This window comes from Coturnix japonica, chromosome 4 (assembly GCF_054131305.1).
Source record: "Coturnix japonica strain WE chromosome 4, WE-NBRP24, whole genome shotgun sequence".
NCBI lineage: Eukaryota > Metazoa > Chordata > Aves > Galliformes > Phasianidae > Coturnix > Coturnix japonica.
In genome coordinates this window covers 60,482,497-60,598,941 of record NC_140666.1, presented here as the reverse complement: position 1 = coordinate 60,598,941, position 116,445 = coordinate 60,482,497, and the positions used below count along the sequence as shown (strand labels likewise).

Here is a 116,445-nt window from a genome sequence, read left to right as displayed (position 1 = left end):
CTGTGCCCATGGGCAGTTGGGAGAGAACCACAGCTCTGATAAAGCTGTCTAACACTGTTTAGTTTGCCAGGGCATTCGATGTCTCTAAAGATTTCACTGTGCTTATCTTGTTGAGAAACCAGGTCACTGGATTCAAAACTCTGTAGGAGGAATGTTAGGTGGATTTTATTTGTAGGAGAATTGGGTGCTATTGTTTGGTTTGGGACATTAATCTTCTAACATCTCCTTTCCAATTACTGATTAAGCTCTTTAAAAGTGAGACTTCAGACAGTTATGTATCAGCTGCTGTTCAGTCTTCAGTTCAAAAGCAAGTAGTATTTAAGCGTAGGAGAGCAATGAGCATATGTCATGGGGGAGCATCGCCTCAGCAAAGTGTGAATGCAAGTCCTGCAGTGTGCTAGCACAGGTAGCTGCTTTCATCACGTGTTAGTTTTGCCTTGTATTAGGTATAACCAGAAGTCCAGAAGCTGTTCAGCCAGAGCCTATACATCAAAAGATATAGTGAATTATAATGCTAATAGGTGCCTGGAACTGACTTTTTACATGGTCTGATAGTGATATGACAAGGGAGAATGACTTTAAACTAAAAGAAGGGAGATTTAGGTTAGATGTCAGGAGGAAATTTTCTACTCCAAGAGCAGTGAGGTCCTGGCACTGACTTTCCAAAGAGGTCATGGATGCCCCATTATTGGAGGTGTCCAAGGCCAGGTTGGGCAGCCTGACCTGGTGGGGAGCACCCAGCCCACAGCAGGGGGCTGGTACTGATCTTTTGAGGTCCCTTCCAACCTAAGCCATTATACGCTTCTACGATATGATATATGCCCTAATATACAGGGAAACAGTGGCTCCAATCAGCATGTTACAGCAAACCCAGATCTGTTCATTTGCCATGCTCTAAAAATATATATATTCAGTAGTAACATATGACTGGACAGCTGGGTTAATCTTTTTGCCTGGATTTATGAACTTGTTAACAAGCCTTCCTATCGTCTCTGAAGCAGGCTGGTAAAGATGCTGTTATCAAATCATATGGATTTTGACCTTAGCACTGTCAATGAGAGGCTTTGTTGCTGGCTGAGAGCACAAAGCTTTGCACATGAGAGCGGGTATTGTAAAAATGTGTATGCCCTGGATTAACAGTTGAATGAATTTTGGCAGCTAGTTCTGTGTTTGATTTTGCCTGTTCTCTGGTAAGGAACTTTATAGGGACAAATATTTGAGAAGAATTAAATTCAGACTCTGATGCAGAAGTATTCAGTGAAACAGAGACATACATTCAATGCACAATGATTTTTGCTCTCCCAGCCAGGGGCTGGAACTGGTCCCAACCACAACCCGCCACAGCCAGGCAACAATCAGTTTAGGAACAACGTATTTGTTTACAAGCCTACTCAATAGATAATTATACACCTACTTATTAGAACAATTGGTAGATTAAACAGTTGTTGTAGCTGCTTGTAGAATGGCGTTTGCGACTACAATTTAGAGAACAAAATAATTATTTCTGGAATCAAAAAATACTTTTGAGGAAATTGCAATTGGTCTCCAATGTCCTGCAAATGAAAGAGACCGGGTGCATCCATCTCTGGTTGAAGTTTGTTGTTCCAGCTCCAGCTGTGGATGAAAGACTGAATCTAAAGTGGCCAAAAATTACACACAACTGTATCTGCAAGTTTTAAAATTCAAGTAGGAGAAAGCTCAGAAAAATAAGAAAAGCCATTTCCAAATGGCTGGATTGAGATAATGACCCAGGACAAGATCCCTTTGACACAGCCTCCATCTGAGCAAGTAATTGCTGGGAGGGAGTGAAAGAGCTGAATTTGCAGGGCGCATAGGAAGAAGGAGAAAACAAAAGGAAAAAGCTGGCAGTAGTTTTGAGCAAATGCTTTGGAGGTCAAGGAGCTGAGATGTGGTGGAAACTTCAGGCAAGCCCTCTGCTGCCTGATTTTTCATTACATTCTGATTTCCAAGGATGTGAAGAAGGAAGACAGAAAAGGGTGTGATAGATGACATTGCTAACCAAGGCCTCTGAAGATTGATTTTGTCAAACTTAGTGAGTTTTAAAAGCACAGTTTAAGGAAGGTTCTCCTGTCCTGTTTGTTTTCCACCTGGATCCTGAGGTCAGACTGGTAGGGTGAGGTGCCTTCTGCGATGGAAAAGCAGGAAGGAATACCTGTTCTTGCCCATGTGGAACACGCACTCTAGAAAATGGCTGCATTACTGCCTCTCACATACATGCATGTGTAGAACATCACTTTAAGTACAGTAAAAAACACAGCATGGTGGAGATAACCCATGTGGTTACTGCTGAAACAAGAGACCTTGTATTTTTGGACCACGGCTAAACGCCTGACAGCAAAACACACCAAAAATGCAGCAGGTGGTTTGCTTACAAATCAGGCGCTCTGACAACACGAGGGAAGGCCTTCTGCTCACCTGTCTCTTGATGCAGCCCTGCCGGGTTCGGCTCAGCTGAGGCAGCGGGTGGAGGATCGTTCGCCGCTCGGAGGCTGAGGATGGATGCCGCGCTGCCGACCAGCAGAGGGGGCTTTGGCACAAGGGAGGCGAACAGCGGCGGCTCCCGACGTCAAGGAGTGAGTCTGCCCGGGATCCACTTCAAGCACTCGGTAAGTAAACGCGGTGACGGGTTCCTTGCATTCAGTGTATGATGAGGGAGGCATCTGGCGTTTCTCGAGGCAACTGATGCAGAGTTGTTATGTCTGAAAACAAAGCCTTCCCTCTTTGCCTCTCCACTTTCCTAATATGAGGATGTTTCTGTAAGTGCTATTAAGGCACTGTCTTGGTGGAAGTAATAATTTAAAGCCTCAAAAGGTGTTTGGATTGAATTTGCATGACACCTGGATCTGACCCTCTGTAACACAGAATAAGCTTCAGTTATCACTCTGAAATACCTTGTTTGATTCTCTGAGTTAGTTGTCTATGTATGGAGAACTAAAGCTCTCAAATGGAATTTGGTCATTTGCGCAAGCTGATTCATTTGTGCAGTGATGAAGAGCAGCTTACAGCTGTGCTTTGCCTGCTCACACCCTGCTCCTTGCAGCTGGTCCCACTTGTGCAGGCACGTTGTCCCCTCAGGTTTCACTTTTATGTCCCCAGAACATGTGCCAGATTTGCAAATGCTAAAACCTGAGCTCTAGAGCAGTTCTGCCTGCCCCTCTGCTCACGCAGCCTCCATGCAGAGCCAAGGGCAGGCTCCCCCCTACTGAGTCTGGGCTGTAGTCCATGGGTAGGTACATTAAAAACCGAGGTGTTCTGTTGCATGCAGAGTTACAACAAAAAATATCTATCTTCAGATATTCCCAGCATGATCCAAGCCTAGGTACAGTATGAGAAACGACAGCTCAGTTAAGATTCAAGTGGCTTCAAGTTGTTCCAAGGGAAGTTCAGGCTGGATATTAAGAACTTCTCTGAAATAGCGGGCAGGCAGTGGCACAGGCTGCCCAGGGAAGTGGTGGGGTCATCAGTCCTAGAAGTGTTCCAGAAATGTGGAGATGTGACAATAAGGGACATAGCTGAGAAATTCTGATGGTAGGTGGATGGTTGGACTAGATGATCTGAGAAGTCTTTTCCAACCTTAACGATTCTGTGGCTCTAAAAATTTATACTTAGGACTGAATACAGTAACACTTGCTATTGAAACTTCAAAGAAATTCTGTTGCCATCAGTGGCTCAAAGTGACTCTTGGAAAGACATTAGTTGCTCCTCAGATATACTGCTTTTCTATCATAACTTCTCATTAATTTCATACATAGACTGATTATGCTTTTAAAACTGTTCTGCAAGTAGCTGCTTGAGGGCTTCTTTCAGTCATTTTCCACAAGTTAAGTATACTTACCAGGCCATATCTGATCCACTGCAATAAAACCTGCTCAGACATTTTTAGCAAATGAAACATACTGTTATTGCCAAGCATACAGCTCGGTAATCATGAACTTTATATTTCTTAGAAAATGCTTTATCTGGCTCTAGTCTGCTAAGAAAACCCATTAAGGATTGTAATAATAATCATAGGAAGGAGCACAGGGCTGAGAAGCAATCCAATAACCTCGTTTTTTTAGCTCTGGGATAAAGGCCAACTATCTTCAAAACAATACCATGTTCTCCTATAATACTGTATCTTCCTGATATGTCCTTTGGTACTTCCAGTGATGGAAATGCCGCACCGCAGCCATACAGTCCACTGCAGCACTCTTCTCCTCCTACCACTACCATTTGCTTACTCATGTGCTATAAATCCTCCATGGATGCTTTGAAGTACAGCAGATGAGCCTGAGAAGGTCAAACCAGCTGTCTGCTTCAGAACAAATCTTTCTGAATGGCCTTCTTTGGAATGGCAGTTTTACAAAAAGCTTTCTTGCTGATGTCTTTCAGGCTTCCTATTTTCAGTATGATAAAGATCAAGAAACATGATTTTGTTTTAGCAGATGAGAAAGCGGCTGTGGGTAGTAAAGAATTCTTCTCCCCAAAAAGGCTTCGTGCATTCCATGGAGTGAAAAATAATGCTGCAGCTTGCACACTTACAGGCATGTGTGTGATTCAAAACAGAATTAGTCTTCTATTTGTCTCCAGAGGTGGAGCTGCTCTGTGGTTGGCATGATTCAGGAGGAGCTCTGTGTGAGATATTTCATCAAGTTTTGAGGTGACTCAGCAACAGAGGATGAGATGTCCCATGGCATTAAAGCATTCTGACTGAAAGCCACTGTAAAATATTTGTATAAAAAACTGTGCCTCTGCAAAATTTCCACCTATCTGTAAGACGTGTTTGTAATGAATTAAATTAAACCCCTACTTAGGAGACAGGATTAGGAAAAAACTTCCAGTCTCAGCTGATACATAAATAGGCAGTGACTGAACTGCTGTCTTTAACATAGGAACAGCAGCAGATCATTGACTTTTGTTTGTCCTTTATCACACTGAATGGTTCCTACTTGCTTGGATGAATGGAAGCAATTTTTGCCTTGACTTTCTGTTAACAGCTCTTGTGGTTTGGAAGTCTAAGTGTAAAAGTGAAGTGCAGTGAATCAACAGAACTTGGCCTGTGTTGTGGCTTGCTGCAATGCTGGGGTAAAACAAATGCTTTCTAAGCATACCTGCTGTAGAACTATGGCCTAACTCTTCTTCTCTGGATTGAAAATAGAAGGACAAGCAATGCTGGTTTATTAAAAGGGTTCTGGGGTGCAACGAAATAAAGCTCATCCAATTTGTTGTGCTTGATACACAGGTATTGTGGTCAATGCAATGATTTTAATTCTAGTGATGCTCTCTGATCTTCCTCTATTTACAAGTTACTTCACAGTAACTGAGTGATGTCTTCCTCCTTCATTTTATATCTCTGTCATTTTAAACTACTATTTGAATGAACTATACAGCTTTTTTGAAGTATTTTCTGCCGAAATTCCATGTGGCTGTCAAGCTAATAGCAGAGACAGATTTGCCTCAGTCTATTTTATGTCAGATCCTAGGAAAATAAATAACTGCATCATATGAAAGAAGAATAGTGTTTTCTATTCCCAAGGAAGACTGTCTTGTTTCAAGCTTCCACTTCTCTTTCAGTGTATATGTTCATTATTTCTTTGATGACTTCATTAAAGATGGAGAAATGATTTATCAGCAGTCCCTTGTCCCAGCCTTACCAACTCCACAGGCTGTGCCATAAGACACAGACTTCTTAGAAAGGAGGAAAAGCAGAAAGAGAAGGAAAGAATGCTGAGAAGTCTCCTGCTTCATTAGGAGGTGAAGCAAGGAAATTTGATTTTGGCAGCTTTTCTGGTGGGACAACAGACTTGTAGGAACATCACAGGAGCTTGATTTCTTGGCACCAAGGATCCTAATAGCACAGCATGCCACCTGTGATTCTCATTCCTAGAGGTGTGGGAAATGCTGCTGCCTTTGATTGATATCAGGCTCAGTAAAACAGGAGTTACTCATTGATCTAATGATCTTCTCTGCAAGCAGCTGAAGAGAGAGAGCAGAAGAGGCTTCCTTTGCCATTTCTGTATCTACAGTCTTTCCTTTTAGATGCCCGATATGCCTGAGGCAGCAAGAGTTTGAACTATGGCCATCAACACCATAGAACAGATCCAGCTGGCCGCTGAGTGGTTTGCTCTGTTGCAAACTCTCTGTGTTTTCACATTATGATTTTAACCATCCAACAGAAATCAGTGAATTAAAAAAAATAAAATCAAAATCAGAACAGAAAAGTGCTGGGGGAAGCAACAGGGCAGGCAGCCAGAGAAGCCACAGAGACCTTCATTTTCTTATGGTGACACTTGTGTTGGGATGCATACCCCTTATTTGCCATTTGCTGTCTGTGGATCACAGAGTGCCATGCCGCATGGTGGAAGCATGCTCTAAATTGCACTGCAAGCTGCTCCAGCTGCAACAAAGAGAGGCAGAGAGCCGCATGGGCACCGTGCATCCATGATCATTTTGTGCTGCAGAGCAGAGACTGGTGGCACCGTCACCAGCTGTCACCACCCAGCAGCAGGTCCTCAATGGGTGACCTCTGCACAGGTGTGGACAGCTGGCAGTGAACAGCAGGAGCTGTGGGAGGAATCGTGCTTAGAGGATGAGATCATGCAAACCCTGTAATTATGTACTGCCCTCTAATTATGACATTGAGATTTTCAGCTTGAGTCTTTAAAAACAAGTTTAAGAAGTGTCAATGCTGTAGTTACTCTAAAGCTTAGGATGTGTTAAGAAGTCCTGCTGGTGAAATAGTTTTTTTGTTTTGTTTTGTTTTCTTATGGAAGAAATTTGTTCCCTTCTTAACCATTTGTGTGACCAATGGAGAAATCAGCTTTAGCTAAAATCCCGAAGTATTTTCTTTTGAGTCTTTCTAAATATTGACTTTTGAAATGCTCCTTGTTGGTGATAATTATAGCAACGCTTGGCTCCAGCTGCAACAGAGGAAGGAAGATGCTTAAAGATGAGTTGCTCTCTAATGAATGCTACTTCTTCAAGTTTTATGGTTCATCTTGACCTCATTATTTTAATTATTCTTCTCTTTGCAGAGTTATAATCACTGTGAGGTATACATTACTTGACAGTATAAACAGCCTGTATGAACTGAGGGTAGTATGCCTGTACTACTGGCTTGATTACATTTGCCAAGAAAGGTCTTCAGAACCATACTACAGCTCCTCAAATTGCAGAGTGCCATCCTGTGGCATTGAGCTTATCAGTAGGGCTGAGGAACAGTTTGATTATAGCAATAGTCTGCACTTTTAAATTGCCATTATTGCAATTCTCTCCTCCAAAAGACAGAAAGCCTCTCTAACTAACATTCCCACCTCCAAAAACCAGCACTAAGACACTTCTCATAGCTTTCCCCTCAGATTTCCACTATTTACCTTGCCAAGGAGATATTGCAATGGGAGGTTTGGAGTTTGCTACCACATTCCAGAAGTACCTCCCTGGATCAGAACCCTGCCAAAAGCCAAAGCTTTCATGAGGTCCTGCAATGCGTGTTGTTTCTCCAAGTTGTGATAGAGACTTTTGGTCAGATTTGCTGTATCCACAGTTATAAAATGGCAGGCTTAGGAGAAGCTATCTGGGTAACAGAGATCACCTGTTTTTTATCTTCAGTGTTATGCTACCAGCAACTCTTATTTTTGTCTTTTTGCATTTGTAGTCATTTAATTTTTTCACCAATTTGATTTTTTTATTTCTAGAATAAGACCCTCAGGGTCCCTAGCCCTACTGTGCTATGGAAAGGAGGGGAGCCTTCTTCCCTGTCAGGACTTGGCACCAGTCTGTAAGGGATTTCTCTCTGACCTGCACCCTCTGAGCAAGGTAGGTGTTCCCAGCCTCTGTGTGCAAATCCTTAGAGCCTACCAAAACTATCTGCTGTATTATGCAGTGACTCTGGCAAACCACTTCTCATTTTAAGTCTTTTTCTTATGCTAGAAAGAACAGGTTTTGCCTCATTTAATTCAAACAAGCCCAAGGTCTTCTCACAGGTAACAGTGATTGGATGAGAGGTAATGGTTTTAGGTTGAGCCAGGGGAGGTTCAGGTTAGATGTTAGAATAAATTTCTTCTCTGAAAGGGTGTTGATGCATTGGCATAGGCTGCCCAAGGAGGTGGTGGAGTCATCATCCCTGGAGGTGTTCAAGAAATGTGGAGATGTGGTACTTATGAACACGGTTAGTGGGCAATATTGCTGGTAGGTGGATGGTTGGACTAGATGATCTTAGTGGTCTTTTACAACTTTGGTGATTTTATCATTCCAATATCATGTAGAGAACATATCAACTCAGAGGTTCCATATAGAGAGACATATATTACTATAGGAGCATATATCCTAAAGTTTGTTTTGTCAGTACTGTCATATTTAAAACTGTGTACCTTGCACATATTTTTCTACTTCCCCACATGGTCTGTTGTGCCCTGACAAGGCTTGCTGCTTTAGTGGAGGTCATGGTGGGAGTGCTGTAAGGCCCTTAGTTGAAAGCAAGAACTTAACTTGGTGTCTTCATGGTGTCTTCATAGTTGTTCGGTTTTCTTTTGACCACTCAGTCAGCCAGACTCAGTAGATGTTTCTGATAAGGCAGCTGCCTTCATTTTAAACAAGCCCTGTTAACAGTCTGACTATCTGTACTACCCTCAGTGCACTGCTGGTATAAACTGTGTGGGGTGAGCCCAAGAACAGAAATCCCATCAAGAGCATCCCTCAGATAGTACCTTGTGGTCGCCCCCTTTCCCAAAGCCATCTCCAGGCCCCCCTAGGTATCCCCTGCCACCCTCTGGGATGCAGTCACAGGACCAGGGACCATTAGGATGAGGATTCCTCACACCCATGCTGTGCTAGACCAGAACATCTCCTCCTCTTCAACTCTTGCCTACGTTCCCAGTCCCGTGCTTGTATTGTGCCAATTACCAGATGTGAGAGGATGTTTACCTGGGGTTTGATATATTACATCCTTTCAGCTTGAATCTCAGTGGGCAGGAGCAGCTGCAGGTTATAGTCAGAAATGACATGGTGTTACGCTCATTTCTGTAAGAGATAGCAGGCCTGTAATGCTTTTATCTCCCTAAATGTGGCCTTGCTTGCACAAGTGTTCCTGACTAAACAGTGCTCCCCTCAAAAGCTGAGGCCTCAGGTATCTTGCAGACATTCCCTGAATTTCCATCAGCCAACATGTGTGCTGCTTATCTTATGTAGATAAAGCCATGTTGAAAGCTAAAAGAGGTGAACAGCAAAGCCCTTGTTAGCTGGGTTCTGCTGTCTGCCTGATGAATGCAAGGGGAAAAGGGTTTCAGTGCCCAAGGCAGTTTCTGTGCCACCATTGGGCTGTAAATGTCACTCTGTGTCTCCCCAGCCAGCCCAAATATGGGCCTGACCAGTCCTAGCACCAATCCTGGTACTTTTAGTAAAATTCTGAAGGGAAAAGAATCTCCCCTCCAAAATCCTTTACCTGTGACATGTAAAGCTTTTATACAGAATAATTTATTTCCGTTTATAGCTCATTTCAAAACCACAATGCTCAGGGAATAAATGGGACACATGAGGGTTCAGGTTTTGTTTCACCCCAGAGTTGCAGAGATCAGGACCGCTAAAGGGCAAATGTGAATAATGAGGACATGCGAGCATCAACTGCACTGCACTCAAGTCATACTGATGCACGTGTGCACACACAAAGTAAATGCATATAGTGCTTCTGTGTGGCACACAGAAATAGGAGCATAGCAGAGATTTGCTGGGAAGCAAAAGGCAGAGCTGTAGCCTAAAGGCCAGTGAAATGTCGTTCATTCTCAACAGCTGGGCTTGATGGCACTAAGGAGACCTGACTGGGCGCTACAGGTTAATAAAACACAGAGCCACATTTTTATTTTGAACCAAAAGTTAAAATTTTATTTGGAATATCAATATACCAAAAAAAATAAAATAAAATAAAAACTTCCTTTTATGTAGTGAAATAGCCATTTGAAAATGGTAAAATAAAGACATTTCTCATACTATTCTCTCGTAGCTATTGTACATGTATTATTTTCAATTGTTTTTTTTTTTTTCGTTTTTTTTTTTTTTTTCTTTTTTATTATTTCTTTTTTTCTGAATAGAAATCTAACTCGAGCTTTAAGGCTCCTCAAAGCCCAAAGCATGTAGTGGCTCATTAGAGAAAGCAGATAAGTCAATCAGAGCTGTGTTTTTCCAGCAGACAGCCCTGTCTGAAGCTGTCCAGGGCCGGACAGACATGAGACTTCTCAGGAAGGTCATTGTTTCAGGGGAGTATCATTTCATATCCATTGGGAAATACCCTCCAGCCCCACTTCATGCAGCATTTTATTGAGCTTTATGATGCACTGGGAGGTCCCTGGTCTCCCTTCAGTGTAGGGCTCTTGTGCAGATCTCACCTCATTTGTGTTGAAGAAATCAAATTAATTCTACCCTGTGTGTGCTTGTTGCTCTACTAGAAAATAAGTCTGTAAAAAGGCACTGATCCTGCCCTTGGCCCTGTAAGCAAAGGGGTTCTATGGCCGTGTACACTGATCACAATGGAGCATTTGTAATAGCAGGATCAGGGACTAATTTTTAGCTTGTTTTTAATAAAATAAATGGGATGGGCAACCATCTTCTGCTGTATTTCACCTACTGTATCAGGGGGGTTGGACTCAATAGTCTCTACAGATCCCTTCTACCCCCTGCTATCCTGTGGGATTCCATGAAAATGTGTTGAAATAAAAGAGTAGAAACACACTGACAGTGCTGAGCTGTATTTCATCTCTTTAAGAAGGCTCATTGAAGCAGGTCTGGGAACCAGGACTGAGGACTAATGGCAGGACCTGGGCGGATTGTGTCACTACTCTCTGAACCAACCAGACTGCAATAGACTGAAGCAAAGCTGGTGGACATCTTCGGACACCTGACTAGCAATCTCATTTTCTGCAGGTATTCTGCTAAGTGTTGAGCTTATATGGCACAGTCTGCACTCTGCTGAGCTTTCTGCTGAGCTTTCTTCTTCAACCAAAGCCAGTTTTGTTACTTAAAGGTGGTTCTGCATTTATAACTTGTGTATCAATAGCTCTGTTTCTGGTTCTGAAGTACAGAGACAGTATGCAAATACTGGAGAAATTATGGCACATGCTTACAAAGGCTGCTGTGTCATGGCCACGGTAATTGGCGCCTTACACTGGCTGTTACCTGAAAACCTGATATTGATCCCCTAGGTGTCATTGCTCTCAGTTAATCCATTCTCCTGCATTTTTCTTTTTAGAAGAGAAAAACGACAGGCCCAGCAGTTGGCCAGCTGTTAAAGCACAGACCAGCAGACTGCAGGAGGCCTTTGGCTGCAGCCCCCTTCCATCACAGCCCACCCTGGGCTTGGCCCAGCCTCACGGCAAGCAGGCCACTGGGCACTAGTCAGTCCAGCAAGTAGCTCAGCCCTGTCCTCAAAGCTTCCTCCCAATCCAGGCACCGAATGGTCTCCACTGCCACCTCGCCTGTAGTTTGCGCTCCCCTACAAAACAAGCTTTATTTATCCCTACTGTTCAGCTGGACCTCTTCGAGTGATCCCCTTTGCATGCTTAAACCCTTAAGGTAAGACAGTGCTTTTATTAGTTTCCTCTGAAATTGTGGTGAAAGATGTCTTTGGGAAGCAGCCACTTATGTGTTATCAGTGAGCTGAGATGCACATCAATTGTGACTGACTTACAGGAGGCTTGTTAGCTTGAGGGCTTGCTTTCTCACAGGCACAGCTTGAAGGAACTTTAGAATTACTCAGCTTCTTAGTGTTTCCCTACTAAATCCTGCTCACAGTTGCCTATAGGTAAACCTGCAAACCCTACTGTTTTTATTGTGTCAGACACAAAGTACAGACCTCAGCCCTGGCAGACTGACCTTATCATCAGTGTAACTTGCCAGGCTTCAGCAGCGAATCCCCTGACACCACTGTGGTCACTGTTACAGTCCCATAATGTTTAGTGCACTATGCAAGCTGGAGTCCCCCAGAGTATGTGTGAATATGGCAGAACTGCAGCTTTAAGTAAAGTTACTGACAAAAAGGGTCCTGGTAGTGACAGAACAGTGAGCAAGTGTGGCCCCAAGGCTTAAACCAGGGGAAATAAGTAGGACCCAATTAGCTGTGTTTGGGTTGAAACGGCTGGGATATTAAAGGTGTCATTAACTTAGGGATGACTGTTTAAGTATATGGGTTAAAAGTGATGTCTAAATATCAAGTATGCACTTTTTAGAGGGGAAAAAAAAGAACGAAACAAAACAACTAAAAATGAAAACCAGTATATGTTGACTTTGGACTTACCCTCAACTTCTTTAATGTTAGTTGCCCCACTTGCCTCCAGTGTAAAATCTCAGAGGAGAAGCCCTACAGCCATATGACCTGAAGAAATGTCTCTGTGACATACCAGTTCCAACTTCTGATGACAGATGTATCATTTGTTCCTTACATATTTGATCTTGCTGTCCCTTCCTTACACACATACTCGCTGCCAAACCTATCCTCCCACTGGACTCCCCTTCCCCACTGGTTTCCCTGCACATCTAGGGCACACCTGTACTGCATCTGGATGAGGCCTGTAGACCAGTCCCCTGCTCTGGAGTTGCTAATGAGGCAGCAGAGGAAAGACTTAGCCCTTGGGATGGCTGGGGACACCTCCAGGTTTAACCTGTGGGCAAGCTGGGAGCCAACAACACCTGTGAGGTCTTTCAGGGAATGGGGGTAAAATGCCTGCTCTGCTCAACTCAGTGTCGGCATTGCCAGCATTTCCATCTGGCATACACAGAATGCTTTTTTTTTCCTCCTTCTTTTTTTTCCCCTCATGCAATTAAAGAACACAGTGTATAAAACACAGTGGGTTGTTTGCACACTTGTTAGCAACCCATTGTGTTTTCTGTCTGTGTAAAACTTGGGCCATGGGACTTCACCTAGCTGCGGCATCACTTCCTACTCGTAAAACTTCTTGGGCTTTTAAGCCTCTACCTGCAATCCTCCAGCTATCAGGGGTTGCATGCAGCTCCTTGCATGGCACGATGGGGCTTCTACCAACACTTCCCATTTAGGGGGTAGGTAACTTGAAATTTGGGTTTTCCCCGTTACTTGGTCTTCATAACCTGGTTCTTAGCCAGGGCAAAATTAAGCATGAGGATAAAGGCTTACTCAGCATTACAGTTATCTATTCCCAAGCTGTAGAACAAAATGATTTACACATTTAATTGGTTTTGCCTATTGTTTCAATGTATACAGTAGTCCTATTAATGAATATTGTAGCTTCATTACTGGTTATCACATTTTGCTGCTTGTTGTGTACCGTAAAATAACGTCAGCACATCAATAACTTAAATAACACAAATGTAAACATCTTTTCTGCTTGTTATAATTATGATTTTGGCCTACAGAGGCTTTTTGATTTGTAAGACCATTCACATAACATGGAATGTAACTTTATTTGTTTTTCTTTTGTATATAATGAGACACCGAAAGCCCTTGTCATCTCTTAACAAGATACTAAAGCAGCTCTGTTTCATGAATGACAGCACAATTAAAGCTAAAAATCATAATTGAGAAAACAAAACCAAACCCTTTGCACTGTACAATCTCAAATTAAAACAAGAAAGATAATGACAATCTTTTGCAATAGCCAGGAAATGTGATTCTCTGCCGCGGGGCTTTTTTCTTGCTGACAATTCACAGAACGTGTATATGGGTGTAGTTATAGGTGTGTGTATTCTACGCAGAACAGCAGTCCCTATTTTGTTGATCTAGTTCTTCTAATTGTTTAGTTAAGCTACCTAACTGATACAATTTAGAGTACTACATTAACACATTTAACATCAAGTTTACATACTTGCGTCTTTGAAATACTAGGAACTTTTACACATTTTATTTGGCTTTGTAAGGACTGGAATATCACAGATAATGCAATCTATTCGTCTTTGAGAGAATATGGCTGTTATCAACTAGCTCTCTAAGGTTCAGAGTGAAATATGTTTCTCCTTATTTCTGTAGCTGACTGCGGAGAAGAAGAGTTTCTTCGTTAGTGGTCAGTCTGATGTTACAGTACAGACTCTGCAGAGAGAGAGATACATGTTTAATGAAGAACAATTCTCTCTGGACATTAGAGCTAAGCTGTTGCAGCAAAATCGCTCCGCTCAGACTAATTTCCTATACCAATCCCAAGAAAATCTTATTCCGGGCACGTTTTGCAGTAGTATCTCCATGTGACCAGAGGAGGGCTCTTGGCACATCTTTGCCCAGCCTGGCAGGTGCGTTCAGAGGCACAGAGCCACCCAGGGTTGCCTGGTCCCGTGCTTCTTCCCCTTGCCTTGCCTCCCGGGTCCACCCGACGCACGGCTTGGGAATCAATGGGAAGAGGCGTCGCTCGCTGGCTAGAGTGGCTTCTCATTTCCCCTCATTCCATTCCGTGTTGCTGTGGGTTAATTTGAGATTGATGGATAATTCTTAAAAATCATGTTTCAGGAGTTGCCTCCCTCTCCTTCCTGAACATTCATCTGCTATTAGCCCCTGGTAATTTAGCAAATATCACTTGATTTAACCCTCTATGTCTTATCCTGCTGCAGAAACTCCTTGCCTTTAGCTGAAAAATGCACTTGGAAAATGCACTTGCTGAGATATGTATTGCAACAGCACATCTTTTCATGTTAGGCTCTTGTACAAGTCCTACTCCCTCCTGCACCCCAGAGAGGTGCCTGCCTCCCAGCTCTACTCCCTTGGCACGGGACAGAGCAGAGCACTCAATATCTTCTCGCTGCCATTCATGACCACAATGGAGTTCAACCGCTTTCCACATAGGTGTACGTGACATCCTCTTGGGTTTCCTTTTGGCTAAAGGTATAAACCTGTTACAGAAAAGATTTTTATTTCACAATCCTACCACTAATGTAAATGTTTTGTTCAAGTTAAATGCTGAAAAACTATCAGAATTTAGAAACTTTTTTTTCCACAATAAAATTCTTTTCCATCCCAGGGAAACACAGTTTATTTAATGTACTTTCTTTCCCCTCAATATTTTTCCTTTCTGCTTTTCTTCACTTCTCACTTATCTCATTTCTTTTCTGGAGCAGGCAGGTACAAGAAGGAAGGAGTCTTTCGTCAGCAGTCCTTTGAGTTAGAGTAGATTTCAGTGAGTCCTCACCATGATAGGATCATAAACTTACTGGGTTAAACCAAGCTAACTTTCCCTAAGCTGCCAAGTTTTAGCTGCACCGTACATATATGTGTTTCCTTGTGCCATTTTCTTTTCTTGTGAATTTGTTTTTCTTGATGACCCTGAGCTATGGCTTCTGTCTCATTCTCACCACTAGTCAACCTTCTTTGCTTTTGTTGTTTTGCCAATATAGGCCTCAAAGAAAAAATGGCAGAAGAGCACAAAGTAGCTGAGGTACATGAGAGAGGACCAGATGATGTTCTGCACGTGGGAATGGCACTGGCCATGCTGCATCCAGGAGAAGACCAGGTAGTTGATTACACAGCCGACCAACATCTGGGTGATCTGGGACAAGGTGATGAACATGGCAAACTTGCGTGAGACTCTGAAGCCAGCAGCCCGCAAGGCATAGTAAGAGTACATAACAGCGTGCACTCCATAGTTCATGGTCATAAACCAGCCACCGCCAGCCACCATGTCCTTGTAGGAATACCAAGAATAAAGTAACACAGTAATGTGATGGTACCAGTGTAAGAAGATGAGCTTCTGTTTCCTAAGAATAATGAATATTGTATCTCCTGCAACAAAAAGAAAAAACGGAAAAGAAAAAGAAGGGAGGAAATGAGAAACACATCAAACACAGTTACTGAATTCTGTAATGCTCTCTTCCCATTGCTCTTGCTAGAGCATACACTTTTGGAGCACGAAAGAGCACCTCAGCAACCGAACTCACAGCTTGTCAGATCTGAGCACCAGGTTGGGTCTGATATCTTGGTGCTTTTCGGAAAACCTAAGAATCCCCTTTTTGCTGACTGGACAGCCCCTGTTCAAAAACTCCATAGGTCTTTGCTGTGAACATAAAGTGTGAAAGCCCCAAGTGAGGCAGGTGGATATACATGCATCACCTCCAACTGTCAGACTCTTCATCATGCACTGCAACTACAAGAGAAAACCAGAGAACAGAAAATCTACAGAGGAAGCAGCACTGTGGTTTGAATGTCTACCTGCAACTGGCTCTAATTAAATATCATGCAAAAAGCTATTGCATATGTAAACTACATTACTGAAGGTATGTAACTGCCAGAAAGAAAAAAAAAAATGCTTTTAGAAAGAAACTTGGTTTATGTTGGAATGAACAGTCTCTCTGCAAGTTCATGTTACTGATGTAGAAAAGCACATTTCAAGTTTTATTCCTTGTTCTTGTCTTTTTCTTTCTTCTGCTTCTTGTGATTGCTCTGAGCATCCCAATTAGATCTACCTATACATAATTAGATATAATGAATATATATGTATGCTACTTATGTGCTATTGTTATGGACAGTGTTCCCAAACAGGTACCTTGAGATTTGAATCAGGGCCCTTATTTCAACATATATATCCCTGAAAATCCAAATAAGAGTATCAGTGAGGGCTGGAATTGAAACTGCACCATCTGCACTAGGTCTCCAAAAAGCCATAATACTTCTGTTTATCTCATTAGCTACAAGATGTTGACTCGCATTTCAATAAGCAATCATATGACCAATTTATTGTTGATACGTAGTTCAAGCTGATATCCTCCAATTTTAACCAAATGAGATTTCAGTGGTTTTGCAGTAATTTAAGCAGCAGGAAACCAAAGGATTCTGACACAGCAAAACAATTGGTGTCTGTCCCTTCCAGTGTTTATGCTGATGAATTGCAATCCTGTAATTTGCTGAATCAAATTCTCTGCTGAAAGGTAGACTTATTTTGCTGCACACCTGAACACAGTGAATTCTGCATCCCTTTGAGGTTTGGCAAAGGCATCCTCCAAAAGGAAAGCTGGAGGGCTGCTGAATCACTGTCTCCTTCCCATTAAAACAATCCTCTCTTATACTAATAAGCTGTGGGATCAGAACACGCACAGATGGGATGTTAAGTTGGCTTTGGCATGCATATCATAAGTATCATTACAAATAAATCACTGGAGTGACAGCCGTTTATAAAAAGCCGCATCACACTGGATTTGGGATTTAAAAAGCCACGGATGTTGTGGGAAACTGGCTTCTATCTAAAGATAGCTTTCAACATTCAGGGAGGAAGCACATTACTGTTCATAATTGTATGCCTGCACATATATTTAAGGATGAATGCTACAGAATGGAAGTAGCTTCTTGCCAACACAATGGCTCTAGCTCAGCCTCACACCAATATCCACAGGGTGGGTGGCTGCCAATGATGCTGCTCAGATTTGTCTGCAACCACTGACTACTTCAGAAGTGATTGGCCAGGCCTAGTAACACTGACGGGAATACCAGGGGAATCACCCTTTGTCCTCACAAAAGTTTCACGGGGAGCAGAAAGGATGTGATGTTTTCTCAACATCTGCATTGTGATCATGAAGTAATACTGGTCTCTCGGGGCTGAACCTGGACCTACAGATCTACTGCATGAACTTACAAAGCACGAGACCCCAGCTAAGAGCAATAGTGGACTTGTATCTCCCACTGCTGGAAGACATGGGGTAACAAGCACAAAAATGCAAAGCACATGAAGCATCCCTGACTGGCAAGTTTGGCTATTAGAAGGATGGCAGTGTGTTCCTGGCAAACTGCTGCAGACTTGAAAAAAAACCATCTCTGGAACTCCAACTCTAACTGATGTTTCCTGACAGAGATTTCTTACTAGCTTTTCCTGGTTGTCATTCTACCTACAGCTCTTACTGTGTCAGGATGCCAAATATCCTTGAGTAGTGGCCACTTGCAGATGAAGACAATATGTGTAACAGCAGGAGCTCTAAAGAGGAACAGGAAAACCTTTTGCCACTTACTTACAGAATGCATCACAACTGTGTGAATCTGTGGCTGATGTCCAGCTGTTGTTAGATAGCTAAAATCCACAGCTGGCAGATAGGCTACATGAATTAATGGACAGGTTGGTGATGTGGCAGACTCCAGTCCTTTAAATACACTGGAGCTTAGTTGAGGACTTGGACCTACCTGTTCTGTTACCTGAAACCAATGTTATTGTAGGTGTGCTGACAAAGGCTAGGAGAAAGCTCAGAAAGCTGAGCTGCAATTTCAGCTTTGAAGATGTGTCTAAATGAGGCACACTTTGGAGACCTCCGTCTGGACAGCCTGAGGTGTATATACATACGTAAGACTGTCCTGTATGACTAGAGCAACCAATCTAAGGGCTTTACGCTCTGCCAAATTACTTGCAAAATGAAGTTTTGAAACAATGACAAAGGCCCAGCTGTTTTTCAGAAAGACTGACAGGCAGAGGATAAAGCACTGAACTTGATGGCATTTAGAGAGAATGCTCTCTTCAGTCTGCTCAAATAGGCATAGCAAGAAAAAGGGAGACAGGGTACTCACCTAGTTCAGGTGCTTTGCTTAGCACAAATGCATATGCCCAGAATTTGCTGACAGGTCCAATGTAAAAACTCTGGTCACACACTGACTGCTTCAGGCCTTTGGTCATCAAAATGTACAGCATGTAAGGAGCAGTTCGAACAGCACCGAATATACTTTAAAACAAAAAGAGAAAATGAAGAAAGTTGAGTAGATACTTGGCATCTACATGTGGTCACTTCAATTCATTATGAGAAAAAAAAGCCATAGATGTGCTGAAAAAAATGAGCTTGAGACAGCCTTAAAGTTGAAGTAATTCTTCTGGCTTCTAGGAAGGTATTCTGAACTCATATTTGCAAAGTGGACTGCAGTAGTATGCCCTGGTGAAAGTCTGGAAAGGTAACATCAATGGTTTTTATTTCGTTACTACAGGAAGGAGCCTTCTGTTTTCTGGAACTGTTGGAGACCCCTAATTCCACTGAAAACAACATGCAGAGTTTTGAGGCAGGTGGCTAGAATATTACAAGACACGAGTTAATACAGAGCTGTCATCAATACAACCAGGAGCAACTCCCTCTTCTGATTTCCTGGGTTTTCTCTTGTCTCTCCCTGTACGTGTTACATCCACAGGAGTTCTGAGCAGTGAAGAAAACAGGCAGGGTGCACAGATTGTAGCGGGATGTTGTGGTCAGGGCTGGTGGTTTGGTGCACGTGCTGACTTCGTCTCTTAACAGGTCACTGCTAACAGAAGAACTGACTGGTTGAACTGTTGTAAACAGCATAGATTCACCCTCATGTCACCAGTGAGGTGCAAGGTAACAGTGTTCTGTAAATGAGAAACATCATGAGTTTTGAAATTATACTAATTAGTGCAATTACAGAGGAGATAGGTTCAGATAACAGAAGACACCCAGCTGATGGAAAGAGATTCTGTCTCAGCAGTGAGGCACTTGGCAGAAGTAATTGCCTCGCAAGAACACACTTGCTCATTGTTTAACACCATCACTTGGTGGGCCTTCAAAAGCCATGATGAATATAGAGTGAAACAAGCACCTTTCAGAAAACTGGAGCAAAGGCCAAAATCCCTCTGGGGTTGAGTACATCTTACTTCATATCACACATCCCTGTGCTTCTACTCAGGTACACCTTATCTCCCTTCTAGCTTCTCTGTGGCCCTGTTCTACCTGTCTTACTTGGTCAGACTGGATGGTTCAAGTAAGCCTGTACAGCTCTTGATTTTTAAATTATTTGCATAAAGTACTCAGATTTCCAAATCTACGGCATTTATGTAACCAGTCCGACTTGCCTGCTGTTAGCAGCAATACTGCCCTTTGCCCACCCTTGCCCACTGCACGTTATGCTCCTGCGCTTTTCCATTTTGCTGCACGAGTTTTGGCTGTGCTGTCAGAAAATTCAGACAATGGTCAACACTGCTCTGTTCTCCTTAGAAGCTACTATTATTAGCTGCTATTTGAATGGTGGTATTTGCTCATGGCTTCTACTGCCAGACAAGTCCTCCTGTTCTGCACGCAAACAAAAAACCCATCCTGCTGTGGTACAGGTTTACAGAAGGTATTTAGGTAAGCCTAGGTTTCCCAACAGAGCCACCCAAAGTTTTGCATACATTCCCACGACTAGGCAGGACAGCAGTGGTAGTCCCTCACATACAGATTTTGGACTCATCCATCCCTTCACAATGAATGGAAAGTGCAGCACTCCAGGCGTCTCTGCAGCCTGCAGTGTGGTTCCTCCTCAGAGAGATTTTCCCTCCCAGAAGTGCTGCCTGTGCACGTTTTTCTCACGTCTTTCTGGCATCGGTCCCTTCCACCTGGCAGAGAGTGCCCAAGCCTGCTGAAGGAGTTGTGAAACTGGGCGCAACTTGCTCCATGCCTTCTCTCCAACGTTTCACTCTGTTTTCCTAGGAGCTGCATTTCTTGTTCTCAAGAAGACAGGAGATCTTCACAGCAACATGATCAAATCACTTCCTGAGGCACTGAACTCCTCAACTTGGCCAGGGCAGGCTACTGCTTGCCTCCTGCGTTTCAGGTGGTGGTAAAACCAGGTGGAGGAAGATGGAGAAGAAGAGCTAACAATACACAGCCATTTACCTAGTTCTCTAATTAGCAAAGACTTCAAAGCTGACATTAAAATGGAAAAAAAAAAAAAAAAAAAAAAAAAAAGGACAAAATCTAGAGTTAGGAAATCAAACAGCTGCAACTATGAGCCTTTGTTTGCAAAGAAACTGTACTGCTCTTCTAAAATATCATATATTACTGAAGTTTTAAAGCCAAGAACTCACGAGCACATACTCAGATGAGAGGAGCACTGACTCAAGCAAGAGGTAGATATTGATTTAACTGCAGGTGACTCAGAACGGATGCCCATTGACTTCATCTGGACTGATAAGAAAGCAGAAGAGTATTTGCCTTGTGAGGACGGCACAGTCACGCTTTGCTGTCCTGCATGGATGTGACTCTTCCTGTCTTCCTGTTAAGCAACAATCGCAGAGCTCTCCTTGGAGCAGGCACACTTGGGCACACACTCATTCTTAATTGCAGCAGGAGTAATTTCGTGGTACGGCAGCTTCCCTAAAAAGAGGTTCATGACTCCAGAAGCGGCAACAGCTTAGTGTGGTGTGTCAGACTGACCTAAAATCATTATCAGTGAAGAACAAACTAGATTTTAGTATAATTCACAAAGAAAGGCTTTATAAATAAGAGGGAAACTGGAAGTAACTGATCTGGCTGATCCTAATACTTGCCATGGACAGGTAGCTATTTGTGCCAAAACACTTGCCAACAAGCACAGACCACTGGAGACAGATGCCTGCAAACACGCCTTGGATCCAGAGAGCTTGTTGTGCTTCTTCCACTTAATCTTGTTTGCACTGTGAGGTAAGATCAACCAACACATTTCTATCTTGCAAAGACACGATGTGCAGCAAAGTGATAAGACTGCTTGCTCAGTAAATCACTTCTGTTTCATTTTGCCCTCGCCCTGCTCTGTGCTGTAGCTTTTGTGAGGTATTGAAGAGAACTGCTTACCAAAGCAGTCTGTCTAGCGCGAATCATCCGCAGGGATTTCAGAAATAAGGTAGCAGTGAATTATTGTACAATTACAGCCTTTTGCAACAAGAGAGACTGATCAGAAACAAACTACACCAGCTAATGCAGCTTTCTCATCTATTCAGACTCAAAATGTCCTACATTCTCCTCCCTGCAGGCAGTGGCTGCTCTGCTAGGCTAACAAATGCCCAGCTGATATTTTGCTGGCTATAACATGAGCAAAACACATCCATGAGTAAAATAAAATCTAAAACTTTTCCCTCATAAACTTAATTTCAAACGTAGGCCTTAAAAGCCATCACACGCATGGGTCAGGGCAGCATTTTTGAAGGAAAACTGAGGGCCAGGAGCTCCCTGATGTGGCAGAAGACAGAAACAGGCATCAGTGGCCAAAGGCTGCTCACTGCTCCATGTTTCCTCCACCCTGCTGTCAGAAGCATGGCTCCCAAAAGTCAGAAAGGGCAGCAGGCAGCTGTGGCCTCAGCTGTCACTGTGGCAGGCCCAGCTCCTCCTGCTGCAGCTACTTCCCTGCAACTGGCACTGCTCAGACCACATCCCAGCCCAGGAGCAATACTGCAGGACTGAGCAGGAAGCATGGCTTCTGCTTTAAAAAATAAATTGAAAAAGCTAAAGAAATCCAGGCTTACATTTATCCCACAACAATGGCATTATTGCATTTTGTAATGTCCTACTCAGACATTACTCATTCTGATAATATTTTCCTATCTAGAAACAAGCCCACACCCCAACTTTTCAGCACACAGTTCAGCTCACAATGCAGCAGCACTGTGAGATTCACAGAGAGGAAATCCTTTACTCTGGGTTTGTGCCCTAAAAAATACCAAACAAGCTGATCCAACACCCTGTGCCTATCGGCTGGGTCTCTGAAGAGACAGTGACCAGAATGAGTGTAAAATACATTAGCCAGAGGTGTCAGAAGTGAAACGCTTCTATTTTCTAAAGCATGCCCCCATGCACTGTAATCTGCAGATGTGGCACCAGCAAGGAGCAGCAACAGGGAGCACATGCACAGCAAGACTGTGCTGTGCTGCTCAGTACTAGAGAATTACCACAGGGACTTTGTGGGGACATGGCTGGTCTAGCACCCAGAGCCCCATAGGCTGGCTGGGGGAAAACAAAACCCAGATCTGCCCAGGAAGCAAGTCACAGAATCTCTGCAAATGCAGTGCCCCCCAAAGTGTGGTCCTGGAGCACCCAAACTGAGGATAATCGGGGCCCAGGAGAGCAGGCTTTCCTCACCAACTCCGGCACCCGCATGGCCTCGCAGTCCTTCCTTGTCACACCATAACGGTGAGAACAAAGGAGGCAGCTTTTTTTCATTTTAGCATGCAAAATATTTACAGAGGAAGGACACCGAGTTAGAAAGAGATGTTCAAAGGTCAGCCCCACCGACGAATGTGGAGCTTTCTAAACCTCCTTTGTGATAAACCAGGCTGCATTCAGCTTTCAGGCCTATTCAGCAAGTGTTTTGCTTGTCAGATCAAGTTTCCTTTCTCCTTTTTGCTTGGTCTCTTAACAAAATCAAACAGCCTTTCTGTGCCCTACTGCCTGAGACCTGCCATTCTAATATGGGAGCAAGAGGCTGTGGAGTACGTTGTGTGTGGGGTGATCACAGGGTGCATAGACACCCCTTGGGCTGGCAGCACAAGGTAGCCTGGAAGCACATAAAATATAAGCAGATACTGGGAAAACATACTGAGAAAGCACCTGTATGAGAAGTAACTGCCTGGATTAAGTTTCTTGAACAGAAATGCAGCTGAAACCACCTCCAGTAGAGAAGCTCTTAGCCCCCCACTTAGCTACCCCTGAATTTGACATGGCCAAGAAACTCAGAAACTCCTGAAATAAAAAGCAGTAAACTAAGACCAGTGTGGACAGGCAAAGCAGTCAAAACACAATGTACTTGCTGCATTGCTACGGTAGCGGTGGTGATCAATGGGAAAGGAGTAATTTTATGGAGCTATTTGCCTCCTCCAAACCTAAAATCAATCACAGAATCATAGAACAGCTTCAGTTGGAAAGAACCTTACAGATAACGCAGTTCTGACCCCCCCTCTGCCATAGGCTGGTTTCTCCCATGCTGTCAGACTGCCCAGAGCCCCAACCAAGCTGGCCTTGAATGCCTCCAGGGATGGGGCATCTTCAGGTTCTCTGGGCAGCACTGCCAGGGCTTCACCATCTTCTGAGTAAAGAATTTCTTTCTAACAAACATCTAATCTAAATCTCCCTTCTTTTAGTTTAAAGCCATTCCCCCTTGTCCTGTCTGTGTTTACACTCTCTGGTGGCCTCAGGCCCTGCAGGAGTAGTGTTCTAGGAGACAACAAGCTTTTGTGTTAGCAAGGAAAAGACCGTCATAGGAAATTTTAGTAGTTACCACAGGAGATAGGGCAGGCCACCTTCATCCTCCACACTAAAATATGAAGTCACATTTCTTTCAGTTCCACCAAGATCCAGTTGCAGTGAGGGTAATGACCAAGTTGAAATCAAAGGGAATGTCCAGGTTAAAGCAGTTCCTTGGGTGGTGCAAAATGAGGAAAGAATATTATGGCTGGGGCTGAGCCTACTGGTTTTTATAGGTGCCTGGCACCCATTTGAAGCCTATTGTTCCCAAACCCTTTGGAGCAGACATGCACTACAGTTTCAAGGCTGGAGAAGAATTAAAGACATAACAATAACCTTTCAAGAGTCTGCAGAGATGACATTTGTTCCCCTGCAGGGAGGGGACTAGCAAGACGTGCCTCGTGAAATACCAGCTTCCTGACATAAGGAAGCATAGGCTGAGCAAGAAATACATTTCCTGACTAATTGCTCTTAAATTTAATTAATGAATGCAGGAATGTATATGGCATAGAAACTATAAGGTTGCTTTAGGCTTATCTATCTGTGATTGCAAAATCACGGTATCCTTGCAGCAGAGTGAGCAACCATAAACTAAGAAACCAATCATTAACTACAGATGAAACATGGGAAATAACTGGCTGTCATTCAGTGGCCTACATGGAATTGATGGATTCTATCTGGATCTAAAGTGGCCCAGTCAGTGCAATAGGACACGTTCTCTAATCTCACAGAAAAGCAGCCTAGAAAAGGATCTGGAATCCAGCATTCTAAATGGTCAATGTGGTGCAAAGACAGCACACATGAATTTTTTTCTAATTTATTTAATATTTTAGTAACTGACTAGAAGAGCCATTTCATATGTCTGCAGCTGGAGATTAAAAATATTTTGCTCAGTTTGTTGAACTGAGGGTTACATTTTTCAACTAGATGTATCAGCCTCTTGGGTAGTGAAGGATATATGGTGATATTTGTATTCACTAAATAATAAAAAACTTTGGAAAAAAATAATACTATCTAGATATTTGGCCACTCTTGACTCTAAACGTAACATTTATGAAGCATTTTACAAGCATTTAAAGGAGGAGACTTAATAGTGAGTTACTTTGAAATCCTACAGACACACTTGTTCAAATTATGGCAGATAAACTGAGCCCAACTGTTATTTTTATGTTAACCTTCTCTGCCATTATAAATAGGCTGTTGTTCCACCATCTTTCAACATTTCTGAGGTGCTTTTGAGCAACATCAGGGTTAGATACGGAAAGAGAGAGACCTGGCCCTGCAGAGACTGTTCTCAGCAAGCACACACAAACCACCTTCTTGTTTTCCCTCCCAGAACTGGCCTCAGTACCTCACAGAAAAACTCCATCCCCTTATCAAATCTGCTTGTGATGAAAAGGACATCTCCACTCCTTCCACAGAGCAGACCTTCCTTGTTGCTGTACCAAAATTTTGGTCTTATCTGCTTTCCAACAGCCAAGTGATCTACCACTGCCAGCTTGGGTTGTCCCACAGATATCAGTGCCTCAGCAATATCCACGCCAGCAATTGCTTTAGCTCAGATGTCTATGTATCAAGATCTGCCAAGGACAAAGCTGTTCTTCAGCTGGATTACATTCAGGTTTAGACCTAACTTCCTTCAGGCATCTCTTTGTGTTGGCATCACCAAGGCTTTTAGCATTGTATTTGTGAATATTTCAGTTCTTAATGGCATTTACTCTTGTGACAGCCTTGTAAAGTGGCAAAGCATTGATCCATTTCAAAGACTGGGAGGTAGGGCAAACTGAAATTTAAGTGTCCTGTGAAAAAAAATCTGTGCCTGAGCCAGGACAAGCAATGTTGTGCAACATCATGAATTGCATGTGGCTCACTGTCTTGTCCATGAGATCTGTTTGACTTAAGCAGGACCTCACTCTATCAGTGAAAACAGTATTAAAGAATCCAAATTAAATGCTCTGGCTTGGGGCATTTTCAGAGAGAAGACCCTCATATAAAGAATTTTCTGACCTACCACAATTTTTGTTCCTCACTTTTTAATATTACTCCCTAAACTTCCAAGTCACAAATTCTCTGTCTTAATCATACCTGCATCTTTAAATAGTTGTAGACATATGCTTCTTGACATCACCTTTTCATCGTGGGCACCTCTGATATGTTGGCAGCATACTCTCAAGACATAAAATACAGAGTAATGTGCAGAGAGACACAATGAAAGTTCATAAAGCCCTGATATCCAAGAAACACAAACAGCTGAAAACTTACTTAGCTAGAAGACCAGATAAGAGCAATGCACGCCTGCCCCACACTTTGTTGCACTCCTATTTTCCCTTGACATGTCAGGGTAATACAAGCATGGATTTGATCTGTCACAGCTGGACACATGCCACAAATAAGAGCCTATATAATGAGTTTTAAGAGAACCCTTGCTTCTATTTCACTTTGTCTTGCCCTCCAGATTTGTGTAGCACCAGATCCCAGCATTCCATGGTAGGAGAAAATATTGGAACTCTTTTTCCACATAGATTTTTAGCTGCTGTTCTGATTATCATGGATGCTTTGTATGAATGTTCCTTGCTGATCTCTTTACTCGCACCAGTGAACTCCAGATGAAAACCCATCATTTAAAACCACCCTCCTGCATTGGATCCCAATCCACACCCAACTCCTTGTGACAGGTGCAGATACAAAAACAACACAGTGGTTCCACAGTGAGGTGGAAAATTCTGTGTCAGTGTTCTTAAAAACTCACTATTTCCTTTGCTAATGACCTCATTTGATAAAATGGCAGAAAATGTGACTATTTAATGCCATTCAACAGCAAGTGATTCCATTGGAAGTTCATTTTCAACAGGCTTCTATCCAAGTCTAGGAAGAAGAAGAGTGAAGACATAACCAAGCCAGCCAAGCCACAGGTGCAGCAACCTGCATGGGCAAGAACAGGACCCTGAGCTCTCACAGTAAAAAGATTATATCAGTATTTTAAAGTCTCTGTTTCTGTTGCACTGAAGAAACTGAAGTTTAGTGTACAACTGTACTATTCAAGAAGGAGGTTTGTGCTACAATACTTTGCCCTTTTGCAAGAGTTTAGAAATCCTTGTGCTCAGTTTCCAACAGACAATTTAAAACCCACTAAACGGTGCACCTGTGTTCTCCAAGGTTTAGCTGGTTGCTAAAATTATTTGGGACCATTAATCATTCTCTTGCAATTGGCAGGAACAAGAAAAAAGTATGGAGAGAACGACCTGGTTCCATGATGTCCCTTTTGCCTATGAAATCTGAACACCTTTAGAAAGCACATTTTCAAAGGTTATGAAACCAGTTTTGGAGAGCACTTACACTAATCTCATACTTTAGAAAGAACACAGAACTCATTTTCTTCAGTTCATGCATCTGAAAGGCAATAAGGAACCTATAGTCTTCATTGTAATTATAACCACTGTAATTAAGAGCACAATTTTCATGCATGATTTGGGGTAATAAGTGTCTTTAGCTTCCTGAACTCCCTGAAAGCTTGAAATGATGCTTTTGTTCCACATTGTAATTTCACTTCTGCAGCTGAGGGGGACACATCATTCGGAAACATTTGTTTTCTTACAGGTGTTTCTGCTAACTAGAGATAGACTGTCTATGTTATGGTGCCTCCAAAACACATGGACACAGATAGTTACCTGCTCTGCAAGGGTGCAAGAACACAAAGAACTGGGCAGCCCCCTGCAGAGAAACCTTCCTTCTAAAGCCCTACTGCTCCATTGCTGCTCAGCCTGTCCCCTCTCCCATGCCCTGACAAGGCAACAGAACAGATGGAGTTCATGGCTTGCCTGCTTTGAAGGTGATGGAATCCTATTCAGGGTGGAATCAAACCCACAGCATTGTTCAAAAAGAAAAGAAAAGAAAAGGAGGAGTTAAGGAATAACATATGCTTGTCTCAGTGCAATACTCACCCTAAAACCTAGCTGTCAGCAGTACTGAACATGCATTATGATGGGGTGCTCTAGCTCTGAGTACCATGTGTGCAAGCAAAAATTCTGCTGATCTTTGCAGTTTTTATCCCTGGTTTAGCCCAGAGAATTTTCTTTGCATAAGTTCCCACATACTTTGAGGTCTGGGCTCAGTCCTATCAAAACCCCAAAGTAAAATTTAGAGAATTCTGCTTCCATTTCTACCCCTCCAACATATAAACCTTGCATTTCAGACCTGTTTGCTGTACCTGACCCAGACGTTTCTCCAGCAAGCTTTTCAATGCAAATCATTTGAGTTTTCAGTGGGGACCAAACCTGAAGTCAGGCCAGCTCAGAGTGATTTAAAAATTGTGCAAATATTTTACATGGCTCTAAGAAATAATATATCATTTGTGCAGGTTTATATACCCATAAGCATATGCATTCATGCCTGGGTGGTAATGACTTTCCCATGTGATGAATTATTGGGAAGGAATGGATGAATTGGAGGTATGTTAAAGTGACAGCTCACTCTGTGGCTTCAACAGAGAGCAGATACTGTGCTCCTTGCATCAATTTATTTCTCTCCTCTGCAATAAATACTTCTATGTGGGGCTACTCCCTTCTGCCCTTCTTTCATCATATGATTTCCTAGTCACAATTCACCTGGTTCCTAAAACCATTTCTTCGTCCTTTTTATTGACAATATCAGAGGAAAACTAAACAAAGCAACAACAACAAAACAAGCTTATTTCCTTTCCTATCCAGGGACCTCACTGGGCATTGCAAACAGCGACATCTCTGCAGGGCTCCAGATCAATGGATGCTGTCATTGAGCAATTTTAATCATGTTAACACCACAGCAGAGTAAAATCCATCTGATTCTCTCTTGCTAAAGAGCAAGCTCAACACCTCTACCAATTGCTGCAACTGCTACTTGGAAAAGCTTATTTATCTGTGGATAAAAATCAATCTGCAACAGCTACTGTCTTCTGCTCCCTTCTAACCAAACCTGAATTCACCCTCCAGGAAATGCAGTTTGATCCCACACCTGCCTTCTTTACAACTGAGATTAGCTATACTCAGGCAATCCTGAGGAGCAGAGGTCAAAAATAATGCAGCCCCACATTGTGGGCTGGTGGAGGAGCCTGCGCTGCTTACAAAGAGCCACAGAAAAAACAGATGCCAGCATCAGATTCTTGTGAGTAGTTTTTATAGCAGTTGTGCTTGGTCATCACACAGAAACATAAAAGAACAGCAGAATTTGCTTACAAAGACACCATACGATGCTGAAAAACATTTAACTGCATTCTTGCAAAGAAGGAAAAACAGTTTTCCAGCTCTACCCACACATCCCTCTATTTCATCTGACTTCCAAAGACTCAGTTACAACCCAATCAATAGTAATTACCCATCATCTATTCTTTGCCCCTCAGTGTGCTGTCACCTGAAGGTGGTCCCCAACCACCTGGCACACTGGACTTGCAGGAACACTATTTCTTGAAAAAGCTGTCATTTCTCTACTAATAACTCACTCTTCCATCACTAAATAAAAATGGATTCTGGTTGCACCTTGAGAAGGCTGTAAATAGAATGAGGCAGTTTTCCGATGAGAACTGTTTCTTAGTTCTTAGGTATTTATTTCAGCAAGCTTAGACTGTGTCTAAAGTGCTAAAACAATAATAATCAATTTTCTGCTTATTTGGTGCAAAATCTCCTAAGAATTAAGGAATTCATCTAAGGATTTCTAAAGCAGCCCATGAGGATTCATAAGCATAGCGTACCTTTTAAGCGATCCTTAATGAATGCTCTAGGAGCATTTGCACTTGTTCCTGTGTCATCGCTGAAATTATTCTCAGCATCCAATGTTCTCTCAAGAAAATGTTAGAATATTCCAGTGATTTAAATGATAATCCAAAAAAAAGCGACACATCTATTTCTGCAAGATAATTTAAAGATACTTACAGGATCAAATGTATCAAGTTGGCAAAGTAACTGCCATGTATAGCATTGAAATGTATGTATTCAGGGGTTTGAAATTATCCTGGACAAATAAAGCCAAAATATAATATAGTAAAAGATTTAGCAGAGAATCAAGCCATCCAATGGAACCAGCAATCACTAAAGCTCTAAAACAGGCGAGTAACAACTCAAGTAAAATCTAAGTTACAGATAAAGACTAGCATTTGACTGAATAAAGAAGGCTTAAAGAAGCTAAAAGTTATAATACAGCTGTAATGAGATGCTCAGAGCCATAAATTAAATGACAACTATAGGAGTCACTGAGAGTCTCCCCTTTCAGCTTAGTGTTCCCACAGGTGGCTCAGCCCAGGGGGCTGCCTACAGCTGGTGAATAGCAAATCTGCCAGGGATAGAGCAGCAATCTTGGGAAGGTGAGAAGTGACACAGGCATGAGGAAGTTCATCTGCCTAGGAGAACACCTTAGAAAGAATGTTTTACACTTGTTACATGGTGGTGGCTTTGCTCCACTGTGGCTCACCACCCATGTTCCGCTTACACAGGCTCAGTTCTTTACTCCCCTGATACACTGCTCAGTCTGCTCACCTCTCAGTGTTGAGAGAAATCAGCTCCCATGGGCTGGGGCAGAGCAACTGCATGAGAAAGGTGTAATTTGGAGTTACATAGGGTCAACTCTCTCACCAATCTTGAGTGGGGACAGCAGGGCCAAATGGGTGCCACAAGTGGTTTCCAAATAACATACTGCATTAACTCTACATTTGGTTTTCCTGTCACTAACAAATAGGGAAAAAAAAAACCACACCACTTTTTAAAGTTAGGAAGCCCCCTTATGTGCTAAATTTAGTGGCTGCCAATGGAGGTGTTTAAGAAGCATTTAGATGTTGTACTGAGGGACATGGTTTAGTGGGAAATATTGGCAATAGGCGGATGGTTGAACGGGATGATCTTAGAGGTTTTCTCAAACCTTGGTGATTCTGTGATGCTGAAGAAAAAACAGGAATTGTTTAGTCAATGCTATCTGCATCTGCATTAGCCAGATCTAACGTGGAATCAAATACAGTTCTAGGAATAAAGATACTTGTCATGAGATGCTCTTCTTTTTTAGAATAAATAACATATATATTGGGTATGTCTTCCTGATACGACTTTATTGCTCCTAGTCCATATATTTCTACCACCTCCACACTGTTATTTTAATTCCAGATAGCATTTGTTTTGCAATTTATAAATGCACCCTGCGTAGCACTGTTTGCATTTCCCTCTTGGGATTACAACTATTATGTCCCATCCAAGGGATTGTCTTCTTTCCAACCACCCTGAACTCCTGTTTTTCACCCTGCTTTCAGCTTTGGTCCCAAAACTGTAACTAAAAGACTTTCTTATTTAACAGATATTGGGAACATCAGTTAAGTTTATATAGATGAGCATGGCTCAATTGAAATAAATCATTAAGTAGATATTTGGGTTTTGAACAATCTCATGTTGAGAATATCAATGCTTCTCAAATATAATTCCCTTGCTTTCAAGTTTAAATGAGAAAAGATAATTAGTTCACCTTTAAATGCTACTTATTAACTTTAATACTGTTTGGCAAATACTGCTCTTTTCATTAATTTATGTTCTCCTTGAATGCATTTTCAGAATCTATATAAAGTTTCAGAGTATTTTAAGATTTTAATGGGCTGTTGAGCAACATATGAAAAATAAAGTAGTGTTTTAATCTCTGTGGTTAATGGCAGAACTGGAGACTGGATGGAAATTACAGTTAGTTTTCATCAACTGTCCTACACATAGTCATGATAACTAGAAGGTACTTCAGAGTCCCAAGTCCAAGCAATTGGAATCCTGATTTTAAAGTTACGTTCAGTCCTTTCTGTTCAGCTCATCTCAGAACTGAGCTGCTGATATGATTTATTTTGGGTTATCTCATTGGGAGCAATCTGCAGAACAAGTGCATACCTTCCTACAAAATGCTGCTGTGCTTGTGGAAATAAATCCATTACAGCAGTCTCATAAAAGAAAAGTGAGTAACCTTCTTCCAGTGAGACACTTTGGCTGTGTATTTCAAATACAAAATATTTCATTTCTAAAGTTTTGTGGAAGGCAGCTAGTGGCCATTCACACCATTTCAACAACCTCAAGAGAAAGTGTTTCCCAGGAAGAATGACAAATGGATACCCTATACTGACATCAGCCTCCGCTAGAAAGTACAGCTGAAGCTGTATTAGGAGATGTATCATCATCTGCATGACCTCAGATGATGATGATAGCAATTTCAGGAATGTGTGGTTTTGCCACATGAAGGCAAATCATGCCTCTCATAGCATCAGCCACAGATTTATCTTCTTTCTTCCTCCCTGCATACAACTGCACCACAATGGATGCATTAAGTTCCTCCTCTCTTCTATTGATGTGATTGTTTTCCTTTGGGAAAACAACATTTTGCTATTATTAGTTAGCATCCTGACACTGATTCTTCTGCTGGCAGCCCTTTAAAGATGGAGAGTGACTTAAAACAGTGCCACAACACTGTATAATGTGAAGGCAGGGTAATCAAACCACCGTGTGAGCTCCTTGATGGCAGTACTACCCACACACAGACTCTTAGGCCCATAAAAGGAACAACAAAAAACCAGCTGAGATGTAATGGAAACATGAATTAATGACTACGGGTCCTCCTGTGAGACTCTTGGTCTCAGCTTTGCTGATTTCTAGGATGCCAACATAGCATTTTTGATATACACTAACTAAAAAATACTTTGGTCTCAATGAATGACCCTAACTTCATGTTCAAAGGAGCACAAACACAGGACTGGCAATTCAAACTTGTGCTTTTGCAGGTTTTTCACTCTTGGAAATCTTCTTAAATATATGGCAGACAGTCATTTGGACAAGCAGGTGGATCAGCAACAGTTTTTTGGGGGGTCTTACAAGTCAGAAAAACAAACTGTGGGCTCCTGTTGACAAGGAACAGCAGCACAGAGCTGCTCCCACAAGACCTCAGTGCACAACCAACTGGCTGCAAATGAAGTGCATAAAATGGAAGGGAAAAAAAAAAGGACTGAAACCATGTCATGTCACACAACAATATCTTCAGTGCTTGAAATGGATCAACAAATCTGCTAGCAGGAAAAAGGAAAACAACCCAAGAAAAACATCCCAAACTAATTTATCAGCAAAAGACTTCAGAAGATCATGTTTTCACAGTGGTTTCAAAGTGAAAAGCAAGATTTATCGTCACTGCCTTTACAGAGGTATTCACAGAAAAGCAGTAACTTTATCCCAGAGACAAAATGTACAAAACTAGTCGATGCTTCCAAAGGGAAATAAAGCTGCTTTTCTGTCTCACAGATCCTGCTGGCTGCCAGTGTTGACACAAAACTCACTCTTGACCGAACTCCCTGAATGCTCAGCAAGCTCAGTAGGGTGTTGTAGTTGTTTTGTTTATTTATAAGCGTGGCAAGTTTCCTACAGTAGCTGCTACCACATTTAAATGATCTTGGCAAGAGCAAGGCGTGCAGGATACATTGTGAAGGAGGGCCGTGTCATTGCCTGGCAAGCAATTTCCTTTTCTTTTTTCTTTTTAAAACAATTTTTCCAGCCTCTAAGTGTTACTATTTCTGAGGATATTTGAAGTCAGTAAAACGGTAGGAGTGCCTGCAAAGAGATAAACAAGGACTCTGAAAAAAACCTTGCTCTGACCTTGAGGCTGAGGACAATACTGAAGGCTCTCTAGGCAGGCTTTTTTTTGCTCACTACAACTGCTCACAACAGATGTACATTACCCTGCTTTTCCAAAAGGTATCATAAAAGTCATCGCATTTCAACAGCCCATAAAACTAATGAGAAAGACTTATTAAAACTGAAGAGTATTTTCCTGGATCTATAGTAAGTCTACAAGTAAAACAGCATTTAAATCTATCCAAGTTCACCCTCAGAGGAAGCAGAAATACCTTTCAGACCAAGTATGTGCAAATGAAACACCTCCTCATGCACAAAGCCAGGAAAAAAAAGTCCCTTGGAAAGTAAAACTCAAGTTCCTTGCAAAGTTTATGGCAGTTGATGTCTAGTGTAGCTGGCAACAGAGTCAATAAAGTTGGGAGTGACTCCGAAGTGTTCATTCCAGCAACATGATGCTTCACAAAGTTGAAAGCCTCATTTTAGATTTCACACAGACTTCTCCAGCAGCTACTGTAGGCTGTGAGTTAGCTATTTCATATGGTTATGATAGGAAACTCCAGCTATCAAGTAATGAATACGTTGATTTTGAAATCTGAATGTTCCACCTACACAGCCCTTTCACACCACAGTGCACACTGCTGCTATTTGTTGATTACCATATTGCTTTGTCTTTGAGAAGTAACTGATCAGTGAAATTGCTTGCAAGCCCCACACTGCACATGTCAGCCTCAGAACCATCTCAAAGCAATGTGATTTTAGAAATCATGCTAGTGACCCCCTTTGAAGCACAGTTATGAAGTTGTGTGTCCTGCTTGCAGGTCACGTACCGCTCTGCATACATCAGCTTCTTTCTACTAGCTATGCTCAATAGCAAAGTATAATCAGAACATATACTTAGGGATCCAGCTGGCTAAAAAACTGATTCACAAATGACGCGTCACCTCAGAAGCAATTCAGCACTTGCTGAACTTTAGCAAGAGATGACAACTGTGTACAGGACAGCAACAACAAAATGATGTTGCACACATAGCTAGAGGCACAGCACCATAAAACAAAAACAGTACATTTTCAGTGTTAGAAATTGCTTTCAAAGATATCCCAGAATGCTCAAAGTTTTTATCTTGTTATTTTAGGAATCTCTGAATGATTAAAATCAAGCAAACATAGTTTAAAGTTCTACAGGTAGCATGTTCGAGCAAAATGAGATAAGTGAAAAATGTAACTTATTTTTCCTTGCCAGAGTTTTAGGAAATGCCAGTGTGAAAACAATTCTGAGAAGAAAGAAAATAAACATAAGAAAGCCAAATAATCAGATTTCCTCATTTCTGCTTTGATTTACTCTTTAGAAACTCTCAGCCTAAAATACTCCCATCCTGTGAAAAAAAATTCAGTGTTCACGGCTGCTCAGTACACAGACATGCTTTCTATGCTTGTGAACTAACAAAATGAGTAATTATTATTCTGATATTAGAAAAAGATACAGGTATCAGTGTTAACAGCTGTTTCTAAGTGTTTTCTGTACAGTAGAGTGAACTATCAAGAATGTGAGCCTGATTTCCCTATACTCGGTGATACAGGAGCAACACAGAACTAGAGCAGCCCACTACGAAAACAGAGCCTTTTTGCTGTGCAGCCACCCATCTGTTGTATTTGTAAGCTCTTTGCTTCTGATGGAATAACCAGAAACCAAATTCTGATCTCAGTCACAGTGGGCCAGGTTTATCTCACTGTAATAGAGGTCAGAACCTCAATTAAATATTCTGTATATGCACCCACATAAATGTAATACCAACTAGCAAATCAGAACAAGACTAGCGTCTTAATTGGTTTATTTCCATTTGTAGTTTGCATGGTAAATTTACTGCAATGATTCATGCTTTTTCTCTTGTCCTCACTTTCTTTTTCACCTTTGCTCTCCAAGAGTATTACTGATTTCTCCCTTCTTTGAATGCTGCATAATCTGGCAAGTCGAAGGGGACCATTTCAATGGCGATGACTGGATCAGGACATAACCTTGAGTAGCAGCACTAAAGAAAGGCCACTCCTGGACAAGCTTGTTGCCACTGCTGTTAAATCCTGTTAAATCTTATGAAATGAAAACCCTTTTCAGAGACTACTGTCAAAAGCAGTTGATGAGAAGGAATGCCTACCTGAATACAGCAAGGCTCAGGGACCAGAGCACTAGTGGTTTCCTCAGTTCAAATTTTGCTCGTTTATTCATTAGGTGCCGACCACCAAATATGAAGGCAGCGTACAGTGCTGAAAATAGAAAAGATTTCTTCCTGCAAAACAAAAAGAAAAAACACCTGTCAAGAACCAAATTAGTATCAGATAGATAGCAGAGTCACAGCTGGACATAACTGCCAAGTACTTGTGTGTTTCCTTGAAAGGAAACTCTGCAGAAGACATTCCTGCAGCCCAGTGGAGATTTCTGTTCCTGTATGAATCTACATGTCAGCATACAGGTCCAGGTATCACTGCAAGCAAAACTGACCCCGAGGTCATTCTCCCCCAAAGGACAGCCACATTTGGTGCTTCATATTCCTCAATTTACAAAGACTCATCTTCTGCGAAGATCAGAATAGACACTAGAGTTCTCACATGGTCCTCCACCTTCTGTAAGTACAATGAGGTGAATGCTTCATGAGGTTTTGTGACTTGTTTGTTATTTTCATATCTACTTCCTGGTACCTGGCAATTTTGTTTCCCACTGTTTCTTACCAAGAGATACTTAAAGATCTTGAACATTTCCAGGCATTATGGATCTCCCACCAGGGCCAGATGCAAGAGGTCAATAGCCCTGTTAAGCCGCAATGATGCTGTGTCATGCCCTGCTTATAATTGCCACTGTGGGAACTCCAGTGAATGTGCTGAAAGGTCATGCAGGGCTCTTTTGAGAACTTCAATGATACTGGTAAAATTGCAAGCCTTATTTTTTACAAATGCCTGACAGTAGCCCAGCTCAGCAATAATCAGCAAGCATTTGAACTCCGGTACTCTAATTCACTGCAAATCAACCATTGGATGTCAGAAATAGACTCAGTCTGGGATTTTTACCTACATATCACTGCATTACACTGAGTAAAATACCATTAGTGTACAGCTCTAATGGTGGCCTGACTGGGTGGATATATTTAAGAGCAGATTTTTCTCTACAAAAGCTAAAATTATACACAATAATATCAATGGAATATGGCTTTGCACCAGGAGGTGTTGGTTCTTTTTGAATCCCAGAAAGGAAGACACACCTTCTTGAAAGCCAACTATTTTATCAGTAACCCAGGAAAGGTGACAGCAAGCTAAAAGATCTCATGTCCCTTCTGACATGGGAAGGAGGAACACTGTAGTCTTCATAACTGCACTGGACTCCTTTCTTCCTCAGCAAGATACACCATAATAATTCACACTAGGTGATATTTCATTTTAGTCCTTGTTACTGACATTATTTCTTGTGAGTTCAATCAGCTGAATGAGGTCAACAGCCGTATTACACTAATTAGAACAGATAAATTTAAGGTCACTTTTACCAGCTTCATAATGAGTTCAGCATTGTCTGCAGCAATGGCAAACAGCATTCCCATTGCACACAGCTCTGTGCTGGCAGTGCTAGACATGAGGTGTGACTGTTTGCATGATGTGATGCTGAGAGCAGCTGGAAGCTGTTTCAGATAAGGAACAAGGCAACACCTATCTCCTACAGAGGAAAGAACAATACTGAATGAGGATTAGTCTGACTTTGAATGCATTTTATTTTTAGTTTTGATGACTCCTGATGACTTTTATTAACTTCTACTTTTGCCAGCCAAAGATCTTAGAATTTTCTACAGTTTGAAGCACAACAATGGATAAAGGACTGGATAATCCAGGCGATACAGATATAAAGAAACTGCAGAAGTATGTACTCTTACTGATCTGTTCAACAGCTTTAGATTGGTATTACCCAGTCCCCTTGCAATAATTTTGCGATAGACATTCATAAGAGGTTCATGCCTACAGACTGGTTCCTGGACTGGAGATACAAAGCAACAGCATTCTCACAGCACTCATTTTTATCTGACACACTTTAAGCCAAAAAGGTTCATACCAAACAAGGATTTTAAAGACAGAGCTTTGGGGTCACTCTACAGCACTGCAACTTTCCATTGCTGCTATATGTAGAGACACTAAGCAGAACAACAACCTCAAAGCTTAGAAAAAATCCCCTGCAAGTAAGTCTGTGGCAGACTCACATCCAGTCGCTTCAATGCTAGCGCGTTCATGTGTTTGCCATCAACAATGTTCTTCAGGGTAACACAGTAGACATAAAGACAAGGCTGCTAAATCCTCCACATTTTTCTGGCATTTCTGTTTCTCGCAGTTGTCTCCCACCTTCCTACATTTTCAGACTTCAGGGGCTAAGTACTATCCATGCTGAATACAACTCCACACCCTGCTGTAGAAAGTTGCCAGCTTGTCCCCCCAGAAGGGAGGGAATTTTCTAGAGAAGCTGTAAGATGCTCTGCTTGGTCTGAAGGTTTCTGTGAAAAGGGAAAGGCTGAAAATGCAGGTGACATCCCTCACCTAGACACATACTAATAGACTCAGGCTGCCAATGCTGCACAAAGAGCTTTGGTCACTGTCTCATAAAAATCCTAAAGCAGCAAAAGGCATTACTACTTTCACCTGGAACACAGCCCACACTATTTGACTGACCCTCTACATTGTGTAAATCAAAGAGAGATTTGGTTTTTCATAGAAGAGTTGATTATGTGATTTCCAGAGGCTCGCACCCTTCATTAGATTTGCCTCCTGTTAGAGCAACATAGATGGGAAAGAAGAGAAGGAAAAAAGTACAGCCAAGAAGAGAGAGGCAGAAATCAGTGATTTATAAAACACTGAAAAGAGAAGAAATGACATAGCATTCAAAATAACAGCCCAGGGCCTCGTGATGAGTCTCACATACAGCAGCACAAGCTATTCTGGCATCTATGATGTGAAGTGAGATTACCCAAAACGCGGCAACGCCTCTGACAAGGTGTTTGCAGCCCAGATGCACTGTTGTCATTTTCTTTTATTCTGAAAATAGCAGCCTGAGCCATTTCTGATGATAATGAGTGAACTGAGATAGATATATAAAATCTAATACTGCCAAAGGATTTTCTTTAATGGTTAAGGAAATCCTTACAGAAACACACAAAGGACAACCTCTGTTGATCTTTTAACTACTTCCTATAATGTAACACAGGATTAGCCCCATAACAGCACTCAGCAGGGGCACAATAAAGTGAAGCAGGGTTATCTGCTTCTCCTTGCCTCGTATAGGTTTTCAGACAAACTTATTATAAAGATGCATTTACTTCCTTCATGCAGAGCTGATTCTTAAATTCATTACCACTTCTGCAGAAGCTGTTAAAGGGAGCACAAGTCAAAAAAAAGCCCAGCAACAAAAAATAACATCCCTATTGCCAGAACAAAGTGCTTCAGGCAAGGAAACAGGCAGTTTCAGGGTCCTGATGTTTTTCTTGTGGCATTCGTCAACATTTTGTTTATCTTACAAAACATACATATTTCACTTAAAAAAAACAAAACAACTTGGTAAGATGAAATACACGACACTTTTCTTACCTGCTTCTCACAGCTTTCAACAAGAAAAACATTTGTATTTGTTACTGAAACTCCAAACTTGAGAGATACAGAGATAATAGGGGGATAGCAAGTCTTTAGCCACAGCAAACATGGACAAGCACAAATGAAGCAAGCCCTTAAATGAGGCCTGGGAAAAAGTCGATCCTGGCTCCACCCCTTCTGGTCACACAGGTACATTGCAACCACCTGAGCTCCCCTGAGTTGGCCCTGCCTTCCCACCAGGTGTTCAATCACTGCTTCAGGCCGTGGCTTAACATTTCCACTCCAGCAGCATAAATCATACAGCATCTCCATGGCTACGGTCCACTAGCAGTGGCTAGCAGCCTTGGCAAAGGAACTTTCTCTCGGAGGCTTGTTTAAGTATCACACATTCTGTATATACAAAAAAACGTTGTGAAAATGCTTCACAGTTTCTCAGGGTGTCTACTTCAGAAATGCTGTCGAAGCAGCCCTTTTTCTCCCTCTTCTCAGATTCAGTACTGACAGAGCCAGCACAAAGAGATGTAATGTGTCAGATGTGTGCATGGAAAAAGTCTGAGCTGGCACTACTGCCTTTGTTTCCCATTGACCACACCAGCACTGGAGAAAAAGCAAAATGCAGAACACAAAGACTAGCCTGAAATGTACATGCCAACGCAGACCGATTTACTCCTACAGCCTAACCATCTTTTGACATTTATATTTAGAGCAGCAGTCAGACATGAGGGTAGGTGACTCACCAATGACACTCTTTGACGTCACAGGCTACTGGAGTGTAAGCAAGGATACATCTCAGAACAATTCTCTGATTTCCAAAACTTGCCTCGCAAGGAATGCACAGACCTCCAGCTCCCTTGTAAATGGCACTGCTGGATATGTGAGTGCACTCCTTGCCAGCAGTCAGAGCATCTCCTCATGCACCCTTCCACCAGTGGCAAGAGAAGAGGAGTCAGAGAATAAGTCCCAGGCAGGGTTCACTATCCCCACAGCTGCATTTCATCATATTTATGGAATTAGCAACATACAGAAGCTACACCACCCTCAATCCATGGGCTCAAATCCATGAAAAAGCAGCTTGGTTTAAAGGGAACTGACTTTTTTTGTTTGTTTGTGTGTGTGTGTGTGTGTGACTTGCCATAAAATCACATGCATCTGTGATCCAGCTGTGTGCCTGCCTACAGATAGCCCCTGTTCCCCATCACCAGCATGTGTGGGCATTGCCCCTGGGGAGGTAAGGACAGGTAGTGAGGGGCCACACCCTCCTCATTAGCCATAAACTAAAGCGAATATAGCTAGGGAAGAAAACAACAATAGGAAACCCTATAATTTGCTTTCCTTTTGTAGGGGAAATGTTAGAGAGGTGTAAAGGTGCTAAAATGAAGTTAAAATTCATGGACAAATGTTTTAGATGGAAGAGTCAAACTCAGCTGTGAAGAATATGAAAGCCCTTGGTCTTTATAATCTTATAAGCTTAATGATACAAACTATAAACCCTTAAAACATGTAAGCTACAATCCCAAATATCTGCAATATCATGAGAAAAAAAATACTCCTCATGTGGAAAGCACTGCAGAAAACAAAATCCCCAGAAGTATGGGTACTGAAACCAGCTGCCAAAAGTTTATTATCTCTGAAGGCAAATCAGCTTTATCCTGGGCTCTGTCCTAGGTTTCCTCACCTTATAAGTTGTGCTGTGAACAGAGACCCTCCTAACACAGATTGTAGGTGACTGTGTGCTTGCAGTGGTGGCAGTCTTCTGGGTGTCTTTACCTAGGAAAGCAATGGAAATCCCAGCCTGGCAGGCCGGATGTCCTCACATTCTGCTGGCATCGCTGTTGACAGCATTCAGCCTCTGCTAGAGCCTGTGTGCCCATCTCCAGCATCTTCATTCTTCCTTAGGGACAGGCCAGAATCTGAGCTCATTGCTGACGCTCATCGTAAATAACTACTGCAATGGCCCAAGATTTACAGCATCAGAACTACAGGTTGACTCATTGGAATGCACTGGCAAAATAGTGACCATCCCTGGCCCTGTTAAGAGTCTTCATGGCTGCTGATGTAGTCAGAAAGACTTCCTCTCCGATGGGAACCTTGACTAAACTCATTGGTATCCCTTTGATATGTATGTACTTAATGCTAAGAATTATAATGGCTATAAGAGGTGATGGAAGTAGTGTCTCCCTGGGCCCTCCAGGCTTTGGTAGGCCTCTTAGGCAGCTGCTGGAGAGATGGCAGAGAACAGAGAAGCCAATGTAGGTCAGAACATTGCAGCTCTGATGAAAAGCTACAGTACTTTCACTCTTAATTTCATCAATGCAAATTTAAACCTCTGGCCTCTACAGTAAAAACCTGGAGCTAGTAAACAAGCTCAACAGCAAGTGAACTTGGGGACTACTGACCTACATCTCTCCTGTTTAAAGCTGCTCTATTTGTACTGAGGTGTCACCTGTAAGTGATTAATGATGATACAAGAGGAGTTGTGTTATACAGACACAGCTTGAAAATAACTAGATCTCCTATTGCACCACTCCTTTGATCTGCTTCATCTGATCAAAACAATCAATGATTACGACATTTAATGAGTTTATATTTAAGTATTACATCAACGTAAGACCGACAGATCCAGCAAGACCCCTCAAAGCAATTTCTGAATGTTATTTATATAGACAAGTGCGGCTTTAGTCAGTGCTTTGGGGACAGATATTCATTTATTTGACAGGACATGATGCAACACTGGAAATAACAAATCAGCCAGACTTTGCTAACATTACGTATATCCCTGCATCTGCAGGTACACCTATGCAGGTCACCTATCTCTAGTATTGGATATGCAGCTTGTAAGTACCCTTGGAAATAGCGACTGTTGGATCTCCAAAAATATTAGGAATAAAAATAATAATTTAAAGAGCACTAGTTAAAAAGAAAACAACGAACCAAAACAGGAAAAATGCAGTGATTGCAAGCAAGTAGCATGCTGTTTTTCAGTCTGTCCTAAAAGACATTCCAGCCGATGTTGCTCCCTTTCAGCCTTCTGCAGTATTACCCCTAAATGATGTTGCCACAACTGCTACTGGATTGCAAAACACAAACAAAACACGATTTCATCTTTCTGAGCAGGTTCCCAGCCAAAAGAGACATACAGGATTCTCCTCTGGAGCAGAGCGTAACCTTAGAAACAGGGCAGCCACGAGCCGTGTACAAATAAGCCCTTATATGTCAGGCTTGATGACCACCTTATGGACAGGATCACTTTGTAACTCTTTCAGTGCTGGCAACAATTAAATTATCCTCGAGGAAACCAAACTGATGGGATGCCTGAAAAGCACAACAGATTAGAATGACCTCACTCCTCATCTAAAGGCCGACATCTAGAGAGATGGACCTGAGCAAGCCAGCAATGCCATTTTGTGGCTTAGGTCTGATTAAAAGGGGACACTGGTGCCAGTGACATCTCTGTAGCAGAGCTGCAGAGTAAAACAACTTGCTTTCAAAGCCTATAAATTCTCATTGCTCTGTGGAGGAGGCGGGGGAAAACAGTGCTCAAAAAAAAAGATATTTGAGCCGAGAAGGAAATGAAGGAATCTGTTCCATCATCCATCAGTGAAGAAAAATCAGGCCACCTGGAGAACGACTACCAGCTCTGACCGGTCCTGCAGTATCTTTTGATGCATGATGGCAAAGATTGCTTGAAGTATCTAATATAATCTCAGGATATCTGACCTTTGTCTACTGTTGTGCGATCAAGTGACGAAGGAAGCCAATGGAAAAGCTGCAGCGAATGTGGACCTAATCCTTAATTGAAGGAAACCAACAGAATCCACAAAAAAATGGTGCAATCTTGCATTTTTTCAATTGCATCTCTAAAACAAAGAGCCCTTCCAAACAGCCACTCCCTCTTTTACCAGCTGGGTAGCAGGCTGGAAAAACATTTTCCAGCAGCTGGAAGAAGCTCAGAGCTGCCACAAGTCAGGCTTCCATGTTGCTGCCTCCTTATGACATGATGCTCTGCCTCTTGTCCAACGTGTCCCCTAGCAGGGAATGCGTTAGCTGGCTAAGTAATAATTAACAAGTGACATTTTCAGGAACTAAACTTCACTAAATATGTAAGAATTTTACACCTTTATTTCTAGTAGAGGCTTCCATCCTCAGACTAACACGTTAATTCATTTCTGAGTACTTTCTATCTGTTAAAATTCCCCTGTCATTAGCCACGACCTATAGCCTTTACCTTAAAATCCAGATCTGTTCTACCTGAAATCAGTACCTTTAAAACAGAACATTACAAAGATAAAGGAAGAGCCTGAATCCAGCTAAACATATTTGAGAAGAAAATGTACAGCACCCTGACAAATATTGCCAATGGTAAACCAGTGGAAGTAATTTTCTCTTTATGGTCACACTTCTCAGTAGCCAGCTCAGACAGTAACAGGCTGGATGACACTCCTAAAGCCTGCAGTGGAAATGAAGACTGAGCAGGAACATAGTAAACGTCTGTGATCCCCAGCACCCCTTCCCCAATTACTCCCACAGCCGGGCTGTTTTTTAGGCGTTTTTGGTAAACATCCTGTTTGCAGTCCTGAACCAGCCTGCAGCAATAGGCATAAACCAGCAGGAGTGGCACAAGGCAGTACAAAGTACACAGCATTAATGTGGCTTATCTATATCCTGTCAGCAATAAGTTGATGACAGCTCATTTGGGCTTTTCACCCCCTGCCTAAACCTTTGTGCCTGAAGCAGGCACCCACATTTCCCATAAGAGGTGATGGGACACACTAGCTTGGCCCAGCTGAAAAGCTGGGGTCTTTCTTTTTGCTTCCAATCATGAGAGCATGGCTGTTCCCTGCCCTTAGTTGCCGCCTCACCTAATTAGATGGGATCCTAAACTGCTTAGCAGTATTTCACTTTCCATGGCAGTACAAAGAGTCCAGGTTACTAAAGGATTAGTGAGCATAACATTAAATTGTTGTGTACACATGGAGAGGTTCAGATCCTGGTTTCTGCCAAATCATGGTCGCAGAGGACCTGTAGGGAGATAGGAAGTGCCAGGAGGAAAGGAATCTGGACCAGGGTGGAAGTGGCTGCACACGTGACACCATACAAAGGAAAACCAGCATGGCCAGGAGGGAGCAGTGACTGGCACACAGCTCCAAAGGAAGGAAATAAAAAATGCTTTTAAGCAATTCAAATACCACCTTCAGAATTTAATGACCTCAGTGACTAAGGAGTGTAAGCAACAAATTACTGTAAACCAACAAGAAAGCCTGCTGGCATGTCAGTGATACCACTTCAGACGTTTGAAAATAGAAAGCAGTCTCCCATAAAAGTAGAGAAATAAATAAGTGACCCAGCCGTTGCTTTTTTCCCAGAGGTCGCATAACCAGAATCTGTTTTACATCTCCATAGATATTCTTTTTGCTATCACTTGTCCTAATTGAATTGTCCACCACCAATTTCCTCTGTAATTGTTGGGTTTCTCTCCAAGGCAGGCTTACTAACTTAGGGCTTATACAGAGGTAAAGAAAAGTCTGGTTTAGTAAAGAGCCAGGACACTCCTCAATATATGTTTATATCACATAGAGGGTGCAATGTACCCATTTATTCTCATCACCCATCCTTACCACCTTCTTCCAGATGACTTCTACAAGACACCAGTAAACCCATCTCTCCTACACCTGCCCACTGCTCCTGTTAAGCTATGAGCAGCTGTGGTAATTATACACAAACCCATTTTCATTAACGCCGCATGCAGGGATGCTCTGATGCTCCCTTGGCAGCTGTGTGCAGGATCTGGGGGGCAACGCAACAACCTTCCCTTTCCTAAAGCAGTGCCATCCCAGTGCCTTCCAGCTTGCACCGACCGGGTGCTCCAGTTTCTGCACACACATTAACAATAGCATGCTTTTACAAGTTTCTCTCCCTGGGAAAGGCAAATGCTATCTCTTTGAGGCTGGTAATGATCAACGCAACTACATGTTTGCTGTGGAGCTAACACAAGCATCCAGAGAAAAATGTGTAACAATGTGCATTCAACAAGTTTTTCCACTTTCCTGATACCCTAGAGCAAATCACAGTTTGCTAACGTTTACTGCTTTCCTTTCTTTTTTTCCCCTCAGCTTTAGCCTCCTTTCTGTTTACTAAGACTAAGAGATGCAGATCAGGGAGTTTCACAACTACCTTCTTCAGACCAAGCTTTCACTACTGTCTCAAGTTTGAAACACCAAGGGGAAAGAATTTACTCCTTCTTTAAGAATCCATGCGATTCTCTTCCCTCCCCATCTCAGTGTTTTTTCATCTTACTTTCACTTACAAACATACAAGTGTCCCTACATCTCACCCCTTCCATGTTCAAAAGCAAAAAGTAATTGGCTGCTGCCATAGTCCTGCAGCTACACATGGACACCAGAAGCCTTTTCCAGATAGTGACTTGGTGTACTCAGGGGTCTGAGCAATGCAATTGAGTGTATAGTAGGAGGCATGGAAGATAAAAAGACCAAGACAATGAAGGCCATGTTCCTATGGCTGAGCTTCTCACCCACATTTCTAAAGAGTATTCGATCCAGGCTGCAACCTGCACTCCACCCATCCTGCCCCACCCCGGGAGCTTTTGCCCTACATAAAACAAGAGAGTTACAGGGCCACCAGCCAGGCAATGGGCATAACGCAACTTCAGTCACAGCCCTAATGGCTTGTACTGCTTAAGTCTGCAGATATTCCTTTCTTCTGATTTGCATTTAATGCCTGTGCAAGTATACACCCAACACCCCAGAGCATCTCGTCAGAGCTTCCCTTTGCTTGGATGGCAGGAAGAATGAGTCCCACTTCTTCCCACTCACTCCCATTAAACAGTGTCAAGTGTATCCATTATAACCAAATAACACTGTTAATAATACTACAGGAACATGCTAAATGTTAAATATTAATTAAAGACAATGGTTTCATGAACCAAATAGGTCAACGTGCAAGAATTTGGTCTTACATCATAGAGATTTAACCAAAAGCACTAACAAGTTTGCACTCAAAGGGAGACTGTAAACTTCTATTTTTGTTGTTTTGTTTTTCAGTAGAATTATATTCAAATGATTTGGCTAAACTTGGAGATCACACTGTGGGTTCGGCTCACACATTTCTAAACAGTCTCGAGAAAATGAATTGGTTCTGTCAGCCCTTCTAAACTCTGCAGGTGACAAGAGGTAATGGGAGAGCTTGGGAGCTCCTGGGGACCAAGGAATTTCTACTGTAATTAATAATAAAAAGAGCCAGCAATGATGGGCCTATCTGAATTTAGTGTCTGCAATCATCCAACAGAGCAATGAAGGAAATGATCTCAAGCTTCTCTTACCCACCATGGTGTACAGAGGTATTTTAAATCATTTTAGAGGTAGTATACATCCTGTAGCCAAAAAGAAAATGTCCCAGTAGGAATCTCAATCATCCTGCAGCTAATATAAGTGAAAGGCGGCAGAATATAGCCCAGGAGATGCTGGCATGACTTCTCCTGCTATGCTGGATATTGTGAACTCTCCTGGGAAACTCCCTATATCCCCAGCTCCTCAAATCCAAAGAGACCAGAATGCTGCAGTGGAGACAGCCCAGGGGAACACAGGCACCAGAGCCCATCGACCAGTGAGGCTATTATGGTTTTTCTCCAGCAAAATTTATCAAATTGTTTCTCTCCAGGCACAACATGAGAGCAAACCTGCAACTTCTTCTTTGTTCTTGAAAACAATCTCTGCTTCTTCCCAGAGAAATATCTGGCAAAGGCAAAAAATAGGCTAGGGAAAGACTTGCCTCTGAAGGGGTGGGGGTAAAGGAGAAATGAAAACCAATGTAGCCACTTGCCAGAAATGGGACACGAGTTGCTTTATGAGCATTACCTGCGACAAGTCAATGCCTGACACCTAGTTTCTAAGCTGTCTTCTCCATGGTGTGCCTGGGAGCACAAGGCAGAGCTTTGTTGTTTTGAAGCTTCTAGGACTGGAGTGAGGAAAAAACAAAATGAAAATCAAAACAAAGCAAAACAAACAAAGAAAAAAGAAAGGAAAAATGTGGAAAGACAAATCTGAAGGAAATCAAATTCAGCCTGTGGCTGTGAGTCAGGTCAGCCAGCCACAGAATAAAGGCAGGGCCTTTTCTTCTCTTTCTTTCTCTCCTTCAATGCCAGACTTGTTTAGCAAGGCTCTCCTTGACTGATTTTCTTTTGTAATTAACAAATGAAAAGGAAACATGCCTCCCTGCATTAAAAAAAATAATACCATGGCTGCCTTACGCAAGCCATTTTGATTTCTAGGGATGGGAAGAAAGTCTTGCTGCCTCTGCTTAAGCACTGTGCTACTTTTCATCCTTGGTTAATTTGGGAGGGAGGGGGAGAACAAGCAAGTTTTTAAAAGACTGAGGATTTTTGTATTCATATTCAATGATAAACTACCAAAAAAAGCAGTGAGACAGTCCCTAGCACACAGGCTGGGACAAAGCTATCACAACAAACACAGCGGGTGGCTCAGCTCACAAGCTCTGAAAGACTATCTTGATGTTCACCGTGTGCTAACCACAGATGCTTTAAATAAAAAATAAATAAATAAAAAGATCTCTCGATGCCTTACACAGGCTCTCAGAGCGCTTCTCTGCTAGGTGTCTGTTCAAACAGCTTGGCAGGTTGCTCTTACTCTCACACAAGGGGGAAGGTGAGGAGGTGTATGCATGTTTCCTGGCAGAGAGCAAACCTGCAGACACTGGCCTGGATTGCATGTAAGCTGGAGGACAATTCCCAGCCATCATGACATCCAAAGTTCCACAAGATTCTGCTTTCTACATGCAGAAGCATTTGCCAGCATCAAAGATAGGGACTGGCAGGCTTGTGAGAAAGATTATGGGCCGGCTGAGAGGCTGCATGACCTTTCAGGTTCGTTACTGAATGATGCCAAGCCAGGATCTGGACATGCCTGCCTACCAAAACGTATCTAAAGGATGACTGTGCTGAAAGTGGCCTAAGAGCACTGACCAGGAGATGAAAGACTCCGTGGTACACGGGGTTGCAGCAATGTTTCACCTCTCTTGTCACAGGCCCAGGGCATGCAAATCCTGTAGCTTCACTTTGCAAATGCTTCTCCTACACTTTCCAGCAGTTCCTTCACTGCTGAGCAAACCCCGCAGGACACAGAGCTAGAATGTGTTGATTAAGATAACGGAATCACAGAATCATCTAAGCTGGAAAAGACCTCCAGTATCGCCAAGTCCAACTACCAACCTGACCTACAAAGTCCCACCACTAAGTCACATTCCCTTAGTCCACATAACCCTTAAATATCTCCATGGATGAAGATTCTACTGTTACCCTGGGCAGCCCATCCCAATGCTTGTCCCTCTCTCTCAGAGGTGATCTCTCTCTCCAGTGCCCTCCTTGCTGCAGCCCCCTGTCTAGCAGCTGTAGGTAGCAATGGGGCCAGATGCACACACCAAAATTCTGCCAAGACTAATGTGCCTTATCACAACATAGCAACAGAGATGTACAGATATCTATCATCCTGCCAGCCACATCCCAAGGAGGGCTGCAGTTATCAGGCAGGAAGAGAACAGGGACACTCAAGGGCTGCCAGCAGGCTCAGTGACTGTGTCCCTTTGCACACTTGCTGGTGGGGCTCTACCCTCATGGCCTCTCAGGGCCCTGGAACAGCAAGGTCGGGCCCCAAGAGCTCTACAACAGCCTCAGACCCTGAAAGGGGCTGGTGTGACTGCCACTGGTGTAGCAAGGTAGCGAGCCTACCACTGATACAAGGGCCTGCATGGATAAAGGCTGGCAGCACAGCAAACTGCAGATAAAATTAAAACTGCATTCCTCTGGGGTTGACTCACAAAAGCAGTATATTCTTTAACAGCGACTGTGCCTCCCATCCTAGTTGGTTCACATCCCTTTGTGGGGCCAAAGCACTGGTGCTTGCCTGAGAGCAGCCTCCCTGCACTGTCCCACATGGCTTTGCTCTCACACAGCTCAAAGGGCTCCACTTTGGATGAAAACTTGGATGAAAACACAGAGCACAGTGTTGTAACACCTCTCTGGGAAGAAACCTGCCTGAGCTGCACCCATGCTTGGATTCCTCATCATTCATTTCTTTTGCTGAAATGCTTTGCTGCATCACTGCACTGGTTTGGCTGGCAACAGTGTGTTTCTGGTAATGAAACAATGAAGTATTTGCTAGCCCACTGCAAGTAAATATGACATTTGTAACAATAGCAGGGACATGTTCACTTGGTGCTTCAGAGGCCCTGGTTTTGCAATGTCATGGAGCAAGATCAGGGTTAAGAGTTCAAGGTTTGGCCCACAGCATGTGCGTGGAGAGGCATGAGAAAGGGAGCCTGGCTACTGCATTACAGATACTGGCACCTATCTGGAAAGCACTGGCATCTCCAAGTTCTCACCAGCTGAGGCTGACAAGTTTTTGGTGGTCTTGTCCACCAAGGGACCTCCTGGAGCTGCCCCGATGGCACGTGGCCCCTTCCACAGCAGCCACCAAGAGGAGAAAGGTGGAATGAACAGCAACACTGTCACTCCAGGTCAGGTCAGCTCAGGTCAGAGCTGAGGTGATGCAGGGAAATGTGCATTGCTCAGCCTGTGCAAGAGGAGCCAACGGGCTGCCAAGCCATTGTCAGCTTCCAGCCATAAATTCACACATAGGTAAAATACACTCTATGCTTTTCCACACAGCTCTCTTTCCCTGGTCATAAATATATCAACACGAAATAGAAGTAGCATAGGCTGCTGTATCTTATTGGGTGGGGAAGCAGGGAACAACCCTTGCTTAGGGCATAAGCATCTATTTCCACAGCTGAGAAATACAGCTCAGCAACTCCAAGCCAAACTCAAATGCTGCGGGCAAAGCAGCTCTTCTGCCTATCAAATAACAAACTGTCTTTATTATCTGTCTTCTAATCTGCATTGGACCAGTGGGAAATAATACAGCAAGGAGGCCAAACACAGCCAAAGCACATGGTGAGACTTCAGCAACTCCCAGAGACATGCTGATGTCTGGTCCACAGCTCCAGAGCATTAGCGGAAAATTTCCTTCCCATTCAGAGTACACTGGGAAAGCTGCATGTTAGTTGGTGAATGTTGTTTTTACCATTTGCTACCATAACTCTGACAGACAAACCTGATAGTTTTAACAATCTTACTTTACTTCTTATTCCCTCCAGTCCCTCTCCCAATACCTGTCCTTAAACAACCTTTCTAAGGGGACAGATAAACATGCAGTGATCTCTCCTGTGTGACTCTTTCATAGGCAGTCATCAGGAAAATGGGTCTGTTCCATTCCCTGAGGCTCCTTGGGATAATTCTGATCTGTTCAACCTCTGCTGACCTGATTGGCAAGGCTGCCCCTCCCTGAGTGGGTGTGTTGGTTTTATACTGCTTACTAAGTGAAAAAGAAACATTTGAAAAAGCTATCTCTCATCGAAAAACCCCACGTGGCCCCTTTCTGCAAGGGCCAATTAAACAAAAGTATCTGAAGAGGGGAACTATGCATCTGACCACATTAGTGTTTAGTCAACCAAAGGAGTTAGCTTAAGTCCTCTGCAAACTATGGAAGCTTATGACAGCCATTTGCAGGGAGGGAGAAGGAGTTATCACTGCAGCCCGGCCTTTCTCCCCTCTGGAAATCATGCTGTGCAGCTCCCACTGCCCACATGCAGGTGCACCCCTGGTCTTGCTATAGCTCAAGAGAGCTGAGAGGATCCAAGGCTGCTAAGAAACACTGCAAGTGAAGCAAGAGCAAGGTGCTCTCTACCAAAGGAAAACAAAAATAATAATAGTAATAAAAAAAAATGATGTCTTTTTCTATTCATTTTCTGCCTGCCCACGACAGCTAGAATTGTTACGGTTCATTTCACTGGCAACAGCACAAAACTATGCACTGATGTCAGGTTGCCGGTGCTGTGAGTGTGCATCGGTCAACTCCTTTGTTACAGCTACACTAGCACAGGTTTCCCTTGCAACAAGACTCTAAAGCCAGCATGTCCAATCCATGGATGGCATATGGCCCAGCACATCCTGGTCCTGCAGCTGCCCCTGCCCCATCATCATGGCAGCAGCTCTGCCTCACCAAGTGGCCTGTTCCGGCTCCAAGCTCGCAACCCATTGCTCAGCACCAATCAAACCTTGGTGTGCTATTAACCCTATCTGGGCTGAAATCAGGGCACCAGGAGGACACAGCACAGTGCTGGCTCAAGTGACGGCAAATAAGTTTATACATTGTGACACATTGGCTAAACACAGCGCTCTGAACAGCAAAAAGCACACGGTTGCTTTTTGTGATGAAGGAATCTAAGAAAACGTTCCAAGATTGCTGAAAAAAAATAATGAGTTTTTTTGCACAGTTGAGACTTCAGTTTCAGTTGACATAAATGCATGATCTACCAGTTTTCAAACAGAAGGTACAGAGTTGCAATCAGACACTCAACTCAAAAATCTGATAATGTCTGCTTACCAGACTTGTATTTTACATGTGGCTCGAGACTATCCCTCTTCACTCAGTGCAGTCCAGGCAAGCCAAAACGTTGGACATCCACACTCTAGAGGATGAATGTCTGAAGAAGAACTTATGAGGAGCAAGAGGGACTGAGCTTCATCTTACTTTCCAACAACAGCTTATTGGATACACCATGTGCGTTACATACACATTTACCATGTCATCAACTTCCCTGTAGGTATGTCAGTTTAATTGCAGAGATACTAAACAGTATTTTCAATGTCTGTCTTGTCTTAAACTCTGGAGACATTATCTCCTGCAACATGTCTGTAACACAGATGTGTTTGCTAGAACCTGTTAACAACACAAAAGTAGTAGGGGGCAATCTAGTTTTTTCCCTAACCATACCTGAGCAAAATGCCACAGCATTATAAAACACAAGAAGACATTTAAATACAGACATATTTATAGTCATAACTAGTTTATCTTCTATATACTCACATGCCACATATCGTACATTTATATGGAGTACTTTTGCTAGCCAATAGTTGATAAACACAATCAACTTTATGCCATAATTAATTTATATACTGGCTCATCTGCCTTAAATACCCTCATAACTTTGGTACTGCTCACATTCATTAATGTTCTTTCTTTCAGTCTGCAGAAATGCAGGAAAGATGGTGCAGTTTTAGCAAGAGGAGACCATGGTGCAGAAGCAGAGCTGGCCACATTCACATCATTGTTTTTGAGGCCCTTCTGTGGGTGAACATTGTCCAATGGTAAGAATTAGCAGAAAATGTCTTACAGCTTCTATCCCCTTCTCTCCCTAATCTTTCACCTGCTCATCTCAGGAAACAGACAAATGTGTCTGACTTAGCCTATAAAGCAAAGTTTTGCATAGGATACACTCAGATTATCTTTTTTTTAAGGAGTAAATCCAGCCTGTGACTGCAAGCAACAGCTACATGGCTTAGAGACCCTCAAGAACTGTCTAGTGGAGGCTAAAAGTGATACCACTTATTCCTGGGCCTCACATGGAACTGCTTCCCCAATGACTGGCATGCACACATGGAGGGACAGGCCATCTCACCAGCCACACTGAACACTTCTTGGTCCAAAACTGACCACACAATGCAGACAGCATTGCTTTCCATTCTCAAAAGCAGCAGGTACCTCCAAGCACATACCTCCAGTGGCATCAGTAGAGTGCATGCAGGTTCAGGAAGACATGGGATAGATAGTAGGGAGACCTTGCAGCAAAGTCAAACAGTAGTCCTGATGGTGAGTGACACTGGGAACAGTCCTAAACTGATACATTATACTGGGTATGGAAGTGATGAGGGGGACATATTCTCACACTCAGCAAACTGGAGTCATTGCAGCATTGGGCTGTGGGATTAGTGCTTGGGAAACTTGAGTTGCTCCATCATAAGCTTCCTGTAAGCAAAGAAATCTAACTACATCCTCAGACATAATCAGGTGCCAAAAACCCATAGAAATCACTTGAATAAATACCTTTTGGGCTCTGCTCAGACCTCCTCAGTATACGCATGTCTCATTTCTATATATCCGAATTAATCTTGATGCTGAGTTGAGTTTGATTTTATCTAGGTCAGTGACAACCCTCCTGCCCCACAACCTTTTTTATCTTGATGACTTTTTAGCATCTGAGGTAAGAAATAAGGTACAAAATATTACCCAAGACCTTCTTCCCCTACTCAAACACACTTCTAATTATTCATTTCATTAATTGATTGCATTAGGGTACTGCAGCATCAAGCATATCACATTTAGGACACATCTGCGTTCTCCCTTTTAATACCTCTTCATGATTTGCAATGCATTTCTCTCATTTACAGGCAGAATAAAATTTCCTAATGCAGACTGAATTTATTCAGAAGCACAGAAGTCAGTTGCCTTTACTACTGACAGATGCACTTCAGTGTAATTAGTTTCATGACTATTAATGAAATAACTCATTTGAACTTTTGCCACTAAAATGTTAATGAGTAAGACCGGATCATGGTTTTGTAATGGGATACAGATCCTTTTACCTTCACAGTTTGTTAGTTCAGATCTGGCCCATGTCCACCATGACCAAAGGTCATTTACTACCTGAAGACTACTTGATAATCTGTATGTAATGAGTTGGTTGCATTAAGCCTGTTCTTAGCGAGGAACAGCCTAACAATTTGCTTTCAGCAGAAAAGCAAAATGGAGCAAGGTCACTGTAGCATGCTACTTTTATATAGCTGTGGTCAGAAAAATTCAGTCCTTAGGACTGTTTACCCTGAACCTTTCACCACCAATGAATTCAATGAAAGCAGAAAAGAAATAATTTGAGCTGAAAAAGCTTGTGAATTTTTTGTGCAAGACACAATTAGCCTCTCTGACTCACAGCCGCAGATTGTTGGCTTTTACCTCCTAGCGTGCTTCTAAAGAAAACTGGAAAATAAATAAATAGTAAAACCCACAAAAGATCAGCCAGTCACTCATTAGTTCAGACAAAACGTTTCAGGGGCAAACAGCATTATTTCTGGTACACTGTTTACTGTTATGAGAACAAAACCAAAAGTTTACCCAATATGGATGGGTAACCACTATTGGATGCCCAATAGTGGCCAACAGATACTGCACCCACAAGTTTCAATGAAATGGTTGTAGAAAGCTGTTATTCCAAGAAATGTTTAACATAATGATCAAGACTTAGGTTTCAGTTTGTTTTTTTTGTTATCTTTTTTTTTGTAAGTCATAGAATCATTGAATTACCAAGGTTGGAAAAGACCTCCAAGATCATCCAGTCCAACCATCCACCTACCACCACATTTCCCCACTAAACCATGTCCCTCAGTCCCACACCTACACATTTCTTGAACACCTTTGGGAACAGTACACCTCATATTAAGGCAGGTCATTCTTTTCTTGGAAGGCAACAATCAGTCACAGAACTACTAACCAGGCAGACGTCATATATTTACATACGCATACGTATAAGTATGTGATTAGGCTTTTCTTAGCAATATACAACATATCAAAGTCCAAGAAGAATTTACTGAGAGCAATGTCTTAGATTTCACAGGGGGCAGGGACTGTACATGCCTGAAGTTTTCAGATGCCAGCATCCCTGCAGCAAGTCTGCTTCCAGGTGCCTTTTGCAAACCAGATTTTTCTAAGGTGTTTATTAGTAGGAACCCACTGGGGAGGCATCATAACCACTAGTCATCTTCAAAACCTCAGACAGCAGTAGGGTTAGTGTCTCACTCCATACTCCTTTCAAAGGCAGACATTCACACTGCATCCTGCAGCCTTAACTCCAACTTCTTCTCCAGTCATAAGCAGTTTTTTTCTTCTATTCCCAGCTTTTCTACAAATGAGTCCAACAGAGCACGAGTCTTTCAAAGAAGACCCAAAGAAACAACTTATTCATTCATTACGAATCCTCCAAACCCCACATCAACACAAAGAACTGTGGATTTCCCTGTTATATTCCTGATCCACTGACTGGAGGGTATCTTGGCACCAGCCCAATGCTTTCACCAGACCACAGCAGCTGCATTCTCACATGTTACCCTGCCACCAAGTGCTGTATCATATCAGCTGGCTGGTACTTTTAGCCAGGAAGCCACACTGCCAGCCAGTGCTGTCATTTTAAGCACAAACATATTCACACAGCTTGTTTATCAACTCTAATACTTAATCCAAACAGATTGCATGCATATTGACATTAGCAGGCAAGGGTGACAGAAGGATTACCTCAATGGAGCAAAACTCTACTTGTCTTCATGCAGACAGTTGAGAGGAAAAAGTGCTCTTTTAATAGCACTGCTGGAACACTACGCTTTGATTCTTTAGAAATGGGGCATTTTGTTCTGTATTCATATCTTCCTGTAACAACAAGCTATTGCACTATCTTCCTATTGACAGATCTTGTTTCTGTTTGCAGGTTTCTTTATTTTTAGTATTTGGGCTTCTTCTAAAGTGGGATCTTCTGCACTTCACACTGACGTTCCTGAAATAACTTTGAAGAAGAAATAATGAGCCTCCCATTACTTTACAGGTTCTCTAATACAACATAAGCAGCTTTACAAGGCTTAGCTAGACTCTGCTGACCTAACTGCACATTTCACTCCTACAATAAACTAAAATAAACAGCCTGCTTCCAAAACAATTGACCAATTAACAGAGATTTGGTGATTTTCTTATTACAAAATAAATCCTAGGCTTTCAAAAAGTCAAAATCAGACTTATCAAACAACAGTGGATTAGATTACCATAAAGCTGTCATGTTGAAAGTGACTGACTTCACGTTAAGCAGCAAACCAGTATTGTGCTAATATTATTACATGTTAGGGGTTTGTTCTTTTGTTTTGTTTCTATTTGTTTTTTAATTCCCAACATTTCGAGGTCATTTTTTTTCCCTTGGCCTCTGATTTGCTATATCAAGAGCAGTCCCTGTGTTCAAATCCCCTTTGGCTGCAGTGTCTGACCGCTCCCCGATCAGCCTGCTGGTGCTTTTACAGGATGTATCTGCCACTGAGTCCCCGTGTCCCCGCAGAGAGCAGGAGGTCACTGGCTGCTGCTCAGAGAACCCAGAGAGCTGGCCCTGAGCTCAGCCTGGCCCTGGCAATGGCTGGCACACGAAAGGCAGACTCCAGTCACCGACCTGCCATAAACTTCTCTGGGTCTGCTCCAGGAGAATCAATAACTGGCTTTTTATTAACAGATGTAAGAGGCAAGGATTTTACACCTCCACACTGAGTATGTACTGATACTGGGAAGTACCGAGAGGAGAGGGTGTATAATTGGAAAAGAAAAACAATTTTCTCAAACTCAGCTCACTGCTCCTGTGATGGCAGATGCCTTTAAATCGTTACCATCCCCGTTCTGGACCAGTGCTTTGTTGGGAGAATAAATAAATAAAAACAAAACGATAGCTAGGCAACACTCAGCTCAATCTATCAGGCAGAAAATTGCATATTGATAAAACTTACTTCACAAGGGTTTAATGCTCTTATTTCCAAGGCTCTAGTTCTACTTTGGCTAAGCATTTGGTTTGTGAAACCCCAGTGGCAGTTCTGTAGAGCGTTATAAACATATTATCATTTAGCTTTAAGAAAAAAAAATAGTTTGCTATCCACAACCCAAGCACAATGCCTGTGGTATTTTTCAGTTTCTCATTTTTGGATCTTCATCTCCTGGCTGATTCATTTAGGCAAAGGTATAGGTGAATGAGCACAATGATCCAATGGGAAATGCAAGGCAAAGGTACCCGCGGGCATTGCTATATGCACCGTGTGTAACAAAACTATGTAGGTAAGAGATTAAGCAAACACTTGAGCTGATCTCAAGAACCAGTGACTAAGAGCAAAGGAAGAGACACAGTTCATTCCAAGAAGCTATTTATGTGCTGACGAGCCTTGTCTCCCCGACTGCCACCATCAGCACTGATAGCACATGAAAAACAGTGCATGGAATTAATAGATATTTTTTACCTAGTTTCACAAAAAAAATTAATAAAAATAAAAATTAAAAAATCCAGAAACTGATTGTGACAGGAACTGACACAATGAAAAGGTGCCCTGAAAAGGGCAAAGCGTTCCAAAGTGCCAAAATGTTTTCCACTGCTGTGTGCTGTTCCACATGTTTACTAAACCATGTGATATTCTGACCACCTTAATATAAATACAGTCAGGACCACCATGCACTCCTTTATGCACAAACAGGGACCACAAATGCAGGCTAAACCTTCCTGTTTTCTCTGTCAGGCACTTATTAATTAAAAATATGAAGAAAAGCTGGGCTTTCTTCCTTCTTGGCTACAAAGACCAAAGAGCTCAGAGGCTAAGTGACACAAGACAAATCACAAAACGGCCGACTACCCAACATATTTGTCTGGTGGACATCCTCAGCCCTTGGGAAGAAATATTGGAAAGAAAAGAGGAAACCTTCTGATGTCTACAACAAAAAGCCTTAACTATGGTCCCAGTGGAAGGAAAACCAAAGGTTCAGGCAACCTGTAACCCAGAACTTATGTCCCACGTCTTCCATGTATCCTTCTGAGGATAAGATATCTGACAAGACAAACCAAAGGAAATGCTGTGCAAACAACTCACTATGCAATTCTGAGGTGAAATTTTAATTGCACAGAAATAAAAGCCTTCGGCTTTATCATTACAAAAGCAGTTTTACCTTCCTCCTCTTGCACGCTTGAATTTCTCTTGATTGTGCAAGTGAATACATCACTTGATTGTGCAAGTTCTGGCATGGTAACATTTATTTGGCAAATATATATAAGAGACTGAATTTCTAAAGTAACATCCATAAATGCAGTTACATGCTTTCCTGTAATTACTCTAGGTTGTCACTTAAATACCATCCCTCCAATGAAACTGTGTACAAAAGATGAGCTCCCCAGTGAGCACACAGATTTGAAAGGCACCCTTTTCTATAGCTGCATATATCACAAATCTCATTTCATATTTCAAATGGATGTTCATAAAAACCTCTTTGATGAAAACGTATGGAGCAGGAGCAAAAGGGCATTTCACACAGGAACGTCTAAGCCCTATCACTGAATCTTCACAGAATCACAGAGATCAAGTCCAACCCCACCCCAACCCCCCCGCTGAAGTATGTACCCGATAATAGGTCACACAAGTAGACATCCAGACAGGTCTTCAATATCTTCTTAGATGGAGACTTCACAACCTCTTTGGGCAACCTTTTCCAGAGCTCTGTCACCCTTATTGTAAAGAAGTTCTTCTGCACATTAGTACAAAACTTCCTGTGTTCAAATTTTAGGCCACTACTCCTCATCCCATTGCCACACACCACCAAGAAGAGACTGGCCTCGTCCATTTGCCTCCCACCTCCCTTGAGATATTTATAAGCATTAATCAGTCTCAGTCTTCTTTTCCCCAGGCTGAACAGACTCAGCCTTTTCTTATATGGGACATAGTCAAGACCTTTATCACCTCTGTGGCATGCATGTACCTCAATAATATCAAGAACCATCCTGCAGGTAAGTGAATACATCACTAGTCAAAGAAAAAGGAGAAATATATAGATAGATAGATGTTAAGTTATAATACGATATTTTTCATCCCTTCCCTCTCAGTGGCTTACAGAGCATTCTGGTAGCAATTCCCCTACTGTATTATTTCTTTCTCCATGTAAGTTGTCATTCAGAAGTCATTAAGCAGAGAAAGCACTAATTGTCATTCATTTATGTCTCCACCCCTACATCACAGCTGTGTATGCTGGATAATCCAGATCGTTCAACCAGGAAGTATTATGAAAACCCATCGCTTTTAGAAGCTGATATACCAAGAGACTTAGGGAACCACTGCCTGCATCTTGCTCTATATCAACACTACACACTTCTGGGAAGTTCCCAGTCCTTTGGGGCAATTCTGGAAGTTTTCTGGCTTGTGCGTATGCAGTCACAAATTCTCCTCTCAGATGCCTCAGATCTAATGTACCTCTGAGACCAAATTAAAGCACAATACAATTCTGAGATCTTCACTAGCAACAAAATTTACCATTGGCATCACTAGAATTGTTTCTCAGTTCTTAAGCCTGCCTTTCCTTTCCAGTAAATAGAAAGGGCATACCCAGCAGTTGCCTGAAGAAAGTTGAGACTGATGCTTGACTGCTGCTCTGCTTTGGTTACTGTTATTAATTATGCACAAATTCCTTCAATTTTCAAGGCTTTATGGATGTCTTGATTCCCTAGTTTTACTCTGCTGCCCCTTATTAACATCTCAAAAACTTGCCTGCCTCGGGTGGTCTTTTCTTCTGTTTTGAGCTACCCTGTTACTAATGCAACACCTACAGTCCCTGTGGATCCTGCTCCAGGGATGTCTGTAAGGAGGACAGAGCCAAGCCCATAGCATCCCACAGGAGCAATCTTTCTGAAACTGTTCTTGCGTAATGTAGGTACGAATTCACCCTTGGTATTTTTAGATAGCAAAATGAGCTGAAACACCTTTCATTACAGAACGTGCATTGCCTGAATCAGGTCCAATCAGGTGTGCGTGGGGGCATCACGTTAAGTCGATCAACACTGCTCATACAACCAAGGGTACAATTAAGGGGAAAATCCCCAAACGGCTCAGCCTACAGGTTTGCACAGGAAATGCAATGGAAGTACAGCAACACGTTTCTTCTCTAATTATTTCCTGTTTACACAAAACCCAGCACTGAAGGGATCCAGTCACAGTAACCACCACAGTAGCTAAGCTCTGCAAAGGTTAATTAAATTTTGCAAAGAGAGGTTCACTGTGCCCTCTTTCAAATTCCCCCTTGTCCTTGGCTGAAAGGAAAAGGTTCCAATATGCAATCTCCCTCACTACTCATCATTGAGTACACTTAGGTTTAGCAGTATTTACACTTGAGAAGACTTATGGAGAGAGGGCTAAAAAGATGACCCAGAATAGTGCAGATTCCTCCTGGTCTTGCAGAAAATGGCAGTCTCAAGTCCCTTGCCACAGAGCACATTTTCCAAACTTTTCAGATGCTGACCAGAGGGGTTGGTGTTCTCCCACCACCACCTCCTCAGACTCATCCTCCAGACACCCCACTTATTTCCCTGCTACTTATATTGCTTAAACAACATTGGCTTGAACTAATTCTAATAAACAAATATGTAGTAGTTCTAGCAATAACTAAAACATACACAGCTAGCTGATCTATTCATTTTTATAAAACAGCTTCCTAATTTGTCTCTTATGAAAAAGGCAACTTGCTCTAGATACATCACATACCTGTGTTTTTTCTCTCCCCATGCAGGCAGTGAAGTGCTGCAAAGTACACATTGATCCCTCTGCAGTTCTGCAGGTGTAGGACTAGGGGAAAGGATGACCAGTGCCCATATGATTCACAGCAAGAGTTGTCCACCATTCTACTGAGAGCAAAGAACAGTGTTATTGCAATTCTGTACTGGGCACTCTAATCTGTGCCTGATCACTTGTTATTGCTGAAGGATAGCTTGTGTAAACTTGGAGGTATGATTTTATCACCTGCTAAGAGGTTTCCATTTCAATCCATAGCTATGTCTGCTTCTACACCTGGATCTCATGCAAAATCCCATGCAATACTTTCAGATTTCCATACGCCATGTGCTGAAGTTTCTAAGCTCTCAAGGACCTTCTGTCCACAGGAAAACCTTTGCACTGAGAAAGACTGTTGCATCTTTATTTGCTATGCTATGCTTTGTACAGTAAAGGCAGATATTATAGTTGCACCTATGGAGAGCAAAAAGGAGAAGTACTAAATAAAGACAAAAAGCCTTAGTGTCTCAAGTAAAATGATGACTTCATAACTGAAGAGTAATTGCATCAGAGATTAGCTCTTAGTAGAGACAGCACTACCGTACATACGGAATAGCCTAAAGTCAACTGTGATTTTGGAGAGCATTTTCCACAAGGTGAGAACATTTCACATAACATTAAAAGCTGAAATGGTCTTGTGCTTTTTGCTTCTGGAAGTCTGTACTTCATGCTTCACTTCCTACCTACCTGGCTCAGAAGCTGGCCCTGATTCATCAGTCCTCTCTCCGCAAAGCACCAGACACATTACAGAAGTATTTATCAGCTTTATTTAAAAATGAAGCATCAGAAGACTTTTTAAGCTGAACAAATCAAAACCTGAAAAAGGCAAAGAGCAAGCAATGAATGTCACAGAGATGCAACAGTGACAATGGGAATCAAATACTTCAGGTTCAGATGAGTTTCATCATGCACATCTTAGCTGCAGAATGTAAGCAGTGAAAATACTGTAGCCCAACGTGAACTAATAAACCACCAGGAGGAATCTGGAGGCATACTGGAATATTCTTAACTAGCAGAGAAATAAAATGGTGTTAATACCTGCAGAAGAAAACTCCGCAGATCTGACAGAAAGTATCCCAAGTGGCGCTTCCACTTGGTGCAAAAGTATTTGTCATGTCCAGGGAAGCATCAATGGAGAAAATCTGTCAGATGCAAGTAACTGCAAAATGACTACAATACAGCAGCACCTCTGTGAACTCAAGCAAAGATTTCAACAAAGACTGAAAAATATTTATTCCTAAATCTATTAAATACAGAAATCCCAGGATTTGTACACATTACCTCTAGTTATTAGACAATAAAAGCTGCTGCAAGGAAGGTTAGCAGGCATTTAATGTGGAACTAGAGACAGAAAAGCCTGACAAAATATACAGAAAAATCATAGGAGGATTACATCCATAAGAGAATCAAATCTAGATATGCATTCGAATCCCTTTTGTAGAATTAGCATGCTATTATATGGCTCATGGTATAGAAGAAAACTTGTCCTACGGCATTAGGGGAAGCTCTGCCTCAGCCAAGTGTGGCAGGGCTGGGTTTGCCAGCTCAAACACTATATCAGAAACATAGCAACCACAGGTGCAGACATAAAAGCTCCTTTTGTACATGTTTCTGATATCAATCATAACAGGTACTCCTTGTAAGAGATGAACTGTCAACTGGAAGATGCTCTCTGATAGCTTAGCTACAGTGATACAGCAGCAATTCTCAAGAAGCCAGGAAATCATGAATAATTTTAACTTTAATGCTGATATGCTGACTCTATTTTTTAAATAAAGCAGGTGTATATGTAATGCGCATTTACTTTAAAACCTGACTTACAAGATCAAAATGTCCGTAGCCTGGAGTACCACTAAATCCAAGCTAGATTCATTTTTAATCACTGCAAACCAGGATAGAAACTGTCAGCTACTAGAGGGCAGATTAAATTTTAATATAGTTCAGAAACTCTGGAACTCACAATTGAATTGCTGGAGAAGCACTCTTATGCCAAAAGAAGTTCAAATGAAACAGAAGCAGTGGCTGATACTTATTTTTGTGCTGTAACCAGCAAGATGTTTCTCCCTGGGAACCTGAAGTGGGCTGGAAACATCAGAGCTGAGTATCATGTCGGTGAACAAGGCTGTATGGTCTATTGGACAGCTTCTTACACCTCCTTGGCTAGCGCACTGTTTTATACCTCATTTCAATCAGTCCAGATTGAATCAGAGTTCCCCTCTCTCTATACCTCTGCTGGGCAGATGCAGGCACTCTTTCCAAAGTCAGCTGCTGATGCTTCTACATCTGTGTCAGTCTATCTTGTGAAAGTGGTTTTAAGTTTTAGACCAAATACAGTGCTGAAGTCTACATTGGTTGGCAGAAAGAAATTCACCCAAGGATATGGGAAAAACAAGTACTCCTTCAATGAGCTACCAAGTCTGAAGCTTTAAAAGGCATCAACATACCACACAGGCCAGTAAAGAGTAGTGGATTAAACATGAACGCTAAAGGTCTATTAAAGTCATTAAAATTAACTTGTTAGCCTTAATAACAACTAACTGCATTAAGATGTCTCAACATGCTTGTAAAATAAGCAGCTGGAAAATCTGGTCTAAGAGAGAAGTAATATATGGATGTTTCTCCGTTTCTGCCCACAGCCCCAACCACCTTCAGGAGGTACCAATCACTTCCTTGCATCTTAAATGAAAATCTGGATGGCCTGACTTGGGCAAGGGAATACAGCACCATGCTGAAGGCAAAGCCCACTCATAGTATGCAATACTACTGACTGATAAAGATGAGGCATCTTTTCTAAAGCTCTCACATTACTGTCTGTTCGAGGGCTGGTTTCTGTTTGGTTGGGCAAAACAAATATAAATTTATCATTTACAAATAGGAGATGGCAGATTTTCTTTGCCAGCAATCACAACACAAAAACAGAGGAAGCCGAAGTAGAAAAGGAGTAATTTAATGGAGGATGTGCTCTGGTCATCATTTAGTCCTCACTGAGTGGGTCCACAGTGCCAGGCACTGCTTTTGAGAATCAGTAGAAGTGCAAAAAGTACATACACCCTCCTTGTATTGTTTGCAAACATATTTGGTACGGCACATATTCAGAATCAATGACAAAAATGTAAATCCATAACCGAGCAAAGTTAGTCTCAGGTTCTTAGTATTGTCACTGAAATGCCTGGAGGGCTTTCAGTGCTGAGTTTGAGAAGCCCACAGCCATTACTGCTATGGAGAAACATTTAACAGAAGAAAACACCAGAGAAGCTGTGCATTTTATGCCCTCCAGCACTTGCAGAAATCCCAAATCAAAAATGCCAAGACTTTCAAGTCTTGAATTTCTGTTTGCAAATGCCAGACGTCCCTAGTGTAACTAAACCTGTAAAACCCACACCTGCAATAAACAGTACCATAAATACAGGTTAGCATAATAAGAAAGAACTGGTGTGTAGAGGTCATCAAAGGCATCTTCAGTGCTGAATTACACTCGGTGACGCTGGGGAATGCTGGCTGCCCACTCCTGCTGTGACACAAACCGATAAGCAGGAAAAGGCAAATGGGACAAGCGTGCTTCATTTACAGTGCTTCATTTACAGGTTATCCTGTGTGCTACAAGCTCCTGGGAACGGATATGTAACGCTCTTTGATCCACGAGGGAAGAAGCCATCTGCTAATTAGCTTCCCAGTAACTGACCATGCAATGTCATTCCTTGCATGAGGATTGCTGGTAAAACACTGTACACCATCTGACCAAAAGAAAAAAGAGAAAAGAGCATTTTGTGAGGGCAACTTCAAGATAGGCTTCAAATCAGCCTTAGGCAAGCAGGCCCTAAAATCTACAGGTGGATAAGAAAAATGAGTGGTGACTTGATTAGAAGAGATTGAGAAGACAAGACAGACACAATCAGCTGGATACCCACAGATATGATTCAGGAGCCTTGACTGTCAAGTGAAAACAATTGTCTTTGCATACCAACCAGGATCTTCAAAGATTTTAGGGAGTGTTGCTTAAGACTGGTACTGATGGTATTTGGGCAGATAAGCAGCTGTACTTCCAGACGTACCTAAGCATTGTACATCAAGAGCAGTCACCCTTTCAAGTGGCAAGAGATCCAGTCACTCAGGAGCTCCGAGTGGAAGATCAAAGTCGGAAAACAAGTAGGGCCGAAAAGGATCAGATCACCAAGGGAGAGGAGCTGAGTCAACCTTATCTGGGAGCATCCTGCCAGTCTTTGATTCCCTACACCGGTGTGCCCCGGTGGCGCAGGTGGTAGAAGTGCCGCTCTGCAGCACAGAGGCTCGAATCCTGGGGGTTGAACTCGATGATCTCTAAGGTCCCTTCCAACCTGCACGAGACTATTACTATTACACAGAGATGGCAGAAGCAGACCAGCAGGGCTCCAGCAGCCCTAAAGCTCCTCCACACTCCTATGTCATGTCCACAGCCAGCTCCTGCACTGCACAGCTTGGAAGCGCTTTCACATGGAGACAGCACTGCAGCAGGGGATAGAGACACAGCAGTCTCTCCCATGGAGGTCCTTCATCCCCTTTGTTTGATTGCTGTTGCTCACTCGTACGTGAGTAATGTTAACACTTGCCCTGAAATGTAGACATCTCCCACCACAGTCACAGGCAAACACATGCACTCTGATCATAGAGCGTCCAAGGCACAGCCCTGAGAACACAGATAAAAATCAACACAACAGGAAACACAAGGGAAAAAGGCAGCACGAGCATGAGTCAGCAGATGTGGGCAGCCTTGCTGGAAGCACTGCAGGCAAAGTCAGATGGGAAGCAGTACCAACCCAGTGACACACCATCCCTGTACAAAAGGCCCCATTTGTGAGGAGGGCAATGCATTTTCATGTAGCTCTGGGTAAGGTTTTCCTGTAGATTTCTTCCATTTCTCCCCCTATGTAGAAAAAAGAAATCTGTAACGTATTTAGAGACACAAGGGTGATGGTAGAGATCTAGTCACTTGTCACCTAAAAGACCCCCTGGTCTCAGAATTAGCCTATTGGCACTGTAGGCCAGATAATGCTCCACTGAACCTGCTTACAAATTAGCCTGTGTCCTGGCTCATCCTCCCATAAGCTCTGCAAACCAAGTCACTGACCTTCTGCCTTTGGCCAAGGAATCACACATGGCTGCACCGCACTTGCTGGCTGCGGTTACAGAAAGTGATGAGTAGGATGAAGCAGCAATAGACAGGGCCGGGAAGTCTTGTGAAACTCACTGGGTTTCAAGCCACCAGCAAACCTACTGCCAGTTACCTGATATGGCACACAAAAGCCATCACCAGCCAGCGTCTCTGGGAAACAGGTCCTTGATCCACTACATAACCTCATTTACCACATATGTACATTCCTCATGTGTTGTCCTTCCTCTCCATGGCAGTCCCACAGGAAGCCCAAGGAATGGCAGCTGAGCTCAGTTTAGCAGCACTCACATCACCATCTGACCAAAGCTGTCACCACCACCATACATAATCCCACAGACTGGAATGAATCCCAAAAATCAGTTTTCAGAGTGAAGGTCTTTGAAAGCCCATAGTTCTTCAATAGAGTGCCTTACCCTTCTTAGGGCAAGACATACAAGGAGCAGCTGGCATCCCTGGGTCTGCTCTGCCTAGAGCAGAGAAGGCTGAGGGGAAGCCTCATGGCAGCTACAGTTCCTCACAGGGAGCTCTGCTCTCTAGAGACAGTGACAGAACCCAAGGGAATGGCACAGAGCTGTGTCAGGAGAGGGGCAGGTGGGGTTAGGGGAAGGTTCTGCACCAGAGGGCAGTGGGCACGGCCCTGAGCTGCCAGAGTACAAGGAGCCTTTGGACAATGCAATCAGACACAGGGTTTGGATTTTGAGTGGGCCTATGCAGAGCCAGAGATTGGAGTCATTCACAACTTACAGCTTTTATGCCCACTCAGGCAGCCAGAAAAAGACTGCTCAGAGTGTGCAAGCCACAAGCCACACATGCGCTTCCATGGGCATTAAGTACCAACGGACATGTTATCTCCTACCTCTCCTATGAGGAAAGGTTGAGGGAATTGGGATTGTATAGCTTGGAGAAGAGAGGGCTCCAGGGAGACCTCACTGTGGCCTTTCAGTACTTGAAGGGAGAGTATAAACAGAAGGGAGAACAACTGTTTACAAGGGTAGATGATGATAGGACAAGGGGGAATGATCTTAAATTGAGACAGGAGAGGTTTAGGTTAGATATTAGGAGGAATTCTTTCACACAGGGTGGTGACGCACTGGAACAGGTTGCCCAAGGAGGTTGTGTATGCCCCATCCCTGGAGGCATTCAAGGCCAGGCTGGATGTGACTCTGGCAGCCTGGTCTAGTGGTTGGTGACCCTGCACATGGCAGGGAAGTTGAAACTAGATGATCGCTGTGGTCCTTTGGGAAAGTCACACAGCCTCCAGGAAAGGCAACTAGAGCAGTCAGTTTACTGCCTTTCATCAGGCTTTTCTGAGTCTCCACAGGAGGTCATGGCCCCAGGCAAAGCCATGTCAGGTGGCCTTGGCCATCTGATTGCAGCTGTGGTTCCAGATCCAGCAAACACTGGCAGGCCAACTCACTTTGACATCACCCCCATGAACAAGGAGCAACAGGGAGTCTGCCACGCTGCCCCACAAGCTGGCTAACATTCAAGGGGTAAGGCCAAGAAAAACACATGTTGGTACAAAGCTTACACCTGATATGCTTCAGCCTACTGTATGCATCAGGGGGAGGCTTTCAAAATTGCTGGAAATCAAAATCTTACTTTCTTTTAATGTCATACAGGACTTTGGGGCTGAGAAGAGACCTTCAGTGAAAGTCAGTGAAGTGGCCAAGCTAGCTTGGTGAGGTTTTCAGCCACAGCAGCTTTGAGTAGCTCTCAGAGCAATCCCAGTAACAGTGCAGAACCACTACTTATAAGGCATACCTACAACCATTAGAGATGTTACCTAGCTTTCTGTCATTAAGCATATAACTCACCTAGCACATGACTGTAAATATTCTGTCTAGACCTTAGTGAAGGGCAAAAGGAAACCAGAAAATAGTACCTCTGCACAGTAATACAACAAACACAAGTGCCTTAACAGCACATAAGCTTCTTGAAATTCCACCACAACTCATTCTTGAAAATTCATGCAAGGAAAATTGACTAAAAGATGTCTGAAGCCCAATTCATGTCCCTTTTAAGCAGATGCAATGTGACCTAGCTTAACGAAACTTGATCTACTCTTCTCCAGCAATAAGTTTGGACTATAACTTGAGAGGAGATGGCCTCTCAAGTCAAAAGCCCACAGAAATCTGTAAAAGGAAAGCGTAGCAAAATACTTGTCTGTCAAGAGACTCCCTCAATCACATACACCATTTAAATCCATGTAGTTCAAAACTGCTTACCTTACTCATAAAATTTCAGAGATCCAAGGGCCGCCCTTGGGATCTTACATACCTTTCAGCTCTACGCTGGAGCCATCGGCCTCCCACCAGGGAATATGCTTTATGACGTCAAAGCTGCTGAAGTCATGGTGACTGCTATGGCAAGAGGAGAATTCGGAAAACTTGAGGTTGAAACCTGTGCTCCCAGCTCCAATGTGGATATACAATAGATGTTTTCTCATTCTAGTCAATTTTCCTTTTTTAATCAGAGCATACTATTAGAAAAAAACAGAGGGAAGAGCACTGCTCGCACACCAGCATTAGCTCTTATAATTACTATTTCTGCCTGGATTGCCCATTTTATCAGCCTGGTATGCATTTTTCCTACATGTAGACACAATCTCCTTTCTCTTCATATTCTTCTTGAATCCTTTCCAATTACTTACAGTAATGACCATTTCAAACTATGCGTGTCATCACAAACATTTTACGTACCAGATGCTACATTACATTCCTCTATCACATACAAGTTTAGAAACTTTCTCTCTCACATTGAAGTCTACAGAAAATTTACTATAGATTTTATCCAGGATTTTCCCAGCTAGTTGCTGCGATGCGCTTTTTAGAAGAGAGGCACCTTTCATAATGAGATATGACACAGGCTGAGCAAAGCTACAAACCAGCAGCCTTCTTTTGTTATTGCTCTATTCCAGAAATCAAGGACCCTGCAACTACATTAGATGGGAACATACATGGGCAGTGCCTTGAACAAGGCATCTCTTGTGGTATCGGACCCACAGAAACGCAGTGGCATGAAGGCAGTATGATTGGCATGAATCACCAATGCAAATAAGATTTAAAAATAACGGGTTTAACTCCAAAGTATTTACAGTTCTGAAACAACAAATAATGATGTAAAAAAGCAACCCGGTGCTCTGTGTACACAGAGCCATTGCAAAACAGAAGGTCACTATCGGACCATTCTGGTGTGAGTGGTACCAAAAATAGTACTTTCTTTATCAGGCACAAGATCAAAAAACAGTATTTTAGCACACAGAAGAGAGTAAGTGAGGTGAAAAGTTGAACAAGGTCAGTCAGTATCTTGTTTCAGATAGCAGCCAACAGCAGTCTTACGCAAAAATGTAACGGGGCACTGCCTTCACAAAATAAGGAAAACATTCTCCATCTCAAAACGCTTTTGTCTCTTGAATAACTTGCTTCTTCGTGGGTCCTAAATCAGTGTTGTGTACCCAGTCAGCGTTCACTTAATGCAACTCTGTGATTTCAGCTTCTACCTAGGAAACACAATGAAATCACCAGCTGCCAAGCAAGGATAACGAAGAAACAACAAGCAAGCAAGGAATCTAAACCTAAGCTGTCCAAAAAGTTCTTTGTTATGAACAAACACTTCCCTTAATTGTGATCTGCAAAGACATGAAAAAGGAGTTGGAAAAGCAGCCTCTCCTGGGAGAGCAAGAAAGGAAGAAAACTCAAGGCTTTCAGCTGACTGGGTACGTTGTATATCTGAAACCACAAAACTACCATTAATGTTTACAGAAGTCCTGCATTCAGCAGATGCACAGGAGAACTGGGAAAATTCCCTATTAAAGCTAAAATAAGAGCAAAAGCCAGATTTTGTAAGGATCTCTCAAGAAAACCACTATCTGAATGGGACAGTGCAACTTTAGCATCCTGCTTTTGTTTATACTTATGGGAATTTACTACCATTTTAAGTACCTCTTAATAGCTCTAAATGTAAAAAGAAAACCAAACAACTTTATTAGCCAGAGAATCAGACTCCTCACTAATACCATGTTGGTGCTCTTATTGAGATGAACTTGGTCCACTGTTTCTTCCTCTTAAAAAGTTAATTGGCAATCCCTGGGATTGCTCTTTCTAGGTATGTTTATATGACTGATGGCTCAAGACACAGGGTAGATATTCATCCTTAATAATACTCTGGACTGACCATAAATTTCATGTCCAGAGGTAAATAAATTCAACAGATGCCAGAATCAATGCATTCAAATTGAGAAGCTCATGATTGTGGATGATGATCAACTTATTTTTCACTCAATTTCCAAGCTTCATATGCTGGAACTAATTACCAGTAAGCTTTAAAATTTCTACTTAGAAGTTATCATCAGAAGATGTCTGAAGCTTTATTAGACTATTTGAAGGACAATTCCTTCCATAAATTTGCAATTACAAATGGTCCAGACTTCTGCAGTTTAATCCCATGATAACAACAATGAACTGTCTTCTCTTCAGTATCAGAGCAGCTTCTTATTCTTCAGCTACCACAGTCAAGGAGACAGACTTTGCCCCACATCCTTGCCAAGAATGAAGCTTTCTTCAGTGCTACACAAACGTTAAGTTGCATAGTATTAGCATAAAAGATACATTGTCTGAATTCTTGTAACGCAACTACTCACACAGGTCTTACCATCTCAGAATAACCTCTGTGACATGGTTAAAGCACACAGACAGTGATACCTCCGAAAGAAATTGCTTCATATTTCCCAGCTAAGAAACTGAGACACAAGGAGCAATTTTCAGGTCCCAACTTTCATTGAAACCATGGGACTCGAGCACCTTCTGAAATACTACTCCTGGATGATGGATGCAAGTCTGTACTATGGGCTATGTGGGTCTGGGCTATGGCTATGTTCAGTTTGAAGCCAGATTCCCCCATGCTCAGGGACGGATGTACTGATCATCACTCCCCTGCATGCTGCACATTGCACAAACTACTGTGTGCCCTCTGCAAAGCCCCAGGATCTCTGGCACAAGGTAAAACTCCTTCATCACTCCAAATAGCCACTCTCCCCACACAGGGTCAAAGATCGCTTGGCAGATACAAGATCTGCCCATCATTTCATCACTTTATGGTATGTCTCATCTGCAACATCCTGGCCACGTACCCTGGTAGATCAGGTCATGTTACTTTTGGAGCATTTCCACCTGCTCCTGAGTCCATAATTAACACAAGTAAGCCTCGTGGCAATCAAAGGTAAGACTGTTGCCCCCACAAGAGTCAATAAGGCTTGCAGCTGAAGATCTGTAATGGAGCACAGTACAAAGGGCACAAGGAAAGTTGCCATCATGTGCAATTGCGGCTTTGGATGGGAAGGCAATACACACTGCCACTTTGGCTTTGCCCCTTAGGATGAGAAGTAATAAGTTCCACCAGAGGAGGCTCAGGAAATTTTTATCTCAGAAAGAGTGGTCAGGCACTGTCACAGGCTGCCCAGGGAGGTGGTGGAATATCCGTACCTGGAGGCATTCAAGAAATGTAGATAAGGCACTGAGGGATGTGATTAGTGGGCATGGTAGGGGTGGGTTGGGGTAAGACTAGATGATTTTAAAGGTCTTTTCCAATCTTAATGAAGTGATAGAGCTTCTTCATTGAATTAGCCCAGGTGCAAGCACAGACATGTTGCTACCCACATCGCTGCTGGCCAGGATGCCACTGACCTGAGCGTCCCTGCAGAGCACCACACCGTACTGCACTTGCATCGCACAGAAAGCTCAGGGAATGGTACACTGTGACACACATATGGCAGCAAGAATGGCAGGGCTCAGAACTCCAGCAATGCTGGGGGCTTCACTCAGGGATGGAGCATCACTTTGCAAGGCACTCTGTCAGCACTAAGTAAAGGCAAAGTTTTTTTGCCTCAGCCCAGGATGGGATTCAAGGATTCAAGTGGGCTGACAAAACAGTTTACAATAAAAAAGCATTGTATAGCAATACACAGGTAACATGGTTGTACTAATAGCTTGTGTCAATACAGTCTGAGTCAGTAAAAAGTTTCTTTTACATTTCAGCCAATGCCAACTTACATTTAAAAACAATATTTTAACCTCCAACCATTTCCATTAGGTAAAAAAAAAAACAACTCTCTTGATTAAGCTTTCAAAAGAGCGTTTTCTGTCATCTTTCTTCATGCATTCCCAGTGGACCCTGTACTACAAAATCACTCTCCAAGCTACAGAAAGCTCCATAAGCACTCAAAGTTTACCCTTGAAGCAAAAAGGGAAAGCCCTGCTCTACGTTCTTCTCCATATCTACAAACTCTGAAGCAGAGCAGAGTCTCTGTGCTCACCCATCGTGCCTGTCCCCATCACCTGCACTCCCAAGGCACTCAGGGAACCGGTCCAGTGCTAATGCTGTTAGGAAAACAGCAACATTACACCCTGTCCCTTACAAGATATCACCCCTTTTAATCTCTGCATTTATCAATAAGAGTTCTCACGTGAAAGTCAGCTGAGAAGGGCTTGGGCTAAGCTCTTGAGCAAGGGGTAGAGACTGCATAAAGAGTTAAGGTACTATGGTACCAGAGTTAAGGTACTAAGGTGCTACTAAGAGTTAGGGCACTATGGTTAGGCTGCAGTTGGACTTGATGATCTTTGAGGTCTTTTCCAACCTGAGTAATTCTATGATATGAAAAAATAAGTACAAACATTCCTCTCTCCCCAGTGCCACTACAGGCAGCTGTGGAGAAGACATCAGTTCCAAACACAAAGCTAAAATTCGAGGGTTCGATAACTGGCCAGACCTTTTTCTGCTGAGGCCAACATTAATGGGACTCGGCTTTACTCCTTAGGGAGCAATAGATGCTCTGGTCACAAAGGCTGACTGCATTTTCAATGGTCTGGGAGGCCAGTTACATTAATGGAGTGATCGAAAGTCCTAACCACGCTAGTTGCATTCTGCTCTCATGACATGAACCAGCTGAAGATGTCAGCTGTTTCCTTCAAAGTTCCAAAGTAATTGAGCATTCTACAGCTCTTCCTAAGTGCAAACTGTCCTCAGTATTCAAATGTGCATTTGAAAATAATGGCAGTCTCCTAAATGAGTTCATGTTGGCCTTTCTTACTAGGTGGCTGGTCCCACGAGCACACAGTGTTTCACATACAAAGCAGAAGAGATGTCTTCACTCCCGGAGGCTTAAAAATTCATGAAGCTGCACAAGAGAAGTGCTCAAACTCCAGGAATAGGGTGAGGGAAAGGCCAGTGACTGTTTCAGATGCAGGCTGAATCTAGAAGTCACCAACGCATTTATCCTTAGGATGATATTTTTGTGCCACCATCTTTTCTGTTCTGTTGTTTTCCTCAAGCACACAGAGAGACAGAAAATACCTGATCATCTGAACTCTGAAATGACAAGTGCTGCTGCTCCCCACTGGCTCTATCCTTACACTTTCAGAGAGGCAGAGAGTTCTGTGATGCTGCAGTACATCAGCCTTTTGCTCAGGAAAGGACAGAGAAAATGCAAAGGAGTTGCTATTTGCTAAATTCTGTGGCACCAACATCACTCTGTTCCTTCAGTGTTTCAGCTTTCTGGCCAGTTTGCACCAGAGAACAGCAGAAGGGTTTTCTGGGCACTAGAATAAACATAAAGGTAACCTACATTCTCTGAATTTGGTCAAATAAAACAGCCTCCATGCTGAAAAGCAGCTCCAGTGCTGCACTCTGTGTCCTTGCCATAGCACTCAGCAGAAGGACAGGGTGACTGCAGCATCCCTCTCCACGTTCCCCTGGCATTTTGCAAGCACTCAGTTTTTAGAAAGAAATAAAGAAGTAGTTTGCATCAATCTTAGGCTGCTATACACATATGCCTGGAGTGACAGGCACAGCCTCTCATTCTTGATTTTTGCATGAGGTAAGAGTACTTAAGTGGATTAGAGAAGTTTGTTCTGCATTTAGGAAACAAGCCTGTCCAGAACGACAGTGTTTGCATGAATTATTAAAAGAGAAGCACATCTCGAAACTCAAATTGGCTCATCTTCTGCCTTTCAACACCTATTTTCAATTTGGACCGGAAAGAAAATTACAGTGAGGTATAAATGCCCCAGAATTAGTGGCACTCTCAGTCCCCTGCCACAAATGAATTTATATCAAAAGGTTAAAATCAACTTCTTGAATACAAAAGCATTTATACTAATCTAGGGCGCACAGAGTTAATTTCACAGTCATGTCTGAGTTCCACAGGGCTTCACTCTGTCCTACAGGTTCATTAACAAAAAATGGCCACCTACTACAGCACACCCCCACAGCATCCTCGGGGAGCAACTAGCTCTGCGTTCATCCTCCTGCTGCTACCTGAGAGCTCGCTGCTGGCTGACAAGGGTTAAAGGAAACGGAGAGACATGGAAAGGGACGGGGAGGAGCAGAACTCTGCAGTGCAGAGCTGCCAGGGCACACCAATGGCTCAGGATGGGATCCCAGGGCTCTGCTGCCACGGCGGAGCAGCACAGGAAAAGTTTCTGTGATTTTCGGCAAGCCCTCGCGTGACGTCACCCCAGGCAGATAATCTCAGCGCAGTCAGCACAGGCCTCCTGCCTCCCCATTGGCGAGCCCCTCGTCAGCAGACATCTGAAGATAATTATTATTGGCCAGACAATTATAACAGCAACAACTGTCACTCGGTGCCGATGCCCCAACCTGGCGCTCTGCGGCGCGGCGGCACCCGGCTGCCAGCACTCTCACCACCCATCTCTGCCACTTCAGCTCCGGCCGCTTTCTTTCGCCGCAGTGCCCTGCAGGCAGGATGGCAGCGCTGCTGGTCCCTTTGCTGCACGCCTACCTGAGCCCACAGTCCACTGCAAAATCCACAACTTACTGGTTCCAAGAAATGAAGGGCGAGAGCAGCACCCACCCTCCTAGAGTAGCTTGATGAAAAATAATACCCCGCAGATTATTTGCTTTAATCTCTTTTCAAGGAAATTTGGGAGGAGGTGGTTGGACGGCTTGACCTGAGAATTAGTTTTAAGCAATTGTTTTTAACAAACTCCTGGCTTAATTCTTATCTTGCTGAAATCATAACTCCCACAACACAGGCATGATAAGATCAGTGGGGCACTGCATCTTACATGAAAATCCAGCTATCTGATGGCAGATGGTGGTAAACAACAGCCTTCCCACAACACATGTGCAAGTTGCTCCATGGGACCTAATGGACCCAGCAGCTCTTCAGCCTGTCCCAAACCTGCTGTTACTGGTGTAGGGTAAGGAACCAGCTCTTTACCCCTGACACTGGTGGCCTTGCACCCACCCTGCTGCCCTGCAGTAGGAGAGCACATCAGGAAGGCATGAAGTCCATGAGCTTGGAGGTTCTGGGAACGTCCCATTCATTTTCCCTCTGCATCCCAACAACATTCTCTGTACAGCATAGCTAACATAGGCCCATGGTCCATCTCGCTGTGGGATGAGGGTCTCCATAAACTGAAAGAGGAAGACCTGGGATGAGGTAAGGAGGCCCTTACTCATTGCTGTCAGAGCTCTCAGCTGTCAGGAAGGCTCCACCCACATCACCCTTGCAGGGAACACTTCCAGAGGCAGACATGGGAGCGAGGAGAACAACCCCAGCATGCTGAAGGCAAGCATGGGTATTTGCAATGGGTGATGTGCCAAGTTCTCTGTGACATTCCTTTGCCCTGAGGAGCAGCTTGAGAGGGAGGACGGAGGCAAAAGAGGCTCAGCCCTGGCGAAAGAGATGCACCCATGTTGTCCCTTGCACCATCGTACATACAGACCAACCACACTGGTACCCAGGGGCACGCCACTACCCCAGGACTTTGTGTTCAAGCTTTTCCAGCTTGGCTGGAAAAGTTATAATTAAAAAGGCTTGTTAACATTTAAACAGCCCAGATACCAGAGGGTATGTAAAGGGATTCATATGTTGCCTAAATCTGGTCTGTCCTCATATGCAATCAAGTCAGACTCCACCGATGTTCCACCAAACCCAGAAGAAACACTTAGAGTCACTTCTTTGCCTCTTACACGCTACAGATCTTACTTATTACTTTTTGGCCTTGTAAGGCATTGAGAACTACTTCTGAGATGGAAGTAAAGTAACAAATGCCACACCTCCGGGACTTGTTTACCTACACATAATTACTAGTAATAGCATAAATTCTTGCCACAGACTTCTGGGAAGCCAGACCCCTTAGTTTATCCTCCCATTAAGGAGGAAACAACAGTGTTTATCCCTACTTAATAACTTCATCTCATAGACATGATGTGTGCATCCAAGTTCTGCCTAAGCCGGGAAGGCAAGCACTGCCATCAGCACCAGCACAGACAAACATACAGAGTAAACTGATGGGAAGTGGGGAAACCTTGTACAGTCCTTAGCTGCTGTGTTTTATTTGTTGGTCTTCTGCCAAGTCTTCCACGTTAGTCTTATGCTGGAAAAGGACCTGTTTCATTAAGTGAGTAAACTTCCATCAGACAAAGATGCATAAGATAACTTGAATACTGGGAGAAGCTCCACCAGTATTTTCAAGAGAAGCTTGCTAGGAGAGAGACCACAGCAGGCACAGCTCCATCTCGTTCCCTGAAATGTCCCTGGGCCACAGACTGCTCTTCTCCTTTACTTCCATAAGAACCAAATTATGAATGGACCGGCTCTTTTATAGAGGACAAAACTACACTGAGACTCCATGCACATGGAGCGTCCCATCTCGCAGGCTGCACAGCAGAGCACAGAGTCAATGGCCTCCTCTGTTGGGCCCGGGAAGCAGGGCCTCGTGCTAATGAGTCCCAGCCAGCTAACTGCAGCAAGCACACAGCCAGGGAGACTTCAGTAACACTGCTATTGCATTTACACAGTGCTCGACTTTCCCCAGGCCCTCAGCAAATGGCATCTCAGATACCAAAGCACCCCAAGAGGGTAATTCAACATTATTACCCCAGGGTCTCTGCTGGCTGGGGAAACTGAGGCCCAGGAGAGGTTATGTAATTGTCTCAAGGTCACATAATGAAGAGAACCACGAGGACGATGCAGGAGTCCTGGTTCCCAGTCACGTTCTTTAATCGGAACTGCATCTCCTGTGGCTCATCCAGCTAATGCACACCTCAGACATCACCCCCTCCAACCTCTTCTTACCAGCCTGTCCTATTCTGATAGCAGTTTTCTTCCAGAACGTGAACAAAATGGGAAGCATCCATCCCTCTCAGACCAAGAGCACCTATATGCTCACATTCCTACAGAGGGATAAGCAGCATGGGGTACCAACACAAGTTACCCACATGAGCCATGATACAGAGTGCCCACGCGAGTAGCGAGTGATACAGGGTACCCACACAGCTCATCTGCAGGACGACTGGAATACGCAACCCCCAGCTGGTCATTTTGCTTATCCTGCCCGTAAGAGAAGCCCAGTTGAGACACGGGAGGATGCCGCAAGGTCCGAGCCCTACCAGATACCCGGCACTTTCCCGCCTGCAGGGGCAGCGCTGCCCGCCGACCCTCCGCAGCTCCCCGGGTACCGAGGGGCCGCGCAGGACGAGCCTGGGCCCTGGGCGACGGAGGGCGGCAGCGCGGCGTGGGCGAGGCGCGCCCGGTGAGGCCCAGGCGGGCTGCGCGGCACCGGGACGCGGAGGGCGGCGTGGGCGAGCAGCCGTGACGGGGAGGGGGATCCCGGCCCCCGGCCCCGGAGCTCCCCGCGCAGCCCGCAAAGTTGATAGCGGCGCGGCTGGAAATGAAGTTTGATGGGGAGCCGGGGCGCGGGGCCGCGCAGGTAGCGGCGGAGCTCTGCGCCCGCGCACGGCGCCGCGGGGCCGCGCAGCCGGCCGGGCTGAGCGCCGGCACTCACCAGTTCTCCTGCATCCACTGGATGGCCTCATGCTCGTTGAACTGCTTCTCGAATTCGTATTCCTGCAAAGTCAACACGGACATGTTCATTGGCCCGGTGGCTGCGGAGCCGCTCCCCGCGCCGAAATGCCGCCTGACGCCTCAGGAGCCGGAGAGCTCCCGCCTCCGGCCTGGCCGCCCCGCCTCAGCGGTACCCCAGGTTTAGCATAGCTCCGCTCCCCTCCTCGCCTCTCCTCCCGGGCCCGCCGGTCTCCTCCTCTTCTGCAGCCGCCGCGCCGCGCAGCGCCCGGGGGCGGTGCGGTCTTAGTGCCCGCCCGCCGCCGCCGCCGCCCGGGACACCCGCCCCCTGCAGCCCCCCGGCCAGCCGGGGAATGGGGAACCCCTGGCCGTGCTGGCGGCCCCCAGGTAAAGAAGCGCGGGGTGAGGCTTAGGCTGCTGTGTGCGCCCCAAAACGCCTCACGGCCCCCCAGCCTTTCTGCATCTCCTTTCACCGTGCACCTGCTGAGGCTGCGGGCCCCGCAGCTGCGCGGTCCCCGTGTCTCACGACCCGGCCCGGCCCGCTGCACGAGCACCGGACTGCGGGAGGGCAGCCCCGCTTTGGGTCCGGTGCGCCCGTGGGGCCGCTGGAGCGTGGACCCTCACCCACATGTAGGGCGGAGACCCAATACAGGGCTATCAACCTGTTGGGGTGTATTGATGTATCTTCATTTCATCCACCCCGTGCTGTTGTCACCCGCTGAGTTCCTCCGGTTCCAGCAGGGCCAGCACCCTGGCCATGCTTCTCCCAACAGTTCGGGCTGAAGTCAGGGCACAGCCCTGCTGGCTTTGTGGTCTGAAGGCAGCGGGGTTCCCACTTTCATGGATACCAGCCATAAGCAAAGCAGAGCCAGCACAGGTCAGCGTGCTCTTGGCTCTTGTGGATTTCAGTTCTCCTTGACATGGAAGTGTTTAACATTGTCCAAGCGCAGGAAAAAATAAAGCCACAACTTGGAGCCCTCAGGCTGTGGGATACCAACAGCTGACCTGTTTGGCATTCCCATCGGCATTTTGACCACCATGCTCTTCAGCATCATGTGTTTCAGCTGCTCACACTGAAATTGCAAGGCAGTGCTCAATTATTGTTTACTCTCATTGTACCAGAGGCCCTCAGCAGATCCAGGTCCAGCACTCCTTCCTTGAAGAGCCTGCTGTCTGCATAGACACAATGCAGTAGCTTAGGAACACTCCTCTCCCTGCTTTCCACACAGAGAAGGGCAGCTCAGAGCTTTTCAGAACTGCTTTCTGCAGCCACCAGACTGCAGCGCAGAGCTCATGCGCAGCGGACTTCCCTCGCCTTCCTGCTCCAGGTGACTGCCCCTGAAGCTACTCAGGGTCTGAGCAATGGGAAGGCTCCCTGCCATCATTCTAGAAGCAATATTGCTCTGCAGCAGTTCTCTGCCTTCATGACCTGCTCCTGTGCCAGCCTGGTTTCCTGTAGGTTAGTCCCAGCTACGCTACTCCAGCTGAAACATCACCTGGCAGTGCCCTTGTGGCAGCCTGAGCTTGCTCCAGGGGTGGGCTCTACTCATGTATCCATATAGTATCTTTAGTACAGTGATGTGGAGAAATCCATTCACAATTCAACAAACACTAAAGCACATTAACTTGCTTTTGTGAGCATGACTCTTGAACGAGTAAATCTGGACCCAAGCTTTGAGAGTACTGTGCCTATATTTAGGTGAAACAATTTGCAGCCAGTCCTTCCTCTGCTGTCCTGGTCCCACGTAGCCATGAGTATTACTGATATACCTGAGTATTCCTCCCACCACACGGCTTTCTGGATGGTAACACCTCCACTTGCAGCACTTAGAAAAACCCGCATGGACACTGGAAGAGCGTATAACACCTCCACAGCCTTGCTTCTAGGTGCTTATATAAGTTGCATTTGAGAGCAGTAAACAAAAATACATAGCCTCTTTTAGGGGAAAGCAATGGTTATATAACCATTTAAAAAGTAATTTGTTTAATTCTTACATGGAAGCAGTGCGAGTTGTAAATAACCTTTCATGAGGAGGGGTGGGGTGAGAATGATAAGGTTGCAAAATTACATCTCCAATAGATGGGGATCACAACCTTAGCAAAACTTTCTGCCTGCATTCACACGCATACCTTTATATTATTTTGATGGGCTCCTTGTCTCATTCAGTAAGTGGCTAGTTCTCAAGCATTAATGTTTATTCCCCTTATTCAGGATGCCTTCTAAGGCTGTACAGAATGTGTAGCAGCTAAACACTGTGTTTATTACCAGATAGACAGCAATGCTATTTACATTTTACCCAAGAACCTTTGGTTGAATGAAGTGAGCAGGTTCATTCAGGGTTTACAAAGAACTGTCTTATCAGGTTGAGCACCTCACCATCATCATTCCCGCTACTAAGCAAATACTTTTTCCTCCCTTGTCACAGTGTTTAATTACTACAAAAACCATTAGGCTTCATTGCTGCAGAGGAGTGATTTTGAATAGTTTGGCATCCCAATGTATAGCTGGATGTTGACTGAACTCTCAGCCAGCTGCTGGGAAATGAGACACTATATTGCTGACAAGTCAACATAAGGTATGGTAAGAGGCAATGAGAGATGATGTCGTGATTTAAACATAGCATCAATTACTAAAACAAATAAAAACTTGAAGGACTGTGTGCTGAAAGCTTTTTTTTCCATCTGTATCAATTGATGCATTAAAGGATTTAATTTCTCTCTACAGTTTTCCAAGTTTGAAAGTGAAACATCACACAAATAATGGAAGCCAGAAAAGAAAAAAGGCTTCCTATATACACCATAATCTGGAAACAAGTCAGTGTGGTATCCCTGAATGGTTCAAATGGCAGAATGTAGTAGGTAAGCATCTCTGGGCCTACTAGCTGCTCCTGACCCATCCTTCCAAAGAGAACATTTTCATCAGGTACCAGGGAATAAACAATAATGTGGCCAAGGGCCATTTATTGTCGGTTCAAGCCTGTCTACCAGTGAAGGCCCACAGCCTGGTCGGTCAATGCCACTGTGCTGCTCTGGGGTTCAGCCACAGCCTGAGCAAATCCCACTAACAAATTGCTGAGCTGGGGAAGCCAGCTGATAACAAATCTTTAGTCAGCACTAAGCAGAATTAAAATGTTGTAAAGGAATTTAAAGCTGAATTACTGTGTCATCTTGCAGATCTGTAAAATAAGCCACGTCTCAACATAATCCTATTCCGTTGCACTACAGTAGCCAAAGACTTCAAGTTGATCACATGCTTAAAAAAAACCAGAGTGCTCTGAAACCACCTATCTCTAAGATCACTTGCATTATTCTTAGTGCAGCTCACGCCAGATGAAAGGGAAATGACAATGGGCAGGAGTGAAATGTAGTGTATGAGTACAGCTCCTGTGAGCAGCTCAGACAGAAACCTGCCCCTCCTCATCACTGGAGCTATAGCTTAGATGGATTAGATAACAGCTTGGTGTGTTTACAAGTGGGGTGATGAGAGCATTGCCTTCATGTGGTTCAATTCCTCACTCTCTACCCTCAGTATCTTCTACACAGCCATAAGCAGCAGAAGCATTTCTCAATTCATGCTTAAGCTCGTGGCCATGGTTCTGTGGCAAGAAGTGGAAAATCTTTTGTGGTTTTGAAGTACACAAAGTCCTGTGTATAAAGTGCAATCCAACTGCAGAACTTGCCACATTATAGCCATTCACATATAAAAATTTGTATTTCCCATTTGTCTATGCTCTAGAAGCAGTTTGAAGAGTGTCTCATATGGGCAAGCTCAAATACAGGCACAAGAGCTGGATATCTACACTTGCCACTCAAGCGACTACATACTGAGATCACACCACAGGCCTATGGCAGAAATTGGAAGATGAGACAGGCTTTGTGGTACTTGGTGCTGGATGTTAATACATATATTTGTTTGACATTCCTATGTGCTACTTTGTAAACGTATTGGGCTAAGAACAGGAAGTGTGGTTCAAATAATGGGGTCTGTGCAACCACGTGCTAAATATTTCCTCTTATAGTGCAGTATGAAAGAATCATGGGAGCAGAAGTTGCTGCTTCAAGTGATCAGTGATGTTATTTCAGGTGTGCATTTGTGGGTGGGTATGTGTGTATTTTGGATGATGCATGTGGAGAGATAAGATGGTAAAGAACACGTTTACCTCAGCCTTAACCCTCCATACTTTTTCATGCTTCTTGAAAGTCTTTTTCTGTGTATTTCAGGATCCTTAAAAGAGAGCAAAAGCCTGACTGCTGCTTTGATGAAATGGCTGCATGTGAAAATACTGGGCATCCTGAGAATCTTGTGGTTGTATTTTTGTCTTCTTGGTTTCAGCCTCTAGGACAGAGCTTATCTGCCAGCAGTGGTTAGGAAAGTGTAATTAAGCAGGCTTAGGCTTTTCACCTGCTTTTGCTCTGTGCAGGTTTATCTGCTTCCCGAGCCAGTAGAACTGATATCACTATCTCTCCTGAACAAACGAGTTTGCTACTGTCTCTTGCTTAAAACCTTAATACGTAACAGTGGTATTGCCAAACTGCTCACAGGATCCATCCCAGCCCTCACAGCTTACAGCACCTACAGATCTTCAGTTTGCTATGGGTTTTTGAGGGGCAAGCTTGCAAGGGTCCTGGAAAGTCCTGCTCAACTCAGCAGGAATGAGCTGTGTTTCAGGGCTTGCAACAGAAGCAACAGTAGCGTTTGGAAGCCAAGCTCAGCCCACTCACTGCCCATTAGAAGATGAGAGCCATCACTTGAAATCCCACAGGAGGAAAGAAATAACAGGATTCATTCCTGTTAATTACTATTTATCTATTATGATTAATATCACTATTACTTATCACTGTTATTAAATAAAGTATACATGTGCTACACAAATCCCACACGGGGGCTATTATAACAAAGGATAGGTTTCAATCATCAGTCATGCTGCATGATCTCTCTGATAGTGCCAACGAGACCATACAGGTATGCATACAGGCACGCAGCGGCCCACTGATTTAAAAGGTGGAAATGAACACCTTGCTTTGCTATGTAAGAATGTCCTATTTAACTTTATAAATATTGATTATATTCCATATCAGAGATGTAGGAAAAAAAGAAAGGAAGAAAGGAAGAGATGTCTAGCTTCAAAACTAAAAATGGGGAGTGATTGCTGGGATGTTCTCCCCTTGCAGTCAGTGATGAAGGGGGTACAAAAGCTGAGTATGTCTTTATAGTCACCTCCTCTGAAATCTTTAGCTTTACATAGCAAAGTCACTTGCTCTGTGCCATCTGGAATCTGTGCAAAAATAGTCTATAGAAGAACTTTACTTTGCAATTTAGAGTTATGTGCTCTTTAGTATAGGAAAGAAAAGTCATGCAATGAAGTGGTTGTACAGAAAAGTAGTTGCAGAGTCTTTTTAAAAGGCTGCCTTTGATTTTTGAATATATTTTTTTAACATTTTCTGGACTATGCAGGTATTTTTTTGCCTCAGAAATCCTTCCTGTTGGTGTTTAAATAAAAAGCTGGGTTAGCATTAGATTGAAAGAAAACATGAAGAAATAAGAGGATGACAAGGTGACAATACAACTGCCAGGGGTTTTGTAGGAAGTCAGTAGGGTCAAGAGGAAGCATTTGTACCCAGCTGTACATTTAGTATGTTGTTACTGTATCAGAGAGAAGTCTGTGTGTAGGCACTGTCATTGCTGTAGCCTCATACTACCTGATCTCCCAGGCAGTTTTATCAGTGTAGATGGAGCTGTGTTGTGTCAGAGCTGACTCTGACATTATTCACTTTGGGTTCAAGGCATTTGCAAGGATGTGAGTGTTTCATGGTGCCTTCTGAGCTGCCTCCAGCAGCTGCTCCCCTTATCCTGTGTCCTATCTGTCAGTGCCAGGGATGTGCTGGGTGCCCTAGCACACTTACCATTGGAAGCAGACATATACATGTGAATACATGAGCAATGCCCATGTGCCAGAGTTATTCTCATTCCACTGAAGAGGCAACAGAAATGACTCCACTGCAGGCTGCTGATCATGTGGAGGATAAATGCTGTTTGGGAAGCGTTCCCAAATGACAGGTCATTCTGGTCTCTGCTTCAATGGATTGCCATGCTGGCAGGGGAAGGTTGCCTTAGTGGAAGGGCTGAGCCAACCCCGTTGCTACAGAAGGGGAGTTTCCGCTGCCTGCTCTCCTGTTGGTCCCCACCTCCGGCACTGCCCTAACCCCTTTGTGAGCTGATTCAGTCCATTAAAGGGGGTAAGTCACCTACCAAAAAAAACCCCAAGTAAATAGCTTGTGGAGTGATTAGCATCAGCCAGGTGCTGACCAAGGATGTTGCTGTAGTGCAAACTTAGAGCAGAAACAACTTCCCACTGGTAAGAGTGGAATGCTAACACAGATTAGCTGTGGGCTCATCTAGCCAAAAGAAGGAGTTATAAAGTTGGCTTGGCTGCCTTGAACTAGATGTGGGACAGACCCCAGCTTCAAGTCATCCTGATTTAGAAATTAGGGTTTTCAAAGTTCGGTAATGCAGTTTGAGCAATGAGTTGACACATGGGCATAAGGTGAGATGTGAACACAGCTGTTTAATTATTAATGAATATGAAAAGAAAAAAAAGATGATAATGTCTGCGAATACTGTTTTTTGGTTGTTTTTTTTTTTTTTTTAGCATTTTTAAAGGTGCAGATACTGGGAAAAATCTTTCCAGAGATAAGAACTACCTTCCTACAGAAATATACCACTGTCTTTAATCCTATACTCATTTCCCCATCCATTTCCTTCACCCCTTTCCAGGACAATCCAAAGATGACAGAAGAGTTTTCCAGCGTGATCATAATTACCAGTATATCACCCTGATAATCATCATGACTTGAATATGCAGAAGGCAGACACTGATCAAAGGAAGTGTTCCAATTTCTGCCCAGGGCTTTTCCCTAGCTCCCATAGGAAAGGATGGTGAATTCATATATCTATTATCTGAGCACCTCATTTGTTTGAAACAATACCCTATAGAAAAGAATGACTGTTTTATCACTTGGCTCTTACAATCAAATTTTGTCACCAGAAGCTCAAGGTCTTAGTTCCAAAGGTAAAATGATTAATTACTGAAATCAACAGAATATTTGTTGGACTTCAGTCAGACTTCAGGCAAATACAAACACAGTTTACGCTTATACCACAATACTGAGAACCTGAAGATTTTCTTTCATTGATCCTAAGTAAGTTAATGCTAAAATTTCTGAAACACTTCTTCACTTCAGTGTTTCTGAAAACAAACAGCTCTCCCATTGCGACAGACACAGTGAGACTAAACTCATTGAATTTCATAAGTTCGGAAAGCCTTGAAAGGAAAGTGTCATGTTCTATACAAAGCATAATTATTATGTTGCTTATCTGCGACATACGTTGTCCACAAAATTAAATTGTGTCATACTCATACTGTTAATAGCATAAATGCTTCTCTGTGATTCTGGTCATCAGTTAAGAACGATCTGGATTCCAACATGCTGTATCTAGGTATCAATTACTACCATGTTATAAAATGCCAGTGTTGCACTTATCATTATGATCTACTGAGACATACAGAGACAACTCAAATAGCTGTTAATTATGCCACAGAGGCAGAGCTCTGACTGGGGAGAACACAGAGCTAAAGTGCGCATTGGGAGGCACTGCGGGAAGGATGGCACCCTAAGCAGTCTCCTGATTTGTACCTCCCCAAAGGCTGTATATCAGTTTCCCTGCACCAGCTGGCTCAGAAAGAGGGATCCCCTTCCTCTACTTGGAGTTTCAAGCCGATGGATGGAGGAGAAGGGTCCAAGCAGGCCATGTGCCCTGCTGGATGAAAAGTACCAAGGGAGATCCCCAAGGAAGATGCCCTACAAAAATACATATATATATATATTGTTGAGGCAGATTGGTCACCAGGCTGCCCCAGCATTATTGGAAATTGTTTATAAATAAAGAGCAAGGACCACGCAAAATGCTGTGCCTCCCTTGAAAGTAGGAGGACTTGCACAGCCATCAGGGAGGGGATTGTTCTAGGATTCAGCTTCAGGACACCTGCTCCCACAGCACCCTGCTGCTTGCTGCATGCTGTGAGCAGCCCAATTGTGTTGTCTGGCTGTGCCCTCTGCTGGAACCTGCCGTGTGGGTGCTTCAGGGTAAGCCAGGCCCAGAACTGCTCCTGGACCAACAGGTTGGGCTGTACTGACGTCCCAGTTGGTCACACAGCTCCGCTCCCTGACCTGAGTCTGGCCCTGCCAAGGCAGCTCAGCCTGGCCTGGGCTGGGAAAGAGACAGGCAGTAGGACATGAGCAGACAAAAGTACTTTGTGAGGCCAGGTTGCCCACGGCAGACAGGTTTGGACTCCAGCTTCCCCTCCACTGCAAACATGCCAAATCATGTTTTCATTAGAGGGTTCTGCAGTGACCTCCCAGGAACCAAAACTACTGATAAAATATGTGTTACTGGCTTATTCTGTGTTGCTATTATTGACACTCATAACATGCAACATGCACAGTGGGAACAGTTTCTATTTACCTTAAAATAGTTTAAGATTTTCAAGAGGATATTTCTCATTAGGAAAAAGTCTGTTCCATGCATACTCAGAATTAATATAATCCATGCGCAGAGAGGAGGGACATTTTGATCCAATTGCAGATTGATACTGGAACATCTTCCTGTATTTGTTGCACTATTAGCACGCTAGCACAAGTGAAAGCTTCCGGACTGACTTACTACAGACAAGGCTGTGCTATCTCTACCATTCTGCCGAGGCAAACAGATTTGTAGCTTATCAGACCTTCTGCAGGTCATAATTTCTAAGATTCACTCAGATAAATTGGAAACACAGAAATATATTTTCCTTATATGTACCCTTGTCCTCAGACAGTAGCAATTTCCAGGAATTTTTTTTTTCTCTCTGGACATTTCAGTTTCATTTCACTCCCATTCCATTCAGATTAGTTGATCTGACACCTGTCACCTCCCCACTTGCTTCAAATCAGCAAACCTCAAAATTGGAACAGTTAGTAAATGCGGAAAACAAATAGAATCACTCTATACACAATGAATTATTACTCCAAAACATTTAAAAAAATAAAAAAAATTAAAAAAATAAAACACCACATTAATACCAAACAGAGCAGAAAGAAATCAGATCTTTCTACACATCTGAGCACACATGCCCCAGAACCTTTCAGCTATGCCTGGCATTTTGTATTTCTCCGCTACAAATTGTTGTGAGCACGTTGGCCTCCTTGATGTAACTCCACTGACATCAACACCCCAGCTTTCACATGGGCTACATTTAGCTTCAAAGGCCTAACTCACATTTTGGGATCAACGATACTGGGAACAAATCCTCTTCATTCTCAGTTTCAGGCAAAGCTGTTTAACTGGCTGTAAGGCTGCACTTTTGACTTGTATTGCTTGGGTGAACCTTTGGAAATTTCCTGTGAAACACTGTACCCGACTGCATATAGGATGAAGTCTCTTGACTTTGTCTTTCAGTTCTCATTCTTGTGTAGTGGTGTCCGGAGTGATGATCCACTATTCAAGCAACTACATTCATTTAGATTTGTCAGCACTGTTTTTGTGTATAGAAATAGTTGATGGAAGAAACCCAATTCATTTCTACTCACGTAAACAAACAAGCATCTTAGTCCACCATCCACTTTTCTAAAAGTAAACAACATTTAATATAATGTACCTCCTGTGTGATTTGTTAAATACAATCTAGCATGCAATTAAATAGTATTTTGCATATTGTGTCCTATTTGTAGCACCAAGATGAAGGAGCATCAGAGATTAATTCAGTGCTGTATTTATGTATAAATACATATCATGATTTCCCATAGATGTGCCTTTCATTTTTGGCAGCTAAATTAAGGACAGCTTTTCTACTGAGTTTCAAAAAGCATTTACCTGCAATTTCAGCCTGGAAGGTCACCATTCATTTTTCCAGCAGGACAAACCCTCTTTACAAAGTGCTGTGCAGTAGCTCAAGCTGCAGGCAAGAGCGAGCCAAAGTACATTATGATGACGGAAATGTAGGTTTCTGAATTTCCTAGCATATCTTTAGCCTCTGTCCTCCTGCTGGCCATTGTAATCATCACCCTGCTCAAGCATCTGTTACTTCATTCTCTACATTTCCAGAGCCTGGCTGACAAATGGTGACCTCAGTCACATGTTAGGGAATTGAAGCCGTCATCTGTTGGTTGATAACTCATTTATTCAGGTACTTCACAAATCAAAGTGGAATACATACCTTAACTGTAGAAGACACTTCAAGGTCAATCCGTGCTTCATAGGGTCTAAGCACACTGTTTCCCCTTACATAGAGTATTCCAATGATTCTGCTACCAGGTGATCCTAATTAGGCAGGTCTGGGTGAAATTTTTGTTAGTAAATGAAGCTAAATGTAGTAGAGCATCCTGTCTAAAAAAATTCAAGCCACATGAGTCCCGCTGACCCCAGTTATGAGGCTGGATATCATGCTGCCTGCCCTGGGCTTCCCGTGCTGCTGCCAGCACTGCTCTCTGCCTTTCCCAGCATTTATGCACATCTGTTGTCCCCACCAACAATTTCATACTTTAACCTGCACTGCCAGTACAATGGGAAGCACTGCTTTTTCTGTAGGCTGCCTTCCTGGCTTACCTGCTTCCTCTTATGAAAACGAGCCCTTTTATTCATTCTCTCCATGTCAATGTGCTGGGAATAAGTACTGGCAGAGACAATGCCGAAACATTTCAGCTCCTCTGTACACACCTAATTATACCCATGTGCAGGTACAGCTGTAATTTGTGAGGGGTGCACTGGAGCACATCAACAATCATCTTGGCCTCTTCCCTGACAAGCTGAGTAATGCAGTGATCTCACACAGACAACTTCCTCGGCTCTGCCTGCAGAACAGCAGCCTGGATTTCAGCCAGCAGGGTTTTGCTGCTGGAGGTGCCAGGCCTACAGGTAAAACAGTGTTGCTCTCCATTGAATGTAGGAGCCTAGCGAGGAATTACTTTAATGGGTACCTAAATTCCATTACACGCCAAAGTAAGCAAACATATCCTCCATTTCCTTCTCAGATGGACACTGTTAGAATTGGTCAGTATTCCCTTAGTGGGAACTGGTCACTGTCCTATGTCATCCCTAAGTACTCTGCACTGATTATAGTGAGTGGCTTTGCAAGGGACAGTCCACGTGTCTCTGTAATGACCATTTTGTTTATAATTTCATTAGGACATCCTGGGAAATTGTCCAATCCATTTCTGTATCTATTTTCTTGGCATTCCTAGGTAACAGCTGCAACATCACTAAAGGAAGGTCAACCATTTGATATCAGTTTATTTTATCATACATGCATATTTTTTCTAGCCTCCTCCTGAGCACAAAACAGTAACAATGATCAGCTTTAATGGGAATTATAATACAAAATACCTCCTGCCCCACCTTCTGCTTGGTGCAGAGTGGAAGGTTCTCACACCAATTTTGCTATTATTATGTATGTAATCACATTATTACATACTGTTTTTAGCAACAGCAACAAACCAAAGAAACCAAAGTATATGGTAACTGTTGAGTCATGGCCTGAATCACTGACTGATCATATCATAGTATCATATCATAGTATCATAGTCTCGTGCGGAAAGGACCTGGTCAGCCCTGGGAGCACAGGGGAAGACAGTTCCTCTGTGTGACTGGAACAGGTGGAGCCTGGCTGCACCTCTCTTAGACCTCATTTAGGAGCTGACTGCCAGTGGGGAAGGATTCCTGGTTGGAAATCTCTCCCTTATGGAGCCCTTTCTGTGAGCCTACATCTTTGAAGGCTGCTGAGTACTTTTACTTTTCCAGTGAAATATCATCCTCTCTACGCTGGTCCCTTTGCTGTTACATTCCTATGTTACCCTTCCACCACACTAATCTTTCTGATTATAACACAAAGTAACCTATTGTACAAATACAGTATCAATGTAACTTGAAGTAAAATGTTAAAACCCAGTATGTAACCATCATATTAACTGTAACTGATACGTAACATCATATTAACTGTAACTGATACATAACATCATATTAAATGTAACTGATGCATAACAGGTGATCTAAGCTGCCTCAAAGGTACAGGGCATTCTTCTGAGGGGGGCATTTGTATTTTTTAGTATAGTCAAGTCTCAGCATTTTAGTGCCTCCTACATCGACCTGACTGTGCAAGCAAGAAACTGGGCCTGTGCTCCTAGGTGGAGACAGGACTTCGTTTCTTCCTGAATTCAGTCTGTTTGGGGTGTAGCAGTAAACAACTGAATGGAAATAATTGGCAAAGGAGGATGTTAGCCAAGAAAGCACAGAGGACAACAGCACTGTTAAGTTCGTAAGAAGCCCGTGCTTTTGTTTCAGCATCATTGAATTTTGCACAGCCGTCACTTACATCTTTAATTATTACACGTACAGAGCAAGCTGTCATGACACTCTGTGTTGCTCCAGGAGCACAGGTAGCTGCAATCACGCAGACATAATTTATGCACTTACGCATTTACAAAAGCCTTCCAGTGGTTCTGACAGGAGACAGGCGCTTGGATTCCTTAATGAAGTGGCAGTCAAAGACTATTTGTTTTTTTCCTTTTAGTATCTTGTCTGCTTTAATTGGCTCATTGGGAGCACGCTTGGAAAGCAGCTGCAGAACAGCAGCACAACATCACAGTATGAGAGGCTCTCTGAATCGTGGGTGGATACCACTAGGAAACATCTGCTTTTTAAACTCAGGTGATAGAGGGGGCAAACTTGGAGAGAACTGGTAAGGAGAGGACAGCAGCATTTGTATTCATTTGCATTTTTTGAGTGAGTGTAAGCTCAAATAAAAAGATTTAAAACCACTCTTCCCCAGCACCGTACTGTATTGACTGCCTCCACCATGACGCCTTTCCAACAAAGCCTGGGGACAGCCCAACATGGGATGCAGGCAATCTAGATATGGCTCCTGGCTCTATCAGTGACCTTGCTTTATGCATTATCCTCAACAATAACCTCCATTCCCTTCCTCTGCCCTTTGCTTTGGGAGCTGAACTTTTTTCTTCTTCTTTTGAGGTTGGGACTGAGGCATTTTTCTATAACAAGCCATAGTGGGACTGCCATCCAAAGTTAGGAGATAATCGTAATACTAAGAAGAATAAAACAAGACTGCCCTGGAAAAAACAACCCAACCTCCCACAAACCTGAGTTCTCATGCAATAAATACAGTTCCCTCCTCCAGAACTGAATTTGGCCTATTTCAAAAGATACTGAAACAGGAAAATAACCTAATTTCTTGGGGTAAGAGCATCCCAGTGGGAAAGTTTGCAGTTATTACCTTTAAAAAATTAGGCTATAAATTTTTCTTTGACATTTTCTAATGAAAGTTCATAATCAGTAAATGTGGCTGTTTTCTGATAAGATTAGAGCCAACGTGGGGAGGAAAGAACAGGGAAAACTTTTTTTTTCCCCACTACACAGTTCTGAATTAACTGAACCTGAAACGCTCTGCAAATGTGCATCTCTGCCAGTGAAATTTAGAAAGAAGGAAGTGAGAGCTCTCAGGCAGGTTTCCTACCTGTCCCACTTCCAGTTGCTTGGCAGCTCTCTTCTCTGGGGAAAAGGTGTCAAGGAAAGTAGTCTGCCTGGCCAGCAGATCCCTGGCAGGCAGAAGTTTTGGGTTTTCCAGGGCTGAAGGTTATGGCAGAGCTTGCTACACAGCCTATGTTAGTCAAAGGTAAGGATGTTTTCTGCACTGACAGAAAGCACTCAGAATGCTTTAGTTTTCCTTGGGAGTTAGGGCAAAAACAAACTGTGAAATCTCCATTGCATTTATCTACATATATTTATAGTTTTGGATAAATCTCTAATTACATCAATAAGGTTTTACTAGTGGTAACCAGAAAGGCAATCAGAAATATTCTTCAATGGTAAAAGCTTGGCTTTCAGCATGAAAGGCTCCCCAGCTTGTCAGCAGACTCCTACTGTAGCACATTGCATATCAAAGTGCAGTTCTTGTATTGAACTGATTTTCCCACCATTAAAGGTTAATCAATCACAGGAAAACAGAATTTCACCTCCATAACAATGGTGACAAATCATTTATTTTCCCTTGTTATTTTCTTTCAATGGCAAAGCTGCTGGCACTCCCTGGGCAATAAACTACAAAGATTTATTAACCTAATACTAATAAAATCTAACAGTTACAGGAAAATAGCTCAGTGAGTAGCAAGAACATGCAAATATTACTGTTAATGGAATACTCTCGCTGCTACAGAATTGGAGGGGGAAAAAAAAGAGGTATGATTGCTTTTTACTGCCTCTGGGCAAATGCTAATTGCATCCCGTAGTTTCAAGCACATTTCCTTCACTAGCCTGGAGAGAAGATATGCAATGCTAGTGAGCTGTAATAGTAATTCTGTACAAGTATGCCACAGCTTTTTAACTCAAAGACACTTGCAACTTGCAGATGACCAGATGGCTGTGTCAGCTCTCTGCTACTGGACTGACACCAGTATGGATGTATCTGTCTGCTTCAGCAGCAGCATGCAACCTAGAAGCAATACCCAGGCTGAGCAGCTATGAGTTTTCCTGTGCTAAAGATGAATCTGTAAATAACAGAAATCATAACTGTTTGTGGCAGATTTGAAAACTGATGAAATGGTGATTGATGATGTGATAGAAGTTACTGTGATGGAGGGAGCAGCATTTTGGTGTTGCAGACCCATGACAAGTATGTGGCCTCGTCAGCATGCTGGGCAAAGCAGCAGTTGTAATCACAAATGATGGCTTGGGGTGCCTGGGCTCCCGAAGCCTCAGGGAAGACCAGAGATTCACAGGCTGGTCTAGGTCCCCTCTGGCAGGAAGGAGGCCATGCACCAGTGTTCACCTTGACTGTGGTGGGAAACATCAGTCGTGCAGCCTCAAGTAGTGAGGAAACCCTTGTAAATCACAGTTGGCCACACTAAGTGTGTACCAAGTGATACATCAGCAATGTTCTAACAGGTAAGGAAGAGCCAGGGCTGTGTCCTGTGCTGCTGGGGCCACATCTGCCCCAAGTTAGCATTGGGAAGCTGTCCTCAGCCTCCCATAAACTCAATGGAAGAAATGCCTCCCATGCAAGTACCTTCAGCCTTGTATCACCTGTTTCCTTGTTTTTCCTTCTTTTATTTTTTCTTCCATTCTTTTCTATACACCATATAATATTTTTAAACTACTACACATTGTGAATAGATTGAAAATATCTACTTAGTTTCTTTCTCAAAGAAAAAAACACCTGCTGCATTTCCTGACATATATTGGGCAGGCATTAGGTGGCAGTATGGACTGGAGATGTCAGTATGGGGCAACAGGAAAGATACTCATATTTCTAATCTCAGAGGTAAGCTGGGAAGATTCACTACATTTTCTGCTTTTGTCCAAAAAATGGAGGTGTAAGGAATGATCTACTGATGTTCTGTGAAGATTAATTAGCTAATGTGTTGACAGATCTCTGTGCTTGAAAAATGTACTCTGTGAGCAGAGCAATAGTCAAGCAGCAAATTCTTCTTTCACATCAGTTTTAATGTCACACTTTTTGTCCTTGGTTCCTGCAGTGACACATTCAATCCATAACTCAGACCATAGCTTCTCAACTAGTCTATTTTTAGATTTCAGAGACTCAGACAGGAATTTATAGCTAAATCTAACTTCCCAAACTGCAGTCTGACAGGACTGATCAGAGCTAAGTACACAGTGCTTAGTGAGGGGCTGACAAAGTGCTTCCATAAAGTCATCACAAGTTAAAGACAGAAAAGACCTAGTAGGCCATCTAACCCATCTCCCTGCACCTGGAAGGTTTTCTTTTGTTGCATAGTTTAACAGTGCTTTTATCAAGGCTGGTGCAAATGTTGTCTGAAGTTTTCTAAGGGAATCCCCTGGCTGGCAGCCAAACAACACTCAGATTTCCAGATCACTTTAGGGAATGTTTTCACCCAGTTCCAGCCCAGAACTTCCATCAATGTACCTCAGTCAAATCCTCATCAGTTTTCATACAATAAGCTCAAAGAGGAGTTTGGACAAAGCCAGGGATCAGAATACCCCAGTTAAATTCGAATCTGAATATACTTTCACCTACATCTGGGTGCTGCTGAGGCCCATTTCAGTCAGGATGCATTCTAAGCAGCAGAGCCTGGTCTCTCTGTTTATGTTTCTACATCTGAAATCCAGATCTAGCACCAGCTGTAACTCCACTGTATCACACTGCAGGCTCACTTCACTTGCTCTGTGCTCCCATCTTTGCACATTTATCTTTCAGCCTAGGTGCTCCATATGATTCTCCTTTCCTTCAGATTATTTCCATCTATCCCTCTGTCTCAAGGATGTAATTCACATATTTTCAATGTGAATCTCACGCTGTTATTCTACGCCCATGTTTTACCCTCTATGGACTTATTCTCTCTTCTATTTCCTCCAGGGCAGTTACTTACACATTCATATCATCTGCAGTTTCCCTTGTTCTCTCATTAGCAAGGGCACCTGCATTAAAACAAGCTCAACACAAATCCCTTCCTCAACTGTTTTCCTATAGGATTAATTTCTTTCTCACATACTTTGAAAAACCTCACTCTCAGAACAATCTGGATAGCAGGAAGTTATTCAGCCTCGCTGCTGCTTTAGATGCTCCAAGTCCTACCCATCCTGCCTGCCTCACCAACCCTCCCCTCTTCCTTCTTCATTTTATTCTCAGACAGTGGAACATTCTCTTATCTTTCAAAACAGCGTGCTGGAAAGGTGATTATTTTCTACACACATGTGAGAAGCGTAGGACGATCTTCTCAACATTCAAAGCAATGTAAATAATTGATTTAAGTAAGACTCTGACCCCATGCCCATCTTTATCTGTGTACAAATGATCATGCAGCTTTACCTCACATATTGTTTGGGATACCATCAGCAGTTTCCACAAAGGTCAGCAGGTCTTGAGCAGCACTCTCCCATAATAGCTCTCATTCAAGTGCAGCTAAAAGAGAAACAAAATAAAAACTAAAAATCTTCATTTTATTATTTGTTATACCACAAACTTTAATGAGAGCCTGGCCTCACTGTTAAATTCAACGTCTAATTTCTAGTCTCATTTTTTCTGACTTCAAGACTGTAGAGAACCATCACCAAAGCATAGTAGGCTCTTGTAAACTGCAAGTAACTTACCCTCTTCCAGTTGATAAAGCAGATGTTGCTCCTGCATCCTAGATTTTTTGCCCATAATGGATATTTTCCAGCTTCCTGGTTTTTCCTCATAACTTCTCTCTGAACCTGTTCCAGATTGCCATTGCCCTTCTTGAATTATGGATGGGAGAACTGGACACAGTTTCCCATGAACTCTGTCTCCAGTGGCAGACAAAAGAATAACATCCCCACACCTCTGCTGGCTGAGCTGCATTATGTCCAAGGGCTGCACTATGGACTGCCTGACCAGGAGAACTCAGCACTGCTTCCAATCCATTACAGAGATGCTGCTTCCTGGGAAGCAGGAAGATTTCTTCCCTCATCTTTTGTTGTTGTTTTTGTTTTTCTAAACTGTACACAGAATATATATCAGTGTAATAAACTTCAACTTAAGATCTATGCTGTTTAACTTAATCCTATTTTATCCAGAAAACCACACCATACTGTGGGCTTTAAGTCCAATATTACTGTCAGTATAACTGTTATCACTACAGTATTTCTGGGCTGCTGATGGTTAGCATCTGTGTACATGGCTAAGAAGCAGTCACCACTGGCCACTCCAGGGACACAGGTCCTTGCTCACAGTTACCCTGTTCATGGCCACAATTAAAGAGCTGCCAGCTATCTCACTTTTAACAGAAACTATGTTATTTTATAGCATTCTCATTATTTATAATACTGTGTAAAATGTAGTGAAATCCATACCAGATGTCTAAGTATAACTTATTATCAGTGCTATCCAAGAAGATACAGTATCTAGCAATCTATTACAAATGTGAAAGCACCCACTGAAACTGTTTAATAAATAGTAATAAGTAATAATTATAAACCCATTAATTCCCCCCTCCACTTGTTTTATTATATCCCATTTAAAATGTTTTACCCAGAATTAATGTCAGAATGAGAAATAGCACTTGAAAGCATCTGGGGCATGCCATCTTCTGTTTGTAAGTACTGGCACAGCTCCAGAGATTCCCCTTTGTCTAAAGAGTTATTTAAAATCCATCTCTGAAATACCAAGCTCCCCAGCCAGCTCATTTAAAACTCCTGGGTCTTGAGAGAGCCAAACAGTTTATTTCTCTCACTTTAACAGAAATCTTTAACAAAGCTTTTCTCTAAAACATCTCTAGGATGTCTGGGGACACAGTGGTGCTCTAATGGAAGTGCCTGTGATGCTGTACACTTCGAGGAGGTGCCCTCAAGATTGTTCTGCCTCCAGCAGTAGTGCTACCCCTATACCACCTGTAGTACTTACTGGTACTAACCTCCTCAGAGCAACTTATCCAGCAGTTTTGCTCACTGTACAGATCCCATTTCACATTCAACCTGGTCTGTGGTTTTATCTGAAGCTTCTGTGTCAAGAGGACATTCAGCAGGCAGGGGAAGCAGAGAAAAAGCTGAGAAGAGCTGATTTGCCCTATAGATGTGAGTGAGAATAAATTATACACAAAATATATAAAAATAATCCACTAAGTAGAAAGATCATGCTAATCCTATTTAGATCTGATAATTCTCAAGATACACTTATTTATAGGGCCATAATCACAGAGCAGTAAATAGTGCTTTTTTTTTCCCATGTTCCCATGAAGATGGATAGAAAGAGAGGTCTGTAGCATGTAAAAGGAGGAGAAAAAAAAAAAGAGAAAAAAAAAAGGGAAGTAAAAACACACTAAAGGAAGAAAATGTTCACGTAATTAAAATAGATTTGTTTTAAAACAGTTTTACACAATGGAGATTCACAAGGGTTTGTTTTCACAAAATAGACAGCACACTAAAGATGAGGAAACAATTGCTCCAACTTGTTATATTGAAGCCATTAAACAGTGCACAAGTAGCCTTTGTCAACTGTAAAACCAGGCAGTGGCAGCTGAGACTTGTTAGCAGGAGCAACTGCAGCCACTGTAACCAAGAACGAGCTTCTGTGTGCCTGCAAGAACATGAGCTGCACAGACTCCTCCATTCTTCCTTCTACACCAGTTCCTGAGGCGTGCTCTGCACAGCAGTTCCTCTGGGGTTTCACCCTGGTTCACTGCCCTTTATTTACCAGTTGAAATTTGACTCAGAGAGGGGGGAGAAATAAGGGAAAAGTGTGGATAGATCAGAAACCAAAGGTGATATTTCCTCCCTGGCCATATATCTGAATAAGGAATGTCATTATTCCCCCAAAACCTGACTGCACTTCACAAGGCAATGTTCAGAGATGGCCCAGAATAAAGCAGACTTGACTCCTGACTTCAGTCTTTGCCAAAACTTTTGTTGAGAAGCCCTGCTTTTATTCATGTAATAGTCATGATCTGGATTTGAATTCTCAACCTGTGCAGCAAAGAACATTGTATAAAACCTCCTGTGAAGGTACACCACAAACAAGCCTTTTCTTTGCTGTGATGGTGGTACCCAGGGTGTGAGATGCTCAGATTTCCTACCCTCTTCCAGGTTCTGCAGGAAACCATCAGTTGCTCACACATAGCCCTTTGTCCCCACATTCTTTGGGGGACATATTCAATGAGGTCAGCACCTACAATTGCCTTGGGAGAGTCTGACTTGTAGCTTCCTGCTTGCAGGCAAATGCCAATGTTCAGCAGCATAAAGTCTGATGCTTTAACCTATGTCTGTAGCTGGGAAGCTGAAACTCTTCCCCAAAGTGATTGGGGAATGATCATAGAATCACAGAATTACCTGGGTTGGAAGGGACCTCAAGGATCATGAAGTTCCAACCCCCCTGTCTAGCAGGGCCACCAAACTTCCAGATTTACAAGATCAGGTTGCCCAGGGCCCCGTTCAACCTGGCCTTGAACACCTCCAAGGACGGGGCATCCACAACCTCCCTGGGCAGCCTGAATGATGTAGGTGAGCTGAATTTTATTTCAGCTTCTACCATTTGGGAGGCAACAACAGAACAGTGCAGGCATCGCTCAGCTAGAAATTGTCTAGGTGAGCTCCTGTTGAGGCAGTCGTGCTGCTGCAGCAGCATGAATCTTGGCTTGAAGTCTCTGCTCTCTGACTCATTCAGCTTCTGCTGCCTGCTTTACTGCATGCTGTGGGTAAGTGCTCTGCTCTGTCACTAAGACCACCTGAGCTGGCTGGTTACACTGCTGCCTACTAGGAGGGAATGCAGAACCCCTGTGGGTAACAATTTGTGTCTATTCTGCCTCTGTACAGCAGGGACACTGAGAATGGCTGCTTACCTTTGTAGTGCTTTGAGGATAATCATGTAAGCAATTTTCTACTCATCAATTACATTATGCCTTAGGAAGTCAGCTGGTGCACAGAGAATCTGATTATGCAGGTCTGGAAGCAGTGCTTACCTACAAATTGGACAGAAAACTTTTGACCTTATCTCCTTGCTCCTGTGAGGGCCACCCAGTGGTCAGCTGTGCACTGGCTGTGTGGGGGGCAATGAGCACACACTAGGGAGGCAGTCTGGAAGGGCACAGCTCTAACAGCAACAGCAGAACTTCATGCAGCACTTGGGTGGACACTGGCACTGTTTACAAACTGGTAGCATCTGTGCTGTGCCCCTGTATGTGTACAAGGGAACCTCTGCTGGCCATTTGCCAGAATGATCTGTTTCATTGCTTTCTTGATCTGTACATCAGAGGGGGCCGAAATGACACCTGCAGTCACTACAAGCAGGGCTGTGAGCAAAAAAGGAAGTGACAAGATCTGCTCCTAGACTGGCCATGGCCTACTTGGTGCTTGGTGAAGAGAGGGAGATTTCCAAATTAAAAGAGGAAATCTCTTAAAATAAATAAATAAATAAAAGTTGAAATATCCCATTTGTTTGGCTTCCAAACAATTCTAGTTTTCATGCAATTTTTTTCTTCCTATTGCAAATAGCCATTTACATGCAGCATAACAATCTGCAGACAGCACTGACCTATCTGATTCATGACAAGGGTATTCCCCTCCTGAGTAACTTATGCAGATATTGGCCAGCAGGTGCAGACGGGTGATCATCCCCCTGTACTCTGCTCTGGTGAGGCCACATCTCAAGTATTGTATTCAGTTTTGGGCTCCTCAATACAAGACGTTGAGGTCCTGGAATGCATCCAGAGAAGGGTAATGAAACTGGTGAGGGGTTTGGAGCACAAGCCTCATGAGGAGTGGCTCAGGGATCTGGGATTGTTTAGCCTGGAGAAGAGGAGGCTCAGAGGAGACCTCATTGCACTCTACAACTTCCTGAAGGGAGGCTGTGATGAGGAGGGGCTTGGCCTCTTCTCCCAGGCAACAAACAGGACTCGAGGAAATGGCTGCAAGTTGCACCAGAAGAGGTTTAGATTAAACATAAGAAGGAACTTTTTTTCTCAGGGAGTGGTCAGGCACTGGAATGGCTGCCCAGGGAGGTGGTGGAGTCATCATCCCTGGCAGTGTTCAAGAGGCATCTGGATGAGGAGCTACGAGATATGGTTTAGTGGTTTGCTGTAGTTATGGTAATGGGAGGATGGTTGGACTAGATGATCTTGTAGGTCCCTTCCAACTTTGTGATTCTGTGATTCTATGATATTAGGCTGCAACTTCCAGTCTGGAAAAAAGAGACACTACACTAGGAGAATATGGATTGGAACATACTGGCTACTTTTGGACAAGTGAGTATTTCAGTATAGAACTTATTTGCAGCTGTAAGTGGGATGCCTAGCTAAGAATTAATTCCTGAAAGACTGCTCTTTCTCATACAACTGCATGGCAGTTTACTGTTCTTTCTGATAAGACCTTTCCCATTCTTCAGGATGGGCTGTTGCACCTTGCTGGAAGCCTGCACACAAAACAGACATTACAACTCCTTTTGCTGGTAACAGGGTGGCTCACAGAAATGTCAGTGAGTGACTGCTTTTGCTTTTTGAGTGCTAGTAAGACTCCAGCTGGTCTCTTCATTTCCTGGTTAATGGCAACTGAAAGCAGCTACCATCTGCTTGCATGGTGTTTATCTCTGAAATCTTGGTATCACCAGTCAGTCATACATTCCTATGTCTGTACAGACTACTTTCAGCAAGAAGCTTAAACAGCCCAAGAGGATACAGACCCCTGAATTACAGTTTTCAGACAAGTAATAATTTTTCCTTGGCTGTGGCTGTATGAGAAAAATGGTGCCAGTCACGCAGCATAATGCTGACAGTGGCCCATCCTCTTTCTGTCTGAGTGGGCAGTAGAGAGCAATGTGGCCAGGACAGAAGCTTGTATAAACCTCCAAGCTGAATTTGTCTCTGGAGCTGTTTAGGCACAGTGAGAATAATACTCAGTATCTACTAAGGACTCTTTTCACCTGCTGTTGAGACACAATTGTACAAGGGCACATCATTAACTATTTAGAAATTTGTATGCCCAGAACTTTTCTATTAACAGCACCTTCTTCAACAGAAAGCTGCATCTTGCTATTACTGGCCCACCCCCACTCCCACATTTAGGAAAGAACACCAAATGAATATCACAGGATTGATATGCTGCTCCAGCTTGAAAATGAGTTTTTCACACTCAAAGCCCACAGCTGATTTTAACAAAATCAGAACTCTGTCCAGAAACGAATTAGCTGCTCTTTCAGGATAGTGCTTGTAGCTGAGTCCAAGAGCACTAGTGCTGGTCATACCTGGGTGCTCCCAAATAAATGATGGCTGGCACTCAAAATTGCTGCTAATTGCAGAGAGGCATTTCAGAGCTGATCCCATTTAAGACATAACAGGATAGCAACTGAAGAAAAAATATACCAAAAGATCAAGTAATGAAAGGGAGATTACATTGCTGGAATTGTTGTCCACTTCTCCCCTCAAATTGCATGGTGAAATTAAGATAACCCCAATATACAGTAGGATACTGTATACAGCTGAAGGATTCTATTTTAGATCACTGTATACCGAGCACATTTAAACGCCATTTTACTCTAGTGCCACCGACAATGTTTTAGGTAGAATGAAATTAACTATTAGCTAAATGTTTTTAGTCAAAATTATACTTTGTTTCTTTTCATGGAGTAAACATGCTTTGCAGGACAAAAAAGTAATCTGCTTTGCTTTAGGTCAATTGGATATTTCCACCTTGCAAAAGAGCCATTTTGCTGCCAAAACTCCTATTCTGTTGCCCTGACAGAACCAGGTCCTGACTCTTATTATATAGTCCTAGTGGGAAAGGTAGATTTCACCCATGTGTCAATTAAGGAATAACTTAGTTATACTTTGGGAATGATAATATCTCCTACTTCCATTACAGAACTTGGCACCAAGGCTTGTATGACTCAGCAAGCTTTTGCCATTTAAAAGGTGACTATCAATCTTTTTCTTGGGAAAAAAAAAAAACACAAAACAAAACATAACAAAACAAAAATCAGAAGAATAAAAAACCAACAGAGATGTTTATCCGAACATTTTACTCAGAACCAGTTAGGGGGTGCATTTATTGTTCCCAGAGCATGAAGATGTTTGCGGCTAAGCAACTTCCAGGTCTTACTGCAAAAGGAAAGAGAGAGGGGAAAAAAGAAAAAGAAGAAAGAAAGGGAAGGGAAGGGAAGGGAAGGGAAGGGAAGGGAAGGGAAGGGAAGGGAAGGGAAGGGAAGGGAAGGGAAGGGAAGGGAAGGGAAGGGAAGGGAAGGGAAGGGAAGGGAAGGGAAGGGAAGGGAAGGGAAGGGAAGGGAAGGGAAGGGAAGGGAAGGGAAAGGAAAAGGATAACAGAAAAAAGAAGAAGAAAAAAAGAAAACCAAGAAGTCTAAAAATATGATAGAAATTGAACTAGGGTTAATTCCTTTCACAGTTCCATTGGGGTGAGTGATGGGATCCTGGGAGGTCTGCTGTCACAAATTGCTGCAAGCCCCTCACATTCTTGCCTTTGTATGATTGCTTATTTCAAAAGCTTATCTGGGAAAAAAAAAAGACACATTTCTGCAATGGCAGAAATTAATGAGATTAAAAATAAAATCAAACTATTTTTTTTGTTCAAAGCTCTCTGACCAGCAGTCTGGGAGCATTACTGGAAAAGCACAAACTTCCTCCCACACATTCCCATAAATATGCCTCAATACTTGACAACTGTGTAAGTAAGTGGTGGATTAGTGACCTTGAATATCTCAGCATTAAATCAGTGCCTAGCAGTACTACCAAACTGGTTTTATACAATCAGATAACAATAGGTGGCAAATTTTATTTACTATCAGGCAACTAAGTGCAAAACCTATGAAGAGTTACATCTGGTCTGCTGTTTCCTTGAACAGGTTTATAGGACTGCTAAACACACCGGTGATTCCAGCATTTATACTGCATCAAATCTAGGATACCTATTAAAAAAGCAATGAGAAGGAGTGTGGTAAAAATTTGGCTTTATTTCTTTCCAATTTGATTGTGTCTCTACTGCCCTCCCTTGTGACTGGAGCTGTGCTGCTGCCTGGATAGAAGCACAACCTACACTGAAAGATTGTTTTCTGATCAAAACTGCAAGGCTGTGTTTTGAATATTTAAATCATGGGGATTCCATTGCTTCCCAACAGCATCTCGTGACTACTAAGTAACCTGCTCACAGCTCTTTCAGATGGCTGACTCTTCTCCTGGGATAATCTCCCATTCAGAAACCCAGTTCTGAACAGAACAGTACTGATGAAATGGGCACAGATGTGTAGCAAAGATCTGGTGCCATGACTGGAGCTGACCAAAGCCTACAAATTGAATTCAATGCACCAGAAAGTCAGTGTTAAGGGTTCTGTAGTCATGATGGATGTTTCAAAATCATGCAAACTACTACATTTCTTCTGCTGTACTTGCCTTCTCTTGTTGCCTCTCTGCTATCTCAACAGAAGTGTGAATATGGCATTTATGACCAGAACTGCCTACCTGCAGCTCTGCACTCCAACACAAAGGGAAAAAAAGATGGTATTACCTAAAATAAACGACATTATTCAGTAAAGCATCTTAATCAAAAAGAGCCTAGTAATATGCTGTCTCTACTCTTGTTTTCACCTGTATTTCTTGAGATTTTATTTTCCAGCCTGTCTATAAACCTTGCCAGAATATCTGGACTCCCTTTTTCTTTTGGCAGCAGATAAGGCAGAGAGGCCTGCAGATTAAATATAGCTTAGAGATAAGAGATGATAATGCATCTAAATGAAAGTGCCATATATCTGAAGTTTGCTTACTTGTCCTGATTCCCTCCAAAACTCCAGATGCCTGCATTTAGAAGTATCACAGTGAGGTCTCTAAGGGTCTCACAGTATGGGACAGCAGATGGACATGGTAAGGGAGAGCCACTGTCCCAAAGGAGGAAGGGCAGGGGATGGGAGGGCAAAGGAGCTCACTGCCTTGGGTGGAAGCAGAAGCCATGTTTGTTTTCACAGAGCCCACAAAGAACCCCGGTGTGTGTTTGATTCAAGGCACTTTCCTTGAATCTTTGATGCTAACACTTGAGATGTAGACGTAAGTCTGCTAAAAAAGGAATGCTTTGACAGTACTGAAATTCAAACTATACTCTGAACATTAACGTTTACTTTTACTTTGTAAATAAGGTTATCAAAGACATTGATAAAGAAGAAAGCTCTGACAGCGTCAAAGCTGATCACATATTGCAGCAGCTTTTTGAAAACTCTGAAAGTTTGGTATCCAAAAATAATGTTGCAGGAGATGAAAAAATAGGTGTTTCCTGGAATGACCTATTTTCACTGTAAGCTTCAATAAAAAAAGTAATATAAATCTGCATGAACCTGGTGAAACTTTGGAGAAAGTCAGACTGCAACCGGGGAAAGGGAAGCTGCTCAGCCCAAATACCCCCTGCTCAGCCTGCAGGGCAAGGAGTGAACACCAACTGCTTTTCTGCTTTATTGAATCATTGAATTGTTTGAGTTGGAAGGGACCCTTAAAAGCTATCCTACTCCTCTGCAATGAACAGAGACACCTACATCTCCTATAGGTTGTTCGGATCCTGGTCCTCAGCTCAAATGTGGCTGCCTGAAGTGCTGAACTGATAAGGGCCTCCTTCTCCCCGCCTCCATCTTGCTGTTGCCTAACTCACTTCCCTCTCTTTTCTCCTCTCTGCATTCTCCTTTAGTTTTCTGCTCCCGTGTCACTTCTTTTTACCTTGCTGAGTCCTTCTGATAATAAAATGACTATTTAGATAGCTGTAAATTGCAAGGATGCTCCAGAATATTATGCATCTTTACTAGATGTGTTCATAATTTAGTGTTGTGTATTACAGTAAGCAATTTTTTCTCAGCTTTATTTAATTGAAGTTGAATTCCAATTAGTTGTAAAAATAATAGTCATCTTACTCAGTTTGGGTTCTCAGACCTGTTTTCAGGTAGTGTTATTCCATTTTCAGAAATCCAAAATCTTTCTGTGTTAGTCCAGAAGAATCCACTTGGTGTGCAATTTAAGTTCCTTTTGCAAATGTGCACTATGCTATCATATTTTAAGAGAAAGGGAACTATTCTTTACGGACAAAAGCACACTTTAATGAGATCTAGTCCCAGCTGAATAAATTAAGTCTCAAGTGTGAGTGAAATGGATATATACATATTATTTTTTAGTTCTCGAGTGAAGATGCGCTTTGAAAATTAGAAACTTTGAAAAATGGATTTTAATTGACCAAATGTTAAAATAATCATTCTCTACCTACAATCAAGTTTAAATAAATAAATAAATAAATAAATCAGCAATCTAGGCCTTTCACATCCAGTGGTGCCAAAAAAAAGGGGGACAAAACTCAAGGACATTGTAGGAAAGAGTCAACAGCTGAATAAGCACAGTAACTATGGCAGAAGTCAGAATTGTAGTCACACTTCTGATCACTATTAAAACAAACCTCGTGGTTTAATAGTTTCAGTTATTAATTTATAACAGAGGAAAGAGCTGTGGATTCAGCTACAGATTCAAGGCCACCAGGAGGATATTTTCTTCCAAGAGCTCAGTGAGCTCTTTCTAGGTATGAGTAGGAGGAGCAGATTCAGCAGTGAAGCACTCAAGAATGGGCATCTCTTGTTCTTAACAGTGACAGCATAGGATCAGTGCTCCTAGGAGCTTCCTGAAGCTCTAGTTGCACTTAAAACTGGTTGCCATTGGGACAGAGGGCTTGCCTCTGTTAAGAGGCACTGCTAGAGCTTATTGCACTGCAGCCAGAAGAGTGATCACACTACTCTGATGCCACAGAAAATGAAGAATATGTAGTACACACAGCTTTTAGCTGCAACAGATTGGGAAATTCTCAGGTTTGCATTGAGCCAATCAGAGTTAGACCCCCACAAATCCGAAGAGAAGCTCATGCAAAAAAAAAAAAAAAAAAAAGAAAAAAAGTAACTATGGACAAAATGCAGCTGATCACTGTGTATTAGCCATTTCCACCAACAGTTATCTACAGCTAAATGAAGCAGCTTGAAATTTTGCCCCAATCCTGCACATACTAAATGTATCACTCACGCATTGCCACGTCAGTCATGTCAGCCTATTATTGAAAGTTTCCTGCTTTATTTATAAACTAAGGAAAGGACAAAAAGTTCTGAAAAGCTTGCAAGAGAACTCTGTGCTGCTCTTTTCTGCTTCTCAAATTGTAATAAATCTAACCAAGTGCAGAACTTCACAAAGGAAAGGAAAATATATGAGTAGTGCCTTCAAAATAGACATTTGCAATCAGGGTAGTTCACATGGATCCAGACGATATATCTTTGCCCTCCTTCAATAAATTGACTGTTAACATCAGAATACAGATATTCTTCATTTGTTAGGGTCTATTCAGAGACTTCAGGTTTAGATTGTGAACACTTCACCTGTTTTCAGGAGACTCATTTCTTATACAAGCTCTGGGCATTCCTCCTTAAACCTTTTGCAAGCACATCTCCTTTTTGGCTGTCTTCCTTTCTAAGAGTTTAAGCAAACCAGGATAAAAGCTGCATTTAACTTCTGGCAAGACATCAGGCCCGGCAATATGGGTATTAGACTCAGCACAAACCTGTCTACAAATGCAAAGATCCTGCATACTACTCTGTACTCGAGGGGAAATGGCCTCAAGTTGTGCCAAGGTAAGTTTAGGTTGGACATTAGGAAACACTTCTTTACAGAAAGGGTAGTTAAACACTGGAATAGGCTCCCCTGGGAGGTGGTTGAGTCACTGTCCCTGGATGTGTTTAAGAGCTGTTTGGATATGTTGCTCAGAGATATGATTTAGCAGAGGGTTGTAGAGTTAAGGTACTATGGTTAGGCTGTGGTTGGACTTGATGATCTTTGAGGTCTTTTCCAACCTGAGTAATTCTATGATTCTATGATGCTGTGATCTTGGTGATTCCAACTTACTGTTTGAGACGTGTATGTCTGGAGTATAAGGAACAAGATGGTTATTCATAAATCTGCTCTTTTCTCCTGTTATTCAATCAACAACATCAGCCACATTCAGTTGTACAAGATATAAAGAAAACATAAATCACAGTTGCTGCCATCCAGAAAGACAAATATTTCTGGGAGAGCTATGGGCAAACCTGAACTTACCGGCTGTTCTACTACTTTAAGAGTTCCATGGGACTTTGTGGCACCTCATCAGCAGCTGGTAATGATCTTCAATAGCAATAGCATCCCTGGCACAGTCCTGCTCAGCAGGACAACAGCAAAGCAGCTCTGTGACCCAGTGAAGAGTGCTGGAGAAAACAGCCCAACCCCTGCAGGAAATCACACAAGGGGACAAATCCCCACGCTGGTATCAAATTCTGATTTCACTATTTTAGTACAGCCTCAGTAACTCAGATGACTTCTGTGGAACCTTGAAATGCCTTCGCAAGTCTCTTTTAGTTTCTTAATCACGTTTTAGTCATTTATATTATGAGACTTGCTGAGGTATGTTCCATGTAAATTCAGACTTGGCCTTCTGTACAGATTCATAATTGGAGACAAGCAGTCAGGAGTGATATAAATAGCTATCACAGACTAATTGAGGACAGCCTCAGCATAAAGAACCAAAAGATAAGAATGAGACTACACAGAGAACCTTAAACTTCTGATTTCAGAACTAATTAATACCATTTATTTTGAAAGAAAGAGGAGAGTGATAAGACAGGAAAATCTCCTCCAAAACAATTTCAAGGATTGCAGCTAGGAGAAGCCTGTCACCCAGACAAAACAAATGGGGTTTTACAGTCAGGAAAGGAATTCAGTAAACATGAAGAGGGTGTCACTTGGCCAATTAGATCAGCCCAAACTGTAAAACTACAAAGGTCATGCCAATTATAATGACAGTGCTAGGAGAATTAATTAAAAGCTTGGGAATTGATTTCCTCAAAGAAACAAAAAGTGAAGAAAAGACAAAAAAGAAATTAACATCAGCAGACAAAGTTTTAGGGAAGACAAAAAAAGAGCACGCACTAAACTTGTTAGAAATGAAGGAAAACCTGAAGTTATGAAAATACACATTGGTTTTGCAACAGATAGTCCCGACTTACTGCACTGGCATCAAAGCCTTATCTCTCTTGAAGATGACACACCTGAGAAGATAATCTTAAGAATAGATGAAATCTAGTTACTTTTATGGACAGAATATAGTGGATGAGAATTCCACATCAGTTCCTTATAAGCAAATTTCAGACTGTGAAAAGGAAAAGTTTTTCACTTCCATTAAGGATCACACAATTGGTGACTGCTGTTGTTGCTGTTGATGTGGAAAGTGATAAGAGGCTACAGTGAAATGCTGCAGTGTAAAAGCATGAGACTGATAGATTTGCTCCAACTGATTTGCAAATGGTCCTTTTTTCTGTAGAACATCATTTTAAAATGAAAAACTGTGTTGGTTAATTCTCAGTATTTTAATGGTCTTTTTAAAAAGATTTACAATTCTAAGCTATTTGTACTTCTGAGGGAGAAGAAAAGATCAATTGTGATTTTTAGTGTGCTATAACAGTCACTAATTCTATCGGCAGACATTAGTTAGGCAAAGTTCATCAAGGTGTTTGGGTGCTGAATTCTGGCAATGACCAGTGGATGGACTGGATATCTATGTCACTGCTTGCTGTTTAAGAATCTGACAAGGAGATTTTTAGATACTCAAACGATTTTTTTTGTGACAATCAAGATGGCTTCAGAAAGAACCCAAGTGCTTTGGAGAGCTCTGAGGTTATGGGATAGATTAATCCCTGGGAAGCCTAGCAGAAGCCAGCATTTTTATTGTCAGCAGAGAATTCCGGCTAAGTCCTAGAAGGTGAGACTGAGAAAGTTAGACATGAGGAGGAGGAGACATAAAACCAGAGCAGCCCAAAGGCAGTTGTACTACGTCTGTTATGTGTCAATGAAGAATGACCCATTTCCAGTAGACTGTGACCAAAGTTACTGGAAGAAGTGCTCCAGGAGAGAATTTGCAATGAGGAAGAGGAGGCACTGCGTATGTGTACAAAAGGAAATGCTATTGTTATTTAGTACAGCAATTACATTGTGTGGAATTCCCTATAATTTCCAATTCAAAATAAATCATATATTGCCTTTTTAGGTAAGCAAGATGGATAATTTCAATACAAGGCTATTTGTGAAGCGAAACAAACTGAGCACAATCACAGTTCTGGGGTAATTTCAGCCTATTATTTACAACAAATCAACTGCATTTACACAGTTGTGATGGATTTAGAAAGGAAACAACTACCTGAAAAATAAGATAAAGGTTGAAAATTAAATTTCTTTCAGGGCAAAGAAAAGCCAAAGTGTCCCTAGTCAGACAGAAGTACAAGAGAACGTCTCATCTTATTCATCTATACCTGACCTACATACCACGTTACATCTTTTTAACATTAAGTAGCAAACATTAATACTTCAGAGCTCTTCTTTCAGAGAGAATATTCCCAGCAAAGAATCAGCAAAGGCATCCCACTGGTATCACTGGGAGGTGGACTTTTCTAGTATGTTCTAAAACTTACCAGATATCCTTGCATTTGGACTAGGTGATCTTTGACAGTTCCTCCCAGCAGAACTATTCTATTCTTGCTCTAGTGAGGCATGAGCCTGAGTTCCACTGACTACTTATGTGTCAACTGAAAATAGAAAAAAAAACCCACATCCATTTCTTGTAGAGAGAAAAAAAAAAAAAAAAGCTACCAAGTCTTAAAGGACACTACCAAGGGCAATGAGTTGTCATTTCAGAAATGCTCCACTCCAAAATGCAAGTGTGAATCTGTTGACTGCAGATGCAGAAATCTGAGTTTGCATTGGTTTTCAATGAAAGTGTCAACTGTGGATTTTTTTTTTCAAAGACAGGACTTATTTCTTGACCTTTCTTTCTTTCCTAATAAACGTTATAGAGAAAGGAGAGCTTTGGAGGGCTGATGTAGAAGAGACTACTGCAGCAGTGTAGAAGGAACACTGAAAAAAGGCTGTGTTAGCAACCTCTGAGTATGTATGTGTTCTTCATCTGCTCCCAACTCCACAGCAGCTGCATGAAACACACTGGGATTACACTGATTTAGGAGGATGGACTAGATAACCTCTGAACTCTGAGCCCTATTATTTTCTATGAATCAGCAGAAAGAGAAACTCCCTTCTTGTGCAAATCTCAGTTCTTGCAGCTCCAAACTCCCATTTTTCTTTTCAGGTGTCTAAATAACACAAACAGAGGAATCTTATCATTAGACATACACCAGACCCAATGTAATTACAACACAGATCAGTTAACAGCAGATTCTTGTTCCTGCCCCTACTGAGTTTCCTAGAAGTACAGACATATAAAATGCATACAATGCAAACTTTGTCACACAGACATAATAGGAATAATCACTCTGGTGATTCTGCTTATTAGATTTGATAGTATGTAATTTTACCAGCTTTTGTCATCAAGGGACGTCCATGTTTTTCACATATTATCAATGTGAGCTAGGAAGCCTTCCAGGAATTTAACAGTTACTGTAGACTCAGTGTGTTTAAAAGACCATTTACTTTGTGCCCAACTTCATTTTCATTCATCACACAGTACCCTATAATTACATACACTAAGAGATTTTAATAAACAGATTTTTACTGCCACTGTCATCTTCACCCTATAAAAGATGCCTAGTCAGGCTGGCAGGCTTCCCTTTCCTGAGAACCACTTTTACTAAGTATTGAAGCTGAGACTGTAGAATAGCAAAACCACGTGAAACAGAGCACAGAGCAAACATAAAATTTTCCACCATCTTTCCTGACATTGCCAGGTTTTCTTGCATGACATCATGTGGTCACTCATGAGAGTCACTTTGTGATTATTTGTAGTAGCTCCAAATCAGTCTGAGCTGGTTTGTCTTGAAAGACACCCTACTAGTTCTTTGGGAAAGCAAAGCAATGGCACCATAAACTATAAGCTGTCCAGTGTAAGAGTAAGCTGTGTATATGTTTCTTCTTATGACTTGCCTGACAAGTCAAAGAGATCCTTCACTTCCATTATTTGTAACTGCCTGGAAATGAGGATAAACTGTCCATATGGGAAGCCTGACAAGGCTGTCAATAATGCCTGTTTCACTCTCAATCTATTCCAAAGAACCTCCTGCTCATGCCAAATTCAACAATGATTTTAATGCTTCTTTTCCCTTTTCTTCTAAGTATTATAGAAATAAAGAAATGAGCCTAAAATTATGCAAAAAATTAAGTCCAGAATGCACACATAAAGGACGTACAGACACAGAACTAAGCTAGCAATCAAAACACTGTATCCTTTACTGAGCCTCTGGGCACGTACATGACAGAAGCTACTTCTGGCAGCTTGCACATTTTGCACACAATTTATAATTGAATCTTGTACCCCTAGTTTTAGAGTTCAGGAGAATAAGGTTGACATCTGTTTTTCAATAATATATACGAAGCAGCGTAATAATTTATACTCCTATGGTACCATTATGGGCGCAGAGTAATGCAAGTCTAAACCATTACAGTGCACAAGTTTGCATCTCGGACATTTAATTCATTTATTGCACAGCTGTGATGTTCTTTTCTGAAGTAAAACCCGGCCTCAGTTAAAATCAATAGGAATTCTACCACCTGCTTTAGAACGGCCTAGATTTGAGCCTTATGATGTGTGCTTGCACAGCAAAGGGAAAGAAAGGAAGAGAGGAAGAGAGGAAGAGAGGAAGAGAGGAAGAGAGGAAGAGAGGAAGAGAGGAAGAGAGGAAGAGAGGAAGAGAGGAAGAGAGGAAGAGAGGAAGAGAGGAAGAGAGGAAGAGAGAAAGAAAGAAAGAAAGAAAGAAAGAAAGAAAGAAAGAAAGAAAGAAAGAAAGAAAGAAAGAAAGAAAGAAAGAAAGAAAGAAAGAAAGAAAGAAAGAAAGAAAGAAAGAAAGAAAGAAAGAAAGAAAGAAAGAAAGAAAGAAAGAAAGAAAGAAAGAAAGAAAGAAAGAAAGAAAGAAAGGAAGAAAGGAAGAAAGACCAATGAGTTTATTTTAGTTTATTTTAAACAGTTTTATTTAGTTATTTTAAACAGTTGGGAGTCTGGAGAGGGAGACATTTTCTAAGTATCTCTATTATTTTGGACTTCTTAGTGCACACAGCAAGAAGAAAAGGTGTGGAAATATGCCCCATGCAGTTCCAACTCTTCATGCGGAACACTCTCCACAGAAGCTGTCCTGAAGGATGAGAAATTGTCAGGTTTTGTCCAGAACTGGGTGTTTCACCAGGGATGTCCTGCATGAACTGAGGACTGTAGGACATATGTAGCTGTGCTAACCAGACTACTACATGCTGAAGACATTGTGATTTAGAGGTGGGTAGAGGTAGAGTTAGCCCTGTGTGCTGGAGATGGCACTCACATAGCACCAATGATAATGTCTCCAGCATGTCTTCAAGGGGAGAAGCATGTGTTACTTTGAAGAAAGTCTTATATAAACTGTGAAGACCACAGTGCCTACAAACCTCTTCCTGAATGGGAAGTCTGTACAGCATGCTGTGTTTGGAGCACAGCTCTGTCTGATTCTGCATCATCTCAGGGGTCCCTGCAGATTTTACAGATTGCTGTCATCTTTTGTGCTGAAGCAGCACCTCCTGCTGCAAAGCAGCATAGAATCATGATTCTGATATCCTAACCCTCTCCTCCTAAACAAGCGTTTCCAGGGGAGCACCAGCAGCAAACATAATTAGTGCTATTTAGCAGAAACAAGGACAGAAGAACTTGACACTAGACCCTGAAAAACAGCTGAGTGTCCAAACTGTTTGCCTTCTTTATGTCATGTGTCAATCTGTCTCTTTGAAAATACCTTCATATGCCAATAACCCACCTGCGTTTGGCCGGCTGAAGTAACTGGGTGAAGTACACAGGCATCTCACCACTCACTGCAGTCGAGTTCAGCAGCAAAGTGCTCATGGATTCAGACTGCAGGCTGCAGCTGGGAGCTACCCTCTTCTGAAATATATCCCACTGAATTCAGCAGTAATACAGCAATGCAAGCAGAGGCTGTGCTTGTTTAGGAGCACAGACAGGATCCTCTGTGTTTGTTTATGTTGTCACTTGCAGTGTGGGGGAGTGATGGCTCTGAGTTCATGAGAAAAAAGCAAAAGACAGAGAAAAATACGTCAGCACACGCAAACCTGACAGCAGGTATGTGCATACAGTACGCTGGACTGGAATCTGTTTCATCTATTCCTGGCTATAAAAACTGCCCAAACAGCAAACAGCTTCCCTTTTTTTTTAATTGTCCTTCCACAGTCTGTATGTCAGAACAAACAGCTTTTCAAAGGCAGGAGATTCGGGAAGCAGCCTTTAAAGCAGGATTTTCCACTTCCCATGTTAAACACTGCACTTCATTCCTGCCCCCAAAAACTTGTTAGCACAGCTGAGAAAAAATGCTTGATAGAAAGGCATAAGCCATCAGCTCTAAAGATGGGATCAGCACAAAGCATATGGAACTGAATTAAGAAAAAAAAAAAAAAAGCTTCCAAAAATATTTAAGGGAGACAGTGTCTTTCTCTCTTTCATTATTCTATAAATGCCAGTCACGAGCCTTTCTTTTCTTGTTTATTTTGTTAGCACATCTTTCATTAATTAAATCTTTTCATCATTTAAATGGCTGCTACGTTCCATGTTATTTGAGCACCTTTTCCTCTTTTTATCCACCTAATTTTTCCTATTTCATTTCCACAGAGTCCTTGCACTTTCAGATGTCCTTAAGATTCCTTAGGACTGCTCACACCCTGAAATGTGCCTGCCAGCCTCCTGCCCTGGGGGGAGGAAGAGGGGATGGCTTTCCTTCTCCTCTCCTCCCAGCCTCCCCACAGATGCAGACAGTGGTGGGTGAATCCTTTCTCATTTCCTTCTTCCTGTTCTTTGGTCATTGCTCACGTGCCATTTACAACTGTCTGGTAAACGCACCCTCACTTTGGCACTGAGGGTATGGACACTTCTGCTCACAGATGGTGAGAGAAAAAAGCCAAGCCACAGAGGGATTAGAACTCCTGTTTCTTACGTAATTATTTTGAGATTTGAGCAGTTGGTGCAGCAAGAAATCAGCCATATGACCCCTTGCCTGTTGCTTTCCCAAGGGGCTTCTGGCTGGGCACTGAGCACAGCAACCTTATCTTCAAGCAGAAGCCTGGATTGTCAGGTTTCAGTGGGAAAAAAATATTTTAAATATCCACCTTCTGTGTCCTTGACTGTAAGATAACAGCATTTTGCAGGGCTAGGTGCAGAAACAAGCAGCTACTGAGTGGTTCTGTCTGTGGGACAACAGACAGCTCTTTCAGACTCTCAGCCCTTCTCACCACATGCAGAAATACCTGTAGGCTAGCATCACTCTTGGTGACATACAGCAAATGCCGTTACAGAGCAAGTGCTGAACAGTGTGTTATGCAATGCGACATCACACACATGCCTGGTAGAAGGGGTCAGAGCAAAAATCACATTGCAGCTGGGGCTTGTTTCAGCTGAAGTGGCAGAGCAGTGTGATCGGCAGTGCTCCTGGAAGTGGCTGTGCAGGGACTGCTTGTCATCCCTGCTGCTGGTGGGACGAACTCCTACAGCACCTCTCACTGAGGGACAGGAACCACACCTCAAGTGACATACAGCTCTCCCCCTGATCAGATATCATTATCATATTATGTAGATATGTGTGTATCAGACTGGACCAGGCTCTGAGCAACCTGATCTAGGTGGGAGGGAAGGAGTTGGACTAGATGACCTTCAAATGTCCCTTCCAAATCAAACAGGGTTGGTTGATTCTCAGCTGAACGTGAGCCAGTAGAGTGCCCAGGTGGATGAGAAGGCCAATGGCATCCGAGCTTGTATCAGGAATAGTGCAGTCAGCAGGACGAGGCAGATGGTTGTCCTTCTGTGCTCAGTACTGGTGAGGCCACACCTTGAGTAATGCGTTCTGTTTTGGGTCCTTCACTACAAGAAAGACAATGAGGACTTGGAGCATGTTCAAAGAAGGGCAACAAAACTGGTGAGGGGTCTGGAGCACAGGTCTCATGGGGAACAGCTGAGGGAACTGGGATTGTTCAGTCTGGAGGAGGCTCAGGGGGAATCTTATCAGTCTCTACAATGGCCTGAAGAAAGGTGGTAGCAAGGTGGGTTCATCATCTCCCAGGTAGCAGTGATAGGACAAGAGGGAAGTTTTGCCAGGGAAGGTTCAGCTTGGATTTCTTCTCAGAAAGAGTGGTGAGGTACTGGAACCGGCTGTCCACAGATGTATTGAAGTCACCATGTGATGGTGTTTAAGGGTAGATTTAGTACTTAGAGACATGGTTTAGCAGGCAATAGTGATGGTAGGTAGACAGTTGAACTAGAGGATCTTAGAGGTCTCTTTCAACTGTAATGATTCTGTGATTCTCACCCATCTTTCCTTCAGCTTAATTTTCTCACTGGTATCACTTGGGGACTTCTTCCTCACAGAGGCATTATATCCCAGATCTGGAAGAAGTCTTAAAGTCAAAACATTGTTATGTTCAAGATGAGGGCACTGGAGAGATGGGGCTGAAATGAAAGTAGTCAGCCCATAAGTCCTACACACTGTCTTAAGCCACACTTTCCAGTTAGTAGGAAACAGCGCTGTACATTATTGTGACAGTAAAGGGATAGGAAAACTTCGGAGTGGAAGAAAAGCTCAGGAAACAGGCCAGCAAACAGATTCTTTTAAAGTGATTCCCAGTTGCATATACTGAGATATATCATGTTTGGTATTGCATCATGCAATGGGGTTTGCACTGAACTCCTTCCAGGCTGTGCTAGCACTCCATTACTAGCAGGTTACATGCCGATAAAGATGAATAAATCCCACAGTGATGACCTCTCAAACTAGGCAGTGTTCAGCATGCAGGACTGCAGAGCTAGTTTTGCAAAAGGCACAAGGCAATTTTCTAAGTGTCTTCTCTGTCCTCAGCTGTCTAATTGCACTCAGGGAACTGACTAAAAGGACGACCCAAGACTTGTCTCTCATCAGCTGCTTTTCTACCTAGCACAACGTAGGCCTTCTCTCAGTTGATAATTCTTGGTATGCCTGGAGAAAATTAAACAAGAAATATTTATAATTCTACAAATCTCACCACTTCAGAGTTGTCTTTGCTGTGCTAGGACACTAAAGCACTAAGCTTTGGGCAAATGCTGCACAAGAGTGAAACTGTCAGTATGCCAAGTAAATAATGTGTTTTATACCATCTCCAAAATTGAGAATCATAAAAGCAGCAGGAGATGAATACTCAGAGTGTTAAAATTAGGGCATTTACAAATGCTTTGAAGTTCAGATGTGCGTTTAAAAAGCTTAAGAACCTCTAAGCTCATCATTTCCCTCTTCATCCATAATTCCTATTATTTATGGAATATTGTATTTTATTTTTTGAAATCTCTCTACTTTGCAAACACATAAATCCGAAGTTACCCCATAGAAACTCCATTAGCATCCATTCCCTTTTGAATCTAAGAAATTTCCAGTTGTACCACTTCATCTTTGTCTCTACAACTCATTCAAAACCTGCCTTTATTTTCCTGAAAGTCAGGCTGATTTCCTTTCTCCTGTGAGTTAGATACCAACAACCATATTTGAGAGAAAGACTGAATTGTGGTCAGAAGCCGCCTGGGACTCTGGAAATCTGCATTTTATTTCTGCTCTATTAAAGGTGAGCTTTGTGATGTTGGGCAAATCATCTACTATTTCTCTGACCCATTTTCCTTCTCAAAACTGATGAAAATAATATTTCCATGCTTCACAGAAGAGTTATGAGCATAAATTAATTCATATTTATGAGGTACTAAAGGAATTCTGACGAGTACCATAAAAACACTGACTTACAAATAAAGCCCTCTCTGTGTTCTTGCTGCCCACTGATAGAGTTGTTTTTCTCCACTTCTTAAAGTAAGGACTTCTTTTCCCAGAGTAATATTTTTCACTCGTGACACTTCTTGATTTTACCTCAGAACAATGAGTACTTGTACACTGCAGTTGCAGCGATTATTTTTATGCATGATGTGCTATATATGAAGCTTTCAGTGTCCTTTATAGCCAAACAGAACAGAAGAGTTTCTTTTAAGATTTATTTTTAAAGCCTGTGAAAAAGCACCAGACTTGCAGCTGACAAGGGTGAAGCATGGCACCTTGATACAAAAAAGCAGAGGGAGAATGGGAAACAGAAAAGAAGAGCACTGCTTACGATTGCCATTCAGTACTAGGGAGACTCTTACAATACAGGACGTACAAACTGCCCCTCCTTACTCTATCTGGAAGACAGGTCTTTAGGAGGCTTCTGTAGCCCTTTTCCAGCTATGTTGGTGACAACCAACAAATAAACAAGCCAGACTCAGGAAACAGAGGAAAGCAGTCTTGAATTCTTGCCCTTTCATTGATGAACTTGAACCCTGTTGTTGGCACATAAGGTAGGAAATCTTTAGCAGAATCTACTGTGAATATTTTTATTTCTTCCAGTATTCTGGGCAGTCCTACCTGAAGAGGAGCTGTTCCTATGGGGAATGAGCAGTCATGCTGTCACAGCCTCCTCCAGTTCGCCAAACCTGTGCAGTGCTTGGATTAACCCCATTTTC

General features: G+C 42.8%; 1 protein-coding gene across 5 annotated transcripts; it reads right to left on the bottom strand.

Annotated features, from left to right (window-relative positions):
- Positions 1–13,403: 13,403 nt before the first annotated feature.
- ELOVL6 (ELOVL fatty acid elongase 6) lies at positions 13,404–77,599 on the bottom strand. Of its 5 annotated transcripts, none has more exons than XM_085547061.1 (6): positions 77,338–77,599; positions 61,066–61,194; positions 60,313–60,452; positions 35,633–35,764; positions 18,482–18,633; positions 13,404–15,721 (listed from the first exon to the last, which is right to left on the bottom strand). In XM_085547061.1, exons 4-6 carry the CDS (start codon positions 35,701–35,703, stop codon positions 15,297–15,299), a joined length of 648 nt encoding a protein of 215 aa, XP_085403187.1. In that variant the 5' UTR covers positions 35,704–35,764; positions 60,313–60,452; positions 61,066–61,194; positions 77,338–77,599; the 3' UTR covers positions 13,404–15,296. The 5 variants fall into 5 exon arrangements, with proteins under 5 accessions (XP_085403187.1, XP_085403186.1, XP_015717470.1 ...); XM_085547060.1 differs by having other exon boundaries at positions 60,313–60,449; XM_015861984.3 differs by lacking the exon at positions 61,066–61,194 and having other exon boundaries at positions 60,313–60,449.
- Between the last annotated feature and the right edge of the window lie 38,846 nt (positions 77,600–116,445).

Coding starts and splice junctions, on each gene's coding strand:
- ELOVL6 (XM_015861981.3), bottom strand. CDS start 77,426: ATGAACATGTCCGTGTTGACTTTGCAGGAATACGAATTCGAGAAGCAG. Junction 35,765..77,337: donor CAGTGGATGCAGGAGAACTG/GTGAGTGCCGGC, acceptor TTTGTTTTGCAG/GAAGAAATCTTTTCTATTTT. Junction 18,634..35,632: donor CTGAGCCTTGCTGTATTCAG/GTAGGCATTCCT, acceptor TTTGTTTTAAAG/TATATTCGGTGCTGTTCGAA.